Source organism: Corvus kubaryi, unplaced genomic scaffold (assembly GCF_017639235.1).
Source record: "Corvus kubaryi isolate FWS band 111438036 unplaced genomic scaffold, C.kubaryi_AGA036_p1.0 74, whole genome shotgun sequence".
NCBI classification, from domain to species: domain Eukaryota; kingdom Metazoa; phylum Chordata; class Aves; order Passeriformes; family Corvidae; genus Corvus; species Corvus kubaryi.
The window spans coordinates 15,913,147-16,050,255 of NW_024582061.1; the positions used below are offsets into that span (position 1 = coordinate 15,913,147).

The 137,109-nt window shown below is 51.2% G+C and overlaps 8 protein-coding genes across 19 annotated transcripts in view; 1 reads left to right on the top strand and 7 right to left on the bottom strand.

The window, feature by feature from the left end:
• The first annotated feature begins 789 nt into the window (after nucleotides 1-789).
• On the top strand, nucleotides 790-20,279 carry GTPBP1 (GTP binding protein 1). 3 transcript variants are annotated; one of them, XM_042051258.1, is made up of 14 exons: nucleotides 1,060-2,451; nucleotides 3,654-4,804; nucleotides 6,504-6,615; nucleotides 9,028-9,208; nucleotides 10,249-10,597; nucleotides 11,050-11,173; nucleotides 13,054-13,168; nucleotides 13,622-13,766; nucleotides 13,909-14,091; nucleotides 14,885-15,020; nucleotides 15,539-15,717; nucleotides 16,230-16,427; nucleotides 17,536-17,577; nucleotides 18,016-20,279. In XM_042051258.1, exons 3-14 carry the CDS (start codon nucleotides 6,510-6,512, stop codon nucleotides 18,106-18,108), a joined length of 1,851 nt encoding a protein of 616 aa, XP_041907192.1. In that variant the 5' UTR covers nucleotides 1,060-2,451; nucleotides 3,654-4,804; nucleotides 6,504-6,509; the 3' UTR covers nucleotides 18,109-20,279. The 3 variants fall into 3 exon arrangements, with proteins under 3 accessions (XP_041907190.1, XP_041907191.1, XP_041907192.1); XM_042051256.1 differs by lacking the exons at nucleotides 1,060-2,451; nucleotides 3,654-4,804 and adding an exon at nucleotides 790-1,019; XM_042051257.1 differs by lacking the exons at nucleotides 1,060-2,451; nucleotides 3,654-4,804; nucleotides 17,536-17,577 and adding an exon at nucleotides 790-1,019.
• A 1,284-nt stretch (nucleotides 20,280-21,563) lies between these two features.
• On the bottom strand, nucleotides 21,564-32,447 carry SUN2 (Sad1 and UNC84 domain containing 2). Of its 2 annotated transcripts, XM_042051254.1 has the most exons (18): nucleotides 32,340-32,447; nucleotides 31,833-31,993; nucleotides 31,068-31,240; nucleotides 30,788-30,922; nucleotides 30,502-30,597; nucleotides 30,216-30,309; nucleotides 29,956-30,026; nucleotides 29,571-29,698; nucleotides 28,995-29,216; nucleotides 28,837-28,914; nucleotides 28,706-28,749; nucleotides 27,481-27,646; nucleotides 27,168-27,395; nucleotides 26,141-26,225; nucleotides 25,935-26,050; nucleotides 25,619-25,786; nucleotides 25,115-25,207; nucleotides 21,564-25,006 (listed from the first exon to the last, which is right to left on the bottom strand). In XM_042051254.1, the coding sequence occupies exons 2-18, from the start codon at nucleotides 31,961-31,963 to the stop codon at nucleotides 24,893-24,895; spliced, it is 2,142 nt and encodes a 713-aa protein (XP_041907188.1). In that variant the 5' UTR covers nucleotides 31,964-31,993; nucleotides 32,340-32,447; the 3' UTR covers nucleotides 21,564-24,892. The 2 variants fall into 2 exon arrangements, with proteins under 2 accessions (XP_041907188.1, XP_041907189.1); XM_042051255.1 differs by lacking the exons at nucleotides 21,564-25,006; nucleotides 25,115-25,207 and adding an exon at nucleotides 25,214-25,330.
• Nucleotides 32,448-32,598: 151 nt separating this feature from the next.
• Nucleotides 32,599-43,886, bottom strand: LOC121675471 (extracellular serine/threonine protein kinase FAM20C-like). The gene is made up of 10 exons (XM_042050988.1): nucleotides 39,255-43,886; nucleotides 37,596-37,771; nucleotides 37,430-37,508; nucleotides 36,839-36,931; nucleotides 36,547-36,662; nucleotides 36,054-36,234; nucleotides 35,829-35,938; nucleotides 35,069-35,150; nucleotides 34,912-34,971; nucleotides 32,599-34,826 (listed from the first exon to the last, which is right to left on the bottom strand). Exons 1-10 carry the CDS (start codon nucleotides 39,731-39,733, stop codon nucleotides 34,592-34,594), a joined length of 1,611 nt encoding a protein of 536 aa, XP_041906922.1. The 5' UTR covers nucleotides 39,734-43,886; the 3' UTR covers nucleotides 32,599-34,591.
• Nucleotides 43,887-43,978: 92 nt separating this feature from the next.
• DNAL4 (dynein axonemal light chain 4) lies at nucleotides 43,979-48,182 on the bottom strand. 5 transcript variants are annotated; one of them, XM_042050986.1, is made up of 4 exons: nucleotides 48,107-48,182; nucleotides 46,813-47,032; nucleotides 46,030-46,113; nucleotides 43,979-45,131 (listed from the first exon to the last, which is right to left on the bottom strand). In XM_042050986.1, exons 2-4 carry the CDS (start codon nucleotides 46,882-46,884, stop codon nucleotides 44,967-44,969), a joined length of 321 nt encoding a protein of 106 aa, XP_041906920.1. In that variant the 5' UTR covers nucleotides 46,885-47,032; nucleotides 48,107-48,182; the 3' UTR covers nucleotides 43,979-44,966. The 5 variants fall into 5 exon arrangements, with proteins under 5 accessions (XP_041906920.1, XP_041906918.1, XP_041906917.1 ...); XM_042050984.1 differs by having other exon boundaries at nucleotides 46,813-47,035; nucleotides 48,107-48,144; XM_042050983.1 differs by lacking the exon at nucleotides 48,107-48,182 and adding an exon at nucleotides 47,578-47,744.
• A 6,134-nt stretch (nucleotides 48,183-54,316) lies between these two features.
• Nucleotides 54,317-64,825, bottom strand: NPTXR (neuronal pentraxin receptor). Its single transcript, XM_042051274.1, has 5 exons — nucleotides 64,052-64,825; nucleotides 57,293-57,515; nucleotides 56,906-57,150; nucleotides 56,401-56,580; nucleotides 54,317-56,022 (listed from the first exon to the last, which is right to left on the bottom strand). Exons 1-5 carry the CDS (start codon nucleotides 64,622-64,624, stop codon nucleotides 55,798-55,800), a joined length of 1,446 nt encoding a protein of 481 aa, XP_041907208.1. The 5' UTR covers nucleotides 64,625-64,825; the 3' UTR covers nucleotides 54,317-55,797.
• A 3,873-nt stretch (nucleotides 64,826-68,698) lies between these two features.
• On the bottom strand, nucleotides 68,699-86,340 carry CBX6 (chromobox 6). 2 transcript variants are annotated; one of them, XM_042051272.1, is made up of 5 exons: nucleotides 86,215-86,340; nucleotides 86,023-86,066; nucleotides 85,810-85,875; nucleotides 85,534-85,600; nucleotides 68,699-77,436 (listed from the first exon to the last, which is right to left on the bottom strand). In XM_042051272.1, exons 1-5 carry the CDS (start codon nucleotides 86,281-86,283, stop codon nucleotides 76,519-76,521), a joined length of 1,164 nt encoding a protein of 387 aa, XP_041907206.1. In that variant the 5' UTR covers nucleotides 86,284-86,340; the 3' UTR covers nucleotides 68,699-76,518. The 2 variants fall into 2 exon arrangements, with proteins under 2 accessions (XP_041907206.1, XP_041907205.1); XM_042051271.1 differs by having other exon boundaries at nucleotides 68,699-77,490.
• Nucleotides 86,341-91,031: 4,691 nt separating this feature from the next.
• Nucleotides 91,032-107,111, bottom strand: CBX7 (chromobox 7). Of its 2 annotated transcripts, none has more exons than XM_042050523.1 (6): nucleotides 106,939-107,111; nucleotides 105,573-105,616; nucleotides 101,552-101,617; nucleotides 100,961-101,027; nucleotides 100,040-100,379; nucleotides 91,032-98,022 (listed from the first exon to the last, which is right to left on the bottom strand). In XM_042050523.1, exons 1-6 carry the CDS (start codon nucleotides 107,005-107,007, stop codon nucleotides 97,877-97,879), a joined length of 732 nt encoding a protein of 243 aa, XP_041906457.1. In that variant the 5' UTR covers nucleotides 107,008-107,111; the 3' UTR covers nucleotides 91,032-97,876. The 2 variants fall into 2 exon arrangements, with proteins under 2 accessions (XP_041906457.1, XP_041906456.1); XM_042050522.1 differs by having other exon boundaries at nucleotides 91,032-98,025.
• A 20,880-nt stretch (nucleotides 107,112-127,991) lies between these two features.
• The window catches only part of PDGFB (platelet derived growth factor subunit B), a 17,719-nt gene continuing 8,601 nt past the window's right edge, over nucleotides 127,992-137,109 (bottom strand). The window contains exons 3-7 of one of the 3 annotated variants that reach the window (XM_042050951.1): nucleotides 134,471-134,554; nucleotides 133,780-133,985; nucleotides 131,973-132,114; nucleotides 131,403-131,568; nucleotides 127,992-130,197 (exon numbers count right to left, since the gene is read on the bottom strand). In XM_042050951.1, coding sequence (XP_041906885.1) covers nucleotides 131,432-131,568; nucleotides 131,973-132,114; nucleotides 133,780-133,985; nucleotides 134,471-134,554 — 569 coding nt within the window. In that variant the 3' untranslated portion in view covers nucleotides 127,992-130,197; nucleotides 131,403-131,431. Of the gene's footprint in view, nucleotides 130,198-131,398; nucleotides 131,569-131,972; nucleotides 132,115-133,779; nucleotides 133,986-134,470; nucleotides 134,555-137,109 lie in introns of all 3 variants that reach the window. The other 2 variants (XM_042050950.1, XM_042050952.1) reach the window with 2 other exon arrangements.

Below are 137,109 nucleotides of genomic sequence, written 5' to 3' on the forward strand. Positions count from 1 at the left end.
CGCTGAGTAAACAAACGTAAATCCTCCCCCGGCTTCCTTCTGTGCACAAGGCTGGCGCTTGTGGCGGTGGTGCCACGAGCGTGCGTGTGGCCAGGCGGAGGAGCAGGACAGGCAGCTTCCCCCGCCGCAGGGGTCACCTGCCAGCCCGCAGAGCCCCTCAGCCGGAGGGGTTTCCTCACTGGCGCTGGCGTCCTGCCTGGCGGCCCCCGCCGGCGGAATGAACACTGTGGGCTCGCATGGCGAGCAGGCGTAGGGGTTTTCTGTCGGGAGCCCAGGGCGGGAGGGGCGGCGGGGTCCTTTGCGAGCCCCGGGAGCTGGCGGCACGACGGGCCGGGACAGCCGGTCCCGCGGACTGCAGGAACAGCCGGCGCGCTCCCACCCTGTGCCATTGGCTGACACAACTATCAGTGAAATATCCCCTCCTTCTCACTGGCTATCCCGTGAGAATGCCCACCCACCAGGGCGGGCTCTGTTGCGGCACCTGGTCCCACCCAGGCCTTCGAAATCCCTTATTCGATTGGCTGCCAAGGTTGTCTGTCACGAAGCCCAGCTCTCCCATTGGACAGCCGGTCCCGGGCACGTCGAGCGGGCTCTGTTGTGTGTGTATGTGTAGAAAACAAGCCGAGCTGGCAGTGCTTCTCCCATTGGCTTCGCGCGCTGCGAGGGGGCGTGGCCTCTCCTCATGAATAATCACGAGCCACCCGCTGTCGCCATGGCAACATGCAAATTTAGCCGCTGCGCCCCCAGTGATTGGCGGGCGCCGCCTTGGCGGGCCGGGGGCGGTGCCGGGGCGGAGGGGCGGAGGGCCGGGCAGGGAAGGGAAGATGGCGGCGGCGGAGCGGAGCAGATCCCCGGTTCGTGGGGGGTCCCCGGTGCCGGCCTGTATGTTCGCCCCGGAGCCCGGCTCCCCGGGCGGACGGCCTCGCGTGGCGGCGGCCGCCTGTCCCCTCCGCGCAGCCTTCGATGGCGAGGACGGCGAGGCGCTCAACGGCGAGCCCGAGATCGACCTCACCAGTAAGGTAGGCCCGGCGGGGGGGCGGGCGGCGGCGAGCGCCATCACCCCGCCGGGCCCTCGATGCCCTCCTCCCTGCCGGTCGGCCCTGCCCGGGGGGCTGCCTCTCCAGCCTGGCCGCTCCCCGCACCTCAGAAGAGCGAGAGGTTGGGGCCCGCCTACCTCTGCCGGGACGGGAGGCTCCCCTGAGCGCTCCCCCGGCCCCAGCATCACCTGGGCGGGCGGCAGAGCCAGCAGTGCCGTGTGGAGGTGGCCGGGAGAGGCGCAGTAAAAGTTGTCCCGTACCCCGGCCGGGACAGGAGGGTGCTGGCAGGCTGCTCCGCCCTGCGCCTTCCCCGCCTCGGCTGCCCGGGGGGAACGCCAGCCCGCAGTTGGTCTAGCATCCTCAGGAAGCGCAGGGTTTGGAGCTGTCATCTGCTGCAACGTCCCGCTGACGTTTGCCCTCCGCGCTGGGTCTCTGTAGTTATCTCTGCTGCCAGTTGTACTAGTTCCTGGGACTTTCTCCACAATCTTAAAAGGAGGTCAGAGCTTGTAACTTCTGAGCACAAGATCCCAGTGACAAGGCTGCTTTGCTCTTGCAAACAGTGTTAAGTCAACGCAAAAAAGGCTTGTTCATCTTGTGCAGTTCCTTTCTAGGATCCCAGTGACAAAACTGTGTGGTGGTCTTATTTCTGTCAGAACCAGTTCTCACTTCCATCCTGCAGGAAGGTACATTGTAGTAATATGTGTGTGCCAGAGCCTGCCACAGACTACATTAGCTGCCTTCTGTCACTGTCTGCTATTTTTTTTCCTAATTGGCTGATCTCTTAACCTGTTTACCTTTTGCTGCCACGGGTTTGATGCACTGTGGTGCTATCTCCCACTCTAAATAGTCTCCTGCAAACCTCATTCGGTCCACTTGTAATTATGTGATCCAGAAGTCAGCATAGCTGGTGTTTCCCCCTTGTTTTTCTGTTGTCCCTCCTCTTCATGCTTCCAGCTTAAGTTGGTCCAGAGTCCTGGACTTTCTTGCCATCTCTGCACAGAGAAACAGAAAGAGGAATTGTGTCTGTGGACATGGAAAATTTTTTTTCAGTGCATGACTGGGTATTTTACAATGTGGTACTGTATTAAAACAAATGCTATGAAGATGTGTTATAAGATAGTAAAGAATAGAAGTCAAACCTGTAGTATTTATTGAGCCACCTGTTCGTGCCTTAATGAGCTGGACAAGATTTTTATACAGGATGCCAATATTGATCTGTGCTTTGTCTTGGATGTGACTGCTGTGGAAGAGGGCCAAGGAGGATGCCAAGGAGAGCATCACTGATTCTTGACAGCCAGGAACCTGACCAAAACTCCGGCAAAGAGAGAAGAGAGCTTTTCTCCCACAAACTCCTATTTGTGGTGTCAGTCTGTTTTCCATTCCTAGAAGTCTGCAGGTGCTGTGGAGGTGGTAGGTAAGCATTTTTTTTGACCTTTATTACAATTTACTTTTCCATACAGCACTGTGCACCTGCTGTCTTTTCACTGGACTTTTCATTCATCCCCATCTTGGATGAGAGCTAAAACTGTGAGCTGTGCTCCATGTTTCCAAGTTAATCTCCCACTGTGTGCTCAAAACAGCAATCCCATATGGTGAGAATGCAGTAGCTAACCTGCGCTTCCCCGACCCCCTCATCTTTTCTGTCTTCTCACTTGAATTGTTCCACTCCAGTCCCTACTTAAAATGGGGACTCCCACTGCAGTCAGTTTGTCTGATAGTTGCTAGTTCTGTCCTGGTCCTTCTGACCCACCCCCTGGCATTGTTAATACTTTTCTCCCAGTCCTCTCCCTGTGCATTCACTGTAAGGTGAGCTCTTTTTTAAAGAGGAACACTTTGAGGTTCTGTTATCAAGTGCACCTTGTCAGCTGGTCAGGCAAACAGTTCCATTCATCAGCATAAATTCATTATCATGTTGATCTTAATGGGTGTTTGTTTTCCCTTCAGTGCCAACACACTGCAGTAGTAATCAACTTTCAGGTCAAAAACCATAGCACACAAGGCTGTTAGTGAACCTGATACTTATATTAGATCTACATTGACAACAGAACATTAATAGCACCTGAACAATGTATGTCTACAGGGCATAGAAAGCAAAATACGACACTACATAAGATGCCTTTCCCCCACCTTCTCGACGGCTCGTGGTGGCCTTCTAGCCATGCAAAGTGTCAGACTCTGCTTTTCCAATAAAGAGCAGCACTACGTACCACGTAGTATTTGGTTTGCCTTTAATACTTATAGTTTGTCTGCCTCATGGATACAGGATGCTTTTTTTGTAAGGACTGCCTGTAGCAGTGCTGGTATAACCCGAGCTCAATCTCGCTGGTGTCTTGAAATTGCTGTTAATTAAAGCTATGGCCTCTTGCTTGCTGTTGGGCAGTGCAGAATGGCACAGTCCAGTCTGTCCCCCAGGAGTAAGCCCAGGCAACTGTAGCTGTTACCCACCTCTGGTGTGTGTTAAATCTCCAAACTGATCAGAGGAGAGGCAGGCAAAGCCGCCTTACCCCAGAGATTGGGAAGGGACTTGAGAGGTGGCATTTTGAACTTGTGAGGTATGTTTCCTTCTGCTGTCTTAAGAATAAAACAATAACTAGTTGTTACTTTTTTGCCCTATAGGAAACCTGAGGTTGCTAGACCCGCATGGCTCCTACTGATAACTGCTCGTGCCTGACAAAGTGGAAAGAACAAAACTGAACGTTTTTGACTTTGTGAAAACCTCTTAAAAACATGCATTCATAGGGCAGGCATGGAGGGGGTCACTCAAAGGTGAAAAGCAAAAAAAAGCAGAGGGGCCAAAATGGAGGGCTTCTCTTCGACAAAAGAGATGACAGAGAACAGGCTCTCTCCATCCAGGAAGCTAAAGAGATCTTCAAAACAGCACGTCAAGTCTTGCAGTGACCCAGGAAACTGCAGAACTGGCTGGGGCTGTGACTGCAGAAATAGTTGTCAGAAGCACTGAGCGACATTGGAGGGTGTGACCCATGAAAGCTGCTATTTTATCTACAGATACTTCTCTTGATGTCCTACTATGTCATATCAGCTGTAAGTTTCGTCGGCCCCGGAGTAAACTTTGGAGGCAGTCTGCTACTGGAACACCCTTCAGGAGCACCTTTGCATGGCAGTGGAAGTAGCAGTGTGGGGGAACAGTGTTTTGAGCTGATGTGAGCGAGTCTGTGCTGTTTGAGACCCCCCAGCCCTCCTGCCTGGCAACGTGAGGAAAGGGTACAATGAGCTGCTGAGTGCCTTGGTACTTGTTACAACACCCTGCCTGCTCACACTGCTGAAGCACTTGGACTCATAGAAAAATAGAGCTGGTGATGAGACTTGAAGAAACTGAAGTTGGTGTGCCCTGCACCGGTGGCCCCTGTTATTTTATTGATCTTTGTGTGTGTTACAGCCTGTTTAATAGATCTTCTGAGTCCCTGACTTGTGCTGGTGCACTGGCCTAAACAGTGATCCTGTCTGCTGTGCTTCCAGGAATTCCTGAAAGTACTTGCAGAGCAAAATGAGCCCTACACATCAAAACACAGCCTTCCATTCCTGCCCAGATTGGACCTCTCAACAGTTGCTGATTCCCCTCTCAATACATTTACATCCAGTGGTTTCCCTCAAGAAGACAACGAAACTGAAAGGAAAATGGAACTGAGAGAAAAACTAATAAAAGCAAAACTCAGTCTTTCGTAGCATGAAATAGAAGGACTGTGACCTTCCAGATAAGAGTGCTTCAGTACCCTTTGCAGACCATGCCAAGTAGTTAAAAGGCTTAGGTAGGGCATGTGTCCAAAAGGGGCACGTGAAGGTGATTGTATCTGTTGTAGCTGTCTGGCCCTTGCAGACAGATCCCTGCTCTCTGGGACCCTTAACATTTGAGAAAAGAGTTGCTTTGGCAGCCTTAAACCTTCTAACCAGCACCTGCTGTCTGTGCTTCAGTTCCCCAGCGTGCATCACTATAGTTTTGAAAGCTGCTTAAACGTTTTTGGCGGGGGCGCGCAGGGAGGGGGGGTTGTGTCTTCCTTTACATTCTAGATTTCCAAAAAAAGCCTTCATCAAGTGTGTCATAGTAGTGGGAAAGGTAGTTTCTGTTTGAAAACACATTGTGTTAACTGTGCTAGCAAGTCAGGCTGTGTTAGAGAATGTTGGGCAGACTTGAGGATGTTATTGTCAACTGCTGTAAACCATATGTTTTAGGCATATCTAGCACAGATTTCAGTCTCAGTGCATAGTGAAGGGAAGTGCTTCTTTCTGGGTGTGATTTTGGGATGTGTATGTAGGGACAACTGTGGATGTCATCGAGTGTTGTAGTGTGGCACAGGTGTGCCTACCCATAGGGCTCTTGGTGGGTGACAGCCTTTATAACTGTTGCTAAAAGTGCCTTTTTCACAGAAATGTGTATCTCAATCCCTATAGCTATCAGGCTACTGTACTGGGGTGCTCAGCCACCAACAGATTTGTAAGCATGGAGGCAGCCAGAGAGCACGTAGAGTGGCTGATGGAGGTCTCCTTGGTCTGTCAGTCTGTCACTGCCATGCCACCATTGTGGCTGCTCTGTGCAGGTGTCCTCAGCTGTACTCTGTAAGCAGTGCAGGTTTCTGCCAGAAATGGTGGTATACCATTCAGTTCTAGGAAAAATCATTCCTGAAACACTCTCTTGTCCTCATTTTCTGCTTTGTTTCTGTTTTATTTTTTCATTCTCTTGATGTTCCTGCAGGGAAGGTCAAAGGAAGTTTGATTATTGCAGTAGCTGCAGTCAAAGCTTGTTGGTAACACAGCTGCTGGCCTACAAAACTGCAGCTCTCCACTGGTGAAACCTCCAGATGTGCTCAAACAAATTGCTTTGTATGCCTGCCCCTCAGCACTGTAGTGTAAAGTACCTAAAAATTGAAAAGAATGCTTATTCATGTTCTCTCCTTTCCTTCTGCCCCCTCAGAAAACAGAAGGGGACATCAAATATGTGAAAGACTTAGGAGAAGCTCTGGATTTTGGTGCCCAGGTGTTCTCTGCAGTGAGGTCTGGTTGGCTTTCTCTGGCTGTCCAGTCATGTTTCAGGGGAGCAGCAGCACTCTTTGCAGCAGAGACTGTGGTGTACCCAGCTAAGGAATTTCTGTGGAGAAAATACCTCCTCCCCTTTCTGTTTTCCTTGCATGAAAACATATTGGAGTGTTCACTTAAATGTGGCTTTTAAACACTGGTTACATCAGAATTAGATGCTTGGTATTCTTACTTGCTTTGAAGTGTATTTTCCAGCATAAATGAACTCTGAGCTCAGACAAACAACCTTGTGCAGTGTCACAAGGAAATAGCTGTCAGCAAAGCTGGTTTAAAAAACAAAACAAAACCATCGCAAAGCGGTCCTGGAAAAAGAGTCCTTCTCTTTCAATAAAGCACATAGATTGATTGTGCTTGTAACTGAAGCTGGTTTTGAAATTGTTTGACATCTGCAAATGGATATTCAATCTTTTTTTCCAGCTGGTGATGGTGAGTCCAACTTCAGAGCAATATGACAGTTTGCTCCAGCAGATGTCAGAACGGATCGATGAGGGATGTGGGGAGACCATCTATGTCATTGGACAAGGATCAGGTGAGTATAGCTTCCCCAGCAAAACAACAAAAAATTATAAGAAAAACATAGTTCATCTAACCGGACTGCTGCTGAAGGTAATGCTTACTTTTCCAGAATAACGTCCATGAAATATAGCAGAATATGTGGGACAGATTCTTTTCTTTTATTCCTGCCAACAACTGTCTTATGTAGTGGAGCTAAACATATTTTTTTATAAAATCATGCAAGTTCTTTTTTGGAAATAATGCATATCTTGTCTGAACACAACAGGAAAAGACAAAGAATCTAAAGTTAAAGTAACAGCTTTAGTACAGACGTCCTCAATGTCTGCGAAGATCTTGTTCTGTCTGATATTGTTCACCGCTCTGTTGGAAATAACATGTTTTTACCCCACAGGAATGTATTATAGATACTTCACATAGCCAAAATATATGCTGCTGACTTTCTTTGTTAGTATGTGTCTGTACTGTGGAGGGAAAGCTTTTCCTTTGCTCAGCATGAGACCTTTATTGTCACATTAATTTGTGTGTGGCTGCTAGTCATTTGCCTTTGCAGATTTTAGCAGTTAGCATGGAATACCTTTTTGTTCTTTTTCACAATTTGAATATTTGCATCTGATGCTGGTAAAATAATACTGAGCATGCCCTTGCTTTGAAATTGAAATTTCTTTTCTGAATATAAAATAATTGTCTGTAGTTATCATAAGGCTAAAGGCATGTTTCAAGTATGCTGGATGTCTACTGGATATGAAGTTGTCATGCTCAGACATTTGCTGTGTTTGAGGAAGAACATGAAACCCTGGTTGTCAGTGCCAGGGTTGGCTGAAATAATGGAGGGGGGGAGCTGTGTAACCTCAGAACTGTGTGCTTTTTGGGTTTTCTTGGAGTTTTGTGAAGCAGCCAACTCAGAAGAGAAGCCAGAATTAGATGGCCAGTGTTCATGCAGCCAATATCACAGGGATTATGCTCTTGTCTCCAAGCAAGCTTCCCACATGTAGTCTGAATCCTTGGTGTTTGGGATAAGCACATCTGCAGTGGAGATCTAACTAGTCAGGCTAGTACCTGCTTTCTCTTCTAGGATACCTTGTGAGAGTGTTAACTGGTGGTTGTTGCAATGATATACTTAGAAGTAAAATAGGAGGTTAAACTTCTGACTTCATTTCGTGTTGCAGCGTAGTCAAGGAAGATGGGGATATTTTCAACAGAGAAAGGATCTTGGTATCCCTGCCACTGTCTCTCCTTCTCATTCCCTTTCAGCATCTGATTTTCATCATCCCAGATACTCAACTCAGCTGACTGAGAGGCGAATGAAGACTGACACAGGAAGCTCATTAGTTCACCAGTAGTGACCTTTCCTGTTCTCCCTTGGCTCTTGCCCTTTCCTGGCCCCTACTTCTCGTTCCCCTCCTATAACCCGAGGCTCAAGACATGGGGCTTTTAGTTTTCCTCAGTCTCAGCCAGTTTATGAGCGAGGTTGGAAATCACCTGGTAACTCTGCTAGTTTTAGAGCTGGGCAGTAATTAAAATGCTGATAAGTTCATGCAAACTGCAGTTCCTGCTTACCAGCCGATGAGTCAGCCGTGCATATGAGCATGTACACATGGCAATGACTTTGGTCATACGGGTGCAGTGTGGCTCTCCACCTTTGTTTGTTGTTTTGTGGGTGTTTTTTACCCACAGAGGAGATTCTGGGGTGAAATCTGTGCACCTTCACAGCACCTGCATTGGAAAAGAGACAGTGGTGGCTTTACCGTGTCTAGGTAGTTGCCACTGTCATGCTCTGACTGTCAACTCTTCTGCTTGGGTGAGCTGCTCAGAGGAAGCAGTGCCTCCTTGTTTTTTTCTGGTCTTATGTGCTGTCAGCATTTCTTCCAAGTACTAGGATGAAGGCAGTGAAACATGCCAGAAGCATTGTTTTAACTGGAGTATATGGGGGCTAAAGAAATTGCTGTGCAGGTCAGACTTGCAAAATACGTGTATTTGGGGTGTGGTTTTATAAAATAAGCTGATTGTTTACAGTGGTCCCACATTTACCACTAATGGCTAATTGTGGTGATGTTTCAGCCTGAGCTTTCCTTTTGTTAATGCTTTACCTTTTCTTGCAATGTGAGAGGAGATACTTTATCTGATTGAAGGACACAAAGTACTTTCAATACATGAAGTAAGGAAATTAGACAGAAATGTGTCTTCCTTGCCAATCCCTACATATTTACTTGTAAAAATTGTGAAGAAAACTCCTCTAGATGAAAGATGGTGCTTTTCTAGTGTCTTTTAAGCCTTAGAGTGAAGACGATCCCTTTTCATTTTGGGCCAAGGGTGCTTATTCTGCGTACACATCTGACATCTCCAGTCCACGTATAAATCCCAATGGGTGTGCAGGTCCCAGGCAGGATGACACTGACTGCTCTTTGTCTCCTCAACACCACACTAGATGGGACTGAGTACGGTCTGAGTGAGGCAGACATGGAGGCGTCCTACGCCACATTGAAGAGCATGGCAGAGCAGATCGAGGCAGACGTGATCCTCCTGCGGGAGCACCAGGAGGCCGGGGGCAAGGTGCGCGACTACCTCGTTCGGAAACGTGTGGGTGACAACGACTTCCTGGAGGTCAGGTGAGGAGCTGGGTGGAGACAGGGTTAGTCAGCAGCTCAGCTGCATTTTTACTGTGTGAGCAGTGCGTGGTGCTGAGCCAGCAACGCTGCTTCGAGTCTTGGTGTTGGAGCTACCCAACAAAGGGAGTCGAGCTTGACCACTCCTTGGTGATGAAATTGCCTTTTTTTGTTGTTGCTGTCTCTTTTGTGAACAAACAAAATTTGGAAATTTGCCTGTGTTTAGCAGAGGGCTGTTGCTCTCTGGGTGACAGCCTCACAGTTGGGGGATCTTTTGTATGCTGGGATGCCAGAAGTCACATGTGTGGCTGTATGTATGTGTATATATGCTCACTGCTGGAACACAGTACTTTTGACTAAGGATCCAGTTCTGTTCCAAGGCTGTGATGATCCAAGTCACCTTTTAATGGACATATATTAGCTTATATAACAAGACTTGAGAGTCTGCCCAGACCTGGATGGAGTGGATTTCCAACATTTGCCAACAGCCATAATAGCCACATTGATCAGAGTCAAAGAAGGAGCTTGCTGGAGGACACGGCTATCTCCTAAAATATTTCATAGTTTTTTTAGCTTATCCTTTTCTGGAAACAACGATTTTAATTTTTGTGCTCTACTTGGCATTGTTGCAGCATGAGAAATGTGAGAAAGGCAGAGGTGTTCTAGAGGAAGTTGGGATTTAGTCTTCCTTTTGAATTGCGACAGTGTTTATGTTGGATAGCAGACACAAGGAGTTGGAATAGAGACGCTCTGTATTGCATCAAGCAGTGTCACGTTCAGTTGACTGTGTTCTGGACACCAGTGACATGTTTCCACAGTCTTCCACATCCCAGTCCCCAGAGTCTGGGATCTCCACTGTTATTTAATAACTGTAAAAGAATCTCTGTTCTGCTTGTGAAGATCTAACATTTTTTAATCTCTGTTTGAAGGTTAGGGAGAAAAAGCCATTTGCAAGAGCAGTGATGTTTGGGTTTTTTTGATCACTTCTGTTCATTTCTTCAGGTACCGTATTTTACCAGGCTCCTTTTTCCTTTCCCCTGCAGGGTAGCAGTGGTTGGCAATGTGGACGCAGGGAAGAGCACCTTGCTGGGTGTCTTGACTCACGGCGAGCTAGACAATGGCCGGGGCTTTGCTCGGCAAAAGCTCTTCCGCCACAAGCACGAGATCGAGTCGGGTCGCACCAGCAGTGTGGGCAATGACATTCTGGGCTTCGACAGCGAGGGCAACGTGGTGAACAAACCCGACAGCCACGGTGGCAGCTTGGAATGGACAAAGATCTGTGAGAAATCCACCAAGGTCATTACTTTCATTGACCTGGCTGGTCACGAAAAGTACCTGAAAACCACCGTCTTTGGCATGACCGGCCACTTGCCTGACTTCTGCATGCTTATGGTAGGTAGCAAGAAAGATGGACCTTACCAGCTGGAGGGGGGCTGTTCACAGCTTTAACAGCCTCGACTTCTTTCCTGTTGCAAAGTGCCTGTGGGGTCTTGGAGGGAGGCAGCATCTCACATTGCTGGAGAGCAGAAGCCTCTGTGGCTATCTCTCCTGTACTCTGAGGCGAGTGCCCCAGCACTGGTCCCAGACAGGCCCAAGGTTTGTGATTCTTGAAAATGGATAGATTTCTGAATTCTAGAAAACCTTGTTAAAACTGGGAAGAAATGAGTCAGTCTTCTGCCAGTGGCCAACAACATTTGAGATGAGCTGGGCCTGGTCATACGGTCCCAGTGGCACATCTACAACCTAATCACAACGTACTGCACATCTGACACAAGGCCTTCTTTGTAATCCAGCTTCCTGCAGAAGGAGCATTGACATCCCTGTATTTTATATCTCTGGTGTAGGTTGGGAGTAATGCTGGGATTGTTGGAATGACCAAGGAGCACTTAGGCCTGGCGCTTGCACTTAACGTTCCCGTCTTTGTTGTGGTGACCAAGATTGACATGTGCCCTGCCAACATCCTGCAAGGTGAGTCCTACAGGCTCTCTCCAGGGCTGTTTCTTACCTCTGTGTGTGTTGCTGTCCCCTGCTTGGGTTCAGGAATTACTGCTGGAAGAAAGCTCCTTTATCTGGTTCTGACTGCGTCCTAAACACCTTCCAGAAATCTATCCTTTTCCCTTGCTCATTTTGCAGGTGGTTCACTTACACTCATGATTTCAAAATTACCTGTGCTGGGGACTCAACTGAGCAGCCCAAAAGTGTTTGCTACAAGGTTTTGCTTAATTGAGCTCTAAGAGAAGCAGCATACAGCTGGGGTTTGGGCTTTGCTTTCTCTCTGGGTATTTAAACCTGGAGGAAGAGTTTGAGTGTGATCTTAAGCTGTGATCAGACTTGATCTGCAGCAGCTGTTAGTGAAGGGGCAGCTGCTTGTTACCTTCTGCTCACCTGAGCACTTCTCAGGTGCACTGGCATAACTACAGCAGCTCCTTCCTCTGTCTGAACAACCAAACAACACTTAATAAATCATGGTTTAAAGCAGCTGCGTATGGGCTACGGTAGCAGGATGGGAGGCAGGACTAGACACAAGCAGGGATGGCAGTAAGTAGCATGGGCTAGTGTTTTTTTTCTCAACAGCACCTCTAACCCCAGCAGTGTCCCATTAACCCATGCATGATGTTTTTTCGGGCTGTGACCTGTTCTCACTTCTAAAACTCTCTTTAAGCATTTCACACAACTTCCGAAACATGCTGTGGTTAATTGGAGCAATGGGTTTTTTTGATAATCAGTCCTAAGGATCAGGGAAGTGAATGCTCCTGGTACTGTCTGTAGTTTAGTTCATTACTATAAAAATCCTAAATATGTGTCAGGCAAATAGATGCATGTGATCAGAAGATAACCTGTGTATCTCTAGACTAGATGTTTGGCAAATAAACATAAGGCCTGACCATAAGATAATAACTGGGAAGGAAGGAGAACCTTTGGCTCAGCATGAGGAGAGAAGAGCTGCTCTTGGGAGAAGCTACTCCCTCAACATGCTCTGTTTAAAGTAAATAGACACAAGATTTGACTCAAGTATATCTGTGAAGAGCAGATGGCCTCATTAGATGTTTGTGTTTCTGTATCCAAAACATTACTTTCCCCATAGGCAATAATTTGTTTACAAAACTCTGCCTAATTGGATTACAATTGTTGAACATAAATGATTTGCTCTTTTAAGCCCTTAGTACCCTTTTTTGTTTTTTTCTTTGTTTATTGTCAGGCACTTTGTAGGAGGCTGATGCTAATGCATCAGGTAATGCCCCTGCTGGCTGCTAGATACGAGGCTTAGAAAATAAGTTAAAAAGAGGCAAAAGCTGAAAATTGGGAGCCATGAGATTTGTCCCAACACTGATTTCTGAATATGGTCCACCCACATTTTCCCAGTCTATGATGATCATCTTTGCCTCTTGCACGCTTCTTCAGCCTCCTAGGGCAAGTTAACTCCCAGGGAAAATATATTGAGGTTTGCTTGGTCAAAACTGATTTCCAATTCACATATTCTCAAATATTTCTGTCAGTGAATCTTAGTTTTCAATTAATTCACTAGGAAAAATCCTTTCTAGAAAGAGGAAATAACTGCTTAAAGCTACTAATAGACAGCTATAAAATGTCTACTTCACAGCATTGCAAACTTGTCTGTCTCTTCATGTATGGTGTCGCTTGGCAGCAGGCTAGCTGGCATGAAATGGAAGGTGGAATGGCTCCTAAGTCCTACCTGGGCTGCAGCAAACTCATAGTCTCACCTTTAGCCATCTTCTCCTGTCTTATCTGTGGCCAGAGCACCTGTCTCCCTTCGGGGAGAGACCCCACAAAAGTGATTTGTAAAGACAGGAGATGCTGCCCTAACAATATTCATTTCACCCTTTAAGAAACCCTGAAGCTGTTACAGCGACTGCTGAAGTCCCCAGGGTGCAGGAAGATTCCCGTGCTGGTTCAGAGCAAGGATGATGTCATTGTAACAGCCTCCAACTTCAGCTCAGAGAGGTAACGGGAGTAGAGGAGAATCATTTCTCTTTCAATCCTATGTGGAGACTGGGTGAGGAGATCCAGAGAGTCCCATTGTTTAGATGTGTGGAGGTTGCATCTGCCATGTGGTGTGTTGATTCCATAAGAGTGTTGATTTTGAGGTTCACCTGCTTGTGTTCCCCTCTCTGAGGCAGAAATGAGAGGCTGCTTCTGGGCAGTCTGCAGAAGACAGCAGGGAATTCAGCTTCCTTCAGTACTGGAACCTTACACCTTTTCCCAAATGTCATTAGAAGGCAGAGGCAATGTTTCAGGTTTTCAAACATGGGGTGTTGTGCATCTGACTGCTTGCCAGGCTCTCCCTTCCTAGCACTGTGTATTGAATTCAGTCCCAAGATTTTGGATGTCTCCCTACATGTGGAAAGCCAGGTAGGAAGGTGAACTAACTCCATTTTCATCAATTTTCCTTTACAGGATGTGCCCAATTTTCCAGATTTCAAATGTCACTGGGGAGAATCTAGATTTGCTGAAGATGTTTCTTAATCTCTTGTCTCCACGGACCAGTTACAGGGAAGAAGAGCCAGCAGAATTCCAGATAGACGATACTTACTCTGTGCCGGTAAGAGGCCTGGTATTTGCAACAATGTTCTGTTCCCTCTTCTAGGTTGAAGAAGGTATCTCCTCTAGAGAGGAGAGTTCTAGAGCTCTTCTGCTGGCCCGGTTGAGTAACCACAATTCCTGTTTTTTCTTTTTTGGCGTAGGGTGTAGGAACAGTTGTCTCTGGGACGACACTGAGAGGCCTAATCAAGCTAAATGACACCCTACTGCTGGGGCCAGATCCCCTTGGCAACTTCCTCCCTATTGCTGTCAAGTCCATCCACCGCAAGAGGATGCCCGTCAAGGAGGTGCGGGGAGGCCAGACCGCCTCCTTTGCCTTGAAGAAGGTGAGATGATCTCCTCTAGACCCCCAGAACAGGAACTGCCCTCCTGATTTTTGAGTGCTCTCGGAGTTCAGCTGCAGTAAGGCTGTTTCTACAAACCTCAGCTGCCTCATTTTGCAGTGGAATGAAATCCCATAGAATCTGTGGTTCCACATCCTGGTTTTTCGTCCTGGGAGCTGCCAGGGGATAGTAATGCCACTAGGTAATGATGTTGGAGTTACCTAAGAAAGTGGAGGCATTGCAAGAAAAGGCTGCTTTTGTGCTGGAACTGCATTAGTAGCCTGGGCAGCGTATTTGCACTACTCCTCTTGCCTTGTAGGACCGGCTGCATGATTTGGGATTTAAAATTCAGCAAAATTCCTCTTGTAAAAGGTTTCTGTCAATAGAAGCTGCACCGATTTTAAGGGGATATAGTTTAAGCTATACCATATTTCATGTGTTCAGACTTTCCATGTTATATTAACAGACATCATGATTTTGGGGAGATATTTCCTTGGGTAATGTGCAACCAGGATGTATGTTTTGCTTTTAAAGGATCAGTGAGGTAAATGTGTCAGTTTCCAGCATTTCCAGTACTCTAAAGCTTCTTTATGAGCTTTAAGGTGAATTTTATTTTTGCAACCTTTACATAATATCCTGTACATAACATACAGCTAGGCAGCTCTTGCTTTGCCTTTTAGTGGGCATGAGATAGTATCTGTGAAATCCCTTAGGATTCTGCTGAATGCAGTCAGCCAGAGCAGCAGATTTCTTCCCTGGAGAATCATGCTAAGGTTTTTTGTGTCTCTGTTTTCAGATCAAGCGTTCTTCCATCCGGAAAGGCATGGTAATGGTGTCACCCCGCCTGAATCCACAAGCCTCGTGGGAGTTTGAAGCAGAGATTCTGGTGCTCCATCACCCCACCACCATCAGCCCACGGTATCAGGCCATGGGTACGTGTGGCAGTGTTGGTTTGTCTTTGCTTCCCAGTGGTAGCAGTTTGTATCAGATCTAGCCTGAGATAATTTTGCTCCTGATGTCTCTGCCAACCTGAATATATGCCATAGTTCCTGGTTTTGCCTTTCCCAACATTGTGGAAGAGAGAGTGGGGGAGGCTGTAAGGTAAAAAGGAGATGTGTGCCCTCAAGTGTACTTGGAACCTGCCTGTGCTGTATATCCATGGTGCAAAGATTCTCCACTTCCAAATGCTGATGGAAGGACTCATTTTGGGTCCTGCCCTCTAGCCCAGCTGCTTGGCATGTAGAATTCTGTAGAGGGTGCTTCAGGCCAGGCACAATTTGAAGGCAGCTGTGCTAGCTTATGTGCATGTTCTTTTTGGGGATGGAACAAAGGCAGCTCCGTGACCTGTATAGCCTTTGCTGAAGGGTGAGGAGCTGCCTTAGATGTGTCTCTGAAGCTCGTTGCACTAATGGCCCTGGCTGCTGAAAGCCTTTGTGCTTTACATTCACAGTGCATTGTGGCAGCATCCGCCAGACAGCCACGATTCTCAGCATGGACAAGGACTGCCTGCGGACAGGGGACAAAGCCACAGTGCACTTCCGCTTCATCAAAACCCCGGAATATTTACACATAGACCAGCGGCTGGTCTTCCGGGAAGGCCGCACCAAAGCTGTGGGTACCATCACTAAGGTAAAGGCTGCCAAGGGCCGCTTGCTTTGCCCATTAGCTGCTTCTTACACTGAGAAGCCAGCAGGAGAATCCGGGTAGCTCTGGAGAAGTGAGGGAAGAGAGGCTGTGCTTCAGCCACAAGCATCAGCCCTGATGTGGGTCGCGGATGACCGATGTGCTTTGTCGTGTGGTGGGTCTTTAGCTGGTGTGAATGAGGGAACATAAAGGGTGGGGCTGAGCCAGATGCTGCTGGTTCTTAAGGCTCAGTCTCTTTCTGAGACCATCTTATAGCTGGTCTCTTTGAGTCACGTTGTAGAGGTTAGAGTGCCACCTCAGCCAAGTGGCCCTTTCCAAGGGTGGGAGCTCAGAGCTCTAGGTTTCTTTGAACAGCTGCTGCTACTGCTGCATTCTTCTCCTTACAGCTATTTTTATAAATTCTCCTGAGACTTTTTGTTAAAAAGCAACATTGAACCTCGCCAGATCAGCCTGGCTATTTTAATGCTGAGTTTGGCCTCTCCCTTTGCAATTTGCAGCTACTCCAGACCACCAATAACTCACCAATGAACTCCAAGCCACAGCAGATCAAGATGCAGTCAACGAAGAAGGGAGCCATTACGAAACGAGAGGATGGTGTTCCCACCTCTGGGATGGCAGCTGGAGGCCCAGCAGCTGGGGATGAGGCCCCCTCAACAGCTGCAGCGCCACTGACACCTACTGCCCTGCAACCATTGGTAAGTGAGGAAAATACCATGTCTGTCCAAGCTGTTTGTGTCCTGGTTTCACCTGTTGGAGGAAGAGCAGTCTAAAGCACTAGCATTATCCCCTCACACCTTGAACTCACCTTGCCACAGAAATAAACAGAAATATGAGTAGTCTCAGAGCAGAAATCATAATTCTCTGATGACTGGGTGACTCCATGGCTGACCTTCCAGCAGACAGCAGCTCAGGGTGCTGGGACAATTCAGGTTGGACCTCCGGAAGTGTCTAGTCTAACCTCCTGTTCTAAATAGGATTAGCTGTGAGGTCAGACCAGGTTACGCAGGGTTTTATCCAGTCATGTCTCAAAAACCTCCCAAGGAGGAAGACTGCACAACCTCCCTTGGCAACCTGTTTCACTACTTTGACCATGTGCACAGTGAAAAAGTGTCTCTACAAACCCAGTAGCTGAACTAGTGAAACATCTAACAACCAGTCACAAAAGGGGTCTTCGATGCCTGTAGGAGAGGTAGAAAATCCCTACACTAGAGAAATTACAACCTAGGTCATCTGCCCTGTCAAAAGAGGGAGGATGGGGACATCCAAGAAGAAGGAAAGGCTTTACATTTCTCTTTAGAGAAATTTATCCGGGTTGTTTTGTTGGTTAGGACTTCTCAGCTCAGCTTGTCCATGAAGGATACCTAGTGTTTCTGGCCTGCAAGGAATGGAAACTCAATTCTCACTGCAGGTTTTGGGAGCCTATTTATCAGCTTTATTACTGATAGAAGAAAGGTCTTCTCCTTGTAGGGTACTTCCTTAGTAAGTGAAGGGTTCAGGAACCAACTCCATCAAGCAACAGGGTGTTCGCCTTCTTAATTCTAGCTGTGTTAGTTGCCATGGTCAAATTTCACCCTCTTGAGCCAGACTGCTCATCAAAGAGGACCCCCTGGCAGGGATTCTCTCCCTCTGCATATGCCTGGGGCTTCACACCAGTCCTCCATCTTGTCCTTGTCTTTTTGTAGTGTCACTGTGATTGTAAGTAGTGCTCCAAGCTTGCTCTTTGTTTCATCCTTCCCCCTGAGACTCTGGGTTGCTTTTGTTCTTGCTTACGTCTTCCTCTCTCTCCTTGCTGCGTCCCCTCAGCCTGCACTGGATGAAGAGCCCCACATCCGTGAGGGCAATAAGGTATTTGGCTGCTCTCAAAGAGAAACAGTGGGTTTGCTGAGGTTGGGAAGAGAGGTTAGCAAGAGAGCCATGGTAGGGAGTGGGGGGCTCTCCTTCAATTCTGCACAAAGTCAAGGGAGCCTGAGACCTTGATTTCCTATATGCTGAACCCCATGGCACCTGCTGGCTCTCATGGGAGTGAAGCATTCAGAAACTTGGGAAATCAAAGTCTTCCCAGCTTGAAGGGCAAAACTTAATGGTGCATCTGTTTCTCCTCCTTTCCTCATGGTGTGTTTGCCTCCCTCCTGCCTTATCTCCTTCCTGCAGTAGTAGGAAGCTGAGCAGTCACAGCTGCCCTGCCACTGTTGGCATGTGTGTGTGATCCATCTGAACTCCTGCTGTGTTGATATCCCAGTTGAGGTGTTGCTTTGCACTAAAGTCAGTCTTCTTGTTTTTCAGTCAAAAGTCGGAGGAGGAGGCCGTCGACGTGGGGGTCAGCGCCATAAAGTGAAATCTCAGGGAGCCTGTGTGACTCCTGCCAGTGGCTGCTGAATTTCTTGTTCCTCCTCTCTCTGAGGAATTCCTCCTTTTCCCTTCATTTCTTATCCAAAAGATCCAGAGCAGCATAAACCAAAACCCATCCCAGCTGATTGGCTGCAGAAGAATCGTCCCTCCTCCCTGCCGGAAGCAATGGAGAGGAGCATAATTTATAAGCTAATGAAGGTGATAAGACAAAGAACTGAGTAACTGACACCTTCCTCCTCCCCCTGTTGACACATTTTTGTACATCATGGGCTTAGTTTTTATTCTTATTAGTTTTTATTATATTGTGTGCATGAAGATGAGAGGAGAGTCTGGATAGAGCTGCAAAGAGCCAGTTAGTTGCCTCCCTCCTCCCTCACCCCTTTCTGTCCACAGGACTTGCTGCTCTCCCCTATTGGCTGTCTCAGAACCAGGGGTTATCAGATGCCTGAAATTTCACACTTGCGAAGGTTAAAACAGGTTGTTTAGGATGGCTCCATGGAGCATCATGTCATCACCACTGTGGCCTCATGCCAAATATGTTTTGGATTCTCTCCCTCTTAAACTATTTCTTAGTGGATTTAATTTAATGTTGTAATGACTGAAGTTTGAAGGAGATGGTGAGAAAGTTCCTTAATTGGAGATGTAAGAGGGAAACAAATTGGAAAGCAGTTGTTGATGTTAAGTTCAGGGATCCTATGCTCAATATCTTCAAATAATGTTGATAGCACTTAAAATTTTAACTAGCAACAGAGTTAAATGTGCAGACACCCACCCTGTTCCCCTTTTCCCATCGTGCTGCTTTTCCTAGTGTTTGTCCAGTGCACATTGGAGCAAATCTAACCTGCCTCTCAAGGCTGCAGCAGCTCCACTGACAGTATTAAGAATAGTGCAGGAGCACTCCGTCCGTCCCTTGAGCCAGAGAAAGCCTTCTCACCTCGACAGACAGAGGTCACAGGGGGCAAGTTCTCTTTGGAACAGAGACACCAGGCTAACATGACCTCCCCTTGATTTTGTTTACCCCAAGATTTCCAAAACGTTTTTGGAACTCACTGGCCAAACTTTGCCGTGGCAAAGAGGTAGGATTTGTTTTCTCCCCTCTTGGCAAAAGAGGGCAGTGATTAATTGGTACCAAATTTATAGAAGTGCTTTCAAGGTGGGAAATACGTGGTAATGTGTCTGACTTTAATTTAATTTCTTAAAATATTTTATTTTTGTTAATGAGAAATTCTGGCTTCTCCAAGGTGGCCCTGCAAGGACAGTTTACAAATTACTGTTGGAATGGTTTTTTTAACCATTTAATGAGTTTTTCAAGTGATTGATTCCCTGCTTATTTTGATCTCTTTTCTTCTAACCCTGCCTTCTCGCTTGGCTCTGATGAGGACAGGCATTATCCTCTGCCAGCTTGTGGTGAGCTCTGGGAGCATGGTAGCATTTTGAGGAGGAGGTGGCATCCTCAGCAAATCATGGCTCTCCCTAGCAGGCGCGGTCAGGCTCAGTTTCTCTGAGGGCTTCCTCCTCCAATGAAGGACTTTTATTTTAATTAGAGGGAGACTGCAAAGTTTCTGTCCCTCCTTAGCAAGTTGTTCCTGTTCCTCACTCTGTGTCACCTGTGTGGAGTTCATTCCAGTTCACCTTGTGACTTGGGGTAGGCTTCCAGGCCGGCTGAGTGGCAGAGCGCATCTCCCGCTGCCAACACCAGCACTCCAAGAGCATTAAGCGGCACGGGAGAGGTGAGAAACGTGGTTTGGAGACGAGGGTCCTTTGCCTTAGAGACTGCAGTGGGCGGAAGGGGGAGGTCAGACAGTCCTTTTCCAAGCTATGTGCCTAAATACCAGCACTCTCCTGGCGAGGGAGGAACTATAGGCGGCTACAACACTAATAGCACCCGCATTGTGAGGGGGTGTGAGGTGTGGCTAAGCAGGGCACGAGGGCCTGGCTTGTTTGTCTTCTGGCCCTGTAGCAGCATCGAACTGCATCTGATTTCACTGCCCTCTGCTTCTGAGGGGAGCAGGGAGCTCCAGGCGGTTTTCTCTTTCTCCATTCCTTGTGCTCCAAATGAAGGAGACGGCTGAGACTGAAAGAAGGTTCACTTCAATTTGTGCAAAGGAGGTGGTGTGATCTCTCTTTTGTGACCAGCATTTACAGATCACTCAGGCTGGTGTGATCTATAAAATAAATTTTAAATAAGTTTGTTCCAAGTAAAAGTGTGGCTTCTTGATTTTTGTCCCTCTGGAAAATCAGGCTGAAATCCAAAGGAAGCAGGTTTGCCTAGCACCAGGTTCTTTTGCTGGCTACAAGAGAAGAGGCTATGCTCCTAAGTGACAGCAGGGCAGGGCATGGCACAGCACAGGAGAGCTGCTGCTGCGCCTCTGCATAGCCCTGGTAGCTTTTACTCTGGCCAAAATGAAGTGCACTTCGGTGGCAGAGTGGTGACATGAGAACACGGGTGTGGTGTGAGCTGTGGTGTGTGAGATGGGTACGAGTGGGCGTGAAGAGCAGCTCTAACAAAGCACTTGGGGCCAGCCCTGTGAGAGAAACTGCTGGCGGATGCAGTGCCTTGCAGTGCCTGTGTGCTGTGCTCCCTGGGACCTCGCTAGGACTTGCACCTCACCTGCTCCTGCAAATACAGTGGGTCTCTCCAGGGTTTGCAAGGAGCCTTTTTCTGCCTCCTCAGTTGATCTCAGAGGTTCGCAAAGGCTTTTTCTGCTCTGCACAGCCCTTTCATAGGTAAGTGTTGGGCTGTGGTAGCCAGAGCTGAGGCCCACACAGCCCTTCTCCTGGAGATGGCGGGTCTAGGGCCAGCAGAGAGCAAGCCTGGCCCTAGAGTGGCTGTCTGGGAGGAGGTGCATGCGTACTCCTCAACATAAGCCTGCCTCCAGCCCCAGGTTAAGAAGACAGGGTTGTGGCCCTCCTCAAGCCAGTTCAATTTCCCATTTTTCAGGCTTTTTTATGCTCTAGCTTCCTCATGCTGAGGAAAATTAAATACTTCCTTTCTGCTTGCTTTGTAGCTGAATGAGTAATTAACAGCCCATGTTAAGGAAAAGAGAAGCATGCAGACACCCTGAATGGGGCTTTGTGTCAGGCTTTGTCCCTGCTAACCCTGCCTCGGTTGCTGCTCCCTGGGGCCAAGCAGGGCTCTGCTCATGGTAAGGCAGTCGGGAAGGCTTGGGAGGTGACTGCAGAATGAGGACAGCCACAGTATCACAGACTTAAGTCTAGTAGAAGTCAATGAAGTCCCAAAGAATTGGAGTTTTTAGGAGTAAGTCTTGTTTTCACCATTGTTTCAAGCAGTTTTTGCATCCTCAGGCCTGCTCAATGACAAGGTGACAACTGCTGGCCCTAGAGTTAGTACATCGGGCTCAAAAATAAGGATTTGCCATAAAACTGCGTAGAAGAAGAGCTACAAGAATAGCTTTGTCTGTCTAATAGCTGTGCATCATTCCCAACAGCAAATAGAGTTACGAAACATCCAAACCACTCTGGGCAGTTTTGATATAATTTATTTGTCTTGGTCTTTTTTTTTTTTTCTTGCATAGGCATAAATTACAATCTGTTGATTAAAAAATAAAAGGAACAAACCAGTGCAGCATTTGCAACAGGCTACAGCATCAAACACAAACTCCTGTCTGTAACCATCTGTTTCTGCAGGGCTAATTCGTAACATGTGTGTAGGGCAAACTGAGAAGGAGAGAGAATAGAGGAGGGAAATGGAGTAAATAAGAGAAATCTGCTCCCACAGCTGTTCTGCATTTCTCCTGCCTCACCAGGCTCATCTTTGGCATCAGCTCTAGGATTCAATACCCCCAGGCAAAGAAGCACATGCTGAAGCAGCAGTTTTACGTGCCCTCTTCTTCTGCAGTTCTCGGAAGGGCTGCAGAAATGCTACAAGCTACAGTCTGGAGAGCCAGCGGCCCTGGGCACGCAGTGCAGGTGCTCGGGCTGCAGCCCAGCACTGATGCTGAATTTGGGGGCTGAAAACCCACGTGTAGCCTCAGCATATGTTCCTGGGGATCCTCACACAGATGGCATGGTGAGGCCTCCAAAACCAGCTAGAAAAGAGCATGAAGCCTCAGGATGAGCTCTCACTGGTGTCTGCAGGGAGTTTTACTTACAACAGCAGAGATTTTCATGTCTAAAGGACAGGGCAAGCTTGCCCTGTAAAGCCAAATGCTCCCTAACCCAGACACAGCAGTTAACACCCACGTGGAAGGAACAGAGATCCCACTACAACTCCATTCTCAGGGGAAGAGGTCACCTTTCCTGCCTCTCACCAGCATGCCTGATTTACCACAAAATAATTTTTCTTGGGCAAAGACCTTGTCTGCCCTCACAGTCCAAGCCAGAGACCAGGGAGCCAGAAGGAACATAAGAAAAGGGGTTTTCCCGGGCTCATGGTTATGGCACTTGCTCCAGCAGCCAGAGAAAGGTGAGAAAAAGGGAGAGCTTCATCTCTGCTCTCTCTTTATGATTCAAATAAATACAGGAGCTGGTCTGCTGAGCCCAGAACAGGTCTAGGCATTCATAGAAGCACAGCTCCATGTGCTCAGTGCACTCACGGACATGACTCCAAGGCAAGCGGGCAGCTGTAGACAAGTTTAAAATAACTTTGGCTGTGGATGCCAAGAATTAAGACTATGCTCAATATAGGAGCGAATTTATAGTCCCTGGATCTGGCTCCAGGTCAGCTTTCTCCCTGCAGCAGGGCCTCCCAGCTCTGCAAGAGGCTCCACAGGGTAAATTTAACCTGCTGGAGACAGGACTCTGCCCCCTGGGCTCACTTCCCCTGCTTGGAGCAAGGAGACCCCTTCAGAAGGGAGGTGCTGCCACCATCCTCCCCCTCCCAGGCTGGCATGGAGGGAGTGACAGCTCAGCAGCTCTGCCTGCTGCCCATCAGGGGATGCTGAAAGGAGACACTTCTTCAGCCCCTTCCTCTCCTCCTCTATGCCTACAGTGCTTCAAGCAGAGATCACGAGAGTGGGAATCAATACATGGTGCTCTCATGGTGCCAGGGGAAGGACAATACCAGCACTGGACACGGCTGAAACACTGACCACAAGCCCTTTAGCTTTTCTTTCAATGAAACACAACACAAAGCTGAAGGCTGTTAACACCATCCAAGAACATAAGCCAAATTATGTGATGCAGGCAGCCAGGAGGTGGAGGGGCCAGATGGCCCTGGCACTCCTCAGCCTGGGGAAGGTCCCTGTGCATCCTCCCTGCAAAGACCCACTCTGCCTCCTCCCATCCAAACAGTACAGGCAGGATTCACATGCCCACTGCAGGCAGAACTCCCCCTCCTGCTCTGGCCCAGCCCTCCCACAGCCAGGGCTCAGAGAACAGTGCAGTGCCAGTGAGGAGAGGCAGGAGGGAAAGGGAGCCCTTCCAAGAGAAAGGAGGTCAGCCTGCACCAGCCATCTGCCATGGGGGACCGGGAGCTGAGGGAGCCCTGCAGGCGGGGGTGGCTCTGCAGGCTGGCACCTGCGAGCCCTGGCGATTGCCCCATCTATCTCCCCCCCAAGAGCCCTGGGGCAGCAGCTCCCACTTGCTGCTAACAGTCAAGTATATACAGATGCAGCCATGGGCAGGAGGCCACAGCCACGCATTGCAGTCTCGGAGGACATCCGGAGCAAGGAGGGCAGGAATGCCTCCAGCACCCCACCAGCAGCAGTCCACAGAGGACCCCAGCTTCCAAGTCCAGCTACCAAGCCACCAACAACTTGAGGCCCGTATTTTAAACAGCTCTGCTCATCTTACTCTAGTTTATCCTACAGTGTGCGCTATTCTCCTACTAAACAAAGCTCTAGCCCTCTCCACATCTAAGCCACTCATCCAAGTGGCACCATGTAACATTCTCTGGTTAAGTACAAATTGCATGGAAAAAGTCTTTTTTCCCTTTGTAACTACAAACCCCCCCCCAAAAAACCCACCCCAACACCCCAACCCAACTGGAAAATAGCTCCCCTCCCCACCCCTCTTAAAAAAGAAGTATCAGAACAAACCCCAAAGGAAAAGCAGGCAACAGGAATTTTCAATAGCATCATCAAGCTTAACACTGGGGAGGCAGCCAGCCAGGGAGGCCAACAGCATCGCCAAGACCCAACTCAGCCACTGGCAGCAGGAGGGCTTGAGTGGATGGATGGCAGCAGCAAGATGGGCTCTGCCACCACCACGTGCCACACTCCTCTCCTCCTGCTGCCCCAAACCATTAGTTTTATGTTAATACTTCATTAATACTGTCTTATTTCCTCTCTGCCGGCCCAGCATTGGAGGGCTGGAGATCTTTACCCAAACCAACACCAAGGCAAGAGAAGTGACCCTGTGTGGAGGGGACTTGGTAGCCATGACCGGTGGCTCCCACCTACTCTGGCAGCACCAAGTCAAGCACCACAATCCCACACATACACCCATCTCCTGCACCCAAGCCTGCATGAAGCACATCACAAAATGCCACACCCCTTTCCCAAGCCCTGGCAATGCTAGACACACCAGCAGGAGGGAGCAGGACAACAGGGACAAGGGGCAGCGCAGACCCGATACAAAGTTAGCTTAAAAAGTTAAAATGTCCCAGACGCACTGAAAACGAGCCAGGCTGCGCTAGGACCCACGTGGGATGCTCTTGCCTCACCACCCCGGTCCTTGGAAGAGTGAAAGCCTCACCCCTTCGACAGCAGCTCTTCTCCTCCCCCAGGGGAGCAGCCTCCTGGGGCGGCTGCTGGCACATCCCAGGATTTCTACGTGCGAAGCAGTGAACCAGACGCATCCCCTGCTGCTGTCAGCCTGGCAGCATCCTCATCCCGCGCGGAGCCGGGGGTCAGTGCGCCAGCTCCCCGTGCACACGGAAGCGGTAGATGCAGGTGTATTCGGGGTGGCCCCAATTGCTCAGCACCCGGAGCTCCACCAGCTGGTATGTGCCCATGGAGTCACCCTTGGGGAAGAGGGAAAAGAAAAACTTGAGCCCTTGAGAGCTCTGTGAGGCTCAGAGACCCCAGAGGCCCCATTTTCTTCTCAGGGGTCAGGTGCTCCAAGCATTTACCTCCAAGTAAAATGTTTGGATGGGGTCGCCATCATGGTTGTAGGTGAACTGTCCAAGGAGAAGGCCCTCCTCCTCTCCTTCTTCCTTTAAGCCCTATGGAAGGGCAGGGAAGCATAAAGGGAGAACCAGGGGTCATCAGAGAGGGAAACCAGAGGTGATGCACACACTCAGGGCAGAAGAGGGAGAGGGAGACGCAAGCATGCTTGGCCCCCACTCCTGCTCTTCCAGGTCAAAATAGACAAATAGGAACAGGGACCAGTGGGGAAGGATGAAAAGGGGGAAGACCAAAAGTTACACCTACTCAAGCTCTTTTGTCCCCTCAAACTCTTTCTGAAACCCAGTGCTGCCCCTCCCCCCACCAGCATTGCTTCTTCCTCTTCTTCAGGATAAGACCAACCCCCCCGGAGCACCCCACAGCCAGGTATAGGGTTTGTTATCCCTCCCTTCCAGGGCCCTCCCACTGTGGCCCCCACCCCTCCCTCAGGTCTGGGCGAGGGCACTCACGTAGACAGCAAAGTCCTTGGGGGCACTGGGGATGGTCCCCTGGGGTGAGAGGGCTTTTGGGATGTGCTCTAGCGTCACAGCCGTGGGGCGGATGATGCCGGAGAGGCGGATGACAGCAAAGCCCTGGGAACCACGAAATGCCCAGCAGTTCCCAGGGTTGACGTCTGGCTATGAGCATGGAAGTGAGACACCAGCAACGTTACCACCATCAGTGTTACTTTTCTCCCACCAGCCTGGCTGCTGGCTTGGAGCAACAGCCAAAGACCACTAAAACACCCACATGAGGAGCAGCCCAGTCCTGCCTCTCAGAGCCCACCTGCAGGATGACACGGGGGGACTGCGAGTGGTACCACAGGGGGATGCCGAACAAGCTCAGCAGCGCTGTCCGTGTCTCGTAGGTCTCTGAGCAGCGAGTGTTGATGACGCTGGCCCCTGGCATGAGAGAGGATGGCAGCAGGTGAGCTGCACACCAGCACCCTGTGGTCACCTCCCCAGGACAGCTGGCTCGTCCCCACCACCCACCTGCTGACTCGAGGGCGTAGTCAACCATCCCCACACGGTCCTCGCTGTAGCGCTTCAGGGCCTGGCCCACGATGAGATGCACTTGCTGCAGTGGGAGCAGAGGGCACAGGAGGATGAAGAACTGGGGCAGGCATCCTGCCCCCCACCCGCCTGCCCCTGCAGGGACAGAGGGTGCAAGGACCTTCCCACAAAACAGCCAGGGGATGAATCACCGCGGCAAAAATGAGAGGACACACGTTTGGCTGGGAAGCCTCCTTAGAGGTTGCTAAAAATACTCCAGGGGAGAGGAGCTGTGCAGTGAAGGGGCAGGGCCCAGGCACACTGCAATTGCCTGTCTTCAAGAGGGGCTGGCCCAGAGGGAGGAGAGGAACTACCAGACACCCCGGAAATCATCTGCTGCTCCCTCCCACCCTGTCCCACAGGATTGATGGGAGCTCCTCCCACCCAGAAAAGGAGGAAATGGCTGGAGCATCCACCTGGAGACAAACCCAGCCTAAGGAGCTAGGACCCCACAGCACCATGTTGGGTCCAAACTTTACGGAGTGCACAAAGCTTGCACAGACTATGGGGACTGCTAATCCCAGCTTGATCCCTCCCTCCACTACCTCCACAGGGAATTGCCAGCAACTCTTTCCAAAGCAAGCAGGCTCATTTTTTCCCCTTGGTGTCATTCTGCCGAAATGCTTTGCACCAAACAACTCAGCGGCGCTGCTGACGAATGAGGATAAGCAAGATGCTCCACCCATGGAAGCCTCGTTGGCACCTGTCCCACATTCTGGGTGAAGGATGCATGAGCAGAAGCTTGGATTTTAAGACAGTAAGAGCCTTGCAGGGCTGCAGGTACCTGTGACCCCTTCCAGAGCAGAGAGCAGGCGCAGCCCGAGAAGGTGTTTCAAGGGTGCTCCTGCATCCTGTGAGCCCAGGATCAATGTCCCAGCTGTGGGGGCTGTCCCAATGCCTCTGCCACCTGCCAGGCACACATGCCAGCCCCCTGCACACATGAAGTGGGGCACAGGCCAGCACTCACCTCCTCTGTCACTCCTGCAGTCCCTCCTTGCCTCAGGGCCACTCCAATCCCAGCCTGAGCATCCCGTGCCGACAGTCTCCGGTCCTCCAGGACTTTTGCAAGGATCTTGCGCTCCAGAGCCTGGAGCTCTGCTTGCAAGTCTTCCCGCTGCAGGATGAAGGCAGCGGCACCATCCTGCTGGGACTGTGACAGGAACCGACTGATCCACACCGGGAACTGCGCTTCCACCTGAAACAGTGCGGGCAGAGCTCAGCCCTGGGGCAGCGACCCTTGACTGCCTTTCTGCCGAACAGGCTGGGGACTGGGCACTCACATCAGCCCGCACTGTCTTCAGCTGCTCCAGTATCCCCTCCACGTGCTTCCCCATCACCTCCTGGTCTGACTTGAGGCTTGCCAGCTCCCTCCTCAAGGCTGCCACCTCCTGCTCCAGCTTGCCCACCTCCTGCCGGAAGGTCCCTCGCAGGCTCTCCTGCACCGAGCTGTGCCGAGAGAAAGGTAACAAAGCCTCATGCCAACAGGCCCAGCTCTCCTCTGCAAACTGGAGGAAGAGGTTCATCCCACATCACCTATGCTCAACCCCATCTCCAAACACAGTTTTAATTCCAGTGGCAGGAACCTCTTCTACTGTATCCCATGGGAAAGCATCCCCAGCTTGTGGCCTTGGCTGAAGGGCCACATTCACAGTGATGCAAAATGACAGTGGCAAAGGTCATTTGCCGCCCTTGCCCTTGGAGCCCTGCTGCCAGCCACAGAATCACAGAATGGGTCAGGTTGGAAGGGCCCACAGGGGGTCATCTGGTCCAACCTCTCTGCTCTAGCAGGGTCCTAGAGCACATGGCACAGGATTGCATCCAGATGGTTCTGGAATATCTCCAGTGAGGGAGACTCCACAACCTCTCTGGGCAGTCTGTTCCAGTGCATGGTCACTGCACAGTAAAGAAGTTTTTCTTCATGTTCAGGTGGAGCTTCCTGTGTACCAGTTTCTGCCCATTGCCTCCTGTCCTGTTGCTTGGCACCACTGAGAAGAGCCTGGCTCCAACTTCTTGTCGCTCTCCCTTCAGACACTGACATTGCTGAGGTCCCCTCTCAATTGTGTCTTTTCAAGGCTGAACAAGTCCCACTCCCTCAGTCTTTCCCCATAAGAGAGATTCTCCAGTCCCTTCATTATCTCTGTAGCCCTCTGCTGGACCTGCTCCAGGAGCTCCATGTCTCCCTTGTACTGCTGAGGAGTGCAGAACTGGACACAGCACTCCAAATGTGGCCTCACTAGGGCTGGGTAAAGGGACAAGATCACCTCCCTCAACCTGCTGGCAATGCCCTTCCTAATGCACCCAAAGGTACCACTACCTTTTTGGCCAGAAGGGCACAGTGCTGCCTCCCACAGACACCCACATATTCCTTCTTTCCTTTCCCCCCCCACACTATGCCTCTCAATCTCTCTCTCTTGTCCCAGGCAAACCAGCCTGGCTGAGGGAAATTCATCCAGCTACCTGCCAGCCCCTAGCAGAGCAATGGCTCTGCCCCACAGCCAGCATTACCTCTGCCACTCTGAGTTCAGCTCCAGCAAACGCGCTTCCATCTCCTGCCAGCAAGGGAAGAAGGGGTGAGACCCGTGACACCACTGGTGAGGGTGTCCTGTCCAGGTACCACCACACGCTTGTCACCTTACCCGAGAAGCTTGTGCCATCTTCCCCAGGCGCCCGTCTAAATCCCTCTGCACCTGGACTCGGAGGGCATCCAGCTCGCCCTGAAGGATGAGGAACAGGGTGGACTATCAGGGCCTGGCCCTGCACGCCCCCATCTCCCTGCATTCCCCACGTCCCTCACCTGGAGGTGATTGGCCATGTCGGTGCGGAGATGCTCCTTCAGCCCCGCGTCCCGGCGGCTCACCAGCCCTTCCAGCTGCGCAAGGATGTCCCCTGGGGGTGGCTCTCCCCCTGCTGTCACTGCTGCCGCCCCATGACGCAGCTCCCACCGGGACAGCTCGGCCTCCAGTGCCTCAAAGCGCTTCTCCAGGGACTGGAAGCGAGCCAGGAGCCGGTGCCCCCCCTGCAGCAACAACAACAGGGTGTGATGCAGCCCTCCAGGGAAGTGTCTGCTCCATAGGACCCCTGCACAAGGGAACCCTGACCACCTATTCCCACCCATTCCACAGAGTCAGTGGCATCTTATTCATCTGCTGCGTCCCAGGAGAGGGCAGATGTTCTCCCTGCTCCATCCCAGGGACACCCCAAGAGTGAGATGGCCACAAGCTGGGGGAGCCAATGTGGAGCCATCATCTGGCCCATTCTCCACCATTCCTCGTACCCTGGAAGCAATTGTTCCACAGATCACACCGTCCCAGCTCTCCCTGCAAGGCACTCATCCCACCTGGGCCACCACCATGCCTTTGCTGAAGCTCACCTGGTCCAGCGTGGTCAGGTCCCCTGCCCCAGGAACATCGGAGGAGGAGGAAAGCTTTCCAGCTCCCCACCATGCGAAGGAAGGCAGGCTGAGTGTCGACAGCCCATATGGGTAGAAGTACCAAGCTCCTGGGCACAGAAGGATGAGATGGTCAAAACCACAGGCTGGTAACAGGCCACAGTAGTGGACAGGGTGGACATGCAGAGGCTCAGCCATCAACATCCCCTGGGATTACCAGGGGACGCCGGCATGCGGGTGCAGATGGACCAGGTTACCAGAAGCCATGAGCACTGAGCTCCAGGCCATCCCATCCCCCAGCTATGGCAGTGGGATGCTCTGCACTGCCCCAGATCTCAGGGCAGCAGATCAAGTGAGGCTGACTCACCGTAGGCGGCAGCAGCGAGGAGCAGGAGCAGCAGCAGCAGCAGCAGGGACCTCTTCAGACGTGGGTAGCGCCTGGAGCACGGAGAAGAAAGAGGTGCCTGTAGGACTGCAGTCACCTTCCCCCACCTTTGGAGGGGGGCCAGATGGAAAGCAAAGCCCAGCCAGGCTTTAGCACAAGACACCCACCACCCCAAATGTGCCTCCCCTTTCCAGGGTCCTGCAGGCTTTCCCCATCCTGGTGTCCCCCAGCACCACACTCACCTGGAGAAGGGGATGCTGTGCAAGTGGGAAGCCGTGCCGGTGAGGCGGTGCCAGGCCCCTGCCAGCCCCGAGAACAGCCACCCCATGAACCGAACTGCCAGGAGAAAAAACAAGCCTCATGAGGAGTCCTGGCAGAGATGTCCCCTCCATGCCCAAGGGTGACACCAACAAGGGGATAAAACCCCTCCACCCAAACAGGGAATAGCATACACAGCACCTGGAGAGTAGAGATACTGACTGGCAAGAACACTGCTGCTAGAAGTGCCCCTGCCAGCCCTCCGCTCACCTGGGGAGGTGAACACCTGCCAGAGGAAGGAGCCCACCCGGGAGGCTGCAGTTCTCAGACCTGACCCGGAGCTACTCTGGCCTGAGTAATAGTGACCTGGAAAGGAAGAAGCAAGTCACCAATGCAGACAGCACCCCAGTGCATTGCCCACAGCAAAGGCTTTGCACTGTGGGTGGCATCTAGTGGGGACTGGCAGCACACTGGGTATAGCCAGGCCCTGGGCTGCTCCCCCTGGGGATGCCTCCCCTGCATTTCTGCCACTAAAGAGAGACTAGTGCATCCCTACCAGCATAGTCGTCCTCCGAGGAGTACCCAGATGAAGACGTGTAGGTGTCATATGTCTTGCTCTCCAGTACCCCATTGATCTTACTGGACTCAGTGTCCCCTGTGCCTCTTCTCCTCCTGGTGGAGAGCTCCCCACCTGCCCCAAAACACGGAGTTCCACTGAGAAACCACCCACCATCACTTCCACAAGAAGCAACCCAGCCAGCCAGCCCGGGCAGCTGCCCCAACACTGTCCAGTGTCCCGGGAGGTCCAGCTGCCCTGGGAGAGTGGGAAGGCTCACCCCAATACGTGCTGCTGTCCAGGTCATCATCCAGCATGGAGCTGCCCAGGGCAGCAAGGCCCCGGCTGCCCCCCAGGTAGGACTCGCTCATCATGGACTCGCTGTAGTAGGAGGTTTGGGTGCTGGGGGCGGGAGACAGGCGCTTTGTGCTACTCGATTTCCTCCTGATCGTCCTGCAGGAGGCGAGAACAGGCTCATCAGGCATGTGTGGTTACAGGGCGGGGGGGGGGGGGGGGGGGCGGTGTGTGTCACAGTGCACCCATGGGGGAAAATGGGGAATTCACTCTAATCCCTCGACCAGCATCACTTCCCTCCACACTGGATGGCGGCAGCTTTCGGAGGCTGCAAGCTCTGCTTTGCGGAGGCCTCCCGCCCGTCCCGGGCACCGCTTCCGCTCGCACCGCTGCGGTTTTCCGGCCGGCACTTGCAGCGCACCTCCCTCCCTCCCTCCTCCTCCTCCCTGTCGCCATCCAGCTGCAGCTGGGAGCTGGCACCCGGCCACCCCGGCAGGCTCCTGTGCCGGGCCCGTGGGCACGCAGGGGTGCCCGGGCAGGGAGAACGGGGCTCTCGCTGGAGCAGGGGCACAGCCAGTGCCCAGGCGGCCGCGGCCATGCCGGAATGCGTCAGGCTGGCCGTCACGCTCCCTTCTGCAAGCTATCCCCACACCCCACCCAGGAAGGTGCCCGATCCCCGGTGTGGGATGGAATACCCCGCCCCTGTCAGATTTGGGCAGGGGGAACCCCCCCACTCCTACCCCCCACTAACCTGCCGGTGGTCTCCTTGAAGGGGAGCTGTGTCCCACCCAGCAGGGATGTGCTGCTGCTGCTGGTCGTGGCATCATCGTCCCCGGGGTAATAGCGGGTGGTGGTGACAAGGCGCTGGCTGCGGCGGGACATGGCGGCAGCACGGAGAGGGGCTCGGCTCACCTGGGGGTGACGAGGGGGCGGGGGAGAGAGGCAAGTGTCAGTGGGAGGGTCCCTGGAGGGACGCACCCGGCGGGATCCCACTCGCGGAGACCCCACCCCTGTGGCAGGGGTCCCGGCCCACACCGAACACCGTCCCGAGCTGGCGGCCGTGGGGTGCCCCGGGATGGAGCCGCCTCCCCTTACAGGCCGATAAACCCCTTCGCCTCCTTCCCCTTCCCGCGGACCGCCCACGCGTGGAGCGGCTACCCCCGGCCCCACACATCTCCCCCCCAGGCCCCGGTACGAGCCGTCCCGCCCGCAACCCCCCGGCTCTGCCCCCGCCGCGCCGTCCCCCTCGCAAACCCACCGGCAAGTACGGGGCAGCGGAGAACGATCCCCCCCGCCCTCCCCGGCCGCTCTCGCCGCCGCCGCCGCCGCTCCCTTTTGTTTTGCGGGGGAAGGCGGCACCCGCCTCCCCGCCCTCCCCCCGGGCCCCCCCGCCGCCGCCGCCCCGCCCCGCCCGCCGCCGCGGAGAGGGAGCAGCCACCGCTCCCCCGGCCTCTGGGGACCTCTTCTTTATCACCACCATCATTGCTATTTATTATTATTACCGCCATTGGCATATTCTTTTTATTTCATTTTATTTTATTTTCATCATTTTGGGGGGGTGGGGGGGCCATGATGGGGGCCATCCGCACTCTGCTGCCCGCCAGGACCTGGTCCCCAAACACCTCACCCCTGGGGTTCCTCCTGCCTTGTCCACCACGAGCAGCAGTCAGCCCACACTGCCAGCCAAGGGCGTGGGTGATGCCAGCCCAAAATGGGAGCTCCCGGGTGCAGGGCTGCACCCCAGCCCCGTTTGGGCTTTGTTGGGGTGCGTGGTTTGCTGGTCCTGGTGGGGTGGGAAATCCCCGCACCCCACGCACCACCCGTCACGGCGACACGGCCGAACCTGTCCCTGGGCCGTGGGCAGCCCCGCTCGACACCCGTGTGCCCACGCCGCCTCGACTGGGCGGGCGTGTTCTGCTGCTCCCTGGGCCACTGGCCCCAGACACCCCGCTGCCATCGCTCTCCCCCGCGGGCAGATGGGCTGGCTCGTCAGGGGCGTCTGAGCCAAACTGGGCTGCTCCCATGGGACCTTGAACCGCTTCGGCACAGCTGGGACCTTGAGCAAACTCACCAGGCTGAAAAGACAGCCGCCCTCCCACGCCCCGCGTTTTAAATTTGACGGCGCCTCGGAAAAAGATTTGCCTGGGGGAGCTCTGAGAGGGAGGGGAACCTGTAACTGGACACGGTTTGTTTAGGCCGTATCTGTGAGGCACGGTGCAAGAATGGTCCCGCCGGCTTTGGGTATGGGGCAAAAAGGTACTTATATAAAGAGTTAAAAAAAAAATGAAGCTGGCAGAGGGGGAGGAACCTATTGCAAAACAGCCCTGAAACCTTTTCCTCCATGTCCTGGGTTTTGGGGCACAAGCCAGTGCAGCAGCAGGAGGACGTGCTGTCAGTATCGGGGGGGCACACTGCAACAAACCCCAATTCAGCGTCCCCAGCCCCGTTGTGTAATGCAGACAGATCCTCTTTGTCTCCTTTTTTTTTTTTTTTTTCTTCCTTTTGAGCCCTTTTTCTTTCCAGCCAAAATCTCTGCCTAGCTTTTCCAGCTTCATCTCCCACTGTGCCAGCTGCCCTTTTTCACCCTTTCCTGTGGCTACCCATCCCTTTGCAAGTGTCTGTCTGGGACAGAGGACATCTCCCCTCCCCAGTGGCACCTTTATCTCTGGCCATGCAGATGGCAATCCCATGTCCCGACCTGGGTACCCTGGCAGTAGCTGTCACAATGGCACCTGCTCCAGCTGACGTACCCCTGCGTGGATTAACCCCCCCGGGAGGCTCAGGGGATAAGCTGGGTGCTGAGCCACCAGGCACTAAGCAGAGTGCACAGCCCCAGGTCAATCCATCCCCTCCTCAGGAGCCACTTTTTCAGGCATAAAGGGAGTCAGCAGCAGTTCCCAGGGGATTTGGGAAGATGTTCTGGGGGGAGTGGGGTTTGTCCTTGCTGCATCCCTGGTCCTGTGGAGGAGGTGGTGATGCCAGAGCCATGGGAGTTTTTGAGTGGGTGTGGGAAGACTGGGGCAAAGATAAGTGAGTGGCTGGGAGCTTGTGCCTCATTTTCCCCACACCAGCAGTGGGGAGTCTCGGCTCTCTTTGGGGGTCACCACGGCATCACCATGCTGGGGGCGGGGGTGCGGCAGAAGGAGATTGCCAGCTGTTCCAGTTTGGCAGCTCTTGCCGGGGAAAGGCAGGAAAAATCCCTACCCTTTCCTAAAAGGCTTTGGAGGGCTGAAGTGACACGTCCAGGCACGTGAGGATAGGCCAGGGCTGGGAAAGCAGCCTTGATGGGGAAGATCACAGCTCGTGTCTTCTCCACTAGACCAACCTTTTTATTTAAATTCCCTCCCTGTCCCAGCTATCCTTACAACCTGCTTTCCTGGTTCATCACGCCACCAGCTCTGGCACCATCAAAAGCTGACGCTACACAGAATCAGAGCTGCACATCGATCCCCACATCATCCTTGGCAGCACACCAAAACACCCCAATCCAGCAGGATTCCCAGCCCCCCATCACACCCATGACCCCACATCATCCACCAGCACCTCTTCCTGGCGGGCTGCCCTGGCCAGGCAGTGTCCCACTGCCGCCAGCACTTTCCCCAGGCGCCGGTCCAGTGCCCACAGGTGGGGCTCGGCCAGGACAGGGGCCAGTGGATCTGTGGCCAGCGCCTCCCGCAGCAGGTCACTCAGGCGGTAGGGCTGGGTGGCCAGCAGCTGCAGCCGCAAGTAAGTCGACTTCTTGATGCTGCCAGAGATGAGGAGGGAGAGGTCTCAATAGGAGGAGCCTCCCCCCAACAGCAGATCCGGGGGGGGCGGTGGCAGCCCCTTACCTGCAGCACTGCTGGAGGGGGGCCAGGATGGACGGTTCATCACGCGAGTGTGTGCCGAAGCTGGGGGTGGGGAGAAGCCCACCGGGAGGTGTCAGGATGGCATTTCAGCAAGACACCCCCCTTTGCTGTGACTGCTCCCCCTACTCCCCAACTTTACCCACGACCGTTGTCCAGGTGGAGCAGGAAAGTGTCATTCCCAAATTTCTCAAAGGTCTCGTAGTGGTGCCGGTCCATGTTGCCTGTGGCGGGCCAACAAATTTGCCATCAGGTTGTGTGCTGGGAGATGAGAGCAGGGACATGGAGCACACTCCTGGTGTGAGACTGAAACCCAGAGCCTGGAGGAAAGGGTTGGAGGCACCTCTAGGGTGTCCATCTGGTGGCCATGGCCGTGGAGGGGAACTGAGCAGAGACCCTATGGCCTCCAGGCCCCTTCTCATCCCAGCAGCCCCACAGAGGGACAACAGTGGCAAATGGAGCAGAAGTAATGGCAAAGGCATGGCTGGGTGGCCAGGAATGAGGAGATGGGAAACTCTCCAAGTCAGATGCCGGTGAGGGGACAGTGCAGGGAGGAAGAAGTGGCCCAGGCACAGGAGAGGCAGCAAGAGCCCTGGGCAGCATCATCTCCGCCTCTGGCTCTCCAGGGGCTGCATGTGACAGTGTGCTGGAAGGCGCATCCCATGTCCAGGGTACTTAGCTGGGATGTCCCTAGAATCTCTTGACCTTCAACTTCTGCCTGGGAAATGCCTTCGTGGCACAGCCCTGTGCTCTCATTGTGGGTAAGACTGAGGCTCACTGCAGCCTGAACAAGTTTGGTCAACAGACCTCGCAGGACATGGTACCACAGGACATGGAGCCATTTGGGCCTCTTGGTCCTGAGGGACCTCCACAGCCCTCAGCACAGGCATGGAGGGGCTCACCCATGAGGAAATCGAGGATGGTCATGTCGATGAGGTCGAGGAGGCGACGGCCCCTGTTGTAGGGCGGTGTCTCTCGCACCTGAGCGCAGTAGTTGGGGTTCAGCTCCCACCTGGTGGCAGAGGCCGGAGAGGGGAATGGGGCCATGAGAGCAGCTGTGGAGAAGCCCCTTGCCATCCCATGGCTCTGCTGGCCCATGTCCCCACACCCCCCGTGCCCCGTCTCACTCAGCCTTCTTGCTCTTGTGGTAGGAGCGGCGCCAGGGGCTGCGCCAGGAGCGGCGCTTGGCCAGGGTCTTGTCAGGGAGCAGGGCAGCCATGGAGCCCTCCAGCCGGTCCGGTTTGCCGCAGAGGGCGTGCTCGGTGGAGCAGTAGTAGGAGCACTCCCCATAGAAGCAGACGTTACCCGCTGGCCATGGGGACAAAGCAAAGGTTGACAAAGAGAAGGAAGGCAACAAGCCCACGACCCCCAGGCAGAGTGGTCAAGCAAGCAGCCAGGGGAGGATGCTCCACCATCCACTCTGGCCATGTGCCACTAGCAAAGCAATGGCAAGGGAGGCTGTGAGGAGCACAGGCCTGTGGCAGGGTAACCATGGGAGCTGGAACAGTCCTCAGCAGGATAGTTTGTCCAAGTGTGGGGGGAGCCAGGGCAGCAGCAGTGAGCTCCAGGTGAGCTCCATCCAGGTGGCCACAGGAGAGGATGGAGAGCATGAAAGGTCACCTGGGGAGATGAAGAAAGTCTTGGCCAGTTTCTTGTCTGTGGTGACATCCCGAATCTCCTTTGTTATGTTGACCAAACGACCAGAAACTGGGGGGATTCGCCGGAAATCCAGGATCCTGAAACACAGAACTTGGAACCATTTCTTACTGACCTCAGCTGGTTTAATCACAGTGAGTTATTAAAACCGACAGGAGACACATCCCTCAGCGAGCAGGAAGTGGGATGAAGGAGCAGTTTCTCTGGTGCTTTGCCAGTATGGGAGGGCAGGGTTGGATGCAAAGCTTATGCTCACCTGTCTAGGTGGAAGGCTGCAATCTCTGCATTGTGCCGCTCAAAGTCTGAGAAGTAGAAGAAATCAATGGGGGTCTCCTGGTCCCGGGTCTGCCTGGAAGGAGAGAGGACGGTGGGGGCAATCATCATGAATGGGGGCACTCCAAGCATGGGATTAGTTCCAAACCACCACTCCCCTTCTGTCCCCTGGTGACACTGGAGACAGCCAGACCCAGTCTCCTCCAGTCACTTCCTGATGGGTGGTGTGGCTCCAAGCCCTCTATCCAGGCTCCCATGCAACCCCTGCCTCCAACTCAAGGGTGGGTAAGCCCTCATGGACTGGAGGCTCCTGGATGGTCCTCATGGACCACCTTCTTCTTTCCACCACTGGAGGTCACTACCCCATCACAAGCTGCATCCAGTTTGCAGCGAGCACGGCCAGGGAAGGCAAGGGAAAGGGGACCATTCTGCTCGCCTCAGTTTTGGGATGGAGGTGCTGAAGCGAGGCAGCGCGTGAAGCATTTCTCCATTTCTCCCTCCATGAGCTGGCTACTCCTCACTACCTAACAGGACCATGTGGGCGAGGTATAGGGTTGTCCCAGGCTCTACTCACTTCATGGGCTTGAAGAGGGCCTGCCCATAGTTCGGGAACGTCATGATGAGCTTGAGCTGGGTCCCGCCAGACTTCTGGACTGAAAGGAGGCACATGGGGATGAGGGAGGCAGGCAGCAGGCAGGGGGGCAGGGCTGTGGACAGGGGTGCAGGCAGGGAGATGGTACCCGAGCTGACGATCCTTTGCGTGGCCAAATCCCGGAGGAGCGTGGGCAGCAAGGGGTCCCGGCGGGGGTACAGCTCATAGCGGTTGATGCCGACATGGAATTTGAGCCAGGTGGGGTAGGTGTCGTAGGCCGTCTTCCCTGTCGGGAGGAGCGTCTCGGCTTTACTGCTGCTGACCCTGCAGCCCGACAGCCACCACCACCCCAACAACAATGACAGCTTTTAGTTGGGACAGGATGGGTCCCGTGTCCCCGGGCCTTTCCTGGGAGCCAGTGCATGGAGGGTGAGATGGGGAGAAAGCCCAGAGCAAGGCCTGGATGGGTTCCAGGTTTCATGGTGGCCCCTGGCCTATATGGCCTCCACGGGGCCCTTGGCACCTGGCAGATCCCACACAAAGTCGGTGGCCAGAAAGACCCACCAGCATGGCTGGATGGGACACAATGTCTTTCTTCCATTCCCCATGGAAAATCCCTGGGCTGATCCTGCTTCTCTCATCCATGCATTTATTTCCCTGCCGGAACAGATCACCTCATTGTTTCTCCCTAATGGATTAGCTCCCAGGAGTACAATCTGCTACACCCCTCCATGTGCTTACTGGGGACACACGTGTGTCCACAGAACAAGGGTGGAGAAGCATGAGCTTTCCAGTCATCCCCAGCACTGACCTGAACTCCCGTCCTCAGCACCCCATTCCCCTTGGGTGGGTTTATCACACACCCCTGGTTTCCCCAGGGGGATAAGTTTGGGTTAGCACTGTGCCTGTCTCTGTGCATCCTGCAAATTTGCAGTTTTCTGGCATTCAAGGGAGCCCCTGGGGGTATCTGCCCCACCTCTGTGCTAGCACACACAGGCACCACAATGGCACAGTTAGCCTAAGGCACCTATAACCCAAATCCATGTCTCTCTCTAGGAAAACACAGACTGTGCATCGATTTCATCAAACCAGACCCAAGGCTACCGATAGGTGGTCCTCAGAGACAAGGCAAATACCCATTTGTGGAAAACAGCTCTTAAGCCAGCTTTTATTCTCTCCCAGTTCTAGCAGGCACCACTTTTGGAAGGTGTGCTTTCCATATGGAAGATGCTATGTGTTACAATGATAAAGCTTTTAATATCTTCCCTTCTAATTAGAGGTTAGTAGTCCAAAGATAAAAATAGACAGCCATCAGCAGTGAGCTCACCATACGGCTGAGCCTAAAGAGGTCAGGCAATATCCTGCAAAATGCAGGACAGAAACAGTCTCACGGTTAGAGGCAACCTACATTGCAGGCTTTGCATCTTCACCATACCAAGAGAGGGGGATAAAACTGGTTAGAAATCTGGAGTAGGGACTTCCTCATATACAGAGAGAGAGACTAAGGGCTAGCCTGCATTGGGGAAAGGAAGGAGCTGAGGAGATCACCTAATAGATATCCATAATACAGTGAATAATTCAAGAGTCGCCTTTGGCTTTGCTGTGTGCTACAAGCTTATGGGTAGCAGCCCAAAAGTTCAGGGCTAGGAGAGGATTTAAGATATGAGAAGAGCATGCTTAGCAATGGGGGCCCCTCTGGGGTAGGATGCTGATCTACATAAGGAAACAACATGTTTGGTCCCTGCTGCTTGTCCCCTCAAGTCCACATATCCCCCAAATGCAAGCTAGAGTTGAGCTTGCTCCTCACCATTTGTCACTCCCGCTGCTGTGCAGGCTGAACTTCTCCATGGGGTTGACGATAAACAGCTTGTCTTTCTCTGTCACCTCTGGGATTGGGATGTTGTAAAGAGGATGCTCGAAGAGTGCTGCCAGCTTTGATCCCTTGGTCCACCCTGCATTCCCCTCTTCGTGCTGCTGTTGGACCCCTGGCTCTCCAGCCCTTACATGCAGCCCCACTCTCCATGGCTGGGAACTTTTCTCCAAGGAGCCATTGCTTCCACTGAAATCCTGAAGGATTCGCAGGCTCAGCTTTTTGAGGCCAGCTGGCATGGGGCTGCCTGACAGGACACCCACAGCTTTTGGTGCTTTTGTATCACAGCCACACGGCCTGTGGGCTGTGGGGAGAGCAAAATCCATCACCAGGTGCACAAGAAGGGCCAAGAGCAGAAGAAAGAAAAGGCTGATTTTAAATTTCCTCTGGAAAAGCGTTTGCAGCCGGCACCGCATCCTTCCTCATACAAAATGCTCAGCAAGGGATGGCCATCCACACAAGGTTTAAAATGTTGGTGTGGCTACAGCCTCCGTGCAAAAATAGGAGAGAGGTTTCCTGGATTTAGAGCATTGCAGCTAAAGAGCAACTGGTGCAAGGCAGAGTGACAGGAACGATCTGTCACCACGGCACCTCACAGTGTGACACCACCAGGAGGGGACAGGAGGTTGTGGTGGGGTTTATCAGTGCTGATAAGGGTCAAGCTGGCACTGCCAAGGTTAGAGTGAACAGGGCAAGTTCCAAAATCAATAGCTGCAAGGCTGGCTCAGGGACAGCAACGGGTGCAGATGACCTCCTACTGTCCTGTCTCTCTGTGCTGCCACCTGCACAGGGCTGCAGAACATTTCCTTGAACACAGGGCATTAAAATGGTTCTGCCCCTCTGCAGCACACACCCTGCCAAGCACTATGTAGCCCCATTCCCCATGTTCATCATAGCTGTACTCTCAGAATCCAGAAGAATTTTTTTTCCCATTGCTCGGCCAAATCAATTTTATCACTCTTCCCCATCCATTCAAAATCAGTTGTACTCAAGCCCACTCTCAAAAACCACTCAAACTAGGTAAAATAAAGGGGAGGAGTATCAACATTGCTGCGAGGGAAAATGCTGGGCAGGCCGTGTAAGGAGGGGCTACCAGGCTGCTGAGTTTCATGGGCAGGGATGCTCCCAGGGCCTCTAAAGCAGGTAGGGGAGGCAGGCAGGCAGGAGTGGGGATACTGCCTTTGGCATTGGCACAGAGGAGCAGTGGGACCCACCAAGTGCTGGGCAGGATTGGCAGTTTGTGGAAGGGAAGAGCATTTCCTTTTACAAGAAATTCACTTTTTCGGTGACACCCAGGGACACAGAGCTGGGATGCGTACACAAAAATGGTTCATGACTTGTAGGGGTGGAGCTTTGTATTTGATAAGGGACAGAGAAGCACAGGACCACCTGCAAAAAGTCTGGGGGCTGGGGTACAGAGTCTGGCACAATATTTCTTTTTGATCTTCCAAAGGATGCAGAAGGCATGTGAAATCCCATACACCATATAGTCCTTCCTTGTCGCGTGGTGCACCAGCAGCCAGCTTGCAAATCCTCACTCCCAGCCAGGGGAGTGGGATCAGAGGGGAGGAGGGGATATTCTGCTGCCCTCCCCGCACCGTCCTGTGCGGGCTCCTTCCGTGTGTGTCTCGGTCCCCTCCCAGGCGGCGCGCTGGGAACGCGGCGTCCCCGGCGTTCTTGGCTCGCGTGTCCCACGGCGCGACAGTTGCCTGGAAACCGCCTCCGGCTGCCACCATCACCGCCCCAGATTCAGCCAGCCCCGCGTTCCCTGCCTTCTGCTAACAAGATGGCCGAGGAGAGCCGGGGCAGGCGAGGAGGAGGACAGCTTCCCAGCCCGGCTGGCGAGCTCGAAGGCCCGCAGAAGGAGCTGGTGGAGGGGAGCAGATGGCTTCCCTGGGTGGGGGAACACAGCGTCTTGCTTCGGGAAGTTCGCTGAATTCAGTCCGGACACACGGCTCAGAAAGAAGGCCCCTAGGAGGGGCTGTAGCTGGAACATGGGATCATTAGGTCATGGCTCAGGAAAAAAACAACCAACCAAAACACCCACTCCGTGTACTAAATGATCGCATCAGAGGACCTGGGCTCGGCTCCCGGAGCAGGGCCACGGATTTCTTTATTCCAGAGTGAGCCCTGGAGACCTCCTCCTTCTGGTGCCCCAAACCAGCTCCAAACTGGGCTGGAGGGGATAGAAACTTCCTTCTCATGTCCTTTAGTCAGATAGGCACAGGGACCCTATGGGCTGAAGCCACCCTACTGTTAGTCCCATTCCCAGATACTGAAGCTTAAAATCCTACCACATCACCCTGATTTAGCATCCCAGTGGAAAGTAAAGGCAGGGGGCTTGGGTGAGGCATTTGCCACCCTTAGCACTTCAATACTGCCATTAAATATTAACCAAAAGATTTTTCAGCAAGTCAGACATGAGCCTGCAGCAACAGAGAAGAGCTGGAGACCTTCAAAGCCTGCCCCGATCACCTGACAAGCACTTCGGTGTACCTTGTTGCCATGACATCATCATAGAGACGTGGTTGAATTTGCACCTCTTTCTTCTCATCTCCCCCCTCCAGCTCTTCCTCCATCCTCCCAGCAGATTCAAGTCACCTTTGGGGCGGAGGAGGAGCCCTACATCCGAGGACATTTTCACTGCCGGCTCCAAATCAGGACTCAGCAGCAGCTGATAATGATGTTCCCATCTCCCCTCAGCAGGGAGGGATGAAGTCATGAGGCACAGCCTCTGAGCTGCTATCACAGATTTAGGGGACGGGTGGATAGAAAAAGTCATTTTGGCTGGCACCCATCCATCACTCTCCATTTTTCATCTCATTTTCTACATCTGACTCAGCCTGATGCTTTGATGGGTAATGGCAGCAATATGCAGGGGGGCATGAAATGAGAGGGAAACATAATAGCAAGCAAACTGTTGCCAACTTTCCACTGAAAATCCGTAAGTAAAAATCATCCAGAGCAATTTTATAGTAAAAAGTAGAGAGGCCTTAGAGGCTCTAAAGCATCATAGAATCAATAGTTTGGGTTGGAAGAGACCTTTAGAGGTCACCCAGTCCAATGCCCCTGCAATGAGCAGGGACACCTTGAACCAGATTATGTTGCTCAGAGCCTCATCCAACCAATCCCTGAGTGTTTCCAGGGGTGGGGAACTCACCACCTCTTGGGGCAACCTGTTCCGGTGTTTCACCACCCTCATTCTAAAAGACTTCTTCTCGATATCCAATCTGGAACAAACCTCTTCTAGTTTAAAACCTCTAAGCCTTGTCCTATCACAACAGGCCCTTCCGAAGTCCCTCTCCAGCTTTTCTGGCGCTGAGGCTTGTGCTTTCAGCTACAATGCCAACGACAGGCATGCAAACCAGCTAACAAGGGTTTGCCTCTTCATGGTAACTTCCTGTAGGAAAGCTGTTACCCTTGGGAACAAAAACAGCCTGCCACTCTCCTGTGAGTCACCTTGCACTTACCTAGCAAGAATGGCAGCGTGGAAGCTGACTTGCTGCACATTCACACAAAGCTCACCTCAATCTGTTTGCACACTCAGGCTTTGAGAAGGCTGGGGAGCAGTCACCCTTCCCTTGTTGCCAATGCAGGTCACAGAGACATTAGCTTGGGTCGGCTGGTGGCCAAAAAGATAAACAGGCAGCAAGTCCAAGAGATTGTGTGCTGAGGTCAGCAGCTCCCTGTGGTCATCTGCAGGTCACCACGACCCTGCAGATGCCCATGAGCAGCATGCCTCTGCATATGCACAGAGCAGTTAATTATTCATTAGTGTGAAAGAGGCACGATTAAAGTGACCGTGGTATGGCTGAAGGTATCATCCTACTCCAGTACAGGGCATTCCAAAGACACTGGCTTTACCTCTTCCTCTGAATTTAGAAGAGACAGAAAGTTGCAGAAGAGGAAATAATCTTTTCCACCTGCCAGCTGCAGAAAGTGTTGTCAACAGCACTATCTTCATGTAAAGGCAGCCAGCTGGAGGGACACAGAGCAACTGCACAACGAGATAGCTCAAAGGATTTGGGCTCTTCTATACAGCACAGCAATCCTGATCATGGGGCAGGTATCATGGTACCAACCTACCCTGGCCCAGCAAAGCACAGATGGTCCAAATTTGAAATAATTCTTAGTTGTCTTCATATTACTCCAATTTCTGGCTCCCTGACATAATGAAATTGAGAAAGGACATCTCTAGCGTAACACTTGAGGTTTACAAAAGGAACAAAAGGAATTGTAAGACCAGGTTGATCCACCACAGGCATTAATGCAGAAAGATCCTTCAGACTTGGAACTATGGACTAGAAGTGTCAGCTAGCAACATTCTGAGAGGAAATCTGAAAATTATGGAAGCCACAAATATGAGACTCCAATGGTCAGAGTTGAGGCACACTGGTGGGGCAGCAGACACAGCTACATTCCCTTGCTGCTACTGCTTAGACAGCTGCCTGGACAGAAGGATGTGGCCAGCAGCACCATGGGCCTGGCAACCTTCCTCACCATCGTGGCTTGTCCTGGTAAAAGGAACAAAACAGGGAGGCTGAGAGTCACACAGGAAATCTGCAGGATGGAGATCTGTCACTGTCCTCTGCCTGTGCTACACCATTGCTTACTTATTTCCATGTTTGTTGAACCACTTGGCCTACATAAACGCACGCAAAGACATTTTACTAAACTTTTATTGTAAAAACACAGTTGCCCAGGTTTTATAAATAAGCCATACACGTAACATAGTTACGCTCATTCGATCTTCCAACACCAACGGTTTTAAAAACTGAAACAGGCTAAAAGAAAGACATTGGGTTTCTGATGACCAAGTTATATTTCACATGGAGCCTCCTTCCTCTGTCAGCCTCCAAACAAGATGCTGAAAGTACACAGCACTTGCAACACCCCCAGGAACTGACAGGGAGGCATTTGAGCCTTAAAAAGAGCTCTCACCCACTCCCCAGGCGTTGTCAGCCGCCTGTGTTTTCATGCTGTCTCCGTGTGCTGTGGGTGAGAAAGGAGGGGGCAGTTTGCATAGCAACCTCCTACACTCAGGCAGCTCAGCTGTTGTACCCTCCCAAAACAGCAGGGAAGGGCAAGCTGGGACTGCTTCCCTGTGGCTCACACCTCCACAGGCAGCCTGAAGGGAGACCCTTGGTGCTGTCAGGTCTGCACAGACATCTTAGAAGGGAGGAAGAATGTATAAGCAGATCCAGAGAGAGGAAAGACAGGTGCTGGTCAGAGCCATACTGCATGGTAGTGGAGAAAGCAGAGGAGAGAGGAAATTATGTGGAATAAGTGGGAGTTTAAAAAACCATAGGGCTAGATAGCACCTTTTTGCTTTTGCTTTCCCCTGCTAGCGCTGCCATGTAGTGTGTTGTGAGATTACCTATTCCTCATCTCTCCCCTGCTTCAGCTCAAACACCAAGGAAAGAGCCAGACAGATGAGAAATCCCACAAGCAAGGACAGGACAGTTTAGCAAGTTTATACACACACACACCCCAACTTTATGTATCCCACAGAACTGTTACGTCAGTATGAAAAAAAGAAATCTTGACATTTAAGTATTAAAAATAAAGCCCCACCTCCAGATCATACAAAACTTGTCAAGAGCAGGAAGAAATCTCTTGTATTCAGCAAGTCTGGGACCCGGCCAGGGGTCAGGAGCACTTCCAGACGCACACGGCCAGGCTGCCACCAAAGAACATGTACAGCAGGTTCTTCACCTCGTGAGTGATCTCAAAGCCAAAACCTTCCCCAATCACCACATGCCAGGAGGACCCAAATTTCTTGTCCATTGTTTCTTTGATCATCTTGGCAGCACTCTGGAGAATGTTAAGGAAGAGAACATAGGGTGAGATAAAGCAAGCAGGGAGGTTTTATGCAAATATCCCCATAGTCTTCTCCTCCCTTTAAGACTACTCAAGCCACGGGCAACAGGTATAGCAGCTGCACCACAGGAATTGGGAGCTCCCCAGAGGTACACACAAGGGTAGAACTGGTCTCAGCAGCCTCCAGCACAGCAGCTAGGAGCAATTAATGAACTGCATCACTTCTGCTGTTCTGCTTTAGATGCTGCTGGAGTTATGCTGGTTGCGGTGACCATGAGAGGAGATTCAGGTCACTAAGCTGCAGCTATTTTTACAGGAGTCCATTATTTTTCTCCAGGTAATTACCAAAACACTGAAAGTAGGCTGACTTTTAAAAGGCTCATTTCTCCCAGATCACACTCTGCTTGATCCAAAAAAAAAAAAAGCAGAGGAAGATTTTGAAGTGACAGGCGGTGCCCTGCCCATAAAGCAAGGTATGTTTTCCCTTTATTGTTGGTCCTAAAGCCAAATGGGAATACTTAACAGAATTTCATATACTCATCCCCAAAACAAGAGACTCCACACAGTTCTGAACCAAGCCCTCAGGACACAGGGCATTTTATGAACAGAGTGGAAGCATGTGTCAGGAAGTCAGGAAAAGCAAGGAGGTAAAGTTTGGGAGCCAGCACCACTACTAACGTCTACAAAGTGCTCTTACGGATCTTGCAGACCAAGGGAACTGAATCTGAGGTCCAGCCAAGCTCTTTGCCTCCTTCTACCCTAGCTCAGTGCAGAGAGAGAGTAATAGGATGTCAGGACCTGACTCTGCTCTGCCCTGCACTCTTACCCTGCTCCTGCAGGTGCCCTGAGCTGCAGTAACAGTGGGCTGCCTATTTTGGGAGGTGGCCAGTACCTCATTGTTGGTGGCGTGCTTCTCACAGGCCGTGACACACAGCTCCATGGTCTCCACGCGCATCTCCTCCGGCATGTCCGAGTGCTGGCAAGAGCAAACAGACAAGGCAACTAAGCAGAAAAATAAGAGCTGGACACAAGACAACAGTAAGTCGGTCTTACTTCTTCACTGGCTCTTTTGGAGGCTTAGACATAGTAAATATGAAAATGGCTTATTGCATTATAAGTGAACCATTCCTCCAGCCAATGAGGAATTCTTCTTTACCTACATGAAAACTAGCACTGTGCAAGCACAGCTTAAAGGAGGAGATCAAGACATTTGCCAGTTTTTCTGCTGTAAGATAAAGGGAAAGCATGTTAATACCGTTTTAGCCACAGTCCTTAATTATTGCTATATGAGTAAAAAGTTTAAATTACACAGCCTTTTCTGCTGCTGCTATCTGTCTGGCTACCAAGATCTTTTGCTCCAGCTTCTCTAGGACAAAAAAGCAAGCTGCATCCAAAACACAGGAGAGGGCTCCAAAGGCAGCGTGCTCTCAATCTGTTTGATGGATCACTTGCCCCAGGCTTCCTCTGGTTGACATGGGGAACACCAGTGCTATTAGATTTCCCTGGGAGAGGTCAAGGGCAGGGAGAAAGCAGCAGTGACAACCAGGATCCCTCCACAGGACCATCAGTATACATGTTCTCACAATAGCTACTCAGTGGGAGAAGGATAGTAAGAATGAAGGCAGATTTTCATATCTCTGACACCGGTAAATGTGTAATCCATCCCCCTCCTTACCCTAATCAGAGGAAAACTGTGAAGCCTTTTATAATCAGCCTCGTCCTTTTTTTCCTCCTCAGTTTCTTCCATGTTCCTTCCACAGAGAGTCCAGGAAGGGGAGGAGGGGCTGCCCGGAGTTCAGCAAAGTGCTACGGCACAGCCGGCTGAGAGGAACAGGGCTCTGTGCTCCTCTCTGACCGGCTTCAGCAGGAGGAGTCACTTCTTGGCTGAGAGGACACTGCTTCAACAAAAATAAACATGGGCAAGAGACAGATGGCTTTCAATTAAAACAATAGGCAAATGAAACTATTACGAGAATATCATGCTATCTCACTCGCCATTTCCGCAACACCACCTTCACACCCCACTGAGAGCCTTAGCTCATAGACCACTAATGCAAACAAATTATTAAACCGTATCGTTTTCCATAAGTGAGGAGCACAGCACTTCCCAGAAGCACCAATGGAGCTTAAGGGAAGAGCTGAGCCAAGGTACAGCTTTCAACAGAGACAAGAGAACAATATATCAGCTGCTACCACTCTTGATTAATTCCAAAAGGATTTTCCCAGGATGCTATTATCTGCAAGAGTTTCAAACTGCACACGACAAGAGAAGGGTAGGAGTATTTTAGGCACAGAATCTGCGTACTTGTCTGGATGGAAATGTTTAACAGGAACATCTTGGTCTCGTTTGTGCACTTGCTCCTCAGATCCCCGAGCATTTGCCAGCTGGGGAGGGCCATATGGAAAAACTCTGGACGTGCCTCAGGGCCTCATTACCAACCTGCCTCTACTCGGGCAACGCAGAGGCACAGCACTAACTGAGAGATTCAGAGCATTTCACCGCGGTCTTCCCTCTGGTTCTTTCACCCACAACAAAGCATCTTCCTCTCCTACCCAGGGAGAGCAAGGGTGAGCCCATATTAAAAAGAAAACGAAACAAACACGGTGTCAGGCGACGCACCAGTCATTTATGCCACGTACATGGAGCTGTTGGCTAAAGCACCAAGTCAGACACACCACCAACCCTCACATGGGGGGCCGCGGGACCCGCAGGTGTCCCAAACCACGACCTCCGCAGCACAGAACCCCCGCCTGGCTGGCACGACCCCCGGGAGCCAGTTCAATACCCAGCCCTAGCCCGGGGCGTGCCCGCAGCCACAGCCCGAGGGTGTGAGGCAGCGGAACGCGGCCCCAGCGGACCGCACACCCGAAGCGGCCCCGCCACGCCGGTCCGCCGCCCTCGGCCCCGCGGAGGAAGAGCTCGGCCAGCGGCGCTGAGCGGCCCCGCGGAGCTCCGGGCGCGGCCTCACCTGCGCGGCCGCCGCGGCCCAGCGCCGTTGCTAAGGAAGAGCCGCGCTTGTCATAGCAACGGGCGCGGGAAGTCCCGCCCACCTCGGCGTCCATTGGACGGAGCGCGCCGCTCGACGCGTCTGATTGGCTGCCTCCCTGCCGGCCGCCGCGCGGGGCCTTGGGGCGCTGGCGGCGGTGGGGTGGCCCCGGAGCGCCTGTGCTGTGCGGGCCCGGCCTCAGAGCCGCCCCGCCGCCCCCCAGCCTGATGTTTTCCTGACCTAAAACCCCTTAGGGGCCTGGTTCTACATATTTTTTCTTTTAAACAACAAGGATAAATATAAGAACAAGAAGCGGTTTGGGGCAATTTTGGTTTTTTCTTTAATCACAGAATCATGTTAAAAAAGCCCTCTGAGATCGTGGAGTGCAGCCTCTGACCGAACACCGCCTTGGCAGCCAGGCCATGGCACTGAGTGCCACGTCCTGTCTTCCCTTAAACGCCTCCAGGGACGGTGACTCCACCACCTCCCTGGGCAGCCCATCCCAATGCCCAGTCACTCTTTTTGTGAAGAAATTCCTCCTAATGTCCAAGCCGAACCTCCCCGGTGTAGCTTAAGGCTCTGTTCCCTTGTCCTGTCGGGTTGCTTGGGAGAAAGAAGCTGACCTCCACCTGGCCACAGCCTCCTTTCAGGGGACTGGAGAGTGATCAGGTCTCGCCTGAGCCTCCTCCTCGCCAGGCTAAACAATCCCAGCTCCCTCAATTGCACAGGACTTGTGCTCCAGACCCTTCACTAGCTCCATTGCCCCTCTCTGGACATGCCCCAGCACCTCAGTGTCCTTCCTGAACTGGGGGCTCCAGAACTGGATACAGTTCTCATTTTGTGGGAGAGGCAACAGCTCACATTTGCACGTCAACGGGAGTGTAAAGAAGAAGAAAATGAGACTGAGGGGATGAATCATGAGTTTGCAAACAGCTCCTATAGCACCAGCCTCCATCCCCACTGAGAAAATCCCCTCCCGCCCTCCATAGCTTTGTGCTTGTAATGTATGTTTGTTTTGAGGTTCTTCTTGGCTCTGGGCTTGCTACAAAACCTCTGTTGTCTCCGCACCCTGCTAGCCAAATAAGCCTCTAAACCAGGGTTTAAACAGCTTTCAGGGAGGTCCAGGGTTGTATTCATCTTAAATTAACAGAGATGGAGATCAGCAAGCTCCAGGATAACGCCAAGGGAAAGACTTCTGTGCAAAGCCCCAGCTGCTGGTGTGCTGCCTGGGTTTCCATCAGTCGCCATCCTTGTGTTGCAGAGTGGCTCATGGGTCTATTTTTCACGTGGTCCTTCTGGCTGGCGTGTGTTTGAAACATTCTTGCTGCTCGCTGTCTGCTGAAAGAAGAATTTTCTTTCCAGCTGTTTGAGAAGGAAAACAGTGGGGGAGGAACAATCTAGGCGCTCTCCTGTCCCTGCCAGCTCAGGAGTCCTCTTCCCTAGCATGAAGCTCTGCCCTGTGATTACAGGGAGAACACCTTGTTATCTCTTTAACAGGTTCAGCAGTGAATCCAGCCTCCTGGCTGTCCTTTGCCTGACAGAGCAGTGCTGGAGGCAGGGAAGCTGCCTTTGGGTTTGGAAAGACAAAGCTGCAGTGATCATTCATCTTTTCCTTTTCTGTCACTGCTGGTGGTGACAAAAATGAGGCACTGCCTCCTGTGCCGCTCGTTCTCCTACCATTCCTGCCTCCTGGGCTAATTCCCTCTCCTTCCTCTTTTGGGCCTCTTGCAATGAGGCAGGCACAGAGCTAAAATTGTCAAGAGACAGATAAAAGCTGGGAGATCATCATTTTTTCTTTGCAGACAAGATAATTAGGAAGAGAATCTCTGCGAGGAAGAAGATCTTTCCATCATCATTACTTTATCTCCAGGTAGCTACTCTAATCTCTCCAGGGACACGGCACTTTCAAGCACTGTATTCTTGCTGTGTTTTTTTTAATGCTTTAATCCCTGTGTAATTCACCCACTTTTACTACCAAGCAGCGAGTGTGAGCTGGTGTGTTTGTGTGCATGTGCCTCTGTGCGTGGGGCAGGGGGGAGCACACTTGTCTGAGTCTGGGTTCGATTAAACGTGTTTTGGTTCTGATCATTGTGACCCCAGGGAGCATTTCCCTCGGGGAATGCTGGGACTGCTTGTGAGGATTATTCATCAGTGGCTCCGAGGTGAGAATCTAAGGGAAAATGGCCAAAAAAAACCCTGCCCAAAGATAGGAAAAACAATGTTTTTGTGATTGTGGTGGGTGATACAGCGGGGCTGCAAGATAGAGATGCCTCACTAAGAAGGAGAGCGTTCTGCTGGCCTGCCTCCATCTACCGTGCCTTAACAAAATGTGAGCAGTTGGTTTCTGGACCCTCAAGTGCAGGGTTTCCAGAGGCTGCCTCTGTATAACTCAGCAAGCCAGTCAGAGCCCTGTTGAGCCAACAAAGGTTGTGTGTACTGGTCCTTTTGCTGCTGGCTCTGACAGCAGAGACAGCACGTCACCTGGTCTTTAGTTTCCAATACCAAGTGATCAGGTGCCCTTCTTAGGTGAAAGCAAGTCCAGAGCAAGGGTCCAATTCACCCCTGTGGATCTGTAGGGAGCTGGAATTGTTGCTTTGCTCCGGCTGCTCATACCTTATTTGCCACTAATCAGAGGTAGAAACTCTTTCATCCCTTTGTTTTCAGCAGCCACAGTGAAATGCATTGAAACAAAGTGCAATTTGCCTCCTGATGTGAGGGCATGTTGTACTCCTTAGCTGAACACAGAAAAGTAACCAATGACTGCAAAATATACATATATGGAATAAATATATTGCCTCGTGCTTTCTTTTAGCCGTCTTCATTGACCAGACAGCAGGCTGACTCTTCATCAGGTGGAGGACAGCTTTCTTTTCTTTCTCTCTTTTCTTACCTGCTTCTGGCCAGGTTTTGGGACTTCCCTGTTGTGCCTGTGGGCACAGGCTCTGCCATGCCCCATCTCCTCTTTATCTTTGTGATAAAGCAGGGAGGCTGGAGCTTGCTGTCTAGCCTGTCAGCCACAGCCCAGGGACTGGGCACCACTCACACCACCTTGGGTCGTAACAGAGGGCCAAGGCTGGGGACTTGGGTCACACCGAGGTCCGCCCTGCAGCTGCCCGAGGATGGTGTGGATGCAGCTCTCTGGAGGCAGGAGGATCGCTCAGGATGCCCCGTGGGAATGCTGAAGCCACATTTTGCTGGGATCAGAACCCCCACCACGCTGAGCTGAGGGAAGGCAGAGATGAGGATGCTGGTGTGCAGGAATGGGTGGCAGCCAGAAGCAGCTCAGCCTCTGTGCCAGAGAACAGGGCAGCTTGCTTTGGGATAGCTGGATCCCCATCTCTGCTGGGAAACATACGTGATGCTGTAGCTACTACCTCTAGTAATGACAGCTACTATTAGTAAGGTCTGTGCCGCAGCACTGGCAGCCGTGCGGGGGCTGTTCCTGTGCCAGATGCTCCGGAATCATGGCACGTTCCCTGTGCAAGCACTACACAACTCTTAATGAGCCTTCCTGGCTCTGGGAAGGAGCACAGGAGGCTCCCAGCAGGACAGGGATGTGGAAGGAGGCAATTAGGCAGTGCCCCATTGCTAGGGCAGAGCAGGTAATGGGGGCTTTGGAAGCCATCTCCTGGGGACAACTATGGGCTGGCTTGACCTTGTTTGAGGGCACCAGGAGGCTGACACACTGCAGGGAGCCATGAAATGCAAACTTTGCTGAGGTTGCAGGTATTGAGGAGCACAAGAGATCCCCAAAGCCCACTCTGAGGTCAGGGGTCCCAGGATTGCCCATGTCCCTGGGAGGGCAGAGCCTGCGTGGCCAGTGGTGCCCTCTGGAAAGAGGGGTAGGGCCAGAGGGGTTCAGAAATGTCAGTGTTTTCTTTTCAAACACAATAGTTAATAGCCATCAGGCCTGAAGGTTTCCTGTTGCCATGTTTGACTTGGTCTTCTTCACTGCAGGACAAAACCTTTTGGGAGTATGGGGTGGGTGGTATTTGAGTCTGGCTAAGCCCTTGGTAGCAGAAAGCCCTGCAGTGGTGAGTCCTGCAGATTAGGAAAGGAAATGGCAGTCCCTTTCCTCTCCTCAAAGTGTGCTTACAGCCCCTTGGCAGGGAGATAGAGGAGAGCACGTGGGTGGCATCCATCACACCTGCCTGTCTCCCACACCATCTCCTCTTGTGCCAGCTCCTGCTGAACTGCCATAGCCCAGCAGTGCCCCTGCCCTACACTGCCCACCTCTTGGGTGCCCTCCACCTTTTCCCCCCATCCTGGACATCCAGACACAACACAACCAACCAGCTGAAGCACCTACCACAACCACAAAACCTTCTGCTCTGCACCATTGTTAAAAATTTCCTTCTCTTTCCCCCCTCTCCCCCCCAAGGCTGACTTTGTTGTTCCTCATCTCTTCTGTGCACAACAGGTTGTTTTCCAGCCAGCTGCCCTTAGAGAGACGCGGGGCATCTCCTGAGTGCTCCTGGTTAATTTAGAAGCAAGCAATATGTGTAAGTCATTGTAATTACTCCTTGCAGCCAGCAACACTATTGATTTGTCATCTCCTCTACCTTTTAAGCCCTGTTGCAGGTTTGCAGCTCTTGCAAGGCTCGGCTTACCGAAAAGAAATGGTCTCATCTTGCTCTTCTCCTCCTCAGACAGGCAAGAAGCAGACATTGCTTCCTGCAGAGAGCCAGGGCAGGATGGAGATCAAATATTTATTTCTACTCTTCATTTGTGTCTCCCAACCAGTTTCTAATCTCTCCATAATGCCTTTGTTTCCTGAACAGCCTTATGTATAGGAATTTGCTGGAAGCTTTTAAAAGGTTTAGGAAAATTCTATCAAGTTTTCCTGTGTGTCCCTAGGTCTGCCTAACTGGCTGTGAACCTCTGGGGGAGAGGAGCTCACCCTGCAGAAGCTGTGCCATCGGGCTCCCCCCATTCTCCTGTTCCAGAAGAGATAGATCCACATCCCAGGAGCATGGCTGGATGGGGATCATGCCAGCATCATTTGGCAGGGATGAGGAGGGCAGCACCAAAGGCCCTGATCAAGCATCTCCTGGCATCCCCTTTGTTTCTGCTTTTCTGGAGAGGATTTACACACAATTTCAATGTGGGCTAGGTTTCCGGGCTCCGGAGGAGATGGGTGTTATGCCAATAGCCTACATCAGCAGCCAGGCTGTTTCCATCCTTGTTCATCCTCTTATATTTCTCCTGCCTTGGCCAGAAGCCCCAAGAGCCCTCTCACAGTGCTTCTGCAGTTTTGATGGAAGGGGCTTCTGGACCAGTTTCCCCTCCATTTAACCTCTGAGTTTATGATCCCAGCAATGTTTTTTAATATTTCTCCCTCTAAAAATGTTGTCCTTCTTAATTATGCTGCTGTTACTTGGGCACATGAGCAGATGTCACCTGTTGAACCCTCTCCTCTCAGTAACGGGGGTGTGAGCCTCCAGCTGAAGTACATACTTTTTCTTAAAAAAAAGCCCCCAACTTTGTGGAGATGTGCTGAAGGTGGGAGTGCCAGGCTTTCTTTTATGGCATTAAATAACCTCCAGAAGCAGAAGTGGGGGGGCTAGCTCTGACTCAGAGAGGAGATCCCACCAGCATGCCAGCAATGGGGAAAACTCAGTCCTCTGGCTTTGTGCTCTGTTTTCCCCAACTATTGATGAGGCTGTGCCTTTCCTAGGAGGAGCAGGACCCACTGAGGGGCAAAAGTACCATGCAGACCTGGTCACAAATTGTTCTACAATAGGAGCTCCAAGAGCCATGCCTGAACCATTGTGTGCCTAGCTAGATCAGAAACTCATTACTAGTACTTAATTAGATTTATACTCAATGTGAGTTCCTTGCTATCTCAGAGGCCACGATTTCTCACTCGCTTCTGCTTCCCTGTTGTCAGGATGAGGGTTCCTCCTCCCCCATCAGAGGTGTTTCCCCAGCCCTCATGCCCCACAACAGCAGCCTGTACCCCATACTGCTCTGCAGTGGAGTAGATCAGAGGTGGCCAGACTGTGACACCACCCCCCTGCCCCCCCCGGGGCAACAATACCAAACCCTTGTGATGATACTCCTGTAATGTCAGCGATGAGCCCGGCGAACTCCCTTCAGTGATGCAACCCTAAGCACCCTGGGGAAGGTCACCTCAGCTTGGGCTGGCCAGTCCCCTCCATCCCCCCAGCAACCTCGCACTGCGCAGGAGGCTCGAACAGAAAACATCACGTTTATTGTTCACCATCAGCTTTACAAAAGAAATGTCCCAACACGGCTGCACGTCAGGGGCCCTTTTCACGAACGTGCATTAGAGAAAGCGCGCGAGCGAGCGAGGGAGAGGGGGCAGCTCCTCAGGGTGCACGAAGGTCACAGTGTTCCCACTTGGCACAAGGGCTGCTCCCCATCCCCACCATGTCCCCCACCAGTGGGCTGAGCCACCCCAGCATCTCAGCACTGGCAGAGACCCTGGGCGGGGAGATGCGGAGTGGCAGGGCTGTCCCTTCTGCCAGCTTCGCCTCCCCCAGGGGTGGGGGCAGCTGTCACCCAAAGTGGGACTTGGGGTAGGGGGGAACACTGGAAGCTGAACACTGCATTGAGCAACCATGAGAGCCCCGAAATAACCCTCCCACCCCACCCCCAGACACACACACGTGCACATACACACACTCACATATCGAGATGTTGGTGACCACGCAATGTGGAAACGGCGTATTCTCAGGCACTCCACAGGGAAAACACCAGCCCGCTCTCTCACCCTCCCACTTCCAAGGCCAGTGGCAGCCCTGTTCCTGGCAAGGAGCAGCAAAAGAAGGGGACCGGGGTGGAACCAAGGGCAGTAGCCCAATCCAGTACCAAAAGACTGGAGGATGGATGGCAGGGCTCCTCTGACCACCACCATCCTCTGTCTCTCTTTTTCTTGCTTTTGCTCCCTTGGCAGTGCTGCACTCTTTCCCCCTCGGCCAGCGCTGGGGGAGATGCTTTGCCCCTTTCCCCCCATTCCCTTGGTGGCTGACCCATGCCCCAGCCTGGAGGTGGTGGGGAGTGCTCCCTTCCCTCAGCCTCAGAAGCCTGGCTCCCCTCCAGCAGCCCTGCCCAAACAGGCAACAGAGGCAGGGAAAGGGATGCAGGGGGGTAAGTGCTGTCCCACTGACTCTCTGCCATTCTCCCTCAGCTTCCCTGGGGCCACATTTAAAAAACCAGGGCAGCAGGAGAAGGATGGGGCTGGAGGTGAGATCCTGGAATGCAGGCTCATAAACCCAGACAGTGAGGTTGCTAGAAATAAATAAGGAAAGGGGATGTGTTCAGGTGATGCCTGTACCCTGGCACCCCACTGAGGCTGGACTGCACTCAAAGTAGATGGCGTTCTCCTTCCCACTCCCTGTTAGGTCTGACAAGGTGAGGACCCTCACCGTACCAAGGACAGCTGCAGGTACAGCGAGGTCCACCCAAAGCAGAAGTGGGGCGAGATGAGACTCAGGAGCCAGCCTGCCAGGAACGAGGACAAGCCACAGCACCAGCACAGGGACAACAGGGAGGCTTCCAGGGGCCCCTCTCCCTCCTGGGGCACCAGCACAGGGGCTCAAGCATTGCCCCAGCAAGGCTTACTGGTCTGTCTGGGAGGGGAGAAAGGGGCTCCCTGCTTTGGGGCTACCACCGGGCTCCTTAGTGCTGGGGAGAGGGCTGGGGGCCACTCATGCCTTCCTCCCTTCCTCGCAGGCAGCGAAGCCCGCCTTGCTGGCGCCTCCAAAGACCTCCACCGCCTGGTCATCCCACTGGATCACATTCCCTTGGAGATGGGAGCTGCAGTTAGCCAAGCCCAGGATCTCTGCTGGTGCCAGCATGTGGTCCCACACGCCAAACTGTGCCAGCTCTCCCACGAAGGCCTGTGTGGCATCAAAGCGGCCCCCCAGGGTGTCCTGGGAAAGAGCAGGAGAGGTGATTGGACAGGGATGGAGAGAAGAGGAGGAACATGCATCCAGTGGGCAAACAGGGCAAGGGGGAGAGGGAGAGGTTTGGGGAGAAGCAGAGCAAGGTGCTTGATGGCAAGGAGGGGAGGGGATGGATGCATGGAAGAGATTCAAGAAGACAAAGCAGGGAGGCCAAAGGGATAGGGAGAAGGAAGAGAAGGCAGTGAGCACACATGGTCAGCCTGGAGGTCAGATGAACAGGCAGGAGAGCCAACGCCCTGCTGAGCACTCCTGCCCATGCTGCCCCCTGCCCTCACCCCATTTAGGGGCTTTTCCCCCCAGCCAGCTCCCACTAGAGTGATGCTAACTGGCAGCTCTGGAACATACCTGCTCCTGACCCAGGATGACGACACCCTGAGGCCTGATGGCGTGCCAGGAGGCCAGGTTCTCGCCGGCACCCCGCTGTTCACCATCCTGATACGCCGACCACTTGCCATCCCGGGTGGTCCATGCCACGCAGATGTGGTGCCAGGCCTTGTCCTTCAGACTCAGTGGCAGCTGGGCAACCTTTGAGAGAAGAGCAAGATCCCGGTGCTTGGTAGGACTGCTGGGGAACCCCAGGGTCTCCCCAGCCCCTCACAGAGCAAGCAGCGCACCCCCATGGTGGTGGCATCCCAAAATCTACAGACATCCAGATGTGCTGCTTCTCCCTCTCAAAACTCACCCCAAAGAGCCATCCTCCCCATCCTCCTGCCTCCCACCACAAGCTTAGGGCTCCTTCCTCCCAGCTCCCCCACACCAGTGACCCCGGGAATATAATTTCCTAGGGTGACTGAAGCAGGGAAGATGAGGGCAGGGTTTTCTCTCCTGCCCCTCCTGCAACTGGGCTGACCTTGTCATTGATGAGCAGCTCCAGGGGGTTGGAACCCCACTCCAACAGCACGATCTCGTTGGCTTGGCTCTGGACAGAGTAGGAGAACGGGGTGCCAATTCCTGCCAGGGCCTTGGACTTCAGCCACATGCAGATGGTGAAGGCGTAGAGCTCCGGCAGGCTCTTCTTCATACGGGCGTACATGTAGTTGTTCTGCACTGGGATGGTCACCTTGAAGGCATCAGGAGGGCTGTAGCCCAGTGGTCCTACATAACAAGGGTGGGGAGGAGAGAGGAAGGTCAGCACCTGTAACGGGGATGAGGGTGACCCGTCCTGGGGCTCTCCTGGCGATGTACCTCGGGGTAGGAACCCCCCACCCCACCTCCATCCCCGCGGGGCAGGACTCACCGTGCTCCAGCTCCGTCACCCGGTTCTGGAGGGAGTTCAGCTCCTTCTCGATGTTGTGCTGCTGCTGGCTGCGGTCAGTGCTGGCGGCTTGGCGCTCCTTCTGCAGGGTCAGGATCTTGGAAAGGAGCTGCTCCTCCAGCTGCTCCATCTTGGTGTGGAGGGCATCACGGGCAAGTGCCGGGGCAGTGGGTGCTGAGCCATTGGTGCGGGCTGGCAGCTCCTGCTGCATTTGGTGGCAGACACGATGGAGGGAACAGGAGGGACAAAAGAGAAAATTCAGCACAGTGTCTCTATAAGAGTTTAAATAAGGACATGCCCAGCCTGCAGCACTACAGGTAGTGCTGGGATGACAGTCCCATATCCGCACTGGGGTCTTCTCCAAGAGCCTCCGGCTGACTTTTTACCTCCCCTCTCAGAGCCCCCATTGAGTTCATTACTGCGAAACGAAGCTTGGCTGCTCTTAATGACTTTCTGCTGCTTCAGAGGCAGAGCAAGGATGGGACCTTTGGGTCATCCCTTGGCTCTGCTCCTGCAGGCAGCCTCCCACGATGAGGAAATGATGCGGGAAGGACCTCAGAGCTCCCAGCCACTCCTGCTGCTCGTGAGGCTGCTTACCTATAGCCAGCACGTTAACATCACTAATGGGGCTGTAATCCTCTTAGCCCAGCTCAGCCAGAGTGTGGGGGTGTGTGCACGTGTGCCAGGTAGCTCTCCATAAGCCAACCTCTCCCAGGCCAACAGGATGCCAGGGAAAAGTGGGACTTGTGCCAGGCTGTTGTGTCTCTGGTCCTCAAGGCACGAACCATCACCTGGGGACATCAAACCTGTCTTGTCCCATCAGGGTTAACACTCAGACCAAAACTCTTCCCATGGCAAATCCAACACGGCAGCTGGTGAAGATGCTCCCAGCTGCTACTGCACACTGCAAAGATGCCAGATCCCACCTTACTGGGAGACCCCACCCCAGCTGGAAGAAAAGCAGTCTGGAAAGGAGAAGGTGACCCTTTGCCATTCTCCTGGGGTTTCCCTGTAAAAAGAACCCTCTTCTTTCCCCGTGTTCTTAGCACACTAGTGTCTCTGCCATGGGCTCTGAAAGATGACGACCACCTTCTCTGTGTTGGCAGACCTTCCCAGAGGTGCTGGAGCAGCCTTGGAGACTACTACTACTTCAGCCCTGGATATTCTCATGGCTTGTGCTGGCAGAACAGGGGGGATACCATCCCCGTTGATCTGAACAGCCTCCCTCCAGCCTCAGAGCTGGCCTGGAGGTGGTCAGCATGCTTATCTGTGATTGTAGCTTCCTGCTTTTTCTTCTTCCTTACATCCAGCTTCTCCAGGCTGGACAGGACCTGATAATCATGCACACAAAGCTGAAGGGGAGGGATGCCTGCCTATGTCACTCCTAATCTTTGCTATCCATCATAAACAACAGAGGGAGGGGAAGGCTGGAAGAAAGTCAGGTTTGGCTAGGCAGGATGCAACCTTGGCGGATGGGAACAGCAGGGAGAGGAAAAGCAAGAAGATGGCATTGGTGTGAGCACAAATGTACCCACTCTGGGCAGCAACATGCTCAGGCTACAAATAAAACGGAAGTTGTTATGCCCCAAGGTCTGCAAGAGCTGCCAGCAGGGTCTGCCAGGGCAAACCCACAGGTTCTGTGGGGAAAACCAACCTGGAAAAGCAAAACCCATCAAGAAAGGAGAGGTTGTGCTGGGGACATCTGCCAGCCCTGACCTAATGCCAGCTCTCGCTGCCAGCTTGCTCCGGCAGCACTGAGGACGCTCTGGCAGTGAGCAAAACCTCTCTGGGAAGGGAAAAAAGAGCATCCTACCTTTGATCTTTGCAAAATGGAGGGATTAGACAATGGGAAAGGGGCTTTAGCTCTTTTGCCTTTTTTTTTTTTTTTTTTGGAAGGGGCCTTGGGGATCCACTGGATGAAAGGCAGGGTAGAGATGGCAGGAGGGAAGGGAAGTGGAAAGGTTAATTCTCATCCCCCTGGCAGGGATAATTCCCACCTGAGGCTGCCTGCGTTTCTACCCAAGCTGAGCTGGCTGCGTTGGCAGGAGGCAGCACAGGTGGGATGATGTTGCCTTTGCCTCTGTGGCCACATCCCGTGTGCTCCAAGAGCTTTTCTCATCCTTTCAGGCCGCCTGGCTACCGCGGAGGCTGGCACGCTCCTGTCTGCTGCACGCTTTGATTGCTCGAGCTGCGGGTTTGGAGCCTACGTCCCTGCTTTCATGCACGGCTCCATCTGTTAATGACGAAAAAAGAAAAGGCTGGGAAATTTTGTCACTCTCACTAGCCCCTGATAGCCTGCCCTACATTAGTCAGTAGTGACTGAGTACTTTTTTTTTACCCCCCTCTTCCTCCTGCTTTTCTCCCTGCTGCTATTTTCTTCCCTCTGTAACTTTTCTCCCTATGGCTTTTTCATTTCTCTGACTTCAGAGCGTCTCTTCCTGATGCTTCCCTCTGTGCACACACACACAGTGTCTTTCCCCTTTCATTCAATTTCTTCCCCCTTCCTGAGTTTTTGTCCATCCAGCCCTTTCTCCAGCTCTTGCTGGTCCTTCCAAGTTGGCAGCCAGGGCACCAATAGCCAGAGCCACATGGTCAATTGAATCATTGCTGACCTCATGTTCCTTCTGGAAAGGGGTTGTAGCCAGTACAATCATCTGGCAGAGCTTCAGGGCCATCCCAGCAAACACCATCCATATCCCTGCAGCCAGACAATGACCGAAGTCCCCATTTTACCCCATGCAGCCAAGTTGTGCTGGATGCCAGGCTGGGCTGCATCCCCAAGCCATGATCCCCATCTCTGAGCTGCTGCTCGAGCATCTTTCTTACAAGGCAAATCATTTGCAAAACTATTAATGGTTGATGTGCAGCTGTTATTTACTGGTGACCTTTGGGGAGGGGAGGGGGGGAAGCGCCTTCTCCCTGGCTGTTCGGCAGGCACCCGGCTTTCCATCTGCCGCCGCACAGGCAGCAGGGGAGTGGGCAGCGGGTGTGGGGGAGGCTTGTTCCACGCTTTTTGGCCACCAGAACCAGCAAAAGAGATTGAAAGATGCCAGGTAATATTAATCACGTTGAATGTCAGCGGCTGGCAGGGGGTGGGGAGGGGGAGGTGGGGGCAGGGGGCTGCGGCAGCCATGCCAGAGTGTGCCACTGGGGCTGGAGCCCTCAGTCAGCAAATGCACTTTGATTTACATAAGGAGATCAGAGCCTCATTTACTAATGCACTGGCATTAAAATCTGGTAAAATCTGGTAAAATCTGGGTGCTGCTGCTCCCCCTCAGCCACCAGCACACCTTGGCTGCTGGGGCAGGGCAGGCAGGAGCACGGAACATGACCTGCAGGATGCAGCCCCGGCACATCCCAGGGATCATGATGCTCAGCTGGGTGCGTGCACACAGCAGACCCATTCTGTTCCTTGACCCATGAATCCTTCCAGCCTGCACAAAACTCCTCAGTGGCTGCCACCCTGGGATGCTCACTGCTGCAGGACAGCACACCTGCTGCACCGAGGTTTCTTGGACGCTGCCACCTCTTTTAACCCAGGCAGGACCTTGGGGATCATTAAACTCCAGCAGGGACTGGAGTAGAAGACAAACAGGGATGCATCAGCTTTTCCCCCTTCCTCACAAGGGAAGAGCTCACTGTTGATCCTGTCCCCCTAAAACCTCACTCAGGGGGGCCTGGGACTGTCACAATTTGGGTATTTACATCCCCACACTGCTGGAGATGCAGACAGGAGGGAAGCAGCTAGGTCACTACCATTCCCATTCCCTTACCCGAGGGTTCCCTGCCAGCAGCCAGGTCACCAGCCACAATGGCACAGCCACGTACCAGCTGAGGAGCAAGCAGGCTGTTGCAATTCCACCAGGTCCCCCCAGCCCATCAGGCTGTCCCCTCTCCTGCTCTGCTCTCCTGCAAGGGATGATGGGGAGAAGGGGGGCATCTGCATCTCAGCACAGCCCAGACAGCCAAGGTGATTCTCTCCCTGCTCCCTTTCCATTTGCAGCAATAACCAGAAGCGTGGAAAAGGAGCACCTGGGTCTCTCGGCTCTGTGTTCCAAGATGCACCTGAGTGTACAGACATGAGCACGTGCTGAGAGAAAGGGGGGGACCCTCAAAACCAGGATGAAAAAGCCTAACTAGGCTGCTGTGCATGAGGAAAGGATGATCAGTGCCTCGGGTGGCATTAGGAAGAGGTGAGGGAAGATGTGGGAATGCTATGCTGCTGCTAGCCCAGCCCCACAGAAATGACAGGGGACAAAGAGCGAGACCGTGGGGGCCCTCCCTACATCCTCCCCTGGGAAATCCTTCTGCCATGCTGACAAAATTAAGAAACAAATGCCTTAATAGGTTTTTCAGTACACGAATAAATCTTGTTATGCCTTACAGACGGGGCTGAGAGTGCCCAGATTAGATCAGCAATCTTCCACCAGCCCCCTCCCCGCAGTCCCTGCTCTGAAGCATCCAGCTGTAATCCCTGCTGGCAAACCTGCCTGGAGACTCCCTGGGATGCAGCCTTCCCAGAGCAGCTCATGGCATTTTGTGTCAACTCTCTTCTGAGACTAAGCCACCACAGACTTGGCAGCATTTCCTCTCCTTCCCAATGGATTTTTCAGAGTCTCCAGCACATGGGGGCCACCCCGGGACTGTCCCCATCCAGGTCACCTTTTGGGATGATCATTGCCACCATCCAGGATAGCTGTGGAGGTTGAGAGTGCCTCCCATGTCATCGGGTACCCCAGGAAGGCTCCCAGGGCTGACAGGTAGAGCCATGTGGGACAGAAGAGTGCAGGTACCCCACCATGAAGTTTTAGGTGCCTGCTCCTGGGGTGGGGTGCGAGGCAATTCGGAGAGGGAGGCCACAGGCAACCATCACTGGATGGCTGAGGTGTGACCAGGAGGCTCAGCTGGCCGGGCTGCAGCCATCACAGGGGTGTGGTGCACACGGGTGACACTTTTCACCAGGCAGGAGCAAGCCCCCTGGCAACACAGTGCCCTATTTCCTCACCTGGCAGGGCTCACTGAGGCTGCTGTGTCTCCCCTGCAGAGTATAATTGGGACCCTCAGGCCCCTGGCAACACAAAGCTGAACATGTTTTGTCACGTGTCACTTGGCTTCCTCATCAGTGTGTGCAGGAGCCTCGTCCCAGCATCACTTCAGGCTCCCCAGACGCGTGTGAGGGCCTGCTCCAGCCCTTGTGAGCTTCACCCTCCTCCTCCACCCCAAACCTCCCACCATCATCAGAGACCCCAGGAGAGGGCGCAGGGCAGCTCATGGGTGGTGCTGCCCCTCGGAGAAGGGGGAGAGCATGGCTCTATGGCCTGATGCTCCGCAAGATCTAAACTGATATGCTGGGCACCATCCCACTGTGCATCACCTGGTATACGTGTGCAGGGACTTATTTCCCCGCTTTATTTCTGGGTGAGCATACCTGCTGCGTTTTTCCACTGATGGAAAATCATTTGTTTGGAGCTGCAGGGGGTTTTCTGGGGGGAGGGGATCTGTCCCTCCCTTTGGCTGCATTTGGCTCTGGGCAACGTGTCAGACAGGCTGCACATCCCACCCTGGCAGCTCACAGGTGCTTCCTCTGCTCTTCCACCTCTTTTCCTTCTTGTGTGCATGTGTTTATTCGCCTTTCTCTGTTTCTATTCCTGTTCATATCTCCATCCATTACAATAACCCTCTCTCCCAGTCTCATTTCTCAGCCTGTGACCTCAGTGGCTCTGAATTTCCCATGTGTTGCCTGCTGCTGCTGTGCCCACGTGGCTGCAGGGAGGGGGGCAGAAGGGCAAAGCTGAGGAGAGGGACCCCTTGGGGTGCTGCATGACCTCCCTCCTAGCTCCACACTCCAGGGAAGAGTGGAGAGGGCAACAGGGAACTGAACAGGAAGATGAGAACGTTGAGGACTTGCAGGAGGCTCCTTGCAGGTGGCTCTGACACCTGACAGACCTCAGGGAACAATTCCTGCCTGGAGCAATTCCCACAGGGAGAACAGACAACTCTCCTCTTGCAGCTCTTACGTGCCAAAACCATTGCCACAGCCATATCCTGCAAAGTCTGCCAAGGGCCATGGGACTGCTGAGCCCATATCAGCCCAAATAAATCAACACTCATCTGCACTCTGTGATGTGCCCCATGACAGGCATCACGGGACAGCCTTTGGTGCCACTGGCTTGTGGCTGAGCCAGGGCTGAGCCTGCCCAGCACACGCTGTGCATCTGCTGCAGAGTGGGGACCAGGGGTCTGCATCCCAAGTGCCAACAGCCCAGTGCCACAGGAATGGGCACAGCTAATGACTCCAGCTGTGCCCTTCTCTCTCCAGCTCCTGTGGACCATGTGGGAAAAGGGTGCCAGGCTCACTTCACTGCACTTCACTTCGTGAGACATCCCATTCATAGCCATGGAGGCATCAGATGGGATTTACCTTTTTGCCAAAGGGCAGCATCTGGCCCTGAGCCTGCATGGAGGGAAGAGAGGGGGGCTCAAGAGGAGGGCTCCCTTGCCCCTGGGCAGAGATCTCAGGAAAGAGCAAGGCAAGGACAACCTTCCTGAAGCCTCATGAGGGGGATGAGCTGGTTCGGGGTGCATGTGGCTGCAGGCCTGGGGAATGGCACGTGTGGGAGCATCACCCCAGGAGCAACATCCCCCGGGAGCATCCCTCACAGACCCCCCAGGAGCATCTTTCCCTGGAAGCACCATCCCCTGCGAGAATCCCTCCCAGATCCCCAGGAGCATCCCTCGCACCTCTATCCGGTCGATTCGGTCCTGGAGGGTGCGGACAGCCTCCTCCAGCTCCCGCACGGCGGGCGGCTCGTCGGGGGGATGGCCCATGGTGCCGGGGTGCGGGGCGGCGCGGAGCCCGGCGGCGGCGGGGGGCGCGGCGGCGGGGGGGCTCCGCAGGCCGCCCTCGCAGCGGCTGAGCTTGCCGGTGAGCTCCCGGATGGTCTCCTGGTCCATGCGGATCCGCTCCTTCTGCTCCAGCGCCGTGCGGCGCAGCTGGGCCGCCGCGCTCCGCAGCGCCAGCAGCTCCTCGGGGCCGGCGGCGCTGCCGGCGGCGCTGCCGGTGCCGGTGGCCGGGCACTCGGTGCTCAGCGGCGTGCAGACGAAGCGGCTGAAGAGCGGCGGCCCCCCCGGCAGGCGCGGCCCGGCGCTGGCCAGAGCCTCGGCGGGGCCGTGCAGCGCTCCCAGCCCCTTGTCGGCGGCGGGCAGGAGGGCGGCGGCGGCCGAGTCATTGTCGGCGGCGGCGGCGGGCGCGGCGGTGCCGGCCGGGTGGACGCTGGCGATGATGCAGATGATGGCCCCCAGGAAAGCCAGCATGCCCGCCGCCAGCAGCACCGCCAGAAACTTCAGGGTGGCAGCGGCGTGGGGGGCCCGAGCCCGCGGACGGCGAGAAAAAAAAGCGGGCGGGGATGGAGAGGGGGACGGACGGGCAGCCCGGAGGGAGCTGGCGGGGAAGGACGGTACCGGCAGCAGCACCGGCGCCGGGGCCCCGCCGCGCCGCGCCGCGCTTATATGTGCCGGGCGGCGCCGCCCGCACCGCACCGCACCGCCCCCGCCACCGCCCCCGCCCCGGCCGTGCCCCCGGCCGTGCCCCTCTCAGTGACCCCCCCTTCCCGCTGAGCACCCTCCTCGGGCTGCAAGGGTGACGGTCCGAGCGGTGGGAGGCGAGCGGACAAGGGGACAGGAAGGGGAGGGAGGGCACCCCGGGGGCACCCGGGGACGGAGCCAGCCCCGACTCGGGCTCGCTGAAGTCAGCCCGGCGGGAGCCTCTGGCGAGAGGATGCTGCTCCGGCACAGCCCAAGGGAGGATTTCCCCCCTGCGAGATGCCTAGGCTGGAAGTAAAGGGCCCCTTGACACCCCGAGGGTGAGAGCCTCGTCATCAGTCATTCCCCGTGATGGTCTTTCGGGTCTTTTCGTCCTTGCCTTTCTCCTAAAAATTAAACTAGCAAACCTTCTGGCTGTCTTGCTCTCCCACTTCAGACAGAACTGTTGCAGAGAGCTGCCATGGGATGCCTCACCCTCTGCCCCTCACACCCATGTTATCCATTTGGGAAATAAATACACACGTTTCATCTTGCCCACCATCACTCTAGTCTGAACTGCTCATTAACGAGCTACTTGAGACAACCACTTTCTCCTTGCTCCAACAGAAGCTGTGCCATGCCCTCTCCTGTTCCCCAGGCACACTGGGGCCTTGGCGATGCAGCCCTGCTGAGAAAAGAGGAGCAGAAGAGGGAAAGTGAACAAAATCAATCTCAAACTCTACTCAGTAATGGCAGGAAATCCTTCCTAGCCAGCAGGGAAGCAGAAGCATGTGTGTCTAAAACAGCCCCAGTGCTGGGTATGAAACAATGGTAAAAATTACATCTTCTTTCCCTCCAGGCACATTTGAGTGGATAGCAAGGGAGCCAGAGCTACAAAGACTCCTCGAATTCGGCTCTGTGGGAGCAGGGAGGGGAATGTTGTTGACAGGGTACAGTCACCCTTTCTCCCCACAGAGTGCATTGCACCCCAGCCCCTCAAAACCCTCACCCTGGAGCCAGCAAGATCTGCCTGACTTGTGGTGTTGTAAGGCTGGGGGGAGGAGGAGAGGAAGACAGATGGGGTGGTTCAAGGAAGAGGGAGAGATGAAGGGAATGATGAGGAGGAAAAGTGGAGGTGGACATGGAGCAGGCTGAGCAGGTGGATGTGAAGAAAGCCCAAGCAACAGGCATCTGGCCCTGGTGGTGAGGCCAGTGAGCACTCTGGGAGGGTGAGTGCTTGGTGTGCTGGGACGAGTGGGCAGTGGCGTGGGACGGAAACAGAAGCCTGCGCCCCGTGACATGAAGGGAGCCCACCTGCCTCCAGCCTGTCCCTTGCTAACCGTGGCAGGGGATTGCACCCTGCTGCGTCACCCCCGCCTGCTGCACGCCCACCCTGGCAGCGGCCAGGCGGGAGTGGATTTGAAAGGAACCCACGTGAGTGCTGGACCAGCCCACCCTACCCCACAGTGTGCAGATCAGGGTGGGAGGGGTATCCTTTTACCTGCAGCCCTGAGGAAAAAAATGCCGTATGCTTCTACAAAGCTTCTTGCCAGGGGAAGTGATGCTGTGCTGGGGACTTTGCGCTGTCCTGAACATCCAGATTTCATTACCAAAGGCTGCAGGATCGTGGTGGCAAGGTTTATACCTCTGGCTGATGCCGCTCTGGCCGTGAGGGGGAGGGTGAGCCCCTCTACAGCAGCCCGGCCCCACTCAACCATGCTGGGATGGGGAAGAGTTGGGTAATGCAGCAGGGCAGGGCTCACCGCTCCTACGGTCCCGACCTGTCCCGCAGCAGGGACCACAACTTCTTCCCAGAGACAAAGAGGTGACAAAAATAGATTTTCACAGGGGGTGATGACTCAGACTGGTGAGTAGCCAACGCAGCCTCCCTGTCCCATGAATTACAATTCAGAGATGCTCGGTGGGCAGCCGGCCCTGCAAGGACGCGATGCTGCTGAAACCCTGCCCTCCTGTGCGTGACAGGGTGGGGGAAAGCAATGTGAGGCTTTGGGAAGCTTTTGGTTCCTGTTTTGAACAGGATTGGTGACAGAAGTTAGATTTAACAAGAGCTCATGGATTCAGCCCAGAGGGACTGGGAGTGAGCAATTAAGGGCTTTTCCTCCATCTAATTAACACCCAAATGGTGTCTGGGGCTAGCAACTGTCCCCAGGGGGTGGCTGCAGGCAGGGCAAGGCGGGACAAGGGGCCACCCTGCTGTGCCCTCTGGATGAGAGGGACGTTTTGGATGGACTGCTGGCTTGAGGGGAAGGTCACCTGCTGCTCCAAGGCTGCCCTGCATCCAACCCTCCCCGCAGGAACCACGCAGCTCCATCCCGGCCAGCATGAAACCCTGGCCCATTCATGATGCTGAGGCCAGCACGATGGTGGGGTGAGGGAAGGGGAGAAAACTTTTCCCAGGGGAGGTAAGCTGATGCCTCTGAGGCGGGGGATTCCCTCCTCCTGGGTTATCATCCAGCTGAGGAGCATCCCTAGGGGCACCCTAAGGAGATGAAAGGGCTCCTCTGCCACTGCCACTCCATGGACTCAGCTCCACCATCTCCTTAGACCAGGAGCCTTCAGTCCATGTAGCCTGGGGATCTGCAGGTTCTACAAAGAATGGGAATAATGGCTTCTTTCATTTCCAGGTTTCTCAGCCCTGCAGATGTGACTTGCATCACCTTGCCCTGTTACTGGGTCTGCTTGCACCAGTGTGCTGGTGCAGGACCTCATTGGATGTGTCCAGTCAGGCTGGGGTCTGTCTCTCCAGCCTTCCTCCTGCTCTGGAAAGGATGGATGAGAGTTGGCTTCATTTGGTGTTCTCAAATCCAGCCAAAAGTCCACTGGCTTCTGAGCAAAACCAGGATGCAAGGACAAAGGAGGAGGGAGTGCTGGCCTTGCGAGTGTTTCGGCACGCAGCAGAGGCAAAGTGAGCCTGATGGCATGACATGAACACCACCTTGGCTGTGCTGGCTTTGGTGGGCAGCACTCCCTGCTGCCAGCCATGTCACCACTGGAAGAGGCTCTGCTGTGGCTTTCCAAAACTCAGACACTGCAGAAGTATCTCAAGGCAGCAACTCTCTCCAAGGAACACCCAGCTCAGCCCAATCTCTCCCCTCCAAGTGAGACCACACCACACCACACCATCCTGAAGGGCAGCACTGAGGGTGTTTTGGTTGAACCTGTGCCCAGACACTGCCCTTTCCCAGTATCCAGGTGTGCTGCCTTCCTGCCCTTCTCTCCTGCGTGCCTGAAGGGCATCTCTGTCCAAATCCCACTCCCTTTCCCCACCACACCTCCCACCACCAGCACTTCCCCCTGGAAGTTTGGCTGAGCCTTTTTATGCATCTGCTACATGTTAGATGTGATGGGAGTGAATCTGGGGCTTCTAATAGACACAGGGAGAGGATTTTTCATTGTCTTTCTTAGATCAGTTTGTCATAAAGTGCACTTAGGCACAGGCTGTGGAGTTGGGAAAAGCCTAAAGCACTTTTCAGCCACCAAGTGCTAGGTTGTACTCTGATCTAATTTCATTCTTAGAAGAAAAGGATGTGGGAGACCCATGGGAGACCCATGGGAGATTCTCCAAAGCACTTGGGAAGAGGGCATTCAGGTTCCACTTGCTACAGCTTGGCCTTCCCAAATGCTCCCTCTTCCCTTAACATTCCAGAATACACTCTTGTCTTTTGTCAGAGCGTCTCTGTGTCCAGAAAGGTCCAAAGACCAAACCAGGACTGATCCACGGTGCCCAAGAAGGTACCAGGTGCTTGTGTTTGACTGAAGAGCTGATCCGTGCTGGCGCAGGGCAGGCATTTCTGTAGCCCTGCTCCCAAGCTCCAGAGTCACAGCCCGCCCAAGGAAAACAACAGGTTTTGGAATGTAACAATTTATTGGGGTTAATTTTTTGTTTTAATTTTTAACTCCCCATTTCTGGCATTGATACAATATTCAAGAGCAGCAGAAAGAACAAAATGTACAAGAATACAAGAGTAATTAGCACAACCCCCACCCCCAAACCTGGAGCAAACCAGTTTCTTGTGGGAAGCACCAAGGGAAGGGGTGATTCAATCACCCCTCCAGTGACTCTGCCTCCCACCCATCCACTCTAGACGGAGTTTAGCCAGCTGGGAACTGGATTAAAAAACAAAACAAAACTGAACAAACACTATATTTAAAATGAAAATTGCAAGACAAAAAAATAATATATAGATATACAATTCATCCGTGCACAATCCTTAAATGCAATTTTTTCAAAATAAAAAAAAAATTACAAGATACATATTTAGGTTTATTTTAAATTAAAAAAAAATTACCACCTTCACTCTGTATGCCAAGTGAGGGGAAATGAAGAGACAGATGGGTTGCACCAGAACTATCACCATTCTCAGAGTTAGGGCTGACCTTCTCCAAGAGAAAGGAAGGGCTCTGATGCTGCCAAAGCTCAAGCACAGGCAGAATCTGAAGCACCCAAGTACCACAGAACTCAGCGGGGTCACTTGCCTGCTCCAAGTTCAGTGTTTGCAGGAATCTGCAGCATTTGAGCCTAAGCTTGGCACAGGGAAAGGTGAAAAGAAGGAACAGATGAAGCAGGCCCCTGTCCTCCACCACCAGCAGACAACTTTCTATGCAAAAAGAAAACAAATGGGGGAAAAAAAAAATCCCAAAGTAGAGAGTCTTCTCTATTCTTAGGGAGTGTACAAGGCTTAATGGCACAGGGGAGAAGCGGAAGGAGGACAGCACACTAAGTTGATTTGCTTGGGGGAGGTGCAGGCATGACAACTCTTTTCTAAAAAAAGTCATCACAACGATTAATTTTTTTTGTTCTGTTTGAGAACTTGACCTAAGATTCTGCCCCCACTTTGCAGCTGGGGGCTGGAAGCAGCAGGCTCCCTCCAGGACAGCTGAAGAGCAACCTACCTGTGCAAGAGCACCTACCTGCCGCTCTGCCCAAAGGGAAACCCTCAGCATCCCTAGAGAGCAGGCACCACCTGGGGGGCTGCCTGGGAGCATGGAAAAGCCCCACTAGTCCTATGAGGCCCTGAAGCCCCACTAAATGCTTTGACTCACCCAGCTGTGTTCCAGGGGTTTAGTGTGAGCTCTAAGTGCTCAGCTGAACAAGGAATGAAGTAAAGAACCAGGGCCCTACAATGGGAATTAACACTTTGCCTGCATGTCCCACCATGCCCCTTTCCTCCCAGCAGACACATTATCTGAACTGTTGCAGAAGCTGGCATCACTCTGACTGCATCTTGCTGCAGTTCTGTCACCTTACTTCTTCCCTGTGCCACAGCACGCTGCTTGCTGCCCACCTCCCAGCTCCACTCAGCCCAGGGGCACAGAGGGCATCCCGCTCCTCCATCCCAGTGCCACCTGCCAGTGCCTGGAGGGGGTGGGCTCAGAGCACAGAGCTCACCTGGGGTGGAAGGACCCCTACCCCAAGGACTGTGCTTCTGGATGGCTCTGGAATCGTTTTGTTTCCCACCACAGAGAAGCTGGAATGGACAGAAGAGCTGCCAGAGGCACAGGAAGGGGAACTGACTATCTCCCTTCACTCCTGGAAAGAGAATTTCAGAGAAGGGAAGAAGGAACTCAGGGCCCTGCTGCATGCTTACAGATGAGGCAGGTGAGACACAGTGCACCTCAGAATGCACCACACAGAACATGGGAGAAGCCCCTGGTGCTATGACTGACCCTGCACAGACAAGGGTGCAAATACCTCCAACCACATCAGTCTGACACAGCAACAGCAAGACGTGAGAGGAGCAGAGGACAGAAAGGCAAAGGTGAGCATGGAGACAGACTCCAACATCTCCTGCCATCTACACCCCCAAAAAGAAACCATACACATTGCACTCTGGGGAAGGATCTCAAAAATAGAAGTAAAAAAAGAAAATAAAGACACTTCTTTTCTCAACCTCAAAGCATTGGTGAAATGAAGATACTTCCTGGAGTTACCTACGGAAGGAAGCACAGACAGGGAGCAGGGGATTTCTGAAGCAACACTGAGCACTCCATCTCTGTGCAAATACCTCGAGAGTTGGGCTGCCAGCACCCTCAGCAGGATGGCCCCCCCCCCCCCCTTGGCATGAGGGAGACAGAGGCACAGGGCAGTGACACAGCTGGCAGAAAAGACACAGCAAGCCAAGAAGGAACAGAACTCAGGAGGCACCGAATCCCCAACCCCAAATTAACCCTCTACAGCAGATTGCCTTCAGAGCAGAGATCAGGAAAGCTGTGCACAGGGTGGTGGGTGAGATGGGGAGAAAGGGGGGGGAAGGTATTTTATATTCATATATTTATATATAAGAAGTAAATAAGATCCCAGCTCTTGCGTGATTATTGGGCAACTGAAAAATGCAGCAAAAGCAAGCGACATTGGAGTAAAAGGATGTGCCAGGCAAGGAGGAAGAAGTCTTGTCAGAAGGTGGGGAAGGAAGCAAAAGGGAAAACAAGCACTTAGCCAAACACACGCTCCAGGTTTGTTACACCTCCCTGGGAAGAAGGACCTGCTCCTGAGCAGCCCCACTAATGCCACAGCCTGGGGTGGGCAGAAGTGTGGGGAACTTGGGACACCATCCTTCAAGCATGGCAACCTCTTTCTGCCACGAAGTTCCCAGGAAGGTGATAATCTCCAAACGCTGGGAGTTGCTGAAGCCTCCTCTACAAAGAGGGGCTGGAGAAGGGAGTGATATCCCTAGGAAGACTCAGCACAGAGACAGCTCCTACCTGGTAAAAAGCATGATTGTGGTTGTAATTTTTTTTCTTTTTATTTCACAAAATCTCCCTGGGAACTTCAGTAAGGGGAGACAGAGAAATGCTCCCTTTCTCTTTTGAAAACAGAATTTAAGCAGTGGCTCCCCACAGCTGGGCCTGCTCACCACACTATTTCTGTTTTTCATCCCCAAAGGAGCTTGTATCTCATTAGCTTCATGCCCCTCCAGTCCCATGGTGCTCACTGAGAAGAGAGCATGAGACAGGAGATTTCTGTTCCAAGTTGAAAGCCGTGGGAAGCACCGACAGAGTTTGATGGGCAGAGAGAGAAGGCTATGGGAGGCATTGAGACATCAGCCATCTGCCACTGCAAAGCCACTGCAAAGGGCACCAGAGAAGTCCAGACAAGAAAAGCTGTTCAAGCGTCCCTGCCTGCCATCTTCTGTTCAGACACCAACATCTGGTGGCTTCCCTCTTCCCTGCAGTCACTCCCATGCACCAGATGAACACCAGCAGAGACATCTTGGATGGGGAAGCCAGCACACAAGAGCTGCCTCCTCGCTCTGAAGGAACATTCAGGCAACTCTTCCCCACCACCCTGAAGGAAGCTGGAGCAGAGGGATGCCCTACCTGAGCACAGTCCTGTCAGGGTGTTTGTTCCTCTCCCCTCTCCACCCTAAAAACTTCCAGCATTTGCTGGCTTCAAGAAGAGGGTGCATGTCCCTCAGCAACACGATCAGAGCACACCAGGCAGCTCTCTCATCTGCCTCTAAAGATCTGGCCACTGTTGGAGAAGGGGTGCTGGAATACACACCAATGGGACTCAGTTCTGTCCTGACGTGGTGAATTCTATAGAGAAAAATACCACCCCCCACCTGGTATTGGAAGAAGTTAAGAAACCCTACGGAGGGGAGGCATATCTGCTTCCCAGGAAATAAGCCCACCACGATTAATTCTGCTTGGATATAGGGGATGGAAAAGAGAAGAGACAGCAACTTGGCAGGAAAGGTACATGCCAACCCCAAACGTTAGCAGCTTGCTAACGCTGCAAAGTAAGTCAACTGTTTCCATGTTGATGGCCCAATTCACGTTCTGGCAGAATGTGACCGGCCATCTCTGAGGGCTGCTCAGCCAGAAAACCACTTGGAGACTCCACCTTAGCTCACAGGAGAGGTATGGGAGGGAAGGGAACTCACTCCAACACTTGGGAGGCAAGGACGGGAAAGGTTTGTAGACAGGGTTCCTCCAACATGCAACTTGCCTTTTCAGCTCAGAGATCGCTGCTTAGTCCTAGAATGCCTTTCCCTCCAGTTCAAGCAAGCCAAACACCATCCCAGACACACATGCTTCGATACTACAAAATACTCTTTTCTCTAAGGACCATCTAATACCACTACAGTTTGTGCAATCACTGCATTTATTATTCATTTTTAAACTCTCTCTCGCTCTCTCCCCGTATAAATTTTTTTTAAAACTTTTCTTTTTTTATGCAAAACTAATCATTTCACTTTTTCCACTCCATCATAAAATCTCCTCTAAAAACACGACGACGAGAACAAACATGGCACAGACACAGAGAATATTTCCCTGTTTTTGTTGATTTTTTTTTTCTAAGGGTTATGGGGAAAGGAAGGGGATACTTTCAAATAAACTCCTCCCTCAATTCTATGGCCATTTTAAAAGGCATGGATGAATCTTCTTTCTGGTCTCCATTAAGGAGCAAGGGCAAAAATTCAGAAGGAGGAGCGTAGCTCATGTGAATACGAAGGTAGGTTAGTCAGCCTCAAGTGTCTTGTCCACCTGAGGGAACTTGAGGTGACTGCTGCATTCAAGTTAGCAAACCTCTAACTCAAAACAGCACAGGATCCTCATTTCGGATCCAGAGGTTCAGGGTTTGGTTCCCACCTGGTGACCCACCCAGGAAGGGATTTGTCACACAAGCAGGTGAGCTGTGTCTGCAAGCCGGATCATACTCCTTTCTTCCTCCACAAAGAGGATCTACTGCACTAGTTTCTCTGCTGCAACAAGTCACCTTATCTCCTCACCGCAGGAAGAAGGTCCTTGCGGAGCATCCCTACAATGACCCACTGTTTTGCTCTTCACAGACAGTTCCCTTGCTTGCCACTCTGGAGAAAGGCAAAACCCCTTCAATTAAACAATTCCTGCCCCTTGCCCCCAAAGAACACCATACAAGAGACACTGGGGAAAAGAATTCTGCCAAGCAACACACCTTGGCCAAAACACATCAAGAGTTTCCTATTAAAGTTCCCTTTTATCTCCCACTTAAACGCTTCAACATTTTTTTCAGAACCTTGATACCACAAAACAAATCACATCACCACATACACACCAAACAGTAACTTAACAACCTAAAGTGACTGGCCGGTTTGCATCCACCCCACAAAGCAGCTCCTCTTATCTCACAGCCACAGATTAGTTCTTATTCAGAAGGGGGAGGAAAAAGAAGAATCTCCTTGCTATTTTCCTAAGAGCGAGCTTTTCCCTATGCCTACAAACTGCTCATCTTTGAAGCTGCAGTCAATGGATAGGCTATGCTAACATAAGGGATCCCTGGGTGTGCCAGGCACAGGAAAGATGCGCAAAAAAAAACCCAAACAAAAAAAAAACACCCACAAAGAATACAAGCAGGTATTAATACAGACACGCACACAAGTCCAACAAGTTATAGAAAACCTTAGCTTGGTGAATGGATCAGGGAAGTCTCTTTCTCCCTGCCCCTAGCTTCAGCTGTGAATGAAAGCACATCCCCGAAGAGTCCACTAAGCTCTTTAACCAAGGAAAGAAAAAGAAAGAGGTGTACCAAGGGTGGTGCTAACAGCACCTGGAATCCCCCTCAGACTGTCTGCACAGACACCCAACTGCAACTGGTGTGAATTCACCGTTCCCCACAGCTTGGAATGCCACCCACTGCAAGGCAAGGTTTGTGGGGAGGGCAGCAAAGATTTTATTACACCAACCCAGGCGCTGGAGGCAAGGAATAGACAAGCTCTGGGCACAAAAGCCCTAATTAAGGTCAGAAGCCGGTCTATCCCTCTACCACCCTGACAATGCCCCTTGGGCAGACAAACATTACTTCCCTCCCACAAATTGCCTCCCTTCTACCCTCAGATCACTGCAACCACAAAATCACTACTGCAGGAGAGCACTCCTCAGAGCCAGCAGCTCCTGAATATCCTTGTGTGAAAGCACCAGAGGGGCCAATTCCACTTGTGTTCACCCGCCCAGGGCAGGTTTGTAAGTAAATGAGCCCTGGCATGAGGAATTTTTTCCACCCTTTTCACCTCTGCAGCATGTTATGTAGAAGTGACACCCCTCTGCCCCATTCAGGGACAGGGCTGAGAGGGTGAGGCTCTCCCACCAGTTGATCAGCACCTCTTTCCCTTGCCTCTACAGGCTCAGTCCTGTGCAAGTAGAGGAAGAAAGGAGAGCAAAGGAACGGCTTCTCACCACGAAGCTTAGGACCCACACTGAAATGGAGCAAGCCAGAAATGGCAGGCAAAAAATAGAGCTTATTTTGGATGTGAACAAAGCTGGTCAGTGAAAGAGGGAGCTGTGGATAAAGAACAGCACGCTGTGGTCTTGCTCCCTCCTACTTGCTAGGGGTGAAGAGAAGGAATTTCTAGATCAGCTCAGGAGCCTTAGGGGAAGAGATCCAGTGCACATGCATATGATGTGAGAGAGACAGGTATTTCTTATGAGCACCTTTGGTTGACAGTTGTAAGGGCTGTTTCAGATGCTGAAAAGACAGAGGGGAAACCTCTTCCAGGCTGCCCACCACAGGGAGGGGAGAGCAGGAGAGGCAAAAGCAAGCAGGAAGAACAAACGACCTGCCCTAGCATCCACCCCTCCTTCTTTTGGAAGGAGCAAGAGGAAGCCAAGAGGGCTGGGGGAAGCTTACGCACAAGGCGGGAGACCAGCCTCATGTGGCTGGGGCACCATCACGCTGTTGGCATTACCTTCCCACAGACCGAGGAATGGATGCACAGCCCACTCCTGCTTCCACCACAGAAAGACCAGGGAAAGGCATTTCATGTCCCTCTCCCCCAAGCAAGTGCAAGTGATGAACATCAGGAGGAAGATCTGGGCTGGAAGCAGACTCCTCTTTTCTTCCCTTTCTCCTGCAGAGCTGAACAGGTTGGAAGATGCAGGAGAAGAGGAGGGATCAGGGCACCTGAAAGCACCCATACAACTGCCAAGGTAGCACCAATAGTCAAAGGAAAGGGGAAGCCAATATGGGGTGTAGGCTGCATGGGGCACCCCCCACCACCCCAGCTTTGTCTCAAGCACCTTCCAGGCATGACATTTCACCTGCCCTTCTCCCCCTCACTCTGCAGGCATCTGGATCAGCAACGGCCACAAGGACAGTAGAGGAGAGGGCAGATCCAGGCCACAGGCCAAGAGGGGAAGGATGGCAGGATGGTAGTCACGGCAAGGGGGAAACATAAGAATGGAAGAGTCTGCATGCACATTGGTGGGAGAAGGTCTGGAGGACATGGGCAAGGGCTCCAATCCTCTTACATCCTCCCCTCAAGGGTTTGGAGCTCCTCATCAGTTTTCACCAGAGATGGAAGGGGAATGAGGAAGAGCAGCACCTTCCTCACCACCTGCACAGGCACACAGACACATGCTCACTCATCCCTCAGCCCCAAAGGCTCCACCGCCCGTTGGACAACACCACACTCAAGGACAAACAACCACTCCTCAGCCCCACCACAACCCTCCCTGCCTCCTCCTAGCAGTACCAACACCCAGGAATAGTGGGTGCTCCCACACCCCCACTGACACACTCCAGCCTCCAGGCAAGAGAAAGTGGGCAGGAGGAAAGGAGGAGGAAGGGTGGCAGTGAGGGCAGAGGGACAGCCAAGGGGAGAAGGAGAGAACTAAGGACAGCCATTCGCACCACGACTTCTCTCAGGTATAACTCCCCCCACACCCCCGGAGCGGGGGGACCTGGCTGCTCACTTGCTGCCTCCTCCACCACCACCCGCTGCCACTTTCTCAAAATCCTCTGCATTGCAGAACTCCTTGATGGTTACAGTGAGGAGGTTGCTGGTGACATCTGTGACCACCACATTAGAGCAAGGGGACATCTCAGGACGCCAGTCGCCAGCCTCCTGCTCTGGGTCAGAAGAAGAGAGGGACAAGGAGGGTGTCTGCCCCCCACTGCACCCTCCCGAGGGAGAACGCTTGCTGGTGGCAGCCGACTCAGGTGGGATTGAGAGGTCGAGGACCTCCGACTCACGCCAGTCGGGGATGGCTGGGCTGAGGGTCTCAGGGAGCAGCTTCGGAGGGGAATCATCTGGGTCAGAGGAAGAGTGGGGAGCAGGTGATGGGCAGCCAGAAGAGCTGGAGCTGGGGGCATCATAGGGGGTGGAGCCCATAATGAGCCCACAGGAGGCTGCCTGGGAGCCTTCAGCCTCCCCCTTGCCCTCCAGAGAGGGGGTAGGTGCAGAAGACGGCTTATTGTAGAGCGAAAAGGTGCCAAACTTCATGTGGCGGATCTGAGTGCGGAGGACGCTCTCGCTGAACTTTTTGCTCTTGCCAATGACACGGTTTCGGGATGGGATCTTGGGCCGAGCCAGGCCCCCGGCCCCATTGGCTGGCTTCCCACCTTTGTCAATGACTTTGAGGTTGAGGATGATGCGGCTGCGTTTGGGCTCGCGGGGTTTCACCTTACGGTTGATGATGCGGACGGTCTCCGAGAAGGGCGAGACAGGAGGACGAATGCCAGCCCCACCACCCACGCTCCCGCCGTTCTGGGGGTCTGGACGGGGCAGGGGGCGCCGGGACATGCGGTGGCATCGCCGGATGTCTTTCTTGAGCCGGTGCACCGCGGCGCTGGAGTGGAGTTTGGGAGAGGAGGTACTAGAACCAGGCTTGACAGAAAAGTGTACATCCCCAATGTGGAGGGCCTCCGCTTGGGCCCGAGCCTGCGGTGGTGGGGAGAAAGAAAACAAACAGGGTCAGAGAGGCAGCCAAGGTGCAGCCAGATCTCAAATCAGGCACTGCTCACTTCAGGCCAAGCATTCACCAGGAGTACCATGACACATTTATCCCCAACGTCAATGACAAGCACAGGTACACACCTACAAACTGTTGATAGCTCCAGCACAGCCCCCAGACAGGCATAGGACACACTGTATCACTTTTGGGCAGCAAAAGTCTCCCTAGGCTGTGCCCCTGTTGACACGTGCTTTCCGCAGGGAGAAGCTGCTACTTCCCAGGCATGTTTCAGGGTTACAGTTAATGGTCTCCAAAGCCCCCCTTCGTCATCATCAGTCAATGTGCACAACCCTCCACTGTCAACAAAAGAAGCCAGCATCATCCTAGGCACTTGGGGCTGTCAGTGCTGAGACAGCACCCAAAATTACATAGGGATTGTACCAGGTCCTCTAAAAAATGAGCACAAGATGAGGGGGAAGAGGCAGAGTAACACGTAATGAGAATCACCTCTGAAAAGCATGGTAGAAGGGGGTCTTGAGGAACACAGATGGAGGTTGGTGAGAATGGTCTGATGGAGCTGTCTTCGCTAAACACAAGTAACTTGGAGATCTGATTTTTAACTAGGGTCAAGCAAGTCATTCATCCTTACTGTGCTGCGGGAGCAAGGTCCAGTGTTTAAAGCCAGAGATGAGGCCAGCAGGAATTCAAGTCAAATTAAACTGCACCTCCAAAGATGAGATTGACTTGTCCTTTTGAACACCACACTTGTTTGAAACCTAGCACTGGACCAGAGCAGGAATAGCACTGGTTCAACTGCTCTGTGCCAGCCCTCCCCAAGAGCCAAGCCAGGGGAACAATATTTTTGAGCTCTTCTGGTGCCAAAACCTGCCCTGGTTCACGCACCAGAGACAGGAACATTTTCTGGCAACAGGAACAACAGTTTCATTGGTAAGCTGGTGCTGTATGACCTGTGGGCATGGAAACCCAGAATGTATTCTTACATCACATCTCATCAGAGCACTGTCGCTTGTACAGCTCATCCTTCCACCTGCACCCCAGTACTTGCCCAAACCAACGCACTTCCATATTCCCCCTCAGCAGTGGTGGTGACACGGCGAAGTCACACAGGCCTGGAGGGGACAGGCAAGCCCCCGCCCCTGACTGCCCATCCAGCGAGGAGCTTTCCCCACCTCGTGGGCACAGCAAGAACTGCAGTGCTAGAAGACGACAGCTGCTTTTCCTCCCCAACTTTTCCATCCCGCTGCCCCTTGCACACGCCAAGATCGGGATGGCTTCTTGCCAGCTAAGAGCTTAGCACTCAACTTCATCTCCTTTGTCACCCTGCAGGCTGTGCCTTCTACCAGAGAAATGCCTGGGGAAAAAAATGTGCGTGTAAAGGCAGGGATCTAACAGATCTAAGCAAGGGGCCCAGCCAGCCCCTGCACAAAAAGCTCAAAGTCCTGGCCCTACAGCTCCAGAGCTTTGCTGTTACCCAGAGCCCCTCTTCTCCCACAGAGATACCCATGGGAACCACAGAAGATCCCAAATGAGCAGAGAATGGAGACGTGAAGACATTCTGTTCCTCTCTGACCAACACTGGATGATCACAGCCTTCAGTACTACTGGTATCCTGGCTTTAAAAGGACTGCAAAAATGAGGCCTCCTCCTCCAACTGTACAAGAAAACACAGACTGAAGGCTCGTCCTGACTGGGGACATAGACTCTGTGTTAGCTGACTGACAAAGAAACAGAGACCTGTTAGCACAACCCCAAGGCAAGAACAGACACTCTGCACATTAACAAACAGGGCTCTTTCCACCTAGTTAAAGGGAAGTGTTCCCAGCACACACAAACCCCAACACCTCCTGCTGTAGCAGAAAGCATCCCAATGTCCATCTAGTTTCTCTTTGCTCAGCCTCATGTGTTACTCCATGCCCCAAACTGTTGAGAAAGTAAGACAGCTCCTGTCACAGGCATCGTACAGGCCTGAGCACAGTAACAACACCAGATGAACTCCCTGCACCACACAACTCTCCATCCCATCTCATCAATACACAACTTGGAGACACTACAGACCATGTCAGGAGGTCACAGGCACAGGCAAATGCACATCTAGGGCTGTGCTTGCTCCATCTCTTCACAGGTCCCTCTGATGGCAGATGCAAACACAAACTACAGTTTGCTTTCTGACATTACATACCAGCACAGCCTGAATGAACACATTTATTCCTTTTTATCCCACTCCCCATCACAGCCGGCCCTTCCAGCATTGCTGCTCTTGTGCTTTAGGTTTCTCACCAATTTAGCACTGCTGAGCCAAGAGCAAAATGCAACAACACAATGTGCCAATCCAAAATATAGGACAGGGAAGCCAGGCAGAAGGTACAGACAGATGCATCAATGAAAATCCTTCTGCATCTTCAGTGGATAGACACAGGTGTCCTTCAGGGCCTCTCCTGTTGCCAGCACTGCACATCTTTCAGATTAATTGCCTACCCTGTAATCATGCCTTGGAGTGAGGAGTTCTGCCCCCTCTGTGCCATTCTGCTCCAAGTCAAATCTAATTGCCGCCTTCCACCAGCACCGCCTCCATCACCCGGGAGAGAAAGAAGGCAGCTTCCCACAAGTGTGGGGGAAGCAGTCACAAACACCCCCAGTTTCCTTATACACCCCAAAATTCCTGAGCAAAGCTTCCCATCAACCACATTAAATGAAGTGATAATGCTGGGATGGTCACTACCTGGGCACTTCTACGGCCCTGCTGATTTTACTTTCTCTGCCTGTACACATTAATCAGCTCCTGTCCTGTTTTGACAGAGAGACCTGTCTTGGTTTTGTGCTTGCACAGCAGCTAGTGCAGAGCCCTGGTACAGGGCCTGGACTTTTCCAGTGTGCCAGAACCACTAGGTCTCATTTACGTGCTAGGTGTCTGCGTTTCCAGTTACTTCTGGGGCACTTTCTCAAGGCTGAAGCTGTTTCTAACTCATGTTTCAGCTATCTGCCTTTATTAAATTCCAGCTTCAGTAGTCTCCAGGTAGTCTACATGCAGCATTGATACTTTGGTCAGATTATTAAGAGAGAGGGTAAGTTAGGGCCCAAGAATCCTCCCCTGCTGCTACACTGCTATCCCTAGTGACCAGCTTCAATGCAAGTTCCAAAGAGCATTATGCAAATATTCAGCTTACCTTGAGATTGTTCTTCCAGGTCAGGTTTCAACAAAAATCGTATCAGATGCTTTATCTAAGACCAGCCCCTAGAGCTTTCTCACTTGAGAAGCTCAGTATTCCTACCACAGGATCAGGTTTATTCAGGCATCACCTATATGAACTCATCCCTTCACTGCAGAGGACAGGACAGAGGCTCTCCTTCCCCCGTTTCCAACTTTAGATTAAGTAACTTGCTACCTTTGGTTTGGGGAAGACTTAGCATTCAGTTTTATCTGTTGGAAATGCACTTCTCCCTGCTACAGATCTGTTTCTCGGTCACACTCACAAGCCATATGAGGATAAGGTCTTTGAAAAACAAACCCACTGAATCCTTTCAGCTGTGTCACTACAGTTTGCTACTTGGCTTACAAGTTTTCCAAATGGAAACTACCTCTCTGGCTTTTGCTGCTTTCACCCGCAGGATGTGCTCACTGCTGAAGAGGTACTCAGCATGTATACGAAGTAATTCACTCTCTGCTTACAGCTCAGCCTACATCAGGATGCAGCTTCTGGAAGCTTGCTGCAGTGCTCTGTCATGAGAGCAAGCCAATTGCTGGGATTGCTTCCCTTCCCCCTCTTCCCGTCTGGGATATGTATCACCTTTATTTATCTTGTACAGCTCTCCCTCACTGCCCCTGGGAACTAGTGTATCTCCCCCATTCCCTACTATTTCTGAGTAAGTGTCCCTCGAGGCCCAGCAAGCATATTCGTTCATTCATTCCCTTAACGCACTGAGGCACACAAGCACGTACACAGACACGTGCTTAGAAAGGCCTCTCTTACCTGATTTGTATCAAAATCTCTCCAATTTGGAAAAAACCAAACCAAAGATCTTCTAAGGCAATGGATTTCTAGTTAATTATTTCAAAATCAAGCCAATACCAGTAGTGCTCCTGCACCATAGTAGCGCTACTCTCTCATAAATTACTGGCTCTGCTTTGTCTTTTATTCTCCACCTGCATTCCCACAGTCTTTGCTCCAAACAGCATTTGCAAGAGCTCTTCTTTCCCCCTTTTGGCTGCCATTCTGCCTTTTTATCACCCTCTTTTTTCTGCAGTCTTCCAAGTGACAAGGCAAAAGCAAGCCAGTTCATAGCACAGTTCTCCCAAGCAACACTGCCATAAACTAAAGTTTCCCTCTGGATTGGGAACAAAATGCTACAAAAGGGGAACGGTCTGTTTTCAAATTACTCAGGCATAATTTACGAACAGGGAGGAGATCAAAAGAAACCCAATTCCAGCTTCGGAGTTCAAGAAAGGGCAAAATGACAGAGCACCACACTGCTCAGCCCCTTCTTCCCCCACTCTCCTACTAAGAGTCCCTTTACTCTTGTTCTCCCTTACTTCTTCATTCCCATTAACCTTCTTCACTCCTGTCACCTTAGTATTTATGGTCACCCTGACTACGGATCTTTTCCAGCCACCCACTGAGCTTGCAGATCGGACTCTGTCTCTGAATAGCACTAGCTAGACTTTATTAGATGAGTTGGTGAGGTTTGCATTCCACACAGCAGAGTGCCTAGGGAAAAAAGTGAAATAAAAAGAGCAAACCAAGCAGGAGAAAAAGAGGAAGATCACTACAGCACGTGCTATGCCTCTTTCTAACCTCACACCAGCATCCATGCTGAAGGGCCTGCCCTCAAGGATGACCTTTGCCAGACACCTAAGAAATAAGGTAAGAGCCTTACGTACAGCACTGCTTATTTCAGACCAAAGACTTCGCTTCCCATCCGCTCAGCACAGGGCTGCAGCACACCAGCAGCCTCCCAAGAATTACAGCCTCCCGCCAAGCCTGTGCTCAGCTGTGGGAAAGTTTGCCCCTAGCATGCAAGGGATAAAGACCCATTTCCTGCCCAAAACTTTGCAGTTGAAGTTTGCAGGGGTCGCTTTCAACACCGGCCATCTTGATAGTGATATTACAAAGCCTGGACTGTGATTTGCCTCTGCAGTCTGATCGAAAGGGCAAGTGTTAGACAGCTCTCAGAAACAGGAGCCTGGCTTACAAAGGCAGCAGGTGGTCAAAGATGCAGCTTTTCAAAGCTTTTCCAAAGGCGTGGGCCACTAACCTGCTGGAATGCTTTCTGCAAATCCCCCTGGGTGCCTATCTGCAACTTTTGAGAACTAATCCCAGGATAAACCTAGCCCCAACTGCAAGATAAAACACCCACACAAGCCAAGGGACTGAGTGGCGTATCAGGGCACTTATTTTGAGGCCATTCTGGAGACTCAGAAGCCTAGGTTCAAGCACTGATACACATGAAAAATCCTAGCAAGCCACCAAGTCAAGTGCAGACCAGTCTATCAAAGCAGTCCTAGGCCAGATTTCTACTTAAACATCACTGCATCCAGGCCTAATCTGTTCAGTTAACAGATCAAAAAGAATATTGTTCTAACTGCCAACTCCAAATACTCCCTCTGGGATACAAGAATCAAATTTCTTCCCCTGCTTCTGAAATTCTCACTGGCAAGAGATTCTGCAGCTGAAAGAACTGAAAATACTGTTAGGAATGCATGAGGCAGAACTCAATACCACTCCTCCCACAGCAGCAGCACCACCACCGGTGCTGCTGGGCTGGAAGAGGTCAAATGTGCATCTTCTGGGGTCAGAAGAACTGAGTTGCAAACCATCTCGCCGTCTCTGTTGTAACTCTCTCTACAGTTGTGTTGATTGTGGTTTGCCTGAACAGAGCTCAAACAAGTTCAGATGGGGCTGGCTGAGACAGAGTTACTTCTTGCTGCCTGGTCTGGGGCGTTATTTTTACGGTATGATTCGAAGTCATAGAGGAAGAGCAAGTCAGAGCACTAACAGTTCCACCAGCTCTGTTTCCCAGAGGTGGAAACCAAGCGGCAGTGGTAGCGCTCTGCCCTGCCAGCCTCTCCCACAACGTGGCACCAGCCTTCAGGAGAGCTGATCTTGCTCCCTATCATAGTTCATCTTCTACAAAGTACCGAGCCAGCTCTGCAAACCCACAGGTTTCCATTACCATTTGAGGAGCTGGCAGAAGGAAGATGTGCCACAGAAACGTGTCATGGACGTGATTCAAAGGATGCTGCTGAATAAGTCACGTTAAGTTTAGGGGGGTTTTAAAGGGTAGGGGGGAAAAGAAGCAATGAGTGGGTTTTGAGTTCGGGGGTTGGTTTTGGTTTTTTAAATGAGTGAAAATGAGTGATTTTTTTTTTTTTTTTAAATAAGTGATATGGCAATAGTTATGGCTGTATCACATTCAGAATCCAAAATAAAAGAAACTGATTACACATAGCATAGTCACCCTCTACAGCTCTGAACAGTGTCAGGTGTTACAAATACCAATGTTTTTTAATGCAGGCAGAGAACTATTTCAAGCTGGTGGTTTTCTCTTCAAATGTTCCTTTGCACTGTTGGAAATCTAAACACAAGGGTTACATTTAATGCATGACTGCCAGAAAGAGGAAAGCCAACTAGTCTGTTTTCCCTGAATACAGCATAAGAGGTAGTACATATCAGATATGTTTAGAATTCTCAGGCTACAGATACAGAACACTGTTAGCAGAAAAACAAGCAACGAGGGAGGACAGTTCCATCAGCAGGACTTCCCAAGGATTACCACCGTCCCCTGGGTTTCACACAGGGCATCAGAACACGCCTGCTCCTGCATTTCCTCTGTGCGCTTCATTATGCCCTCTCAAAGCAGAGAAGAGGTGACACCCTAGCCCTCACTGCGCTTTCTTGTGCTCATGCAGTTAAAAGTGCTGTGCTGACTTGAGTAAAGCTCCTACTGCTGCCAGGCAAAGGGAAGTATTAACCTGTTTCACAGATGGGGAAACACGCACAAAGCCTAAGTGACTGGCCCAAAGCCACAGGATGACTTGATGATAGTGATGCCTTACTATGCGGTCCACGCTGGCTGTTCCAGGGCTTCATATCAGAATAAAACCAGGGAAACTGCAGACTTGTTCATCTGTCTGAACTGTACAGAGGTGTGTTCTTTCTAAGCTCATTTGAAGCCTGAGATTGTGACAGTTGGAGAGGAAGGGGAGGGAAGAGGGGAGTAGAGCAAGGCATTTCGTATGTAAACTAATAAATTCACAGAGCTCACATAACTCTCACGCAGCTAGGGGAGTTCTTAATTAAAAAAAGAAGACAAAAATACAGGGCAAGAGAGCCTGCACTAGGGACTACCTTCCTTGCTCTTCACTGCAAGCAAGCAGAGATGCTACGACATCTTGCAGAGATGCTGAGTCTATCAGAGAGGAACTGGAAACTTCAGCTGCCATCCTATGCAGAGGTGAAACACTCCTCCTCCTCCCACTCACCCCCCCCACTCTCTGCAAGCGCAAAACAAGCCTGCAGTTTACAGATCAAAGCATGAACCCTTCATGAAACTCCCGTGGAGCACCTACATCCTTAAATGCAATCAGAGGAGCACAAGCGGCAGCAGGATTCCCGCCTCAGCTGCCTGACTGCTCAGCGTGCTGCTAAGTTGCAGGGCACGGGTCGGATGGAACAGCCTGCTGAAGAAAGAGGGAACAGGACTGGCTAGCTCTCCACGGCGGCAACAGAAGGCCATGAGAAGGAGAGGATATTGGAAAAAGAGACTGCAGGCTCACCACGCACATCTGTGTGTGCTGACCGTCCTGCTGAGGCACCCGTCGCACGCACACGCGCTCTCCCCTCACACACTTCTGTGCCTCTGCCCACCCCCCCCCTTTCCTGTCGGTTTTCCCCGCGCTCCCAGAGCCAGGCATCAGGCACAAGTCACTTGAAAGTCCAGTCCTTCCAAGGGCACGCACCGGCAAGGTTTGAGAGATGTTTTCGCTAGGCCTAAGTTATTTAAATAAGAGTTACCTTCAGCAGAAAAGTTTTAGGTTTAGGTCCTCTCTTCTTGGGCCCGTACAGCTCACGCTCTCGTTCCCTTTAGGGAATCAAATTTGTCAAGAAGTTAAAACTTTTCCCAAAGGGAGAAACAGAAGCATACACGTTTAAAAAAAAAAAAGAAATAAAAAAATAAATAAAAAAAAAAAAAAAAAAAGGGAGAGTGTGGAAGCAGCTTCCCGCTCGCCCACCCAAAGCCAAACCTGCTGCTGCAGCCCCCCCAGCCCAGGGTGGGGGATGAACACTCACTTCTGCTCGAAGGCGGCGATGAGGCGGGAGTCCAGGATGTTCTCCTCGGGTTCCCAGGTGCTGTACCTGCCGGGGCGGGAGCAGCGGAGGGGACAAGCGAAGCGGTTAGCGCCCAAATCCCCCCGCAGCCGCACACACAGATACCTCCCCCTCCATCCCATTCTGCCCCATCCCGTGCCTCCCATCACCGCAGCCCGGGCGGGATACACTCACTTGATGGCCCAGCCTTTCCATTTCACCAGGTACTCGATGCGCCCCTGCAACACACGGGGGAGAAGGCGGGGGGGGGGGGGGGGGGGGTGGGGGGGGGGGCCCGGGGGGGGGCCCCGCGGCGCGGCCGGGGCCCGCCCGCGACGCCCGCGGGGGCGGGGGGGTCCCGCAGCCCCAGCGGGGGCGGCCCCTCACCTTTCGGATGCGGCGCTTGATGATGGACTCGGCGGCGAAGACGCGCTCCCCCACTGCAGACAGCTCCATCTTGCTGCTCCCCCTCAGCGGCGGCGGCGGCGCCCACAGCCCATAATAATCCCGCCCGCCCGCGCGCGCCGCCCCGCCCCCTGCCCCCGGCCCCGCCCTCCTCGTGCCGCCGCCGGCTCGCGCACGCCCGCGCGCCCCCTCCCGCCGCGGCCGCGCGTGACCCGCCCCCCCCGTGGTTAAAGGCCCTTAAAGGGGCCGCGCCACGGGCGGGGCGTGGGCAGCGGGGGGGTCCGGGTCCCCAGGCCTGCGGGACGGCGGCGCAGCGGGAAGAGGAGCGGAGGGGAGGGAAGCGAATCCCGCCCGGGCAGATCCCCGGCATGGCGGCGGTATTGCCCCTTCCCGCCCGAACGGGGCCTTTTTTTTTAGTTAAAACAATGGCGGCAGCCTCTTCTCCTCCCGCTGCAGATGCACCGTCACCCCCTCTCGCCAGTGGGGAAGCAGGCAGCCTTGAAGCACATACCAACGCGAAAACTAGCAATAAAGGTGCTTGAATATTTTCTTTCTCTCTTTTTTTTTTTTTTATTCAGTTTAACTGGCATGGGCGCCGGTACAAGGTACAATTTTTGAGCCAGTATAAGGTACCACAAGGTAAACAGGCCAACCGTGCTATGTAAAACTGTAAAGAAACCAAAAAAATGTTAAGTCACTTAGAGGAATTCCCTGCCCTGACCATTACTGCAAACCCCTAATTAATTTGCAACATACTTTACACTCTCTTGCAGGTGCTAAAAAGACAAAAATCTCAGTCAAAAATCATTCTCTGTGATTCAAAATGGAAGCTCACGGCCCTGCAGTTGTTTTTGTGTGGAACTCAGGGTCCTCCCTTACTTGGAGGACCTTATCTGGCCTGTTCTGCTTTTACACCTGGTTTTTGGGTGAGGAGGCAGTGCATTCCAGATACCCTGTGACAAAAGTGGGAGCTGTGATGAGAACTGTAGGCGATGGTTGTCCTGCATTTGCTGCTCTTTCTCAGCCCACTGTGACCAGCAAGGTACCTGCAAGAGCACTGGAATCCCTCTACTACCTGCTCCTCGTTTGGCCTGGCAGGGACCCCCCCCAGCCCCTGTGGCACTCGCTAACCTTTTCTCCATTTGCACTCATCTTCGCTTTCCCTTTCCACCTCTTGCTCAGGGGTTTCACCCAGAAGGAGGGTATTCTGGAAACGGCTATATTATGGCTATAATATCAGTACTAGCAGGGATGGATTTCCCAAAGTCAAGGCATGCAGGTAGGAAAATGAATGTTTTCCTCACTGCCTGTGATTTCAGGCAAGATCTGTCAGAGTGTTTTGTTCTTTTTCACCTTAGCAGCTGAAATATTGCAGCCAACATAAGTTCCCTGCCCAGAGGAAAAGTGACTCAGGAGAGGACGTGCTCCCCACTGCCATATCCCCATTTGAAGGGGGGTTAATGGAGAGGTTGCTGAATGCTGATGGAGACAATCACATGGACCCTGGTTCAGGACATGTGAACAATTCGGAGAAGGAGATGTTTCTGTGGTCAGGGAATGAACCACAACGTGCTTCATCACTGATAATTCTGCATTTAGGTCATATCCCTCACTTCGAGAATAGGCTCTAAGAGGGCCTTTCTCAGGTGTTTGGCATCACAGGACAGGCAAGAACAAAAAGCCCAAGACTCTCACCTAGACTGGGTCAAGTCCTTCTGGACTGCCCCTTTTCTCTAGACACCACCTTCTTTTAATCTCAGTTCTTCACATGCTTGAAGGTGACTTTAAAAGAACAAGTCCATCACACCCACTGCATTTTGCTTCTCACTTTTTTAACTTTGCACATTAAGTGTTCATTAACACCATCCACGTTTAAATTGTTTGTTACTGTTCACTCTTTTTAAACAACTGCTTTTACATTTGTAGCTGAGTGTCAAGTAACTGAACTTTCAACTAGCAATATCATCCACCCTCAAAAGCAGGCTAAATCAAAAGGGGGAAAAGTCTTTACATGGCTACACAAACACATGTGCAGCAGCCAAGACTGGTGGCCTTATCCCAAAACAGATGTGTGGGTCATGAACAGCACACCCCACCTCAGGACAAGAGCACAAGGCACCCTGTTCCATGGACCAGAAGGGGCAGCAGCTTTTCAGGGAGCTCCATGTGCTCTCTCTAGTTATTTTCTCCTTCCACCTGTCAGCAGAATGTTCTTTCCAGCCACAGTGACTGCTCAAATCACTGCGAGCTGCCGTTGCACAGGTATCGCCTAACACTTTCATGTAACTTTTACTCTCACAAAGCAAAATAGTAGCAGAATATCCAGCTGTTCAGGGCATTGTTGGGCACTTTCTTTGTTTCATTCAAAATTCCAGTAAAAAACTTAAAAAAAACCAACCCACCTGGGAGCACAGCCCTCCCGGAACAGCTATTGTTCACTACAGACACTGAAATAAAGTATTTTTCTGGCAACTCGCTGCCTGCAAGACCCTGGAGCCGAAGGATACACTGTAACACTTCTTACTAGCACCAGGAATTCAGTGCCTGGAAGCAATAAGCTTTGGGAGAGCAACAAGATCTTTCACATCAAAACCCCGGCCAGTGGTGGACGAGCACAGGGGAACAGCAGCAGGTGCGAGAACATTTCTATGTGTTTTTGAAATGGCACTTGAGAATGGGAAAATCACCTGCTCAAAGTCAGTGGCTGCCTCAAGCTCATTTTTTGTGGACCTGGCTGGATTAGCAGCACTTATCCCCAGGAGAACAGCTCCAAGGGTTCATCAACAGACTCTGCTGCTCTTTGCTCCAGTGAGGTCACTGTCAGGAGAAGCAGATTTTGGAAAGCAAATGGTCACTCCCTCACCTACACTAGAAACAGCTGCACACAGCCCACCCCCTCAAGCCAATGCAGTGTACATTTCCAAGCAAACCCTTGGCACTACGGGCATCCAGGTCAACGTGTGCTGGGATTTCCCTGCTGCAGCTCTGAAACACACACAAGCAAAGGCAGGTCCCTCGGAGCTGACCACGTAACTTCCTGCGCACCAGGTGTGGGTCGCTCAGCATGACCCAAGCAGTAGCCAGAACAACCAGCCCTCCAGCCCACTGACTTTTTGATGTAGCAGAGAGAAAAGGCCCATGGGGTTTGTACTGTGCCTACACCAGTGGGATGCTATGATATCCCTGGGGCCTGTCTAAGAGTTCCCAAAGCAGGCCCAGCTGCCCAGGCTGCCACTGGATCAGGATGATTACACAAGTCCCCCAGATTTCTTGCATTCTTGATTCAAAAACAGTTGCTTGGCAAGCAAAATCGTGTGAAGAGAAGGAGCAAGAGAAGGGAGGCTGTGTGGCACTGAACAGACAGGAAGTGACTGCCATCGCAGGGGTCACAGAAGCTGCATGTCACTCTGTGCTTCTCGGAGAACACTGAACTGCTCCAATCGTGTGGTTTCCCCTTTCACCAAGTGCCCTTATTCTCAGGCATCCGATGGGGAGAGCTTTGCAAGGCAAGTCGGCTGCACTGCACGGATCAGAGGGGCGGCATAGCAACAGCTTATTAAAAAAAAGGAGGACTGCCCAGATTAACCTTTAATCCAGCCAACACATGCATGCAAAAGGACAAGCTGTTTCTAGCACCAGCCAGCCTCTGCAGCATTGGCAGAGGTAGGAAGACACAATCTCCAGAGCAGGCTTTCCCGTAACTCTGCACTGCAGTTTCTTACAACTTCACCTGACTTGCTAGCTGCTGCCAGAAAATAAGTGGCTGGCTGGAGTCCTGCTCTGATGCCATCACTCAATTCCAGCTTCCCTGCCTCAAGGCAAAGCATGCTGACAGCACTTTGGTTACACAGGCAAGACCTAACCACGCTGCCTTGAGCCATGACTGACTCAGGCAATACAACCCATCCCCCTCTGCTTTTGCTCCACATGCTTTTGTGATTGATGCCATAGCTGCGTTCAGGTGCAGGGCTCACCCCCACATTACATCTACTAGAGGCATCTCAGACAGCCCCATTCTCTTGCCCAGGTACCTCAATAAACAGCTGGCCTCCCCCTCCACAGGGGATGGAGTGGGACACACCTCGAGGGAGCAAGCCAGCCACCCAAGTGAACTAAATGACACTTGGGATGTTCTCCATGGAGTATCAGCAGTTCCAGGACTCAGGCTCCTTGGCTAAGCCATGGGGTGAACCAGGGGCCAAACTGTACCCAGGAGCATCCGTGCTCCTGAAGAGGTCCCCAGAAGCCTTGCTGGCCAACCCATCAGAGGCTTTGGCTTGGAAGAGAGCTGCTTTCCTGCTGAGCATGCCTGGCAGCCCAGGCCTCATCTCAGACTTTCTGCATTGCCATAAGATGCAGGATATGGGGCACACCAGCACTCTCCTGGTACTGGGGCAGAGCTGTCCTGGCACTGCAGCCTTGTGCAAGGATGTAGAGAACTCCCTAAACCCAGAGCTGCAGCCACCCTGCCATTGGTATTCTCCTCTTCAAATTGTAATCCATCCAAGACCAGTCATCCCAGGTCACCCCTGTACAGCTCTAACTTACCCAGTGGGTTAAAAATTAATAAAAACTTGACCTCCTCCAATCAAAGTAATGTCAGAAACAGCCTTTTGCAGGCTCCATTCTTCATCGATCCTTCTTTACTGATCTTCCTCACGCACGCATGCACATTTTCCATTCTTTTTCCAGCTGCACTGAATGTTTATACACCAATAGAAGTGACTGTTGGAAAATAATTCAGCTGTAGAATTAAAGCAAGGGAGGGGGGTAAATGACCACACAAACATACCACGAGGTAAATGTCAGTTCTCATATTTAATATTTTAATAATTTTGTTTGCAACATTTACCACATAAATCATCTAAATAAATAGATGCTGTACAGTCTCTTATCCATATCAGTACAAAAATAAAACCACACTTTGTGTCAAATTATACTTGAGCCTGCCCTCCCTTTGCTATTACAATCTCCTTTTACAGCACATACTCGCTCAGAAAAGGCATTATACTCTGATTGGTTTGTTTGGAATTGGTTTACTCCCTATTTCCCCCCCTCCCCAAATACATTCAGTTAGTCTGTACAAAAGCTAGAAGCTCATTCTGTGCAAAAGGAAGCTTTCTGTGTGCAAAGACTCCAATACTCTAGCGTGCTGATGGGAACAACAGCAACAACTGAAGAGACAGGAACAAAAATAATCAGGGACCCTTCCCTCTAACCGACCCCATTGTCCCCCATCTTCCCCCTGCAACAGAAAGGGAGCACACCAAATTAGATGAGCCAGTGTGCAAAAGAGTTCTAACGATGTGCGTACGCTGAGGGAAAAGATCGCTGCTTAAAACCCAACGAGAGAACTGGGACGTTGAACCCCACGCTGTGGAGCTGACTAGGTGAGGGAAAAGGGTTCTCCCCCCTTAGCCTGCTCAAAAGGTTCTTGAGATACACAGAACAAAAGCTTCATCTAAATTATTTTAGTTCTTTTGTTGCTGTTCTCCTGGAGATGAGGTGAGGAAATGGCCTCTGGAAAAATCCAGTAGCTACTGAAGACAGCTCCTGGTTCACCCTCCCTTCCTCTCCCCACTCCCTGCAGAAGGACAGACATCTCCTCGTTCCTCAATTAAGCTAATAAGGTGCAATTTGTCAGACAGGAAACTCTATAAAGATGTCTCCGGAGCTGGAAGAAACGGTCATAGTTCCAGACTAGGACCACTCAAACTGAAACTCAACTTCATTTTTCCCTTTCCTCAGTCAAAGGAGGTGGGGAGGGAGGAAGCCAACCGGCACCCCAAAGGCAAGCGAGGGATTTAGCAGGTCTCCTCTTTTCTCTTAGGGAGCCCTCTGCTCCTGGCATGGTGGAGTACACTCCCCATCTCCAGCCATGGGAGGGAGGCAAAGGGCTGGGTGGCAGCTCTGGAAAAATGATAAGGAGCAGCCAGCGGCCTGAAACAGATACATCTTTTACTTTTCAAATGCCACTTTTAGACAGATGATAAGGAGTACTTAGCACTCCTAGTGCTTTGTATTTCCAAAGTGCTTCAAAACATACTTCAGATTTAAAAGCAAAAAAAAAGCTGCTTAACATTTTGACAGATTTGCAAAAAGCTTCTTTGTGCTGACACTACATTTTCTGGTTAAAAAACATAATAATAATAAAAAAAGGTTTTCCACCTCCTCTTCCTCCAAAATACCCCTCCCAGCCAAAACTTTGCTACCCCAGTAATGAGATAAGCTGTGATGGAGGTTCCGAACAGTCTTAGGAGTTCTCCCTTTCAACATCCAACTGGTGCTCTCGGAGAAGAACCCCTAGCATTATTACAGGGCAGCCCACAGCAGGTAAGGCAATCTCAGCAGCAAAGCGTCTACTCCATCCCAACTTTGTAGCAATCCACTGCAGCCCCAAATGCTCCCATGGAGCGCTAGGCCTCTGCCACTCCCAGTTAATTAGCATCATCTGCCTGCCTGCTCCCTGCACAGCCACCATACTTCAAGAAGTTAAGGGGGAAGAGAAAGGTGGAAGAGAAAAAGGGGTCATCTCTACAGCAAGTGATAGTTACAGGAAAGGATTTGAAGGGTTTGAATTCCATTTTAAGTGATTGCTTCTCTCGCCTTCCAGTTGTCCTGGGGCTGTTTTATAAGCCTTCCTATCCTAACCAGCTTCGTGCGTGGAATCCAGGTGGTTTGACACCCAGAAGCTCACACTTTCTCCGTGAGGACAGTAAGTTCAGGCACAGGACAACGTGGCCTGTTGATCATAAGCTATTATCTCAAAACAAGTTTATCATGCCCTTGGGGAAAACCTTTACAACAGGCATGGCAACAAAAGCAACGTGTTCCAATGCTATACATTTTCATGTAGAAATTACCCTGTGCAAGTTGTCAACGTACACACCTCCCTTGCATTCCCAAATGGCAGAAGACTGATACATAAATGCAGCACTCACCTCTCTGCAGGGCCCATTCACAACTCCACTCACAGATGCAAGGGATCCGTTTCACTACAAGTTCTTTGTTTATAACACACCTTCTCTCTCAACTGCCAGCTCACTCAAAGGCCCCTCCTCAACCACCTAGTGAGAGCAGCTCCGAGGCAACTCTGTCCCTCCCTTCCCTGACGTGCATTTGTCCCTATTACTTTCCCAGAAAGGCCCACTGCCCTCTTCTTCCTAGGCTGCAAGTAAACCAGGGAGGGACAGAACATGGGTAGATACCAATTAGCTTTAGAAAATGAGGTTTTTACTTTCCCTGTTTCTTAAAACAAAAGCTCAAAGCTGGAGGAGAGGAAGAGGTGGAGAGGTGGTGGTAGACTTTGCTTTGCTTAATACACAGATGTGGTTAACAGCCCCCACTGTGTTCCACACCCCAGCCTCTGTAGTGGCTACCACGGAGGGTCTTGCCTGAGCTACCCTGCCTATTTTTTGACCTGTGTGAGGCCTCCCTTCTCTATTCCAGTGAAACCATCAAGCAGCACTAGCTGGCATACAGCATGAAACAGTACTGGGGCCAAGGGCCCCCTGTGAGGTGAACAAACAGTTTTATACATCCAGTCACAAAACACCAGAAGAACAATTCTGGACAGTTTCACAACACTAATAACAAAGCCATTCATTTCTCAATAAGCTTCTCTATGTCTGAGCTCTGACATAAACAAGAGTCAATTCACTAACAAATTTGGGCTTATTTTGGCAAATGGAACTGCTTTTGGGTGTTCTCACAATAATATCCTGGTCTTGCTTGAAAAAAAAATAAAGAAAAAAGGAAAAGAATCACCTTAGTCTGACTTCACAAGCAGAAGGGCCCCCAAGCAAATTCAAGACAATAAGGAGCATGCAGGAGGCTACTTAATGCCACTATTTACGTGTTAAAACTTGCTGTTCCAAGGCATCACTTGTATATCACAGCAATAACATCTAGTTTATAACCATCTGGGAACAGAGGCAGTCCTTTCCATATATTTTTTTAAACACAGTGTTAACAATAAAGGCTTTCCAGTCTCATGAAGCCCCTCAGTTCTGTCACATATACAGTGAGTTCACTGCAAGATCTATGAAATAAACACTTCTGTCCCCCAACACTGCTAGTAAATTTTCACATGGAAACAGTTCTAAGAATGACTATTAGAGCAGTTCTTCGAGAACATTGCTTCTTGTGTACAGTTCAGTAATTTCCACTGGCTGAAGTTTATTTTTCTTGTTTACAGCCATGGAGCCAAACAAGGTATGGGAGAGTTAGCCCATTTCTATTCTTGGCTTGTGCTTCAAATAGAATTATTAAGCTCAGCTTCAGCTGGATGCTATTCTGGCTCTTCTAATCAAACGGAATGCTTAACAAAGATCCAGACACAGCATCTGATTTTCATGATTTGTTAGCACAGGAGGTCCCAATTCAACTGTCAGGTTTGGGGTTGAACTGGCAGATGGACAATATTGGGGAGAAGAGACAAACCCAGACAACCTACCTTTCCATCACTAGTAAAACCCTCTCTACACCTGCAGAGGTGGAATAAAGCTAATTTTAAAGTCCCTGAAGACCAGCTCTACCAAGGAAGTTTACAGTGATATGTCAGCAGATAATGTGGAACAGAGCCACACTTTAAAAAGATCAGGAGAAAAATCTTCTCGAAAAGATCTTTGAGATAAACAAGAATTCACGAATGTCAAAAAAAAAAAGTCCACGCCAACAAAGTAACTGCTTACTTTCCTACCACAAACTCCTCTTCACACCCCCCCCCCCCCCCCCAAACCCACGCACATGCAGCTTGTTGTGTCTTAACCCCATTATGGTTAGCTCCTCATTGACACAAAGCAGCATGGCAGCCAGGTACTTTGTTCCACACTTCATGTAGCAAGATGATTAGTCACCAGCAGAACACTAGATAGCCTGATCCAAAAAAATGATTAAGATATGAAGCTGTAGGTGGATCCTATTTGAAAGACCACCACAAGTCTTTGAAAACTCCACTGCAAGAGAAAGAAAATATGTTTAAAGAAAAGTGCCAAAACAAAGTGTTGAGAAGTGTCAGCTGGTGAGTGGAGAGAAAAGCAGAGGATGGAAATCTAGTTTATTAGGACAAGCTCTTTCCTGCTGCAGGATTGATATTGCTTCCAATGTCAGCCAAAGGCAGGAACTTAGTAAATAGGAAGCTTTTTTTGGTGTATTTGTACATTTGAGATGAAGACATGACAAAGGCAGCAGTTGCTGCACTAGAATAAAGAAACCAGATCCTATAAATGCCATGAAGATTTAGCAGGATGAGCTGCAGTTCAAGACATTTTTTTAAAATAACCTAAAACACTATGCTTCTCCAACCATCACTACCTGACCTGCTCCAACCTGCAAGAGTGGACTGGGCCATGTGGTGTGTCCACTTTCACAACAGAAGAGACATGTAGGTATTCAGCATATTTGGCAGGTGTCAGGAAGAGGAGGTGTGTGGGTGATGGTAACAACACCGTCTGACCCCACATCCTGCAAAAAAGGGTGCAACTCCAGACACAGAAGCTTCGCTCTGGACACCCACGTTCAACAAACATCCTGCGCCTGCATGCTTACCTCATCAGCTTGGCCTTGCTAGCTATTGCAAGCTTCTTTCCCACTCACTCTTCCTCCCACCACATAATTCCCCCCCAGCTTCCATTTCTCACCCTCTCAGATTTTTCCATAATAAAACTCCCATCTTACTTCTTTGAGAGACAAAAGGTCAATCCAGAAATTCAAGATCTTCCCAGCAATCCTGAAACTGCTGTGACGGCATGAAAGACAGGCCTGCTCAAACAGCTCTGAGATGGAAGGAGAAATCCTAAATCTACACTGAGCTGCCATATCCTAAATGAGGTAAAAACTGCTTCTAGTAAAAACCCACAGTTCCAGTCCAAGCACTTTACAATAAGTAGATGTTTGGAGGACCAGAAACCCTAGAGCTCCCAAATTCTGCAGGCCAGTAGCCGAGCCCCTCAAAGTAACACATTGAGGATTTCCACAGGTGTCTTTATCTCAGAGCTAACAAGGCTCATAGCTTCATTTCGAATAAATACAGCAGATAAGAGATGCTTCAGGTGGGGTGGAGTAAGGAAACATAGTATTTGGGGACAGTAATCATGACAGTAGCCAATGTTACCCTGCAGCACTCTGTCCCGCAGTTCCCACTTTAGACTCTACCTTACTCTTCTTGCTTTCCATTGGAAAAGGTCTATATTTATAAAATTAAGTTATTTAAATAAAATTTGCTTTTAAAAATGGAAGAGAACATGCATGTGCAAGAACAGATGCTATGCTAAACTACCAACTCAAAATACAGCAATTCTTCAAAAATCTCAAAGTGTCACAGGCAGTCCAGCACAAGGCATTTTTAAGTGCAAGATCAGGCAGGTCTATTGAAATGCAGACTGCTTTCCTTGGCAAAGATTTTTAAGCCTTCCAAGGGGAAGTTCCTATCAGTAAAGTAGTACAGGATCACAGATACTGTGAGGAGACTGGAGTCATGGAAGAGTATCATTCAGGCAGCACAATCCAAGAATTCTCATTGCTAAGAATTAGGAATTTTTCCTCTCCTCAAATCTAATACATGCCTTCCCCACATGTTGTTTATCTTGGATCTCTCTATGGGATCCAAGAGCAGAATTTGCTGGTAATCAAGGTCCATTTCTAGCTCAGTTCTGTCCAATTCCCGTGTCCTGGGCCTGTGCCAGTATCTTGGATATCTGCGGTGCCAGGCAATGCTTCAGTTGTCCTATTAGCCCCTCCTCCCAGGGGAGAGGAGTCAGTTTTCAACCAAATTATTACCACAGGTTCAGGGCAGGATTTGTTATTAATACTGAATTTGGCAAAGGGTAAGAAGACCCCACTTTCCATAACACATTCCTCATGCAGCAGAGCCAAGCCTGGAAATCCTGTTTAGCATATACAGAATGGTATGTCTCAACTATGCTGGCTTTCTGAGCTTTTAATGAGGGCAAATTGAATTTATGTTGCCAATTTGGATTTCAGAGATGCATTTCAGTCTTTCCGCATGATCAACGATCAAAGGGGAGAAAGCTCTGCTGCCTATACAGACCCATGTTGCAAAGACTGACTTACCACAGACAGGCAAATACGTTTCTGAAGTCCTGACAGCAGGCCACAGGGAAAACAGCACTGGAGAGAAAGTCTTAACAGGCTGGAGTTATCTACACAGGTAGGATCCATCGCCTCTCGCTGCTGCAGGAAGAGAGGGAGGAGGAAGGTGGGAAGAGCAATGTACAGACATGTATCTTTATCCAAGGGATATCAATTGCAGAACAAGGCGGCAGGTTAGAGATCCAGCTCTCTTTCCACCTCCACATGCCCTCTCCCCACAAATGCAGCTGCCGCCACTTGACAGGATAAAAGGCGAATTGTTCAGCCTGCTGCTTTCACATCAAGGAGGGGAGTCTTTGCCAGGGAAAGGGCCGTCAGTTTTTCAGCTGGACAAAGCAATGACAAACACACACCCCCTACACTGCCCTTTTTTGCGTATCTGAAAGGGGAAAAAGGAGGAAAAAAAAAAAGGTCTCTGTAAACATTTTAAGAGGAGACATTTTGGATTTTTTTTTTCTCTTAAGGGGTAACGTAACCCTTCCGTAGCCCCACCCTAAAAGCAGTGGTTTTGGGGAGCACTGCAAACAGAGATTCAGAACTGCGCACTCCGGTCTCGAAAGAAGCCCTCAGCCACTTGTGCTTCTCTGAAAGTGACGGTAATGGAGTTTGCCGTGATGTCTGTCACTGTCACTTCGCTGGGGGGCACAGTGGGGATCCAAGGGAGACTGGCATCCACATCTGCTGCAGAAAGAAAGGCAGATGAGAGCATGTTAGTGGAACAGAGAAGAAAGAAGGGAGAGGGAAAGGAAGGATGGAAAAAGGGTCTCCTTTCTGACAAACCGTAGGTGAAATCAGTCTGTACTGAATCTGCATGTACAGAGCAAGAAAGAACATGTGCAAGCCCTCCCCTCAGAGGCTAAGGGAAAATGGAGGATCAGGTGTCCAGATACACAGTGATATCAGAGCAGCCTACACAGAGGTCAAAAGACCCTGTAAAACCAAGTTCATCTAACCGTCCACAATTCCCCAATACCTCTCATCCCATCTCAGCCCCTAACTTGGTTTTGTGACAGCAAAGCACACTCACCCTGGTTTGAGCTCACCTGCTTCTAAATGCCCTATCCTGCTAAAAAAGGCAAAACTTAAAATCTCTTACATACACTCTTTAGATACTCCTAGGGGAGTCAAAGGGAGCCAAAATGGAGGGTCTACCTCGTACTGCACCTGCAATGCAGCCTGGGTGTGATTCTCTCAAAAATCCCTCAGTAGTGCTCCATGGAGAAGCTGCTCTTCCTTTCTCATATTCCTCCTTCTCTCCCAGATAGCTCCATACAAGAAACCCAAGCACCCCTGCACTTTCTCACTGTAAGAATAATTATCAGCCCCTCAGCCACCTAAAGGCTCACTTCCCCACAGCCCCCAGAGACTGCCACGTAAATAGAGAGGAAGAAAACACACCCTCTCCCTGTCACTCTACCTGTCCACTATATGCCTTGTTGTCCCAACCTGGGCAAAGAACAAGAGCCCCTTAAGAGTGTATTTCCTGGCTTCTGTCTCAAACACCTGGGGTGTCTACTTCCCCCCCCCCAGAAAAAGTCCAATTCCCCCTAACAGTAACTGGGATTCCACACAGGCCATGTGTCAAGGGGAGAACAAAACCAGTTTTACAATTCTGTAGTGCCACTCACTCTTCTGATCCCCAAGTGCTTTAGCGCCCCATGCTTCCAGGGAGAACAGCCCCACACATTTCCTCACCGCCAGGATGTAACACTGGGTTCCTCTCTGCTACTCCTACTGCTGCCTCCCTGGATTCTGAGCATCATTCCAATCTCTCTCAGAAAGGAGGGAATAGCGTTGACTTCCAGAACACAGCCCTTCCCCTAAGATTCTACCTAATCCAGCCTGGCTAACAGCTACTCCTAGCAAGGAGTAACAGGATTCCCTTAGCTACTACAACCAGCACAAGCCCCGGTTTTCCACTCCTCAAGAAAGCTACGCCTTCAGAAGCTCTAATAATGCAGGGCTAGAGTTTCCCTGGTAACTGAGAGCAACACACACATCCCACAGCCCTCCTGCACAAGATGCTGGTATCGTTCCCCAAAATGCCAAATGTGCTTGGACATCTCCCATGCCTACACTCATGCTGCCTACTCAGTGGGATCAGGCAGGAGTTACCATCCTCACTTCATCTCTCTCTCCTCCTCTCACATAGCTCTATAGCAAGAGGCTTTAGAAGGGTGTGGAGAAGAAAGGGAAGGAGGGCGCAGGGGAGTACACTGTGAGTTCCTAGCAGCATTCCTGTATGCTTCTCAAAGCAGCACTATGAGAGGAGTGCCACTGTCCAAGCTCGTCCACTGCCAGACAAAGTCCTTTGAGCCAAGCAGCAGGCTGAGCACGTGTGGATAATGTGGACAGAGGCAGAGTTCATCTCTGTCACACTTGTGTATCACGTCTGCCAGGAGAAAATCTTAAGAGGAGAAAAACTTGCAGTATCTTCTGCATGTTTTCTAACACTGGGAGGGGCATTAGGGATGTCAGACTACAGAGAGGCAACAGGAGCAAAAAAACAATTAATCTGTGCTCTTCAAACAAGAAAGAAAACCTGCGAACAAGAGGGACATAATATGGGCCCACAAGAGCTGCTCTGAAGACCTGACCTAAACCACAATCCCAGGAGGATGTAATCAAGGAGGAAGGATGCAGAACATCTTTCACATGCCCCAGAACTTCACAGCCAAAGGGTAACTGGCCTTACCTTCTTTGCTGGTGTGCTGCGTGGCCTCCCAGTCGTCAGGGCTCTGCCTGGCCTCTAGGCCCACGGCATCATTCAGGAAGAACTCATGTCTGCAGTTTCGGTTCTCCAGACTCGCCATGCGGGGAAACTTCTTCCTTGACAGTCGTAGGTACTTCTGGTTTTTGCGTTGCTTCCGGAGAGAGAATGGCAGGACTGCACCCCCAGTCTTCTCGGGAAACTCTGCCTGCCCTGTCTTGGCCCCTGGCAGGCTACTGTCTCCTCCTCCAAACCTCCGTGCAAGAGAGAAGCAGAGCTTCTCCTTTCCCTTGTGGGCACTCCTCAAGTCCATGCCATACAGCCGCTGCCAAGACACCAACGCAGCAAGGGTCAGAGCAGACATCTGATCATACAGTCAGGGCTCCCCACTGGGAACCAGGAAAATATTCTTTGTTCTGTCTCTGAACATCTAGATGAGCTAGGATAAGGTATGCTGCTTCTACAACACCATTTCTCTCTCCTCTTCAACTGCCTTCTAAGCTCTTCCTAATATCTGCTTCCTAGGATTGGCTGCTTTGCTTGGCAACAGTGAAAGCATGCTGAAACTCCACTTCCAACCACAGGCTACCTTTGACTTGATGGAAAATCCAAGCTCAACATGAAATTAAAAGAACACACATACAAGGTAACCTGCAACTACCCAGGCCCATACTTTATAAAATCCTAGTTCAGAGAGAAAGAGCTGTTGTTTTGTTTTGCTTTTTAAAAGACATATTAGCTACCTCTTCAGCTGACAGGTTAAAATTATCTGCTTAAACACTGATTTCATGTTGTTAACTTGTTACCTCCAATTTTGTCCATGCAACAGCAAACAGTTTCCACCTCACTGAGAGGAGCAACACAGCAGCACAGGAGTTAGAAATACACAGAAGAGCAAAAGGCTACCTGCAGTAGGAGGCGCTTTGGTTTGGGGCCTCTTTTCCTGTACCCTGATGCACGGTCTCTCTCTTCCCTGTGAAAGAGGAATATGAATCAAACTGAGTACTAAATACCACAGCATAAAACCTAGTTGGGACTTCAACCTTCTACAGCATAGCTCCCTCAATTTCCTTCACTAAAACCCAATGGTGACCAGTGTAAGCTTGGAAAACATCCCAGAATTACTTCCTGTAGGAGTGAAAACCTTGCAATTGGGAAATTTCTCTGATACAGCTAATCAAGGATGGGTTAGAGAAACTTCCCACCTCACATCACTCCAGTCCAGCTCTGGACCTGATCAAAACCTGAATCTGATTGTTCTCTGGCTCAATGCTGCCTGTTCTTGGCCTCATTTCCTCAACAATGCCAATCAAAGCTGCTTTAAACCTGTCTTGACCATCTCAATCAACACCAGGGTACAAACATCAAGCGGGATTCATTGCTATACATCTCATCTTTGACTGAAGTAGGGACAACAGGGGCACTTTATGCATACAATGAAATAAAGACACTATTTCTTTTGCTGCGTCCAGGGAGAGAAAGAACACGTGCCCTTACTTTTCTTCATAAGCCACTACCAGGCGAGGGTCCAAGATATGATCCTCTGGCTCCCATGTGCTGTATCTGAAGAAAAACATAAGGAATAAAAAGTAAACAGTATTTTAATGAAACATTCTCTCTGCAGGCCTGCTACCAGTGTGCTGCAGCCCTGGATACTGTCTTCACAAGGGTCGGTGGGGCCTGCCACAACATTGCGAGAGCTCTGAGGAATCCCAGCCATTCCCTCCCCAGCTTCCCAAAACAGGCAGGGCCAAGCATCAAGCAGCTCTTTGTACAAAAACAGGGAAGACTTTCCTCCCCAGGGCCCCCTCCACACTGTGTGCAAAGCCTGTGCAGACACTCACAAACTGTTTTTAAGTCCATGCCTAAACAGGTCGCATCTGCAGCACTCCCTCAAATCCAACAAACCCCATGGAACAATGAGGCATGGTCTGATACATCCTTCTGAAAAATAGGTCTCTCTTAATTTAGAGTGCTCAAAGAGTAAGTACGCTTTCTCACCTGCATTATTAATTACTTCTAATCACTGAAGCTGAAAGGATTCATTTAAGAGTGTAGTTTTTTTCCACTGATGCCGTTCAACCAAACATGTTGGGACCTGGGCCCTGGGGCAAGCTGATGGCCACTTGCCAACGCCTCCTCCTCCCGCTCGGCTCCCCCTACAGGTTGTTCCTATCGAGCGGAGCTCATCGACACAAATACCCCAACTGCACTGTGGGCAGGGCCACCCACACTGCTCCGAACAGGCTTCATGCTCCCGAAGCAGCCTGGGAACAGCGTCATTCGCTGCCCCAACTCCCCTCCTCGACAGCCAGACAGCTGTGACAGGAATCAGATGCTCAGGAAAGGGCTGAACCCACCTAGCAGGCAACTCCAAAACTGGTTCCCAAAGAGCACAGCTGCACTTAATACTAGGGAGAAGCAGCCAAAATGCTCCCACTGTGGAAGCTGAAAGAAGCACAAAGTGGTCCTTGGGGCATGTTTACTTCTTAGGGGTCATGCTTGCCCAGAAAAGGTGGGTGTCATGTCTCTACTATACAAACTCTAAGGCAGGAAAGTAAATCTGAATCCTCAAATGCCTCAGAACACTAACTTTCCTGAAAGCAGAGCTCCTCCCAGACCCTGGGGAGGAGGACCAGAGAGGAGTCACACGCAGGTGCAGAAGGGTGCATTGTATCAGTCCCTTTGAACAGCAAGAAAGCATTAAGTTTACATTTCTGGATGAAGCACAGGCTGCATGTGAGGACATGAGATACATGGGAGGTGGTTTGGGAATGCTTTTCCCTTTTGTCTCCCCATTAGAGAGAAGAAGGGTACTGCAATACTGGAACATTACTGGAGGATGGGTCTAGAAATGAGAATACAATTCTTTTACAAAAGAGAGAAACAAAAATAGGACATTCAGATATCTCAAGGTGCACTGTACATCAGAGAGTTAAGAACAGACATGTCTTCATAGCCAGCTGATCCCTCCCTCTCTCTCTCCCTCCTTTGCTCATGCCTCCTGCAGCAACCTGACTGTGAGCTGTCAAAGCCAAGATACTGTTTGAAAGGAGGAAGGTTTCCTCCCAGCTGCAGGGATTCTGGCACTCATCCTACAAATTTAAGAAAAATAACACCACAAGGGGGGAAAAAGTCATTGGATTGCTTTTCATAGGCAAGAGAAGAAAAGGGATTTGCTTAAAAAAAAACACCCTGGTGGGTGTTGCCTTTTTCTCTGCAGTTCAGATTCTGGCTTCGCTGCAGTGGCAAAACACTGCATATAAAAAAAACATGGTTGAGTTTGCCGCGCGCGCGCGCACACAGAGCTTTATATATGGGTACACACAGCCCAGGCTGCAGCAAACTGCAGAGAGCAGGCACTCTGGAAAACACAGATCATATGATCTTCCTTCCCCCTCCTTCTACTCCTCCTCTTCCCCCTCCTTTTAACTCCAACACAAGTTGTAAACAAGCTTGTAGCTAGAATCAGACAGTCACTCCTCCATTCCCTGACTCCAGCAGTGCAATCCATAAATCTGAGGTGTAGGGCATGAATAAGAATTTTTTATTAAGAAGAGGGGGAAAAAAAGTGAAATAAGAATTTCATGTGAAAGCAGTAAACTACTGACCTATCCTTATTCCCTTCCATGATACTTTCACTGGAAATGATGGCATAATAGGTACAGAGATTACAAAGAGCATTGCAACAAGGTTGGTAATTACGGAAGGGAATGATGTGGGATGAGGAAACAAACACAAAGATACAAACAGCTTGTGGTGCTGCATGCCATCACGGGCATATGTATGTTTAGAAACAAGGAACAGAGACTGCCAGTGCAATGAAAAGTGACTTCAATGCTCTGAGCACCTTGGGTTTAAGTAATTCAAACCACTGAGGGAACAGTTACAGTGGAGGCCGGCAGGAGTAAGGAAAAAAAAACCCAGCAGTCCTCAGATTTGTAGTTTGGGGGAAGAGGGAAGATGCTTGGACATGCCATACATCAAAATAAGAGAACCCTGACATCACCTTGCTCCCAGGAGAACTGTGCTTTAAATTCCCCAAAGTGTTTCTGTCTCCCCCAGAGTTTCAAGGCACAGGACAAGGAAAGGCAGCAGTTAAGAATAAGGCCTGCTCTGTCTAAGAAACATTACACCATGCCTCAGCCCACCTTCTTGGCAAGGGACTTTACAAGAGAAGGACTTCAATGCATTTGTTGAAAGGAGAATGGGATAAACATCGGTATTCTGGCCAAGAGGGGATGAGGCCTCAGAGGCTCCAAACACATTTCCCACCCTCTATCAGTGATTAAGTAAGACTTGGCTATTAAAGGCTGAAGCAGTCCAAGAAGTGACCCACACTACGTGGCAGGTGGTGCTCAACAAGTGAACAAGGTTACACTCTGACAGCAGAACACTCAAGAATAAAGCCACCCTCTCCCACCGCCACCAGAGAGGGGGAAGCGGCTTATCTTCACACATGGCCTATAATCATAAGGATTAGGCAAAACAATTAGGCACCCAAGAACACATTTCAGCTTCTTGGACACCAGGTACAGCCAGTCAGAGCCATCCTGGCTGGCCTCACTTTGCGGCTGCGAGGATGAACCTGTAACAAGCAGCTCCCTTTGCTTAGCAACAGCAGAGCAACTGCGTGTGTAACACTGCTGTCCCCACGCACATCGTGTATGTACACACACAGGCACAAACAGAAAAGCAAAGACACGGCCCCATATGGGTTAGCCAGGAGGCTGTTCTACTAGACTGCTAGCTGACATAGTAATATTCTCCAGTTACCTAATCCTCTTAATCTCAAAGCATTTTACAGACTGCTTAAGCTCAGAGCAGTGGCTCTTCTTCAGAAGCAGCTGCATTTTAATGAGAGAAAATGTCTGTAAACAGTGCACAGCAATGCTGAAAAAAACCCCAAACTTTTCTTCCTTTTTGCAATGTAGCAACCAAAGCAAAAGCTGAAAAGGCCCTCAGAATAACAGAGGCTTCAGACAAGGAAATGAAAGCATGGCGGTAATTTTCAAGGGACAAAGATCACCTGCATTCGGCTACAATCAATAAATCTGAAACATTGCTCCTTTCCGTTGGTAAATTGCAGAGGGGAAGCAGTAGGAGAGGAAGACAAGACCATCAACATGTTTTCTATTTTAAAAGGCAGCAGACAGCTCTAAAAATAAAGTGGGGTCCTCTTGGTGCTGACTCAGAAAAGCAGGAGCCATTCCAAGTTCAGAAGAATCCGGGTTCTTTGTTGAACTCATAATGAATTTAAAAACATTTGTATCTAGAAAGCATCTCAATGAAATATTTCAGTGGTGGCAAAAACCAGTCAGAATAGACTGGCACACAGTTTGTATTCCTTAGCTGCAAATTCACAAACAGATTTCAATTTGGTTTGTGGCTCTTTGGTTTTGTTATTGTTGTTGAAATGAGGGACAAGACATTACCCATTATGAATGAAATTCTCAACTGCAGAATGCAAGCTATTATGGAATATTAAAGAAAAAACAGGCAAGTAAACACAACTTACTTTGGGGGCCATCCTTTCCACTTCACCAGGTATTCTACTTTACCCTGAGGGTGGAAAAAGGCAGAAGAAAACAGGTGAACTACAGAACCAAATATGGGCTACAGTATGAGATGCAACCAATCAACAGGACTGAACTCTGCAACCAAAAAGCTTGTTTCCCATCCCTTTATTTTCAAAACATAGCCACTTCCTCATTAAACTACATTTGCTATACCTTTTTCTCCAAAAAATGGGCACACAGGGGTGTTTAAGCATGCTTGTACTACCATCACCTTGGACCACAGCTTTGCAGAAGGCTTGCAGGGAGAACACTAAAAGCCAACCAGAGAGCAAGACGGAACCATTCACACATTCACAGGCAAACCTACAAGAAGTCAGCACACATAAATGCAGGAAGAAGATGTATGCCAGGAGCAAATGTCAGATGAATTTTTTTTTTTAAAGCAGAGAGAAGAAACACAGTATTTCAGAACCTATGAAGCATCTCTGGCATGTTCCTTTCCATTTGCTACATGCTCTACTCAAACACTGTTCCATCCATCACAGGCAGTCATCCTTTCGACCCAAGCAATCAGCAGCTCACAGCTGAAGTTCAGAGCTACGCTTTTTTTTTTTTATTCACTCTAAGTACAAGATTTAAAAAAAAAAAAAAAAAAGTGTAGTGATTGGAAACTGCATTCAAGGGCTCCGCAAGCAATGTGAACAACTATCAAAGTATTTAATGTTATACTGAGGGGTTTGTTAAGCACTTCCCAAAGCATGGCAAAGGCCTTTGTGTCTGTGGACGACCACTCTCGCAAGAGCCGCTGCTGCAGCCACAGACACCCTTACAGGAGAGCAGAGCAAGGAAAGCAAGGGTACTTGAGGCAGAGAACCAGTTTCATTTTCCTCTTGGGGGGCTCATCAGCTTCCCAAGGCTGGAAAACACTCCCCTATAAGGAACTTTCCACCGGATGATCTCTACACACTGCATGCTTACAGGTTTATCCTTGCAACACTCTGCGGGGACGGGAGCGCTTTCACGGCTGGGGAAACTGAGTCACGGGAGCCTTCCCAAACCCTCTCCGCTTTGGGCTCTCCCGTGTGGTACCACCAGCACTCATCCTGCAGGCAGGCTGAACCCCAGCAGCGACAATCGCCCCCTCCTCACGGGCAACACGTGTGTCCCCCGCCCGCCAGCCTCGGGCAGGTGCCGGTGCCCCCACCGCGGATGTGAGGGGACGCGGACCGGGGGACAGCGACGGGGACCGGGCAGCCGCGCGCGCGCGCCCACCACGCCTCCCCCTCCCGGTGCGCGGCGGGAGGGGCGGGGGGTGTCCCGGTGCGCTCCCCCCGCCCCGCCCCGCTCCGCTCCGCCGCTGCCCACCTTCCGCACGCGCTTCTTGCGGATGCTCTCCACGGCGAACACCTGCTCGCCGATGGCCGACAGCTCCATGCGGCGGGCGGGCCGAGGCTGTGCCGGTGGCGCCCGTTCCCCGCCGCTCCCCCTCACACGCCCCCTCGCGCGCGGCCGCGCCCCCGCCGCCGCTTTAGAACCTGCGCAACGTTTTCCCCGGCGCGCGCGCGAGGGGGCGGGAGCGGGGGGTGAGGGAGGGAGCGAAGGAGGCGGGAGCGGCGCCTCAGGCGGTTCCCGCCCCGGCCCCGGCCCCGGCCCCGGCCGCGCCGCCTCCCTCCCGCCGGGGGTAGCGCCGTGAGGGAGCGCTGCCCGCCGCTGCCGAGCCGTGGCATTTACGGGCGTTTTCCGCAGCAGCGCGGCCCCCGGCGGTCGCGTGCCGGCGGCGGCGGCTGGGGAAGCGGCGAGCGGCAGAGCGGGGAGGCGGGAGCAGCGCTGCGGCAGGAGCCCGGCGTGGCTCCTCTGCCCGGGCACCCGCTGCAGGTGCCTCAGCGCGAGGTGCCTGCCACGGCCCACCTTTAAGGGGAAGGAAGCACCCGAGACTCGTCAATGCTCGTGGTGGAAAGCAACGACGAAAGTCCGAGGGCCCGCAAACGAACAGAAAGTTTTACTAGTAAATTACACAGTTGGCATGGAAATTGGTATGTTAGTCCCTGACCTACTAAAGGGCGGGGGCGCAGGGGAAAGAGAAAGAAAGAAAAATAAAAAGGGAAAAAAGAGAAAATGGGATCACCAGTCCTGGTTCCAGTGGCAATCCAGTTGATGGGATGTCAGTCCTGGTTTCAGCGTCGATCCAGCTGATAATCCTGGTTTCAGCGTCAATTCAGCTGCGTCAGTCCGGCCGATGAGATGTCCAGGTCCTGGGGGTGCCTCTGGGCCTCTACCAGCACAAAGGCGCTCAGTGGACGTAGCACACATGTAGCTATCAGTCATCGTGGAACAAGCAGGACCTCAGGCCACCTCTTCAAGGCGACCAACGCTTTCTTGGGTGAGGCATGAGAAAACAGGGACATCATGAGCAGGCATTTAGGTATCCAGGCTCCCTTGCTCACCAATCTGCTATGCAGAAACGTGCTTTTGCTTCCCAACCACTGCTTCAAACAACAGACTGAGGGTTTTTACTTTGAGGTCTCCTAGGAAACTTTTTACATCAGAGCAGGGACTTACTTCTACATATGCAACTACCTATTCTCCCACAAGTGTGCTCAGTTGCTCCTCTGCTGTGACTGAATGTCACTGGGTGCTGTTTGCATGCAAAGTCTGAGACAGGCCAAACCTTACTGTAGAAATGGCAAATATACGATGAGAGTGTGTTAATGTCAGTTGTTTAGTCTGCAAGTGTTCATTTGCACACAACATAACATACTGTGTCCACAGGTATGGATTGCGTAACTAGCAGGGTGCTTACCCTTGCTGCAGCCGTCTAGGAGCTCAAAGTCCACAATCATTAGGCAGAACTAGCAGTTTATAGCAAGGTTTTGGTACTTTAATAGCATAGTTGTTGAATATTCAAGGCGTTTATACTATATTGCAAAATTATTGCTAATAATAATAAAAGTTTTTATCTTTTTAATTCTTCCTTTCTCATATTCTGTGTCTGTGTTTTAGAGAGAATAGGGAAAGTATTTAAGGTAAAATTTTATTTGTTTCTCAAAATTAAGACCTTTAGAAAAAAGTAGACACAAAAGGATATTAGAACATTTCTCTGGATTGCAAGGATCTGCTTGTATTCCTTTTCCTCATATGTGAATCTACTCGCTGAGGTGTCAGACTGGGAAGTGGAAGAAACTGTGCTCCAATGACCACGTTAGGATAAAATAAAAGAAAGAAAGAAGCCCCCTAGTCACAACAAACTTTCAGTTATTATTATTTCAGTTATCGATAAACTTCTGTACTTCTTAGTCCAGGATGTTTACAACTCATTATTTGATATACATCTCCCTAAGGTCAAGAATACATATATATATATAAACTTTGTTAATGGATGCCAAAGGAGTTCTCAAAACCAAACTGACCTGCATTTTGATCACAAGCTCTAATAGTCTTCTTATAAACAGAGATATATAGTAAGAACCCACATGCTTGGTATTATCAGTATAATTTCCACATGATTATTCCCTTCTTTCTTTCTGCTTTTCTCACACCAGCAACTAACCTAAAGCGAAGTTTAAGAGTATTTGCACCAGTTATATCACAGCTTTCAGAAAAGCACTCCTTTGCCTGGAAGTACTGGTCGCAAAATGCTACAGAGTGCCTCAGCGCAGTCTGGTCAGGAGTTTGTGTTTGTTTGGGGTTTATTTTGCAACATTTTGGACAAAACGTTACCTTTAAAACCTGTTCCACCACAGTTACTTTTCATTCTACTAATGGTTATAATGTAATTTCAGTATAATTTTCAATGATAATGTAATTTCAGTTTTTTTCTTTCGCGTCGGCAGCCGAAACCGGAGCGCTGAAGGCATAGAGCAAGAACACCTCCCATCCTCCCACCCCCTCCGAGTTCCGAATTACCGTTAAGTGAATGTTGCTAAGCCGTTCGTTGCGACTGGAAACAATTAAGACAAACAATTTAATCGATCAAGGTTTTCAGATCTTACAGCCTGTTTTAGCAGTACTTTAAAAGCCATTCTGTGATAAAAGACCTTTTCTCAAGTATATCAAGAGCTAGATTACAGAAATCTTTATTGGAGTTGTTCTTGTTACCACTAATTGTACAGTCGCGCTAATATATAGCAGTGAACTCCATGTGCAGAAAACCAAAGCAAATATTGAACCTTCTTTAGTACAAATTCAGAGACCCAGATCCAGGAGGCTTTAATCAAAATTCCAATTAACTTCAAAGAGTTTTACTTGAGTAAAAATTGCCAGCAGAATCTAGTACAGAAAAAAATTACCATTTTAATTGCTGCTAGCCTGATTAAGCGGTTCAGCTTCCAGTTGATACAAGCACTTACATTAACACTAAGAATTTATTAATGGTCATTTATATTCTACAAAGCCTAATCCTGCCAAAGAGGGTTTTTTTTTTTCCCCAGAAGACTGCAGCAAAGATCAGCATAGCTTCAAAACCACCCAGCACATCCCCGAAGAAACGCTGCTTGGTGAAGCTTCAAGAAACGACCTTGCAGCAGAAGCCAGCGCTGGCAGCCTGCAAGTACGGTGCTGCCACGGCTCCGTAATGTCCCGGAGCTGGGAGTCCGAGCAGCTGGACTGTCCGAGCCGGGGGGTGAACCGGCCTCTCCCACTGCGGTGCTGCGTGTCTAATCAGCCGTAGGTGACACTCATCCTGCTGCCCTGAGAGCACAGGTCCAGTTCATTTGCACACTGTGGTTTCGGCAGGCAGCCTCCTAACACACCGCAAAAGTAAAGAGCAGTAAACAGGCACGGTCGGTGCTGCCCTGACCCCGGGGAGCAGCCCCGGTTGCCCCATGGATGCATGGAAGGCACACGCAGGATGCACCGGGTACCAGTGCAGTTAAGGGCAGCAGAAAAACTACCCCATCGGTATGCTCACATCAATTAGTACTTTTAATGTTAGTTTCTTGAAACGCGTGGAAGGAATGCAGCTGCCCCCTGCTGCCAGTTGGCAGCTCCTCGGCTTACGCGGAGCCCTCGGCACCGGCAGGCAGCGAACAAGATTAAAGCTGTGCTGCTGTGCGTTCCTCACCTGGCTCTGATCTGCTCCTCGGATTTCCCGACCCTGGATGGCCAGTGAGTCCCAGCCCAAAGTAGTGCTCTGCCTCCGGGTGTTACACAGGAGACACAAGGAAAACAAACGGGGAAGTCCCCCAGCCTTGCCAAAGGAGCAAGTCCTAGAGGGTAGAGGAAGGATCATCTGGCCCAAGCAAAGGACCCCGAGAGCTCTGGTTTGAGGTCTGTCATGAGGAAAAATACTTTCTGTGGGTTCAAGTGTCATTTTGTTTCCATCCTTAACCACCATATGCCCAGCATGGGGTTTCTCCACCGGTGACACAGCATACAGGACAGTTGTCGGCTTCAGCTTTCCCTCCTCTTCAGATGTGAGTACCCACTACTTCCCTTTAAATGTGGCCATGCCTTGGGTGCAGATCTAAGGCCCCTAGAGGACCATTTTAGTGGGATGGTAAGCCAGAATCCCAGACTGTGTTCCTCTCAATCCAACACAGCTGGCACTTGTCCTTTAGTGTTAGATCAACCTGGTGGGCAGCTGTTTTCCTCTGCACCTCGTCTCACAGCCAGGCGTGGCTGAGAACCTCCAGGTAGGTGTTTCTTCACAGACTTCCTTGAAGAGCTCAGCTACTTCCCAGAGCAGGATCAGTGCAAAAAATAGCAGCTACCACTTTTTGCAAATGCCACTGGAAGAAGGTTTGTTGTTTTCCTACCTTTTAAATGATAGTTCATCAATTATTGCACAAACCCAGTAGTGTTGGTGATCAAGGTCCTGTCCTTCCTCTGTCCTCTGTCTTCAGAGCCACAAAATCCCACCTTCTGGGAGACTGCCCCCAAACATCAGATTATTCTCTTTTTCAAGAGTGAGGGGAATACACATTCACCCACTGAAATATTTGCTTAGTGTAAGACAAATTCAGAGTTCACTGGAGCAGCTATGGCATGGTCCTTTTCCTGGGCAAGACCAGATTTGTGTCCCAACCACAACCCCTGGCTGTGTGTACATGTCATCCAGTGCCTGATGCATGCAAAATACCTAAACATGTCCTAGAGAAGGTGCTGAAACACTGATCTCTGCTTTCCAAGATAAACACTTAGCTAGAGATCAGTCTTTCTTCTCTCTGGGCCACATTGACTGTCACAGCAAGAGTGAACCATGTTGGTTTGGTACACAAAACACACATTTCAGATAATTCCTCTACAGGAAGCTGTAGTAGGATTTTCATTGCTCTGAAGCCTAGACTAGAAGTGTGGGTGGGCAAGAGAAAATAAGTGCTTTTGTGGTTTGTTTTCTTTAAAAATATTTTTGTGGTTTCAATGAAATTGAGTTTTGTTGTTTCAATTAATTTGAGTTTTGTTGTTTTAGTGAAAGCCTGCCCATCTGTGGACATATGATACGTCTTTGAAAAGCCTTGGCTCCCACATGCTCTATGGAAACTTCTTCAGCTGTTCATTGCTTAAAACTTCCAGACTCCCACTCTCATGTATGATCTCCTGGCACCGCCTGTTTGTAGAGCATCCAGCCCTAAAAATGTTTCTTTTCACGGAGGACTATTTGCATGTGAGACAGTGTATGTCCCGTTCTTTCCTTTGTGAAGGGCCAGAGTGGCAGTGCTCACTTCCTTCACCCCTGAAGCACTCTGAAAAATTTGAAAGATTTAAAAACTATCTATGGGGTTAGAGCGTGTTTCACACTTAGCAGAGGGTTCAGCATCTGTGCAGTTGTGACATGATTGGTGTTTGTGGCCAGATCTGCTGCTTTGGTGCCAGCAGCAGGCTCGCAGCCTTCGTGCCAGAACACGTCCGGGTTATGCCCTTGGGATGCTGAACCTGGGAGGTGCTCTCCACCCATGTTACAGACCTACCATATTAAACCACGCCCTGCCATGCCATGCCGTGTGGGGTAGAGCAGACTGTGGAAAGAATGTGTTGCAGTCCCTCCAGGCTGAGGAGAGCACTTGGCTCAGGCCCTCCATTTCTGGGGTAGGGCTCTGACCACACGGCTGCCATTTACACACATGCTGTGCTCTGTGACAGCACCTTTAAAGAGGCCTCTGCTCTGGTGGGTGCCTGACCTGAGATCACGAATGAAAAAGTAAACGGAAAGGGAAGAACGCACAGCCCTAACTTCTAAGCTCTAGGGAGAGACTGAACTCCCCACACTTTCTGCCTGCTGCCTAAAGGCAGCTCCCCTGCCCTGGGTGATGATTTCTCCCTTGGGATGCCTCCTTATAACAGCAGAAGCCAGAAACCAGAACACAGTCCTGGGAGGCACCTCAGTGTCTTGCTCTCTGGATCTGAGAAGGCAGTTGCTGTGACCAGCACGAAGCTTGCACTTTGTGTGGAACATTTGTTCTCCTTGACCACGTCCTATGTAAAAACCAATCAGCTGTTTTCTTCCTGAGGGAATGTCCTTTAGTACCTTGAGAGCCACTCCTGATCCTCATGCCTGACCATTGTTCTCACAAGCCAAATGGAGCCCAGTTTCTGCCTCCTGAAAGCTGGGAGTTCATGGCTCGTCACCCAGGTGGGTCCTGTTGGTACGTGGGGAACAAGCCAGTGAGTCCCAGGAGAAGGGTGCAAATTGCAACAATGCACCGTGTCACCGCTTTGCCCTGTCCCTTGGAAGCACTATTTCCAAAAGCAACATGGGAAAAGGAGTTAAGTCTCATTTGTTACTCAACTACTGTTGACTTATTTTGTGTATTTGGGCTCAGCAAAAAGCTGCTCCTCAACTTGTTCACAGAACAGGGTTATTATTATCTGCTGCCTGACAGCAGGATTACAAGGATCAAATAAGTAGTTTTTGAAGCACCGGGAGAGGAATGAAAGGAATAGGGAGTAACAAAGTGCCCTACCAAGTGCCTTCGCCTGATTTCCCTGCACACAGCAGCATCCATGTGGCTCCGAGCTGCGCCTGTTCATTAGGTGGCACTACACGCCCAAGATTCCATGTGTGAGAGCAGTTTCCAGAGGGCTCCTCTGGGTCTGGGCGGAGGTTTGTAGGCTCGAACACTTTGCTGCCCTATTTGCATATATTTTTTCCCGGGGAAACGTGCTGTCCTGACAAATAGTGGAAGAACACAGGCTTGGTATTGCAAGTGCAAAGCAGCAGCAATTGATACTTCTGATACAGCTGTCCAGGATTGAAGTCTCCGAGAACTGCAGGGGGAGCCTGTAATTGCTTGGGGTAAATCCCATACCAGGGACCTGCAGTCCACCTGCTCACCCTGGCTGCACCAGGGCAGTGCAAAGGGGCTGCTGCTTTCCTCTGAACTGGGAGACAGCACAGTCAGTTCTCACAAAGACATTATCCATTCTCCATTGGCCTGTGGAGGGGCCTCAAAGGCTGCTGGTAATCCAGAGACACATAGTCCTCAAGGAGAGGGCAGCATGCCACTGTACCTTCTCCTTTTGCCTCTGCTGCAGGGCTGGCGGTGGTGTCAGGCACCTGCCCCGGGTCCTGGAGCCTCCTGTGCTTTTGAGTAAAAGATACACAACACATCTCAGGTTGCGCCTTTTCCACTGAAACATCCTGAGCTGAACACGGGTTGGGAAGGTGCCTATGTTCTCTCACAACCCTTCCAGCCACCTTCTTCCTCACCTTGATTTCCTTGGCATTTCCCTGGTTAAATGTTTACACAAGTTTTCAAAGCCAGGGAGTGTGCGGGCAAGATCTGGGAGTGCTTCTCTTCAACAATTTGGTTTGAGGTGTTTTAACTCCCTCCTCCCATGCTGCCAGTTTTTCCGGGCCTGCCACAGTCCTGGCTCTGCTAAGGCACACCTGACTTGGCTAACAACTGACACAGCTGTTCCCATCCCAGTGCTCCACTAGAGCTGAGCCTGGGCTCCTCCATTCCAGCTGGCAGCTTAGTCATTCTCTAGCCCTGGGTCAGTAACCTGCAGTCTACTCAGTGCCCCTCTGTCTGAAGCTGAAAGATAAATGCCCTTGAAATCTGAAGTAACCACGATAATTTTATTTTGAACAGGAAAATGGACTGTTTTTTCCCCTTATCTAATTGATTAGGCATGTCAAATATTCTTTTCTGTACACTGTGCATGCCTCTTACTTATGTAGGAAGCAGCTGGTCTAGGGAATGAGCCAAACACTTTTTTTAACTAGAAAAAATTGAGCTTTCTTTTGGGACTTGGGGGGCTGTCACTGTATTTCATCGTGGGTTGACAGATAGAATCCATCTCTCTGTTTTTCCTTCTGCGTCCTGACATGTCTCTGGGAAATGCCTGCCATGTCCCTGCTTCAAAGAGAACTGCAGGTGTCTGGGAGAATGGGGGCGAGGCGAGGTCGCTGGGGCAGTCAGGCCAATGGGATGTTCACAGCTCAGGAGCCACATCTGGGCACCTGATTGACATCAGAAAAAAAATCTTGGCTTTTGTCTGGCTGGATTTCTGTCTACTTCTATTTTTACACATTGCTGAGCAGTACTAGATGCAGCAGTTACTATCTGGAGGATGATATTAGCTCTGCATCCGCGTGACTTTCTAATTCTTTCTGTAATGGGCCTAAAATGGAGTGTATGTTCCCGTTTTTCTCAGTAGACGGTTACGCTTCCCATCTGAAATTATTCAGCCTTACACTGCATTTCCAGAAAAACCTTTCTTAGGAAGAGCCTGAACTTGCAGCGTAGGTAGATTTGTTTCTGAGGAAAACTGTTGCTTCAGCAAGATTGACAGGTACAGCACCATCTACTTGGAAAACCCAATAGAAAGATGGTTCTTGGTACAGTTTGGCCAAATGGGTAGTTGAACCCCCTTAAAAGATGTAGGACTCTGTAGGAGTCATTGTAACTCCTGGAAGTTCGTGTCAAGAAAGTTGCCAATAAACAGCATTATTTTATAGGATACCTTGTAAAAAATAATGAAAAAATAGACAATCACTGTTACAGATGTCACCATAAAGCTGTCACTATGCAGGTGCCTCATCCCAAAGCAGACTGCTGCAGCTCCTCATGTCCATGGCTAGTGGTTTTCATAGAATCCTAGAATGGTTTGGGTTGGAAGGGACCTTTAAAGGTCATCTAGTCCAACGCTCTTGCAATGAGCAGGAACATCTTCAAGTAGATCAGCCTGCTCAGAGACCTGTCCAAGCTAACCTGTAATTTTATCTCCAGTAACATCTGTGTTCACCAAAGGAGAGAGGAGCAATGGGTCATGCACTGGTTAATCATTGAACTACTGGGGTTGGCATCATCTACAGGAGGTTTATACCTGAGTGAAGGGAGCTGGGAGATACAGAACACATAGGGGAGTGTCTTACATCTCCTTTTATAAATGCTCACATGACTTCTCAGCACCCAGACATGGCTGATGTCACCACCATTGCTTCCCACTTTCTGTGACACAGGTGAACTTGGCAGGTTTTCATCACACATCCCAGATGTGTACCTGGTGCAAGTGGGGGAGAAAATAGAGCTAGGGATGGACCTTCCCAGTCAAATTAGCACATATTCCCCATGACAGTTTGCTATGGTAAGTGATCATTCTGATAGCCACCTTGAAAATACCTCAGTTTGGTGGGTTGGCATGGCACTGACACAGCTCTGAACAGGCTCACACGTGAGATGTCCTATGACCAGCAAAGCCCAGCACTTATCTGCACAGGCTTCCAAGTCTGAGTCCTGAAGAACATTAAAAATGGTTTAAAGAGCACACACACAGCCTGACCTGAATATTCCTCTTTTGTACTGTAGTTGCCTGGTGCTTCCAAGAGCCATTTTAAGTGTGGATTCGCAGTTGTTATTAAAGCTATGGCCAGAATGACCCTCCTAAAGCTGAATATTCAGCAGTAACTGAGCTGCTGAATGCTGCTTGATGATCTTGTAAGGATCAGGGAGCTGAAAAGGCTGGACTTCACCTGGTCTGGCACAAAACACTGGGATTTGTTTAAGCAGCTGGCCAAACAACCTTCAGCATCTGCTCCATTACCAGAGGAGGCGAAGCAACAAACATTTACTGGATAAAAGTTCACACCAAGGTCTCACTGGCAGGAGGGAGATCTGCTACGAGTGCTGCTCTTTGTCACTGAGACCTGGTGTCCAGGGGCTGCCCTGGACATAGAGGCAAATATGGACAACCTGGTTGTTCCCACCGGGCACGAGGACACTGCTATGTACACAGTAATTTGGCCTAAGTGTTTGGATTTGTCTTTTCCAGGTTTTTACTTGCATTTTCAGGAGCTGGTGAATTGCCAAAGGTTTGGCAGCTGATAAAAACAAGCGCCATGCCAGATCCAGGGAAAACCCCACACTCAGATGCAAGTTGCTAGACCCAGCAACTCTTTCCTACGTGTTTTAAGGTCCCTGAGGGACATACTCTTTGACAGCACTGTTGGAGGACAAGGCATACTCTGCCTATGTTGAGCAAGATGGATTTTGCTGAGACAGTGGTTCCCATGATCAAGTTTAAGCAATAACTGTAGCTGTTAAATAAATCAAGAGAGGAGCTGTGTTCCTGGACTTGCTGCTGCTTGTCATACAGTGGTACATTGTTCTCCTGAGGTGGGATTCACTGTTCTTGGCATTTGCCAGCTAAAAATTAAGCACCTTAAATTGAGCTGACTGAAAATGAAGCAGTCAAACACTAACAGCCCTTGTCTCCTCCTCTAGACAAAAGAGAGCGTTGAGCACTGCCACAGCATGATTCATCCCAAACTTAAAAAATTTAAGCCAGGGAATCAAGTTCTTCTGGACATGACCATCTCACCTGTAGACTATTGAGGGAGATGAGACAGCTGGCTGAGACTTCAGAGCCTGTGTTAAGACACCTGTTGTAAGGTGAATCCCCCTGATGTCCACCACACAGATTTGGGAATGCATGGAGGGCACAGCAAACACAAGGGCAGTACAGACACTCAGACTTCTGCAGGGCTGCATGCTGTGCTCTAGCTCTGCCCCAATTTCCTTCCTAACTCCCACTAATCCATCTCCAGCACCTCTTTGACATGGTTAAATTCGTTCAGAAATCATCTTTCACTGACCAAGAGGTCAGTGAAAGTCACCCCAACTGCTAATGTGCTTGACCACATAAACCCTTGGAGCAGGGGGCAGGCTCATCTTCTGCATGGGAGAAGAACAGACCAAAACAGTGCCAAGAAGATTTCACCTTCACAAAGCAGTTGCTGTTACCCAGAACACAAATCCTTACTCAGAGGCAGGAACTGACTTTTGAGCCCAGACAATGCAGGTAGGTGGGACCTTGGATCTGGCTTTTCTGGATTGCCTCAGGAACGTCAGTGCACAAAGTCAATCCTTGAAACAAACGAATTTGCTCCACTTCGGGCGTCAGTGGGCAAGTACACTAAATGCCTACTAGTCCTGCCACCTGCTGCTCCACTGCAGCATCTGTCCCTTTGCCTTGTGCCATGACAAGGCTGGCCAGTTGAGCAAGCTGCAACTGGCTGAGTGTTGAGCCTTGTCTGAAACACAGACTCAAGAACCACTGGGTCTGTTTTGCCCAGCAGCCTGTGTCCTCATGTAAGAAAGTAGAAATCGGGGGAGACGTGGGTACAGCTGAAGTGATGTCACTTCGTGTCCAAAGGCCACAGTTTGATTTAAAGAAGGACAACTCCTTGCTTCCTTGCACCTGTTATTTAATCAGAAGTCCCAATAATCCTCAGACAAAAGAGATATGGATCTGATCAGCCCCTTGGAGACTGTTGATTGACACTGCCAACAAACAAGAGGCATGGTATCTCAGATGTTAAATTTCTCAGGAAAGAAGTTAGAATAAACAAAATTAGTTTTCCTTGGATTCCTCCACAATGCAGACATTTAAATACAGTCAGTTGGATGCCAGTGACACTGTCATTGGGAAGAGAAATCCTGAAGGAAAGAGGACTGACCACAAGCCAAATGGGAACTGAAGAGCCAAGGTGCCACTAACAGGGGTTCCCCTCATCCCAGTCTGGAAGCCTGGCCAGAAATGTAATGAAATCATTCATCCCTCATGTAAAATACATTGTTCTCTTATTCTGTTATAATTAACCTGGCAGTAAATCAGCATCTGTGATATGGCTGCTGTGATACGTTTGTATGGATACCTTTGCAGCCTGAGCATGGTTACACGGCAGTGCTTTGGGATAGCTACCTGGCTTACCTTGAGGAGATACTATCCTGCAAAGCACCTAACTGTATCATGCCAGAGGGTGGGAGAGGTCAGGAGAAGTGCTCAAGGGCCTGCTGCTCCCCACGAGAAAGCTGAGGAGGAGGTGAGCAGGCCAAGCACAGGGCCCTCACTCCTCCGCAGTGCTGGGAACAGGCAATCCATGGCAGTGGGGATGAGCAGCAGCCCTGAAGTGCTGATGATCCCAGGGGCCATTTGCGCTGACCGACCCCCCCACAGCAGGGGAGAAAAACAAAAACCAGCCCAGGAGGGCCTTGTTGTGAGAAGGAAGTATTATTTAACGTGCATTGTGTTGGGAAAGGAAAACAAGGGTCCTGGCACTGATCCAGGTCCATTGGCCTCTTTTTTTTTTCTCTTTTCTATTCTTCTGGGCAATTGTTCTAGTGAGGACAATTTTTTTTTTTTGGTTGTTTTTTTGCTTTGTTTTGTTTTCTTTGGTGTTTTTTGAGTTGACAATGCACGGGGTAATTTCTTGGTGCTTTTCCTGTGTTTTGGCACAGGGACTGCCCGAACACTTGGCCACGTTTCCTGTGGCAGAGATGCCACTGCCATGTCCACTGGCACCAGCACCAGCACCAGTACATGGGTTGCATCATCAGCCTTCTCGACTGCCCCAGAGCTGGGGGGCAGGAGGGAAAGGCAGAAGTGTGGGCAGAGAGGTGAGTCAGTGTGGAAAGGCAGCACACATTTCTGCAGGGTGACTCACCAGCCCTTAGGAAGAAAAAAAATAATAAAAAAAAATTCCAGCCAAATTCTTTCAGGGAGGTAAACAAGGTCACACAGCGCGGCGAGATCCTGTTTACCTGAGACAGGACGTCTTTGCAGAGCCTGTGCTGGAAGCAGGGACATGTTGACATGACTCAGGATGGCCAATGCAGGGACATGGGGCTGGGGACAGCTCTCAGCCCGAGGACCCCAACTTCACCACGGCAAGGAGGGGGTGAAACCTTGCAGTGGGGCTGGATGCTCTGCTCTGTAGAGGCTCTCCCTACCGTCCTGTGGAGGGAGAGCAGGAGGAAAGGGACCACTGGGTGATGGCACAGCTGTTCTGGCACTCAATGCTCACCTCCAGCCCTTGCCATGCTGGTGGCTCTGGAGGATTTGACCCACTGCTGCCCACTTGCCCGCATCCCATTGTGAGCGAGTGCTTTCCCCACAGCCCCACAGGGAAGTCCCGGTGTCCACACAGTTAATTAGAGCCCATTCCAGACGCTGACTGAGTGTTTTTTCCTGATAACAAGACGTGTGTGAGTGTATGTCGCTTGTCGCTCGGGTGAATATCCTGTTCTTGCGACGGGCCAGGGAAGTGGGGGGCAGCCGGGGGGGGCAGCCAGGGACAGGACACAGGGCAGTATGCCGGGATTTCGCATTCCTGGCATTCCTGTCCTGGCCTGGAACTGCAAAACAGCCCAGTGGGAAGAAAAAGGCACCCTATGGATGAGAGAGCCCAGCTCTCTTCCCCACTGGAATGTGTACAGGGATATCCAGGAGCAGAAGTTACCCTGGTGTGAGCACTTGAATTCAGCTCACAATAAGCATGTTTCTGTTGTTCCTTCCTCTTCCACAATCTCTAACTCATCAGCCAGACTGCACTTCTCACTGTATCCAGACAAGTGAAGGATGCTTGGCATTCCCCCCCGCTCCCAAGCTGCCGTTGGGAACCATCATGGTGATAGAGGACACCACAGGACACTCTTAGCATTTCTCTTAGCATTGCTTCAGCTCTTGGGGGTGCAGGAAAACCCCCACAGGCCTGCTTCATTCCCAAAGAAAGCACAGAGCCCAAGAGTGCCCCTCAGCTGACTGCCTCAACCTGCTCCCAGCTCCTCCACCCTTGCAGAGGTGAGCCAGGATCTGCAATTCGAACGTTTCAAGAAACGCAGCAAGAATACCTCTTTTCTTCCTTTCTTTTTTTTTTTTTTACTTTTTTTCACTGACATGCCAAACCAAACAGGGCCAATGCTGACCTTCGGCCAAAGCTGTGTCATGATGGTTTTGTCTCACAGTCAAATCACAATCCTTGGGTCTTGCACAACCAGGTACTTGAAAAAAAGAAAGACTTCTTTCTTCCTTTAAAGCACACTCCTGTTCCACCTACTCCAGCTTCCCATTTTCCCATTTCACAACCTTCTGTGGTTTGGTACCTTTCTCAATGAAGCAGGCACATGTCATAGCCCCACTGACCGCTGAAAAAGAAGGAGAAGGAGACTCCCTGGCTCCCACCACCAGCTGCACACACATGTGTCGTTGGAAGGGGAAGGGACCAGGAGGACAGAGGACAGTGCCTCTGGTCACATGCAGAACACTGTTTTTGAGGAATTGAAAGCATGTTATGTCTGCAAGATTGCAAAAAAACACCAAGGATGCTTCTACATTTTAGGAAGTGGCCAGCACAGCCGTTCTTACGCCTGGACAGGCTTGCGGGAAGCTCTTGAGGGAGTCCTGGTGATAGGACTGCCTCCCTGCAGCCATCAGGAAGAAAACCTGCCATGTGCAGTTTCCATACCCATGGCTGGGCATGCAGCAGGGGTCTCAGCCTCATCCCAGCACCTGGTGCCGTTGCCCTGGCACTGATAGGGTGAGGAGCTGGTGAGGTTTGGGGTTTGCTTGTTGCTTGGCTGGGGGCTGGACACTTGCCACAAGCACTGTGGTTTTGGTAGGTCTGTGTGTTTCTTTGCTTCATTGCTGGTGGGGGAATCCCTGCAATGCCAGGTCAGAGTATCTGTGGGACTGCAGTCAGCACCAGCTAAGATGCCTTTGCTCAGCAGGGAGGCAGGTCCTTGCTGTCTCAGGGCCTGTCTCTGTAGGGAAGAGCTGCTGTGCCTCAGTCCCAGCTTTCTTCCCAGCACGGAAGGCCTTTTTACCCCTCCTTGGCAGGGGACTAAGCCGTGCTGCAGAAGAGCACTCAGCACATGACAAGGGAAAGAGGGCTTCTGCACTTTGAACTCGGCCCTCAGTGCTGCACAGAGGCTCCCTCCAGAGCTGTTTATTCAAAATGCCTTTTACACGTGCAGCTAAGGAGAGCCCTGTTGTTGGGGAAAGGCAGGAAGATTTTTGACAACACATTGACAAGTGCCTTAAAAACACATTTGGGTTCATAGGAGAAACGGTGTCAAGGTCTGACACTTGCTGGCAAAGTCAGTCCCATCCTGAGATTGCTTGGGAAGGGGCATGCACGTGTCCTGTACTGCCCTGAGAAAAGGTCCAAAGATCAGGAGCTTAATTAGAGGCACAAAAACTCCAATCACGGATTTTGGCCCAGCCCAGAGCTCCCAAGCAATCCAGCTCCTTGGGAATGGGAAAACCCCAGCAGGGATTCGCTGGACTCTCAGAGGATTACAGTCTGAATGACTAAACCTGTTAGGTCACTTGAATGATCTGCTTCCTTTTATGGTCAAAATCAAGTGTCAGGACCACAGGTTTCCTCTTTCCTTAGAACTGGGTTTTCTCAATACCACAAATCAGAGGATGCAATGCTAAAATTAAGTGTCTGAAAGCACATGCATAGTGTTGCAATCTTGCTGCCTTGCCTACTGGTCTGTGTAATGCATGAGTTGGGTAACAAACAATAGAGGTTGGAAATAGCCAGGACGGAGATTTCCTCTTTCAGTTGCAGAATTGTTTCCTTGACTGGTGCGTGCATAAGCCAGGTGGCAAAATGCTTGCCCCGACCAAGTTTCCTGGCAAGCAGGATGGGTCTTCGGGTGAGGGGTGGAAAGGAGTGAAAGAAAAAGTTCCCAAAAAGCAAATCCTTCCTTTGGGCTTTACCTTCCTCCTCCCACTCCTTCACAAATTCACTGTGTCTCTCAGTAACTGGTTCTGGCAGCTTCTCACAAACTTCTCAGGTCCTTTTCAGACATGCGGATGGGAACTATCGGCATCCTGTACCAGCGACAGAGAGCTGAGCTGCAGATGCCCATATCCAAGGAGCTCTGCTAGCTGCCAAACCCTGGCACTGTGACCTCTCCCATGCAGTGACACGTACCCCAGGGAGCCAGGTCCTACCAGCACTGGGGAGCAGCAGAGGTTGTTGCTCTCCCCAGTTCAAGCACTGCAGCGGCCACGTCTCAGCCTGCAGAAGTGTCAGCTGGAACCTGCTCTGGCTGAGCGCAGGCATCCAGCTCTCACAAAACTCCTGTTTCCCTCCACTCCAGCTCAATAAGGACTGATCACATTTGAAGTTCACGACCCACCCGCCTTACCCACAGCTCACACTTGTGACACTTTGGATTTGTGGCCACACGTGTTCCAAATGCCCGGGACACTGCCAGCAGCGGTGACATCCTTCCCCATCTGCACCACAGCACAGACAACACACACAGTGGGCACAGCAGCACCGTGCCAGCTCCCAGTGTTTGCTGCCCAAGGGCCTCCATTTCCTGGATGGGCGCTCACATGCACCCAGATTCCTTGGAGGATTTTTTAATCCAGGCTCATAAATATTAATCTTTTCCAGCTAGGAAAAAAAAAAAAATCCCCTGTTGCTGGCCATCCTTCCTCAGGGATTAGCAGTGTATGGCACCAGGAAGTCTCCAAGTACCCAATGCTTCTCCTACACCCTTCCACCCAACCCTGGTCTTTCCCCAAAAAGAGAAGCAACTCCTTAACCCAAACCACTCCAATCACCTAACCTCTTGCTTGGAAAAAAACACACAGGATGAACTTGCAATGAAATATCCCACTTTCTAGGTTAGAGCAAGGAGGGGAGGGAACAGGGTTCAGTCCTGGGTTTGGGGGTTGCACCTGGTTCCTCATCTGTGTTCAAAGTGGGAAACGAGCAGATTTTGTGTCCCACATGGCAACAGCATCTGGCTGCTCCTTCCTGGCCATGAGCTTTGAAACCATCTACAAGACCTGAGTAAATAAATAAGTACAACAATAGGTCACAGCATACCCAGTGGGACTATCCATGGAAAAGGGAAAATACGTATCATGGGGAAAAACTGCAGATCCTGTTCAGCTGCTCCTTTCTGTTTCATTTAACACACTTGAAGGTGGTCATGCTGGGAAAATGCTTTATTCAATTACTGGGCTGTTCACACCTGCCTCAGCGGAGCCAGGAGAGCCTCATCCCAGCCAGACCTGAATGCAAGGAACACCCATTTCAGTCCTTTTACAGCCATCTCACTGCAGCCAGAGAGATGCTCTGATGTGTCCCCCATCCTTCCCAGGGGACAAACCTGCACCGCTGGCTGTCACCTTGCTGCAGCAGGCACTGCCCTTCACGGACCAAGAGCCTCACCTAGATTTGTGCATCCTTCTGGGAGGGAGCTGGTCCTCACCCAGCCTGGGATGCTGGAAAGCAGGGTCCTCTGTGAGTGAGAGGTGTGCTCTTGCTTCACGCCACTGGCCAGAACTGCCTCAAACTTTCCAGGGCAAGGCTATGCTGTGATTGTGGTGTTTTGTCCATGGCTACCAGGTTTATGGGACACCAGGGAGACCCCCTTTTCCTCCCATCCCCCTCCCAGTGCAAGCATTTTGTTTTTCTTCTTAATTAGTGGAAAAAATTCCTGAACCTGTCAGAGGGAAGGAAGGTCTTTTCTCTCTCTCTCTCTCTCTCTCTCCCTGTGTCTCTCCTCGGTCAATTACTGAAATGCAAACAATATTCATGGTCATAGTGAAACATTTTTTCCACCTAAATAACACCTCTGCAGATTTTAAAGGCACAGTCCACTTTGCACAGCCCCTGGGCATGAGAAGTGCCCAGGAGGCACTGCAGGCACCCTTCAGAAATGCAGACACTTCCCAGAACTTTTCCTCCCAGACATCAAGCCAGTGTGTGCAGTGTCATGGCAAACCCCCCTGCCCTCCTTTCTGGGAGAAGCTAATACCCCAGCATGCCCAAACGTCAGCCCTCCCGAGCACCTTCCCAACCTGCTGATATCCCTGAACCATGCTGACATCCCCACCCAAGGCCTGAGGAGTGCTGAAATCCCCTCCACGGGGTGGGGAAGCAGGTGTGAAGAAGGGCTTCTTTCTGGGAGCACACCTTGGTTCAGTCATCAGCACTTTTCTGGTGCTGACCTCATTTACTTTTGTCTCTGATGTTGTTGCTCACAGCTGAAGAGACCAACAGTAGCTGACACAATCTCCTCTGCTCTTCCCTGGGTCTGTGCCGAGATTCCTGCTGAAAAATCATTTCTTTTCATGCAGAAAACAGCCAAGCAGGGCTGGGTTTGGGGACCAGAGGCTGCCTTCACTGACTGCATCGGCCAGCTTTGGCCAGGGACAAAGGTCGGGACATTTGGGAACTTGGGAGTTTCCAAAGCTGCTGGGGCAAGACCTATGGCCAAGCTGCTTGCCTGGTGTTTCTGCACCATCCATTGAATTTTTGCAGCATGTGCAAAAAAATTCACAGCAAACACTTTGTAAAGTGCATCGACTGTCAAACCACAAACCTCCCTGCTGCCTGGGTCCCCACAGTGTTTGGGTTGCTGCTTAATCCCTTGCAAACAGCTTTATTGAGATAGTAATAAAAAAGTAATAAAAAAAGGGGGTTTCTTCCCTTGAGGCTGTCTTTACTCCAGCCTTTGCTGTGAATCCAAGGCAGTCCATCATGCCTGAGTTCTGTCTGGTATCTGCCCGGCTGGGGGAGGAAAAATGGTAGGTGAGCCCTGCCATAATTTTATATTCTGGTATCTTTAATCTCCTGGCTCCTCTGCCAAGAGCTTCAGGGATCCACTGCTGTGACTGTTAACTCCTTGTGTTAACCCGGTGTCTGCACTCCCTGCAGGGAGGCCACAGCATCTGGGGTCACCTCCAGTTCCTCTCAGCACTCAGTTTTTGGGGGGCTCTGTTGTTGCTTTAACCCTGTGACAAAATCCACAAACAGCTGAGGCTGCCTGGCTTCCTTGCTTCCTTTCTTTTAAGATGGGAAATTCCCAAGCCTGCAACAAGTTCACTTGGTCACGGGCAGATGATGGCTCAGGGAGGGGCAGCACCCTTTGGTCACGGGCTGTCTGAAGGCAAGTGGAGAACAGCCACATGCTCAGGCAATGAGTTTTTGTTGTGGGATTTTTTCCTAAATAGCTTTCAATTCTTCATATTTTCCTCCTTCTTTGTACCCTGCTTTTCCCTTGGACAGCTGGCTTCTCCGCCCCTGGGACCCACCAGATATTGGTGCGTGGACAGTGAGATGGGGCCACACTCCAGCGCATCCCTATCCCACCCTGGGATGAGGAGGGAAGGCACTGGTTTCCACTGAGCTGTCTCCAGCCACATCTGGCTCGTGGGCAGGTGAGGCAGCAGGACACGGTGGCCATCATGGTGGGGGCACAGCTTATGCCAGGGAGGCACGAGCTGAGCACAGGGAGGAGAACGGCTGTGTGGGCTTTGTGCCACATGGCTGGGCTGGAGAAGGCTCTTCCTTCGAGCCCCAGCCAGGTGTGGGGAGAGTTTAAGCTGTTTGTACTCCTGAGTACCAGTAAAATAAGCAGTCAAGGGTTTTTCTGGGCCTGATCTTGCCCAGATGATTTTTCACTTCATTTACCCATGAAACAGCTTTAGTGGTGCAAAGTGTCAGTGTTAAAACCCACAAAGTCTGGTTCTAAAACACAGGGATTTGCTCCTTGCCCCTGAATTGCCCCCCGCCTTGCTCTCCCATCTGCCTGCCACTTTCAGGAGCCGTGTTATCACAGGAGGATCCATTGCTGCAGCCTTTCTCCACTGCCTGGAAGGTTGGATGCATTTCCTCCATCAAAAGATTAATCTCCTGCTGAATGGCATATCCCAAGACTAGGTAAAGCAGCAGCTGAGCAATTAAACCAGGGACATTGCCAAAAGTCCCCGGCTCCTCTGAGATCACCTGTAGCACTGGGTGCACTAAGCTGGCATCCCCACACGGAGACACTTTCCAGCAGCATGCTGCCAGGATTTATTTCCTGAGTCTGGCTTTTCAGGGTGGGTGTAAACCACCTGCTCCAGCCTTCAGAAGTGGCACAGGTCCCTCCTGCCCGTGCTCCAGGCTGAGCTGTGCTGAATGTGCACCAGGGTGCTGTGGTGAGTGAGCAGGCTCTGAGCAAGCCCCTGGGCAAGCAGCTGGTGCACGTGGGTGCCAGGCACTGGGCAGGGGGTGGCTCCTGGTGCCAGGGCTTGCAACCTTTCAGCACCAGTTCATTCCAAGCTGTTAAATGCAGAGACCACACTTGTGGATGGGGTTGCCCGGGGACCTCCATGGACAGGCAGTGTGCCAGACCCTGGGACACCGAGCCCTTCCTCCCACTCCCCAGTCCAGGATGATGCTCCCATGCTTCCTGTGCCTCGTACACCTCTTCGCACCCTTTTCTTCTCAAAGTCCCTGCTGACAGGCCCTCAAGCCCAAAGAAATCTCATGCCAAGAACTAATCTCTTTCTTTTCCCTGAATTATCCTCTGGAAACCAAAGTGGGGATTGGGATTTTGCCTGTGTTTTCATTCTTGGGGGCAGATAGACCTCACTGTCACTCCTTCCCTTTGGAGGATCAGAGAAAACATGTCATCACCCCAAAATGAACCATGTCCAGCAAGGTGCACACCTGTGAGTGTCAAGCTTGTCCTTTAAGGACACCCTGGCTTACTCCTACACACTGATGTCCCCGGGTTCACCACTGCAGCACAAGTCTCCACGTGGGTCTATGATCCTCAGAGCTGAGCCATGGACTGTGCTGTGCACATGCTGGGGGGATCCCAAAATTGAGGCACAGGGCAGGACATGCCTTTGCTCCCCACAGCATGGCACCCAAGTGCCAGATGTGTGATACCTCCCTTGCTGGGAGGAAAGGGAAATGCAGCGGCCTTTCCGACCAAGGGACGGACTGCTGTTGTCTAGACGATGTGACTGAGGAGGGAAGGGGCCAACTGTTTGTACAGCTTTGGGAAGTGTAAACAGTGCTGACTGTCCCAAGCCCTTCAAAGCAGAGGAATCCGGAGATGGGATGAAAGCACAGGGAAATTCTGGCCGGGTGTCCTAGCAGAGCAGCTCAGGAGAAGGGGACCTCTTCAAGACAAAAACTCCAGCACCCGAGTCATTTCAAACCAGCCCAAGAGAGGAAGGAGGAGCACAGCACGGCTGGCTGTGGGCAGGGCTGTGTGTGGGCTCTCAGGACTTTCCCAGCTTTGGTTGCTTCTCTGTGTAATCTCAGAACAAGTGTCCTGAAAAGGAAACTGGAGGCCCTGGAAATCCTGCTGTGCCCTGCAGTGAGCTGGTTTGGCCTCTGCTTTTCATTCAGCTCATAAAAGAAAGAGAAAATGCTGTTCAAGAGGTGATTTCCTTTTTTTCTTTTTTTTTTTTTTTTACAACTTTAAATACAGTACTGAGTATAAATTAATCTTACATTTAAAAAAAGGCAAAAAAATTTAAAATAAAATAAAACAAAACCTCACCTTATTTACAAACCAAAAGAAACAGATTTTGGAACAGGAAAAGAAAGTGTCTTAAGACTTGAGGGCTTGGGGGCGGAGGGAGGGAGCAACGTGCTGCCTTGGCAGTGGTACGAGAAGTGCTCTGGGCTTGCAGGAGGTGAGGACTGGGTCCCTCCACAACTTGTAACAGCTCCCAGGCTGTGGCTTTGGCTACTTGCCCCATCTCCCTCCAGAGTTTTGCCCCACAACAGGGGTGTGTGTGTGCAAGGGGAGAAGCGCTGTGTGATTGCTCTGGGCAGGCGTTTTCTTCATGTATAACTGCAGTGCCCAGCACAGCACAATCCAAGACCCTGACTCCAAGGTGATGCTGGGAATTTCCATCATATGTAACAAGTCTGCTAATGGTTACTGATTATTACCTGTGCAAAACCAGCCCCTGCCCACACAGTCCTCCTCCCTCCTCGAAGACAGGCAGTGGCCCAGGAGGGACTCTACAACTGACCCTCCAGTTGTTCTCTGAGTCCTCCTCACTTAGAAGAGCTCCTTTCTGTCTCAGATGGCGGCTGCCAGCTGTGAAGACCATCCTCATTTCTTTCTCTATACCTACACAGAACTGTCCACATCATGGATCAACTTCCAAGTGGGCTGGGAACATCTAATGGGTAAAGATCAAGGAGGAGCTTGAGTGGGAAAATGTGAGGAAAATGATGGGAGATGTGGGGACGTTGGCAGGGAGAGATTAGTGGAGGCATAATATGCAGGACATTCAGGAAAGGGTTAAAAACCTCGTGGGAATGACATGATTCTGCTTTCAAGACCACAGAGCAGGCAAGGACAGCTCACTGAGATTAAGTCATGCTTCTAAGTTTGGCTGTCCTTGGTGTTGTTGTGGTGCCACTTCACCTCCTGCAAGGAAGTTGTGCTGGGGGGGTGGTGCAGAGTGAGAGAAAAGGGTAACAAGAAAGAGAGAGATCAGATGATGCCTCTGCCTGCCCCGTCCCCGGCCTCACAGGCACGTTGCAGCAACCGTGGGCTTTTCTGCCAGCCCAGTGAAGCCAATGCATGCACGTGCCTCTGAGCTTCCTGCCACTGGGGAATGAAATCCATTTAAGAACATATATATATATATTTTTTATATATGTATGTATAAATACACATACACACGCACACGCACGCACACGTATATATATATATATATATACACACACACACGTATACACACGCACACATACAGAGTGAATTTAAAAAATAATTTGAGTCCAAGCCTGGAAAGTTGAATTCTCCACCAGCATGTGCAAAGATGGCTCCCCTTGGCAGGGGCCGGGGGTGTGGAGACGATTCTGCCACCATGTGCTCCTTCCCCACGATCCAAACACCTTCCAGTCAGCACCAGGAGCAGGGGGGGAAAGGGAGTGGGGGAATGCATTTGGCTTCTTTGTTTTGTTTCTTTGCTTGTTTGCTCTGTTCCCCGAGATGTTGTACACCTTAGTGGTTTTGGTTTTCTTTTTTAAAATAAAATATACACACGCACGTTAAAAATATATATCTGTCCAGGTAGGGCGATAAAAGTCCTTAGTGCATTTTCCATCATTGGTCGCCGCTCGCAATCTGAGATTTGCCTGTTTCCAAAAGGTAGGTCCAGTGCAAGTGTAGATCTCAGCTGGGCCCCCCAGCCTTACCAGAAGCACGAGGGAAAGGCAGAATATTCCCCTTCCGGCCTCTGTCCATCTGTTTTTCTCCTTCCTTTGGAAGAAATTGGACCCGCTTTCCTTTTCACATTTTCCATCCTGTCCTCTGTAGCAGGGAAGAAATTGTCCTGTTCTCATCACAAGTTGTGGCTGTTGGTGTTCACGGTTTTATTTGTACTTTGTTCTTTTCTCATATATATATATATATATAGGTCATCCTTGTCCTTTTGTGTGTGTGTGTGTAAAACTTTAAAATTATGCTAATAAATGAAAGGGAGGCTTTGGTGGGAGAAGGTCCACTGATGGAAAGGGAAGCACCAATTGCCGTCTGAATCAGACGTCGAGGCAGATGGACAAAGAGGAAAAGTTATCATTCCAAGGACCCCATGGGGGCAATACAGCAAATATATTAAATAAACCTGGAAGTGAAACAAAACCAGACACAGCATTAGAACATGTAACCCTTTGCCCCCTGCAGCTCCCCTCCTATCCCCTTTTCTCCTCTGGAAGTATTTCTGCTAAAGTGCCAGATTAGAAGCCTGGGAGGACTTTTGACCTCCTCTATTTTTTCCCCTGAACAGCTTGAGCCAGAGCTGAGATTTGCATGGGTTTGCATTATTTCTACCCTGGGAACTTTAGGCTGGCCAGGAGAATCCTGGGATAATCAGAGCCCTTGTAGTGCTAAGCGTGGGAATCCCAGTCTCAAGACACTGCCCGGTGCCCCTTGTCCTCAGCTCCTGAAATGCCACACATGGAAGCCTGCTGTCCCCTCTCCTGGGGTGAGAGGAGTGAATGTGAAGTTACTGGCCCGGAATTATTCAAGTGGCTGCAGCAGAGCTGGAACTGCTGAGCCATGGGCCAGGGCTCTCCCTGTTAAGCTGTGTCGCCTCTCTCTAAATTCAGTCTGCACCCTGACTACTCTTTCCCTCTTTTCTGCACCTTTTCCTCTCATGGGGAACCAGGGCTTAGTCTCCTTTCCCTTGTACCAGTGGAATTCTTCTGATGATGAGGGAATTACTCCTGTTTACACAAGTCATGGAGAGAAGAATCAGACCCTGGCCTGACAAAGTCCAGATCTCTTGCCAGAGATTCCAGTTCTCCTTTCCCCTGGTATGACCTTTCTCATGCACATAGGCTTCCCACTAGGAGAGTGATGAACCAAAATTGTTGCTGTTTTTCAGTCTTTCTGCCAACTCAACTAATGAAATAAAAAGAAAAGGGATCCCCAGAGCAACATTAATTCTCTGTTTTCAATGGAGAATCAAGAAAGAAACCAGAACAGGAGTTGCTCCACACAAGAGATGAATTACATGGACTCTGAGGGGATTTAGGCATAGGGAGAACTCAGGCTTGTTCTCTGCCTGGAAGGGAGGCAGAAAATGGAGAGGGTGGGGCCTGAGAGCAAGGATGGCTGCAGCATGATCATTCCAACTTTGCAAAGAGCCTTAATTCCATAAATAGAATGCACATGTTGGCAGCCTAGCTGTTCCTCCTCCTTCAACCCAGGTTTTGTCCTGCAGTAGCCCCACACTGAACGAGTGGCCAGTGGTGTGGGAAGGGTCTAAGATGCCGTGTCCCAGGAGGACATCCCTCCCGACTGGAAAAGGAGCTTGCTGTTACCTGCCTTGTGCTCTCTCTCCCCTGCCAGCACTTCTATGCTATGAGGATTTCTTTCAGCACTTTCTTATCGTTGACGTGCTTGTACTTCTTATGTTTCCTCTTCTGTGCCGGCGGCCGGCGTACTCGCCGCCTCTGTGAGACAGCGGCTGTGGTGAACGCCGGTGACAAGCCTGCCAAAACAGAGGGGAGAGTGTCTGTACAGCTAGGGGCAGACGGCTCTTGTTGAAATATCCTTCTCCACACACTGTCAACAAAGAGCTCCGCAACAGCAGGGCCACAAGGCCTCTTTCTGTTCTTCTGCTCCTTGTCCTCTGTTCTCCACAGTCTCTGCCCTCTCCCTTTTCCCACCATGCCCTTCCCCTCACCTCTCACCTTCCCCTCCTTCTTTTCCCTCAGTTTCAGCCCATTCCTGGCAGGCAGACATCCTGGGAAAGGTCCCTCAGCTGGTATAAACCAGTGAAGGCCCTTGGGATTCACTGGAGCTAAGCAGAATGAAACCAGTGGAGGTCTCTTTTCTCTCTCCCCAGCCCCTCTTTCACAACTCCCTTCATTCTATTAATGCCAAGATCCTTACGTCTCTGTTCGCGCGGCCCGGGACGGATGTTCCTGGGGGGTGGTCGGAACACGGCTTCACACCGACACTGCACATGGTCCTCCAAAGGCACAACGACGTTTTTGAATTTTGGCTTCCTCTGGACAAATTCAATCTTCTTCACCTGTTTGCAAGAGGAAGGCAAGCAAAAGATTAATATAGCTTTAATACTCAGTGTCAGTGCACTTTAGTCCTGGCTTTCTCCCTAAAGGGTCAGAAGGCAGCTTACAGAGCGCTGTTCAGATTCAGGGGTGGTGTGTACGGGAGATAATTCTGAACATGGCAGCAGAGCAGACCTAGACCAAGCAAGTTTGGGTGTCTCCAGTTGGTTCCCCTGCTCCTACTTCCAGTGCTTAAGCAGGATGGCTGGTTGATCAGAGACAGAAACATGGAACATGCAGGACATGCTAGCCTCTGTGATGGCAGAGACCTGGGGGCAACCAGGGTAATTCCCACAGGAACCTACAGGAAGGGCAAAAGGAGAAAACCTCAGGTCCGAAGGAAGCTAACGCAGCCTCACCAGCTCTGCTGAGGCCTGTCTGAATTTGTCTCAAGCTCTTTAATAACTCGCAGGGCTGAAGCCCTCGGCTCTGTGTTTCACGGGAAAGGCGGTGCTCTGGAAATTCCCTCGGACTCTCCACCAGTGCTGACTCAGAGGGAAGACTCATTGCTCCACATCCCACCACAGGGCACAAGCTTTCTAGGGGGTCCTCCCACTCCAGCAGCAGCCAGGCCTGACCCCACTCAGCTTATCTAACAACTCTGTGGTCCCTGAAGTGCTCCGCAAGCTATAAATACTCACTCTGCTGTGCATCTGGGATGGAATTCCTCTAAACCCACTGCCCCCAGCAGCATCCCTCCGCCAGCACTGAAGCAGCCAGGCTGTTTATCTTTCCTTGAAAGCCCACTCCACACGCTTCAGACCACACGCTGCTCGCTAGACAAACACTTCCAGCCAAACAATAGAGAGACCTCTGTCCCCAAAGAAACCATTTCCAGGTCACTTTTTCAGGCTGGCTTTTGACCTCTCACTTGTTTTTTTCCAGAAAAACAACTCCTGCTCCCCCCCCATTTTTTCCTCGTTCAGCCTGGCTTTTCTGAGAAAGGAATTTCCTGATGAAAAGGGCTGTGTGTGAATACAATCTCTCCCAGCCAACCTCTGCTGCCTGCTTGGGGGAGTCTCTTATGGCTCAGGCAGAGGATTAGTATGGGATGAATATTATTTTTAAACAAGCTGTCTGGGAGGAAGCTGCGAGGAGATCACTGGTAGCTGTGAGGGGAGGATCAGAGCAAGAGGTTAGCTGTCAGGTGTCTGCTGGCTGATGGAGCAGGTCAGGAGGTAACTGTGGGCTGAGAAAGAGAAGCTGTTCCAGTGCGCATCTCGGAAAGAAGCTGCAGCAGTGGTGGGGGGATGGAGACTGACACTGCAAACCCTCCTCTTCTTGTATCAAAACCAGCTCCCATGATGAAAGCACCCTGTTTCTTCTGCTCTAACACAGCAGACAAGGCCACCTCGACCCATAGGAAGGGCTGTGGCATGGAACTGCAGCTGGGGACAGTGCCCTGTAGCTCTGCATGGTGACACTCCCCAGCTGCTGGACAGCACCAGCCCTTCCAGCAGCTGGCACGGATGTCACCCGCACCAGCGGCTGCAGCGCTGTGTGGCCAGTGCAGAGGGGACAGACGGCTGCATGAGCCCAGCACCTGAGACCCGCCCCAGGTTTGGCTTTGGGGCATGGGGCTGGCGATGGGCGCAGGAGGAGGGAGCAGTGGAAGGTGTGTCCCTCACCTGGACGTGCCGGACACGGATCTGCGTGGGGCGGCACTGCACGTTGCGGTTGTTGCAGCACCCGGAGCAGCGCTGCACCTCCACACAGGGCGGCCACACCACGAAGTTGGCGTTGGTGCTGTCCACCATGTTGCGGGAGATCTCGAAGACCACCTCCCGCGTCTTGCACTCCGCAAGGACAGCTGTCTCTGCAGCTGCCAGAGCATCTGCAGAGGGCCAAGAGAGAAACGGGGGATGAAATGGGCTTTGCAGCTGTCATCAACCCACCTCAGCCACCTCTGCTGCAAAAGAAGGACCCCACATGGCTCTCACATGCACACGCACACACACATACGTTCTTTCTCCCACCCCTCCAGCTCTCTCCCTACACAGAGCCATGCCCTGGGGAGGAAGCCCCCATACAATGATGCTTCTCACTGCAACCCAGGCAGGAGATGACACTTTAGAGCAAACAAGCACCATCGGGATTTAAAGCAGAGCAGCGCACAGAAGTCCAGACTCCCTCTCCTGCCCTCCCAGGGTGTAACACCCAGCTCCTACTCCAGGCCCGACCCTTCTTTTAATGTCTCCACACATACAGGTGCACTGTAACCTCTACCCCTACATCTGTATCTCAGACACGTATCTGGACCACCCATGGCTACGCAAGTGAGTGCCCCAACAGCCACAAGGTGCAAGACCCCCAGCTCACCTAGGCTTCGTCGCTCTCGGGACAGGGCCACAGGGTTTTGATCGGGCTGAGTTGCATTCAGGTTCAGGCTCAAGCTGTCCTGCTCTGCAAAGGGTAAGACATGACTTAATAGCACCAGGTAGAGGCAGGAGAAGACAGCAAGCACTTGTGTTCAAATCACCAGGCAAAGTGCAGGGACATGGGATAAGCCACGGACCCAGGACGTCATACTAGGTGTAAATCCACAAGCAAGGTCACAGCTGTGCTGTGGCACGGACACTCTTTGCTCAGACTAGGCAGCTCAAAGCAACAAGCCTATCCTGAAAGAGGGGACCCAGCCACGTCTAGGAGAGGAAAACTCCAGCTCTACAAAGATAAGGCCCTGTGCCGAGACTTTCTGGTGTCAGAGAGAAGTAGCAGAGGGATTCAGATTGGCCAGCTGAGACCAGGATAACACCAAGGAGGATCAAGGACCAAAGATGTGACAAGCAGAACACTTGGTATTTAACACTGAGGTGCCTTGCTGGGACGGCTTGGGACTGGGAGAGTTGGTAGGTGAGAGGGCAGGTGAAGGGGGGGATGGGTGGTAGGTGGGGTGCTTGCTTTCTCTCTCCCAACTCACCTCAGCTGCTCTAGGTTAGAGCAGTTTTATGACAGAAGAACAGAAAAATAAAGCTAAAATTACTTTTCCTCTATAGTACTCTAAGGTAAGAGGCAGGATCTGGAGGTGGTTCAGTCGGTGATGGGAGAGGAAGACCGATAGCATTCAGGCCAGCCCTGAGCGGTTCCCTCCCACCCCACTGCTTTTTCCCATAGGAAGTGCTGAATAGAGAAATGCCCATAATCCCCATGGAGCACTCCAACACGCAGCCTCTCCTGAGCTCGGGACAATGGCTGCGCTCGAAGATAGCTCCCACCCAGCCACAGCTCTTTCCTTCTCCGACCTGCTTTAGCAGCTGAAGGAAACTGAATGGACGTCAGCATCAAGGGAGCAATTTTCTTTAAGGGAATTAGGGGCCAGTGGAAGATCTGTGTTTATCAGATATGTGGTGGAGCAGACTTCCCTTACCTATCATGTCCCATTCCTCTTCCTCAGCCCTGCGCTAGTGCAGCCCTCTCATAAAGGGGAGCAGGGACTTTGCTCACGTCTCAAACAGTCGCTGATGGATTTGGGATGTGGGCACAGAGGCTGCATTCACAAGGCAGGAATCATGTGCCTGTCAATGAGCAGTCAACACCTACACATGAGGTGGACAGACAGACACCCTTTAAAGTGGCTGGAAAAATATGATCAATTCTAGGCACCATTCGTCTCGGCCTCAGGCAAGCACCCAATTTGAGAACTGATGGATCATGCTTTAGAAGGGACTGTAGTTGTCTCTGGGCTACAGAAGGTGTCTGGATAACTGGTTTACATGGGCAGCCACTGCTTTGTGGGCAACCACAGTTAAGGAGATGACTCCCACTCTACTCAACACCTCTGTTGCTGGGTCTGCAGTAGTGCTCAGGGTCAGGAGAGCACTATCTCAGCCCATCTGCCTGCTGGAGCTGCCCCATTCTGGCTCCCTGTGCAGTCAGCGGAGGGAAGCAGCTGTGACACACACAGGGTGCACAGACAGCACAGGGAATAGCTCCAGCCACTTTGGGATTATTTTGCTAACACGCTAATTTGCTAATTCCTCACAGGGCAAGCGAATGGCAATGCCCCTCAGTCAGTACCTGCGAACAGATGAGAGCCATAGGGTGCAACAAAGAAACAGCTTCACAGCGCCACTTTCTGTTTCCTTGACCAGCCTTTCCTGTCTGGGACCTGAAGTGAAACCAGTGACTCAAAGCTCTGCAGCCTTCTCTCATACCCCTGCGCTTCTGGAGCCAAAGAGATAAGCCCATTTCGTTTCTTAATCATGAGGCTGGTTAATAGCCACGATAGAGGTGTATCTGTTCCTTAGACACTGGGCCATGACAGACTGGATGCATCTTCTCAGCTGCTCCTTGCCCGCCCCTCCATCCTGTGGCATTTTATCAAACGAGGGTGGGGGCTGCCTTTGGCGCACAAGTTGATGAGAGGAGAGAAATGGGGGCAAAAAAATAGCAACAACTGTTGACTCAAAACAAATCTGTCAAGAATCGTGTCCCTCCCTCCTCTAGGTTGTCCTTCTACACCACGTATCAGCACTGAAGATATTTGGGGCAAGGGGGGCCAGCCTGGGACAATCCCGCACGGCTAATTTTGGAAGTTGCCCCATTGTGTGGCTTGTGGACAAGGAGGAGGGAACTGGTGAGGGCAGGGAGTGGCCCTGGCGGTGGTGGGGAGCCTGGTCGCCTCTTTCTAAGACAAACAATAGCTGAACGCAGCTGGTGCCCTCCCCCTCGCTTTCCCCCCCTGCCCCTCCAGGACCGTTTTGAAAGGCAGCGGGAATGCTTTTGAGACTGCGCCAGTGGTTGGACTGGCATAGGAAACAAAAGCAGGAAATTCTGTTCCCCCGTAGATAGTGTCTCGGCAAGGATTACAAAGCTCAAAACAGACAAAACACAAGAGAGAAGTCGAGCTGGGGGGGCTGGGGGACGACGGGCGGGAGCAGGGTTAGAATAGAAAGGAATTTGCTCTGAAGAGACCGTTTATAAATAAATTCCTGGGCCAGCCCAGCCGCCGTGGCGCG

Bases quoted from the DNA above. Each gene is read 5' to 3' on its own strand.
- GTPBP1 (XM_042051256.1), top strand. From the start codon at position 825: ATGGCGGCGGCGGAGCGGAGCAGATCCCCGGTTCGTGGGGGGTCCCCG. The intron at 9,209-10,248 runs GTGAGGAGCTGG...TTTCCCCTGCAG, and splicing joins AACGACTTCCTGGAGGTCAG to GGTAGCAGTGGTTGGCAATG. The intron at 11,174-13,053 runs GTGAGTCCTACA...TCACCCTTTAAG, and splicing joins CCCTGCCAACATCCTGCAAG to AAACCCTGAAGCTGTTACAG.
- SUN2 (XM_042051254.1), bottom strand. From the start codon at position 31,963: ATGTCCCGCCGCAGCCAGCGCCTTGTCACCACCACCCGCTATTACCCC. The intron at 30,598-30,787 runs GTAGGGATGCAC...CTTCCTTTCCAG, and splicing joins CTCGGAGGACGACTATGCTG to GTCACTATTACTCAGGCCAG. The intron at 30,027-30,215 runs GTGAGTGTGGTG...TCCGTGCTCCAG, and splicing joins CACAGCATCCCCTTCTCCAG to GCGCTACCCACGTCTGAAGA.
- LOC121675471 (XM_042050988.1), bottom strand. From the start codon at position 39,733: ATGCGGTGCCGGCTGCAAACGCTTTTCCAGAGGAAATTTAAAATCAGC. The intron at 37,509-37,595 runs GTACCATCTCCC...GCCTCCTTTCAG, and splicing joins GCAAAGGATCGTCAGCTCGG to TCCAGAAGTCTGGCGGGACC. The intron at 36,932-37,429 runs GTGAGTAGAGCC...CTCTCCTTCCAG, and splicing joins GCCCTCTTCAAGCCCATGAA to GCAGACCCGGGACCAGGAGA.
- DNAL4 (XM_042050986.1), bottom strand. From the start codon at position 46,884: ATGGAAGAAACTGAGGAGGAAAAAAAGGACGAGGCTGATTATAAAAGG. The intron at 46,114-46,812 runs GTAAGGAGGGGG...TGCTCTTGCCAG, and splicing joins ACAGTTTTCCTCTGATTAGG to CACTCGGACATGCCGGAGGA. The intron at 45,132-46,029 runs GTACTGGCCACC...AACATTCTCCAG, and splicing joins AGCACGCCACCAACAATGAG to AGTGCTGCCAAGATGATCAA.
- NPTXR (XM_042051274.1), bottom strand. From the start codon at position 64,624: ATGCTGGCTTTCCTGGGGGCCATCATCTGCATCATCGCCAGCGTCCAC. The intron at 56,581-56,905 runs GTCAGCCCAGTT...CTTCTCTCAAAG, and splicing joins AGCTGCTCATCAATGACAAG to GTTGCCCAGCTGCCACTGAG. The intron at 56,023-56,400 runs GTATGTTCCAGA...GCTCTTTCCCAG, and splicing joins TCATCCTGGGTCAGGAGCAG to GACACCCTGGGGGGCCGCTT.
- CBX6 (XM_042051271.1), bottom strand. From the start codon at position 86,283: ATGGAGCTGTCTGCAGTGGGGGAGCGCGTCTTCGCCGCCGAGTCCATC. The intron at 86,067-86,214 runs GTGAGGGGCCGC...CGTGTGTTGCAG, and splicing joins TCAAGCGCCGCATCCGAAAG to GGGCGCATCGAGTACCTGGT. The intron at 85,876-86,022 runs GTGAGTGTATCC...CCGCCCCGGCAG, and splicing joins TGGAAAGGCTGGGCCATCAA to GTACAGCACCTGGGAACCCG.
- CBX7 (XM_042050522.1), bottom strand. From the start codon at position 107,007: ATGGAGCTGTCGGCCATCGGCGAGCAGGTGTTCGCCGTGGAGAGCATC. The intron at 101,618-105,572 runs GTAAGTTGTGTT...GTTTTTCTTCAG, and splicing joins TGGAAAGGATGGCCCCCAAA to ATACAGCACATGGGAGCCAG. The intron at 100,380-100,960 runs GTAGCCTTTTGC...GTGTCTTGGCAG, and splicing joins CAAAGCGCCTCCTACTGCAG to CGGCTGTATGGCATGGACTT.